General features: G+C 44.8%; 2 protein-coding genes across 6 annotated transcripts; one reads left to right on the top strand and one right to left on the bottom strand.

The window, feature by feature from the left end:
• The first annotated feature begins 15,646 nt into the window (after positions 1–15,646).
• DUSP16 (dual specificity phosphatase 16) lies at positions 15,647–34,003 on the top strand. The gene is made up of 6 exons (XM_077468814.1): positions 15,647–16,262; positions 18,539–18,680; positions 20,449–20,612; positions 23,077–23,236; positions 24,432–24,555; positions 26,633–34,003. The coding sequence occupies exons 1-6, from the start codon at positions 16,032–16,034 to the stop codon at positions 27,744–27,746; spliced, it is 1,935 nt and encodes a 644-aa protein (XP_077324940.1). The 5' UTR covers positions 15,647–16,031; the 3' UTR covers positions 27,747–34,003.
• A 7,614-nt stretch (positions 34,004–41,617) lies between these two features.
• BORCS5 (BLOC-1 related complex subunit 5) lies at positions 41,618–69,690 on the bottom strand. 5 transcript variants are annotated; one of them, XM_077468813.1, is made up of 7 exons: positions 69,566–69,690; positions 68,817–68,893; positions 68,598–68,675; positions 66,399–66,493; positions 63,248–63,391; positions 45,640–45,797; positions 41,618–43,223 (listed from the first exon to the last, which is right to left on the bottom strand). In XM_077468813.1, the coding sequence occupies exons 4-7, from the start codon at positions 66,451–66,453 to the stop codon at positions 42,993–42,995; spliced, it is 588 nt and encodes a 195-aa protein (XP_077324939.1). In that variant the 5' UTR covers positions 66,454–66,493; positions 68,598–68,675; positions 68,817–68,893; positions 69,566–69,690; the 3' UTR covers positions 41,618–42,992. The 5 variants fall into 5 exon arrangements, with proteins under 5 accessions (XP_077324939.1, XP_077324938.1, XP_077324935.1 ...); XM_077468812.1 differs by having other exon boundaries at positions 69,525–69,652; XM_077468809.1 differs by lacking the exon at positions 68,598–68,675.
• Positions 69,691–126,191: the final 56,501 nt, after the last annotated feature.

The following is a 126,191-nucleotide window of genomic DNA, read 5'->3' as shown; positions in this document are numbered from 1 at the left end:
ATTTTGGATCCAGTAATGTCATCACTGGGACTGTGTGATTCTCTGTGCAATACAGGCAGATGAAGGTAGGTGGGAGAGGCATGCAAGGTGCTGGACATAACTTCCCGAAATCACAGCACTCTGCCTTAGTGCTACTTCTAAGGGCCATCGGCCCCCATGCAAGCAGTGTGCTGGCTGTTGGGAGGAGTTATTCAACTATATTATAATGCATAGGTAATGCTTCATTCCAGTAGTGGCTGGTGCAAAATGTTCTTGGGGAGGGGTGGCCACTCCCACCCCCCTTCGTTTGCTCGATCGCCAGTCCACCCCACTCCCCGATCCAACAATCGATCACCACTCTGCTCACCTGCCGGGCCCCCACCAGCCCTGCACTTACCCCCTCCAGGTTGCGGCTTTGCCTGTTAAAAATATATAGTATAGTAATATAAAAACGCATCAAAATGCATGTCTGAAAACGCGGAAAGCAAAGCACACGGCAGAAATGCTCCAAAGCCACATGCAGAGATGTGAATCGAGCCTTATATCTGTATGTGATTTTGAGCTTTTTTTGAAGGAAGGTAAATCAAATAAAGGGGGGGGGGGGGGGGGCAGTCAGTTTGGGGAGAAAAGGGCTGGATGATGCTGGAATGTCCTCTCCTCCAGACTAACACTGAAGACGTATTGATGTTTGCTTAACTCCTCCCAAGAGCAATTGCATAGAGAACTACAGAGACCATTGAAAAATCACTGGGTCTCAACTACGATATGTAAATAAATAAATAGTCATTAGCATGTTGATGATCGGGGCGGAAGGGAAAATATAGGTAGATTAAAAAAAGTTATGGTATAATCATTTTTATTAGAGGTTGAATCTGCCATTGAAGGCCGCTAACCAGCAATTTCTGCCCACCTATTTTATCTCCTCTCTAATGTGGCTGAATTGGCAGCTTTTTAGATGCAAAAAGCTCAGAATACGGCATCTGGGAAGTCTCGGGTCATGTTTGTGTGATTTCATATATTCAGCTGTCATTGTTGGCTCTTCAATTCTCGTACTGTGTCCTAATTTTGTGTATTGTCTTTTAAGGACCGGAGTGCTGTACTCAAACCCCCATTATCCAGATAATCGCAGATTAGCATTTTGTTATCTGATAATTCTGTGTATAATCCATTCTGAGAATACCAGGATCATCTAATACTGCATGACGATCAGTGTTCGGACTGCGATCAGCTTGTAATCCGAATTTTGAACACCAGGGAAAATAATGTTCCCAGAGCTTTAGAGAAGACATTACTCAATTCATCTCTCACACCTGTACACTCCCAATGGACCAGAACAATTGTAAGGCATTGTGCACAATCTGCGTCAAAAATATTACTTTTAAGGGTGTTTTTATTTTTATTTTTTTTGCCTCTGATCACCCCTTCAGGTTAGCCTGTGTCCATGCACACAAGCATTTAGAGGCAGAAGAATAAAACAGATCCAGCCCATTCAGGAGAGAAGCATTTTGCTGAAAAAAAATTGCTAAACGCATCTAAATGCATGTACATGCATCTAAACACGCGGCACATCAAGCACTTGAGCGTTCTTTCATTTCGGTGGCCAGAATAAATGAATAAACGCGTTTGTAAAAAATGTGATTTTGAGCACATTTTTGACGCTGCTTTTCTCCTGCCGGGAGAAAGGAATGTAAATGCGCTTGGCTTTCCCAGTGTGCATAGGGCCTTACATTTCTCCTTTTTTGGGCTTGTTGATTCAATGAACTTTATCTTTTTTTTTTTTTTTTTTTTTTTGTAAGATAACAATGTAAAGTCTCCAATTTAGATCCCTGTTTGCACTATCTGGTTCAATAATAGTCACTTGTTCAGATCATTTTTTGCCAAAAGATGAAAAATTCTTGGCCAAGCAGCACCTGCATCCAGTCAGATGCAGGCACTGTTCAGATATTCTGGCAGCCCCTGGAGGAATCTGCTAGAGTTCTTTCATTCTGTCAGCAGGCTGCACAAAAGAAATCTATAAGTGTATATCTAGCTCAGGGGTAGGGAACCTCGGCTCTCCAGCTGTTTTGAAACTATAAATCCCATCATGCCTCTGCCTCTGGGAGTCCTCCAGCCACTTTGAGTTCTAAAAGCAGGAAGGCGGGCATTCGAATCATGTGACTGTGGTTGTTAAAGCGGTCACATGATCAGAAAGCTCCCAATCTCAAGTGTGCATCAGGTACTTACTAATATATTACTAATATATTGGTGGTCCTTTTTAAAAGGGGGGGAAAAAAAAGACTTCTTTTGGTATTGTATTAAAAATAATTTTAAGAGGGTGAAGGCGCTGATTAGGGTAAACTAATGGAAATCAACTTTATTTGCAAAAACAAACTCATTTTTTATATGTCAGGCCACTTTAACTGACATTCAGAGCTCATCCTTTTGATCTGCAGATGAGTGGAACAGTGATACAGTGTGTCTATCTTCTGAACAATGTTTATTGTATGCATGTTCTACAGCAGCTATACTTACACAGCAACTCCCAGCTGTCAATTTGACAGCTACAAATTTCCTGCAAATGCACAGCCTTTGTTTAAAAAAAAAAAAAAAAAAAGCATCGACCATGTCCACGTCTTGCTCTACCCAGCTTGTTTTAAGCCTATGGTGGTTCTGCAGGCCATCCAGAGGAGTACAGCTCCAGCGATAGCAATGAATAGCCTGAGTGGTATGGGACACAGTTGGAGCTGGGTGCAGAGGTTGTGTGGCAGCAGGTAGGCACTTGGGACTACCTAAGTAAGAGTGTGAATATATATATATATATATATATATATATATATATATATATATATATATATATATATATATATATATATATATATATATATATATATTATAAAAAAAATTAGGACAGTGGCTAAAGGTAAAAGGGGGACATTTAAAGGCCGACTTCATTTAATGTAAGGCTGTTTATTTTTTTGACAATTTAAAAACAAATTAGGTAATCTCCCTAACAGGGACACATAATAGTGAACACCTGACAGAGGTTCTACTCCTTTCCTGCTTCATCCAAATTTAAATGCAAAAGTTTTATTACAGTTGAACTTTAAATTGCAGGCAGTATTGCCTGCAATATTTCTATACAAAATTATATAGATCTTTCTCCCAGTGCATCTAATGCCCACACAAACGGTTGGTACTCCATATGAGGAGAGTATTTTTCAATACTGATGGTACTGCATGTCCCAGTGTACCTAGACCCTCACTTTTCACTATAACCCCTTATTTTCTGGTCCCTGGAAGTTATCGATCATCTGCGATCTCATCATATGAATGCTGCACTAGATTCATACATCTTCATATTGGGAGACTCCTAAGGCTGAAATCAAGCCAGGATGAGTCAGCGGCCGATGTGCACCATTAACCTTCTCCTGCCTTTCTGCAGCTTTTAGTTTCATGTCATCTTCCATCACTCTTTGGGCTTCTTGGACCCAGAATGTTGGATTTGTATGAGCTCAGCAGGACGATCAGCGACAAAATCAAATCTTTCTTGTCTGCTCCTTTGGACTTCCACATTGGAACGCCCCTGCTATGTCATCTGTCAAATCGATGACTTTGTTCCCCAGAGTCAATATTTGTATATCTGAGTTCTTTGGGTTTTGTGCACGCGTTGATAAGGCATTGAAAGCGACCTTTCCTTTCCAGGCCTACAGGGTCAGGAGTACTTTCATACATGGAATGGCTTTTGGAACTGTCAGTATCTTATTATGTGCGCATGAACAAATTCTTGACATGTCACTGTATCATTTTTTTTCAGAAGAATGGCATGATTAAAAAGCTATCCTTGTCTGACTTAAGAGATGTTATGAGTGTATTGCAGGCAGGAGGAAGCAAGTCCTTCTTTCCCCAGTAGTCAAACTGCAACATTGTGGCATTGTAGCAAGTCAAGAGGTGAGAGGCTGCAGCAGGGGCTGATCTTTGCCAGACGTTTGTGAACACAGCCAAGAACTGAACAGGCACCAGGATTTGCATGATTGTCATCTTTGAACGGGCATCTCGTCGAGAAAATAGATGGTGATCCTAAATGATGCCTGAATAAAGATGGCTCCATACTTCTGGAGAGAAAAGCAGATGATGGTTTTGTCTGGGAGGAGTACTTTGATCTCTGAGCAGTATTAAATACATGAAAGGTTTACACTGACACATTATTAAAGCCATTCACTTAGGGAAATTTGCTCTGTGGTCACCTCCAGCCTTACATCCTTCAGTTCAAATTTTGAGGGAGCTAGGTGGAAAATTGTGAGCAGGACAGCAGCTGCATCAGTCATATGCAGCTGCTGTTTGGGTATACTGACCTCTGCCACTCTCATTGTGGGTAATTGTTTCCACCTATTCTGTGAAAGGGTTAAACGGCGATTCAGCGGTGCCGTTACCAGTCAGGTCACTTTTACTTGCATCTTGTATGGTCCCAGAACACTCCCATCATATAGAACAGCGTCCACGCCCTATGAGCTCACCGCTCACCTTATCTGACAATACTTTTTATTGCAGGCCAGAAATCCCAGTGACTTCACCTCCCGCAGCCTCCAATTACAGCTGGGAACGGCGGTCATTATCGCAACGCGCTCAGGTGGCAAATAACCAAACTTTATATAAGACGTCTCATGGGTTACTAGCGTTCAAGTATACAGCAAACAGCAAAGTTCTCATATGTACGCGGTGTAATGATTAATTTGATCTCGGTGACTTGTGTTACTTTATGGTTTATAGAACTGTATTCCGATGATTCATCTCAGTTTATGTCAAGATAACCAGAATATTTGATGTGACAAAGCTGTGTCGGCTCTTTATATTTCTTTAAATAGTACTGGTCTCTGCTGAGCTGTAGCAACTATGTAATAAAGTGCCCAGTAGTACAAATAAAAAAACTAAAATAATGTGGTTGCATAAGCATGTACACCTTCTTATAACTGGGGGTGTAGCTGTGTTCAGAATTAAGCAACCGGGTTCAAACTCATGTTAAATAGGAGTCAGTACACACTGGCAAATTGCCTCTGATTAACCCCAAATACATTTCAGCTGTTCTAGTAGGTCTTTCCTGACATTTGCTTAGGTCCAAAGCGCTTCCGGAGTATCAGTGGGATCTCATAGTTAAGACGTCAGTCGGAAGAAGAGTAGAAAAGGATTTCCAAGGCATTAGCTATACCATGGAACACAGTGAAGACCGTCATCAAGTGGAGAAAATATGGCAAAACAGGCACATTACCAAGAACTGGACGTCCCTCCAAAGTTGATGAAAAGACGAGAAGAAAACTGGTCAGGGAGGCTGCCAAGAGGCCTACTGCAACATTAAAGGAGCTGCAGGAATATCGGGCAAGTACTGGCTGCGTGGTACATGTGACAACAATCTCCTCTATTCTTCATATGTCTGGGCTATGGGGGTAGAGTGGCTAGCCTTTTTCTTGCGTAGAAAAACATCCAAGCCCGGATACATTTTGAAAAAAAGTCTCCCAAAGTCATGTGGGGAACATGTGTTATGGTCTGATGAAACCAATGTTTTTGGCCATAATTCCAAAAGATATGTTTGTTGCAAAAACATTATTGCACATCACCAAAAGAACACCATACCCACAGTGAAGCATGGTGGTGGCAGCATCATGCTTTGGGGCTGTTCTTCAGCTGGAACAGGGGCCTTAGTCGAGGGAATTATGAACAGTTCTAAATACCAGTCAGTATTGGCACAAAACCTTCAGGCTTCTGCTAGAAAGCTGAACGTGAAGAGGAACTTCGTCTTTCAGCATGGTAACGACCCAAAGCATACATCCAAATCAACAAAGGAATGTTTTCACCAGAAGAAGATTAAAGTTTTGGAATGGCCCAGCCAGAGCCCAGACTTGAATACAATTGAAATTCTGTGGGGTGATCTAAAGAGGGTTGTGCACAGGAGATGCCCTCACAATCTGACAGATTCGAAGTGTTTTTTTTTGCAAAGAAGATTGGGAAAATATTGCCAAGTCAAGATGTGCCATGCTGATAGACTCATACTCAAAAAGACTGTAATAAAATCAAAAGGTGCTTCAACAAAGTATTAGTTTAGGGTGTGCACACTTATGCAACCATATTTAATTTAATTTAATTTTTTATTTTTACTTCCACCTAAAAGATTTCAGTTTGTTGTTCAATTGAGTTGTACAGTTTTATAGGTCACATCAAAGATTAAAAAAGTTGTGAAATGATTTAATAATTTGATATCCAGAGCGCTCTGGAGCAAGCTTTTTCATCAAGGATGTCTCTGTACATTGCTGCATTCATCTTTCCCTCCATCCTGACTAGTCTCCCAGCTCTTGTCACTGAAAAACATCCCCACAGTATTATGCTGCCACCCCCATGCATCACTGTAGGGATGGTATTGGTCAGGTGATAAGCAGTGTCTGGTTTTCTCCAGAGAGGAAGCTTGCCATTCAGGGCAAAGAGTTCAATCTTTGTTTCATCAGACCAGAGAATTTGGTGTCTCATGGTCAGTCCTTAAGGTGCTTTTTGGCAAACTCTAGACGGGCTGTCAAGTGCCTTTTTCCCGAGGAGTGGCTTCCCTCTGGCCACTCTTATCATTGGTGGAGTGCTGCAGAGATGGTTGTTCTTCTGGAAGGTTCTCCTCTCTCCACAGGGAAATGCTGGAGCTCTGTCAGAGTGACCATCGGGTTCTTGGTCACCTCCCTGACTAAGGCCCATCTCCCCCGATCGCTCAGTTTGGCTCGGAGGCCCGCTCTAGGAAGAGTCCTGGTGGTTCCAAACTTCTTCAATTTATGGATGATGGAGGCCACTGTGCTCATTGGGACCTGCAATGCTGCAGAAATTTTTCCGTGCCTCGATACAATCCTGTCTCGGTGGTCTACAGACTATTCCTTGGTCTTCATGCCTTGGTTTGTGCTCTGACATGCACTGTTAACTGTGGGCCCTTGTGTAGACAGGTGTATGCCTTTTCAAATCATGTCCAATTAACTGAATTTACCACAGGTGGACTCCAAGTTGTAGAAACCTCTCGAGGATAATCAGTGGAAACAGAATGCACCTGAGCTAAATTTCGAGTGTTATGACAAAGACTGTAACTACTTAGACCCCTTTCACACTGGTGCGTTTTTCAGGCACTTTAGCGTTTAAAAAGAGTGCCTGAAAGAAGCCTCACATGCAATCCCAATGTAAAAGCCTGAGTGCTTTCACACTGAGGCGCTGGGCTGGCAGGGCGTCAAAAAAAGAAGAAAAAAAGTCCTGCAAGCAGCTTCTTTGCCTCACTTTTGGAGCGGTGAATACACCGCTCCTAAAGCGCCCCTTCCCATTGAAATCAATGGGAAGCGCCGGCAAGGCAACTGCAAAGCATGGATACTTTGAACCCTTTATTTGGCCACTAGCAGGGGTTAAAAGCACCCCAACAGCACTCAAAAAACACTGGTAAAGCGCCGCTAGTTTAAGCTGCGATTTACCAGCGTTTTTCGGGCGCTGACAGTGTGAAAGGGCTCTTAAAGCACTCGGGCTTTCACATTGGGATTGCAGATGAGGCTTCTTTCAAGCGTTTTACAGGCGCTTTTTTTTTTTTTTTCTTTTTTTAACGCTAAAGCGCCTGAAAAACGCCCCAGTGTGAAAGGGGTCTTATGTGCATTTTTATTTTTAATAAATTTGATAAGATAAAAAAAACAACTTCTTTCACGTTGTCATTATGGGGTATTTGTAGAATTTTGAGGAAAATTTTATGAATTTAATCAATTTTGGAATAAGGCTGTAACATAACTTTCTCAGCATGCCTTCATTCGTCACATGATTTGGGATGGTATCAGGTCCTGGACTGCCTATTGGGTCAGTATGTGGTTGGTACAATAAGGAGAAGCATTAGTTGGTGTTTGGTGATCTCATTTTTCAAGCAATATGCAGATCATCATCTGCGCAGTTGGGGATATAATCGCAGCTCAGTCACATGGGTTGCAGCCTTTATTTATCTGTATTTCTTCAGATGGAAGGAGTCGTATTGCAGAGAGCTTTGAGGACATCCACTAGGAAACGTGTGTGTGTGTGTGTGTGTGTGTGTGTGTAAACAGGCCGTCATCTCTCACCTCCTTTGCAGGGCTTTATCGCTGATGTCACTTAGTTAATATTAAACTGTAGATTTCATGTTGTTGCTGTAGACTGAGGTGGCTGAGACAGAGGGAAAAAAATCAGGAGATTTTATGAACCAGGCCACCTGTAAATGTTATTACCAAATAGGAACTTTATTCACCTAAAAAATAACTAATACAAGGAGATCTAGATATAGCTTCCTGTCAATTTAAAGCCTACTTTTAAAGAACGCTGAAAGCAATGTTTCCTTAAAGGGGTTGTAAAGGTAAATGTTTTTTCACCTTAATGCATTCTATGCATTAAGGTGAAAAAACATCTCACACTGCCAGCGCCCCCAGTCCCCCCGTTTTACTTACCTGACCCCTCGAAAATCCCGCGCTCACCCCCGCCGTCCTCTTCGCCGCTCAGCCTGGCCGCTGATTGGCTGGAGTGGATGGATTGAAAGCAGCGCAGCCATTGGCTCGCGCTGCTGTCAATCACATCCAATGACGCAGCGCGCCGGGGGGCGGGGCCTTGTGATACAGCGAGCGGCTATAGCCGCCGGCTGTATCACGGGAGCGCGCCCGCAGTGCTTCTCACCAATGCGAGGGAGCTCGCATTAACGTGAGAAGCACCTGCGGGAGGAAGCTGAGACAGCCGCCGAGGGACCCCAGAAGAGCAGGTTCGGGGCCACTCTGTGCAAAACGAGCTGCACAGTGGAGGTAAGTATGACATGTTTGTTATTTTAAAAAAATAAACATTTTTACTTTACAACCCCTTTAACCACTTGAAGACCAGGCTTTGTCTGGCTCTTTTTGTTTACATGTAACCAATTTTTTATTTTTTGTGCTAGAGAATTATTTAGCACACCCAAACATATTTTTATAAAGCAGAGGCCCTGGAGAATAAATTCTCTCCCTCTCTCCCTCTCTCCCTCTCTCCCTCTCTCCCTCTCTCCCTCTCTCCCTCTCTCCCTCTCTCCCTCTCTCCCTCTCTCCCTCTCTCCCTCTCTCCCTCTCTCCCTCTCTCCCTCTCTCCCTCTCTCCCTCTCTCCCTCTCTCCCTCTCTCCCTCTCTCTATCCCATTATAACCACTTGAAGACCAATGACATACCAGGTACATGACTGTTGGGGAAGAAGATTTTGGGTTTATGTGCCCCTTACCCTGATTAGATCCAGTGGCACTGCTCTCTATCTCCTCAATGGACTTCGTTAAAGCTGATGACTCCTGCTGCTGTCAATCAAGTTTAGTGATGAGAACAGAGGGTGGGGCCATGCTGCATTGTGTGTCAATAGAAGCACCCAAGGGATCAAGTCCACACCAGTGCCCCTTACCATACGGCTTGATATGGGGGTACTTGGAAGGCAGGAGGAGAAGGGGAGGATTGGAGCTGCTCTGTGCAAAACCATTACACAAAGCAGGTAAGTATAACGTGTTAGTTTTTTTTTTTTTTTTTCTTTAAATCCAAAAGGAACCTAGCCAAGCATACCTGACCAAGCATAAATGGTTGTGCCTTGTTGAGAGAAAAAACCGCCAAGAAGCCCAAGTGTAATAATTGGCTAAAACTCAGCAAAGCCAATCACTGCTTTCCCAGTTAAGGCAATGAATGGTCTCCCCTATTACCCATAGATGGGAGGATCATCCACTCAATCATCTCATACTATTTGAATAAGATCGTCTGGCAGATATTGCCTTCTCCTGGTCCACTTATTTATTCCAAAAGCAAAGGATCAACATTCATATGTTGTACAACTGCATGACCTTCATATTCTGTTCCTTTGACATGTTTCAGCTGCAGGGTGATGCTTTCAGGAAGCTTAGAGGAGATATTGAGGTCTTCAGCACTGCAGTTGCCCTCCTCTGTAGTCCATTGAGCAGGCAGGTCACACTGAAAGCTGACATGGTGAATAATGGTGTCACCTGTATAAAGTGTGATGGGGATATTTGGATCAGAAGACTTGCTTAGCAGACTTGCAAATATGTTTACATATGAAGCCATTGACATGCACTGTATGTATTTGGCATTCTGCTTCTATAATGGGAGAACCCTGGGGTGGCAGATCAGAATATTCCACTGTTGTGGTGCGTTTAACGCACTCGCTTTGTAATGAATGGGTTGCCTAACGCACCAAATTACACCAAAATGGTGCATGTCCTAACTTTGCAATGCATCACACCACACTGCATGATGGTGTTACTATGTGTTAAAGCTGTCCATACACTATGCAATGTGAAAATAAATTTGGGACTTTATATGAGGCCAAATGTACTGCCATCCCCGATATATGGAAATATAAAAGAACAGGGTTTGGGGCTTTATATGAAACGTGCAGCCAGGGAGATATCTCAGCATAATACTGCGATAGTGTCTGGTGAGTAAACCAATGATTGTGACCATATATCTAAATGATAACATAATAACCAATCATAGTAAAATAGGATAACTTTTTATTCCTCAACATAATAGATAGTAACATGATAGCATAATGGCATAGTAACACAATAGTAGCGTAATAAAAACACACGAGACTGATTGCTGCATATTTCCACAATAAACCATAATATAAATTAGTATGATCCAATGAAACCTAGTAATGGTAACAGTTGTAAGTTGTATAGCAGAGGGGAGCATCTAATAGCTCAACGCATTTCGTGGCTATAATGCCACTCTTCAGGAGCAGATGCAGGAGAGAGGTCTATAAAATGTTAAGAGATATTAAATTGGGTAATTCTATAGAAAAATCGTTTATAGTATACTTTGTTCTTTTATATTTCCACTATGCAACGTGATTGTGCAATCTCCTTTTCGATTTACCACTGTTTGGTCCTGTAAATATAATTCAAACGGAATGGATTGGTAATATTTGCCTTCATGTTACATCGCTTTGGTCAGTGCAAAGTAGATTGCACCATCAGATTGTCATGTGTATGGTCACTGTAAAAATGAATGGTATCGCAGCACAACAGGGAGAACCCAGCCTAAGGGGTCAGCTGTCTCTGGTTGTCATCTTGTATTGGTTCTCTTCCTCTGTTATACATAAATCTGACAGTTCTAAAAGCAGCATGTAATCTGTCTCTCCTGGTAGAGTGTGTGTGTGTGTGTGTGTGTGTGTGTGTGTGTGTGTGTGTCCTGCTCCCCTGCAGGCAATGACCTCATCTGTTTGCAGAAGCCGTGTCTGCTCTCTGCGGTTTGGTCTTGGCTCATTCTGGAATTTTTATGTGTGAAGAGTCATTGATGAGCTCAGGGGCTGTATTGTGTTATTGGACAGAAGGAAGTTTCTTTTTTTTTATTTCTTTTTTTTTTCTTATTTGCCTTCTCAGAAATGTTGCAAGTTTTTCTGCAAAAAAAAAAACTTTCTAAGGTGTCTTCATACTCCTGCCAGGTACATATATGTTTGGGTGATTCTCAGCTTTGAATGTCATTTTTCAGTATTTAAATCTGCAGATTTCTGTTTTTCAATATGTTTTATTGAGTTTTTTCCGGAAAATACACAAATTGTTAACAAACTATGATATCAAGGAGTAAGAAATGCTCCACCTGCATTATGGGCCTGTCAATGACAAAAGTAATGAGATCTGAACATTATGCCACAAAATCCTCTACAGACTCTAATGGCCCCGTACACCCAATCCGAATATCGTACGAAAACTGTCGTCCGAGGAAGAATCGTACGATTTTCGGATCGTGTGTACACTACTTTCGAGAGCCAATCAAGACAGTTCATCTATTATTATTATTCGACCGGACAAGCGCAAAAATTTTCCTCGTACGACTTTCATTTAGTCAGTTGTCGTCCAAAAATACAAATGCGTTACAACACATGACATCACTTCCTTATATAGATAGAGATTATATATATATATATATATATATATATATATATATATATATATATATATATATATATATATATATATATATATATATATATATATATATATATATATATATATATATATATATATATATATATATATATATATATATATATATATATATATATATATATATATATATATATATATATAAATTTTATAAATAAAAAAAAAAAAAAAAATTTTCTTCTCTGCCGTATGAGAATTTGTGACTTTATTTGCCTATTCAATTTCTGCTTGCGACTATTAAGCCAAAAAGGTTGTACGATCTGTCATGATATTCGTATCGTGTGTATGGGCCTTAAGTATGCCCACAGAAGTACAAGCTAAACGTAGCAATAAAGTACACTTATAAAAGCATACAACAATCCTACGCAGGGCCCCCCAAAAAAAGGGGATAGAACCTCAACATCTCCATTGCCCACCAGCCAGCTGACATGGGTTCTTGGTATGCAGAATGCTCTACATAAAAGTGCTAACAAAGTAACTTGGTAGATGCAAAGAAGAAAAAGGAAAGGGGGAGAAAGGGTAGAGAATCGAAATCTGCATATTTCATTAAAATAACCCCTAGCGATCTGCAATGAAGGTCCTTGTTGGGGCACTTTCTATTATGGGGTGACAATGTTCTGTCCCTGTCCCTCAACTGTGCTTCTGAATCTCCACACTGACACACGGCAACAACAAGTGGTTATTTAAACGCACATTATACAGACCTGGTCCACTGTTGTCACCTTCAAGAAACTTGCCCTGAGAAATGTCATGTCGCCATCGCTGGAGTGCCTGGAAGTGGCTGCAGGAGGTCATCAGCACTTAGATACAACATAGGACGACAAAAAGGAAAAACAAGTATTTAAAGAAAAAAAACGTGAAAAGACCCTACATATGCATATGATACGCAGGGCTCAAGTCCTGCGGGAACGCATGGGAACGGAATTCCTGTACTTTTTCCACAACAGGAACTCCGTTCCCATTAGCAGCCATGTCCTGCAAGACTTTGAAGTATGCGAGCTGTGTGGTAGGTGCTACACTAGCAGCCCCCGACACAGCTCGCAATAGTAAGTGCCGCACACCTGACCATTCAGGCATTGCCAGCAGGGGGCATCATGACAGCTTCCGCTTCGATCTACCTGTCAATCACAGCTAGATGACAGGTAGATCAGGTCCCTGCTGCTAATAGATTGTATTTAGTCAGACCTCTCGTGATGCTCTCCTCCCCGCCAGCCCCTCCTGATTTTCTATCTCCTCATCCTGCCCCCCCCCCCCCCCCCAGTCTCCTGCATACTTGCTCTGTGTGTCCCGCTGAATCCCCCCCTCCTCTATCTTCTGTGCCATATGATGAGAGAACCCAGAGGAGAAGCACAGCTATTCTGCTCACAGGACATGCAGGGAGAGAGGTGAGCTGAGGGAGGAACATCAGTTTGGGGTGGTAAGCTGAGCACAATACCTGGCAAAGTTTAATGCCAGGAGGGAAGTTTATGTGGAAATATATGAAGGGTTGGAATAGCAGCGAGTGTGTGTTGGAGCCCTGCAGAGTTTGCAGCCCCCCAAGCTAACATACATCTCCTAAGCAGGAACACATCACTATCTCTCCAAGCATTCTGTCCAGATAATGTGCAGTTCATTTATGACCTTTCTGTTTAACCCTGTGTTATTCGCCTAGAGGCGATTCAGTTCGCATTGTGCGCTATACAAGTATTTCATTCATTCATTCATGCAAACTCTGTTCAATGAAAAGTGTAAACTTACCACATAAATACTCTATATACAAAATAAAATTCCCCAATAAAGATCAGAAGATTATGTTCACATTTGCATGGAAGCACAATTGAATGAATGCTGATTATTCAGAGAATTACCGTATTTATGTTTATTGAGTTTTTTTTTTTCTTTCGATGTACTAACAGTACATGTACTTCATACACACAATACGAAAATTGGATGAAAAATACCACTTTTGAAGCGTTCATGCATATGAGCGTATCATTTATGTATTTTTTGGTGGGGGAGTGGATTTTGGGTGGGAGTTCCCACACTTTTTTCCCCAGGACTTGACCCCTGATGATACGTCATGCACAGGGCCAACCAAATGCCATCTGGGTAGAGTTTCCATCTACTTGTAAACTCTTGCTCTCAGCCTTCCTTTTTATAAGTAGTTTTAAAGCAGGAACTATAAATGTAACCCCCATGATGTCTTGCCAGTTTTCTCTGCTCTTTTCTGTCAGCATATTATAAGGATCACATAATTTAGGGGGTTATCAGGTTCTTACAGTGGTTTAGCAGTTCTCCCATTACAATAAAAGGGATAAACGGGTGTATTGTGAGCGCAGTTAATCTTTTTATTTATTTATTTTTTAATATGCATAATTCTAAGCGGGTATAAATGTCCTTTGTATGGTCTGCAATTAAATGTATTTTGAGATACAGCCAGTAGAAACACCTTTTTTAACTGTCTGTCTTTTTATTTTGGCGTACTCAAGTCCCTTTAGGCTGGAAGGAGGGTCAGCCGCATTAGGCTGTAGTGCCTTACACAAGGCTGTCTGTCTAATACTGGGAGGTGCCGGCAGGAGGACAAATGATCTCATTGGTGCGTTCTCTCCAGTCAGTAGGCTAGGGGTGGGTTTGTGACCAAGTTGTATGGGTTAAGAGCAGTGGAGAAAATCTGACCATTCAGTATGGTTGTGCTGTCTGCTGTCACGATGACAGTACACGGTGTATTGGTTCACTGAAAAAGTTTGCTTCCTTGTTCAATCCATTGCTGAATGATTACAGGGGGTCTCATCTATGTACCAGAATAGGGGCCCACAAAAATTATAACCTGCTTTTTGGATCTGCTCAGGGTAATGTAAAGTATGTTGATCTAAGAGGAACTGCAGTCTGCTCACATCATTTGTAATAAAAACATCTTTGCCGTTCTGAAGCTTCCCTCCAACCACTTTGCATTATATTTTATATATACCGTGATTCTGTACTTTGCAAATATGCTGCAGAAATCTCCTTCCACTGAGTCTGGCTGTAATCATTTTAACTGTGGGCAGCTGAAGCTGCTGCCTGTTCACTTCCTGGATTTACACAGAGGCACACCTCCAGCTCTGCAGCTCTCATTGGCCCTCATATGACTCGTCCCCCTCCCTTCCTGACAAACTCTCAGGAGAGTAAGCTTTGCATGATGTCATAAGGCTAGGCTTTTTTCCAGACAAGAAACAGGAAGTGGGCTGTAGAAGGTATTTACTGGCAGAAAAAAAAATGTTTTACTATCCAAAGTTAAAAACAACAAGGGCAGAAGATTTAATAGATGGAAAGATGAAAAATGACTGAAGGTCCGCTTTAACGTTTGTGCAGGTTAACGTGAACCTGTCCTCCTGTCTTTAATCTTTCACATGTGTACCGCAAAACAAAAATCACAAGTTCATTAAAAGCCCCTCTCTGATTTAGTTTCACAGTAATACTGATGCCTGATTTCATAGCTGTTCCTGACAACTGTCCACCCTCCTCCTAAAAAGAGCCCCCTTATTGGCTATTGAAGCAATCTAATAGGCAAGGGAAGATGCCAGTTAGTGGGGCTTAGCCAAGTCAGGGGAATTCAGGCCCCAATAACAAAGTGAAACTAAATCAGAGGAGCACACAAGAGGCTGTCGATCCTTCTCCTGCCTGTGTGGAGCAGACAGGGTTAAACTGACACAATGTGTGAGCTCAGCCCTCTGTTCCTGGTTTCCTCCTTGTGATTAAACATAATACTGATGACCTCATTGTGTGTTTTCTTTCTCTGTCGCGGCTTTAATTGCCTTCGTGTTCCTGTAACTTTTTTTTGACGGATCTCTTGTCTGTGTTTCCCCCCCCCACCCCATAGAATTCTTCCGAGGTCCTGAGAAGTACCCCCTGAGCTCCGGGATCAACACTCTGATGTCATAGTCGCACACAGAGGAAAGTTTCTCCTCAGGAAGCCCTTTAAACTCTCCATCAGGTGGAAAAGCTTCCTGGTTCCTTGTTGCGGTGCCAGCAGCATCACCCAACCTGCAGGATGCCCTGATGCTGGAGAACGCAGCATGTGCCGGACAGGGTCGTGAGACTCCCCGATTTGCTTCACCCTCCCCACATCTGAGGGCAGAGGTGCCGCCATGGCTTCCGAGGGCCTTCGGTGTCGGCAGGTGAGCGCCGACAAGCTGGTGGCATGGATGGAAGGAGGGATGGAGAAGGTCCTCCTGATAGACAGTCGCCCCTTTGTGGAATATAACACCTCCCATATTCTGGACGCCATCAACATTAACTGCTCCAAGCTGATGAAGAGGCGGCTGCAGCAAGACAAGGTGCAGGTGGCTGAACTGATCCATCATTCCGCCAAGCAAAAGGTAAGCGTTATGGCCTGAGTGCATTGGGGGTGAAATACGCTGCCATGCTCGTGCAGGAAGGGTTGCAAGGTCAACAAACTGGAAAGTAATAGCTGGGAACTTATTTTGTTGCTCCCAGAATAGACACTTGCCTATGAAGTGTGTCCAAACCCCAGAATAAAAATGTAATACTCCATATATTGCAATGTATAAGTATATGCTGTGGTGGCTGTGCTAGTTTTATTCAATTTTTTTTAGGGCTGTTGCTGTTAAAATTTTCGTGTTCGATTAATCGTTTTTTTTTTTTTTTTTATGGACTAATTTTGATTAATTATAATGCACATACAGATCCAACTACTTTTAGCTGATCTCCTTGCATTGTAACTTTGCATTAGTCAGTGGTAAAATGGGTATACACTATATACAATCACCCGACACTAGTTAGTTTCCACAATCCATGACTTAACTTCACAGTTCACACAAATACATTTTAAATTCACTGTATCACTGACGTAAGTAGTTTTATTTTCCACAGTAGTGTGACAATCCCTCCACCTCCGGTCTAACTAATCACCCTCACCTTATGGCATGGACCCCGGTGCAAACTGGTGGTCATGCAAGCGGGTATCAAAAGGGTTACCACAGACCATAAACTTCTCTCATGTCTCCTTAGATCTCATCAAGGACGCCAGGTCATGGGTAGAAAGAAAAGATCTAAGTGCTCACCGCTTAAGTACAAGATAAAAAATTTTGTGTTGAAACACAAACTACTCACATGAAGATGATAAAAACACAGCATGTAAAGCCGACAATCGTGTTAGTTCCGTAGGGCAGCAGCGGGTGACGTCATGCGTAGTTCTTCCCCCGTACGCGCTACGTTCATCAGAACTTCAACGTCACCGTACTCCTTCCCCCTTCCCTTCGTTAGCAGACGGAGGCACTTGGGGAAGGGGGGAAGAGTCCAGTGATGTTGATGTCCGTGACCTCACCGGATCTCCGACGGAACTCCATGAAGACCCAGAATCCGGCAGAGAGGTGAGTACCGATCAAAAGAATTTTGATCGATCAAAAAGATCGATTAATCGAGGAATTAATCTTTAATTTCCACAGCCCTAATTTTTTTATTTACCTTTTACTCTTCTCCTTCCTGTATTAGGGTGACGGTGCTTACACCCTATACTGTATCTGTGGAGGAACAGCATTATCAAGCTAGGGCAAGACTACAATACACCTCCCACTGCCTTTTATCTCCATCACATATCAAGGAGGTGTTCTGTAGTTCATAGAAGATAGCTTGGAAATATGTTAAAATTGAGATTTCAGTTTAGCTCAAAGGAAGAGACAAGCACTTTGGAGTTCTGGCAGGATTTTTGCTTACAGAAATTGTCCATAGACTGAAAAAAGAAAATCAATGCAGCCACCACATCTAAGGACTGGTAAGCTGCAATATATTAAGCTTTTGTTCTTGGATTTAGATACTTTTATACAGGAGCTATGTTTGGTAAATTATTGTGAGCATTAACGTTAAAGTCAGGAATAAGCAAATATTGTCTACACAAGTGACATGTGTATTCTTAGTTGGTATGCTTTGTGTATTTCTTCCAGATCTGTGCAGTAATCCAGTATTAAAATTTTCCTCTGTGCAGGGTCTTCCTGTAGTAAAGACCAGTCAGTGCTACTCTCTCTCCTTATGTAGGGTGACTGGTCTTGTCTCCGCCCCTTCCTGTAGTTTTTTCTGTAGTGGCTGGAAATGCTGGGCTTCTCCCACAGGTCTTCTGTCTGCACAGGCTATGTACAGCACAGTGATGATGTTGCTACTATTTTTACACAGCAATATCTGCACACAAACTGAATTTATATTCTTGTGTCTATTGAGGTATATATTTAAATTAAAGTTTTTGTGCCCGGAGTTCAGCTTTACAGGTGAAACTGTAATAGTTTTCACCGTAAGTTAACAGTTTATCTATAGCCAAAACCTGCGTTTTTGGTTTTCTTCTACCTTTTTTATTATGTATCTTTTTATTTTTTGTTATAAGAAAAGTTTTTTATTTTTATGCTGTCTGCGTCCCATCGTGCAGATTGCCCTTCCTTTTCTGCCCAGAAGACACAACAGGAAATCAAAGGAAACATGCAAATTGGGGCAGGCATTCCCCACTTGAACAGTTGAGGGTGAATCTCCCCAGCAGGGAAAATATATTGTTCTGCTCCATGTTTCTGTGACAGGTCCACTTGTTGTGCAGCCAATGAATATGTGGACCAGTGTTGATGTTGAAGATGTTACTCTTGTGTGTTTTTAGGTGGAGCTGGAGTGTCAGGCCCAGCAGGTGGTGGTGTATGATCAGAGTTCATCTGATGTCTCCTCTCTGCCCTCTGACTGTTTCCTGATGGTGCTGCTCCGCAAGCTGGAAAAGCTGTTCAGCAATGTCCACCTACTTGCAGGTAAGTGTCCAGGCCTGGCCATGGTACTATAGAAGGAACTCTACCTTTCTCATATCCTGCCATGGCTCTGGGAATGGGAAAACCTTCTATGTGGTGTGGTGGAGCCCTTACTGTGCAATTAAAAGCGCACCTCTCATGCGGCTAAAGAAAACCTGTGAAGACAGTGTTCACTCTTAGAAGTAGGTTGATTCTGAGATGCCAATTTATTGATTCAGCATCCCTGAACTAACCAAATCCAATGCTATGTCTGAGGACCAGGTGACGCCAACTGATATTACAGGTCAGCAACTCCATCTGTGACTGATAACCACTATTTTGACAGGTCCTTGTAAAAGCGGAACTGAACTTTATCTGAGCACTTCGAGATTAAAACTCCTATTTAATTTTTAATAATTAAAGAGAAGTCACTGTTAAAAACACTAGCATTATTTCTAGTTGTAGCCATCTTGAGTGAGGGGAGATTCTTCATGTAGCATTTACTTCATGGAATTCATCTGCCCTTAGGCCAGGCATGAAGGCAAAAGTGTGGGCTAAGCTGGGAAGCCCCTCCAGATGAAGGAAAAAATGCCCATGAAAACTCCAGGGATATATACAACATGATTTTAGCCTAGCCCAGAAACCCGAAAGCAACTGAAGAAATAAAAAAAAAAAAAAGTGTAAAACACGTAAATAAAAATATAAATTCCTATCTATTTACTATGGCTAGCAGCATGAGGATTCAAAATGGTTAATGTTGATTGAGAGTGTTTTAGTTCCACTTTAAGTCCACAAAAGCATCCAACTTGTTAAATTTGGGAGCACTGATTATGCAAAATTGGGTTTTTCCCTTTTGAAGTCAGAGCCCTGCCCCCTACATGCCAAAGAGCAGTATGTGTGTGCCTAACAGGGCTGTGGAAAAGGGGTATCAGAGCTACCTCCATGTTCCATTTCCATCTACACCCACAAGGCTTATTTATGAAGTGGAACTTTCGATAACTTTACATTTGTGCATGAATCAATTCCTTACTTGTCACGATACACAGCAGCAGTATAATTTATCATTTTTTTCCAAAAAGCTCCACCTTTTATCAGTAAAATTAGTATGGCCAAAGCTATACTTCTGAGTCACAGGACTGCACTCCTGTGACCCAGATTCAGCCAACAGCGCTCTAAAGGCCGCTGTCTGCTGACGTCCAGGCTCTGGAAGGATGCAGACTTTAAGGTCGAGATCCATCCAGAAGCCTGACTGGCAGCTGGCTTCTCCTCTTTGCACAACGGAGAGAACCTGAGCCAGCCACTCTTGCCCCCTCCTCAGCTTGGTACTCCAGTGAGCATGCAGGGACAGAGCAGAGTGTGGTGACTTGTAGTCACCCCTATCTGTTCAGGGAAGACTGAGAACTGAGGTTATGTGATGTGAATGCTCAGTTCAGAATTGGGGCCCATGGGGTATTAGAGCTGGTGGGGGACAGCTTGTTATTTTGATTTTCCACACTTCTCCTTTTGAAGCCATCACAGAATTCCAATGACTTTGCCTAGGCTGAGATGATGTCATCAGTCTGCTGCAGCATCGCCTTCCCTAGTGATTAGGCTGCAGCAGGGACTGATTTGCATCCAACAACTGCACAGGCACCAGACTTGACATGATTGAGCTAGCATCTTAGTCCAGGAAGAAGTTGGAGAGCCAGGATGATATCTGAAAATGGAGAGATAATAAGATAAGGAATGTCCCGGGTCGCCTGTTGCCGTTGGTATTCTTGTTCCCTCCTAACCTCTGCTGTCACATTAACAGGTGGATTCTACGAGTTCTACTCCTGCTACCCCGGACTGTGTGAAGGGAAGGCCTCCATGGTCCCCACCTGCATCTCCCAGCCGTGTCTTCCCATCTCCAGTGCCGGCCCCACCCGAATCCTCCCTCACCTCTACCTGGGTTGCCAGAGGGATGTCCTTAACAAGGTGAGACCAATGCGGCACAGTCCATTGTAATAAACAGCAAATCAGAAAGGGACATCCTCATAACTATCATTGTGTTTGTGTGTAGTTAAGGCTGAACACCAAGCAAACAGTTAACACATAGATAAAATGCGTATACAGGAGCCATTTCACCTGCCAAATGATTTGAATTTTTTTCCATCCAGTCCTGAGCTTTACACAGTTCTGCTACACAGCACAGCCCTGTGTGGCAAGAGACTTGATTATTTTTTTTTCTACTGTAGTTCAGTTGCGCTTACAGTTCTTGTAACTGTCCAAACACAGTCTGGAGGAGGAAGAGAAGAAGCAACAGCAAATTGATGAACCCATGTCACTCTGTTCTCTACTCCTATCAACATGTTCCTTGTACGCATATGAGCAGTGCAGCCAGGGGCAGCCCATCCATTTGGGGCACCCGGCTGCCACCCTCCCTATCCTCTCCATCCCCTATCTGCAGTAGATAGATTTATGCCATGCATGAATCTATCACGGCCACCCCCTATTCCTGTGTCCGGGCCCCTTTCAGATCACTGAGCATATGAATTAGAGGGGCCAGGGCTGTTTTTTTTTTTTTGAAGAAGAAGAACCTGAGTCGAGCCATAGGGTGGACCCGGGACGCAGATCATTGTGTCTGGAGCCCACCCAGGTGTGTTGCAACAGCGAATGAAAATTTGCTGTTGCAACACACATTCTCCTCCCCGCCAATCAGGAAGCGGGAATGAAACCAGTTACCTGATTGTCCAAAACGTCAGGCGATCCTATTGGACGCTTAGCGCCAGGAGGAGGAAAGAGGAGACGCAGAGGAAGCTGCTCTAGGAGAGAACACACTCACAGCCCGCATCCAGGGTAAGGACAGCGGGTGGGCTGCCACTGAGTGCAGCACAACTGATTGGCTCCTTGTGCTACTACTTTCTCCCCCAGCTCTGCATTGCAAGAAGCCGACACCAAGTCATAATCGGGTTACGCTTGCATTAAAAATATGCATTTTTGATGATTATAGATGTGCTTTATTTTGTGGTGTTAAGGATTCCTGCACACAGGGCATGCAACTGATGTGCGTCCCTCCTGGCGCGGTATTGTATACCCTAAATGTGAGTACCAGTTGGTATAGCTGTCATGCCTGTCCAGTTGCAGCACTGCATTTGCCCCTCCTGGGCACACTAAAATGCTGGGAGGGATGCTCCTGTATAGAATGGGGCCTTTTATATGTGCCTGGAGTTCAGCTTTAACAAACTGGTGAAATCCTCTTCATTCAGGGGACACGTTGTCATAATTTATATACAGTCCCTTTTCTGGAATGGTAGCTGGCTATTTGGGCTTTCTGTAGAGGGTTTTATAGCTGTCCTGAAGTGAGATTGTGTTTCAGGGGCACTGAACAAGCATTGCATGCTATCATCTTTTAATTATTAACATAAATTATATTTGGAAGACCAAATTTTGAATTTAAATCTTTTTATAGATCTGAATTTTAAGGCCCATTCAGACCTTGGTGTCCTTGTGCATAGCGTTAATGCTTTTTTTATGTGCATTGATTATGGCAGGCCATTCAAATGAATGAGCCCGATACAGCACCAAAAGGTCAAAAATTGGTCATTCATAATTTTTGCAACCCACTGCTTTGTAGTGTGTTGGCATGCTTTATTGGTGCACTGCAAAACATGTGCATTGAAGATGGGTTATATAAATATGAATGGCTTAAATATAATGATTGAGTTTGAATGGCACCATAATGCACAAATGTGCCTAGAGCCGATGTTACCAGAAATTACAGCATTAGAAAGATGTGAAAGTGTCCACCTTCGCAAAATCTTAAAGCCTAATTTTTATTTATTTTTTATTTTGGAGGGGGGTTTGATCTACAAATGGGTATGGTTTTGGATGTTCAGATCCTGCTTGCCTATTTTTGTTTCATTTAATATTAAGGTGGTTGATAAGCCAAAAAATAGTTTTTTGGCTACTCCTACACTTTTTAATACTGGGTGGAACAATATTCATCTGAAAATCTTAAGTAAACATGGCTGTACCTGTTGGATCTTACAAAGACTCCAGCTTGCCTTAGATGGACTAGGTTCTGTGTTTACAGTGGAGACAGTTTTTTTTTTTTTTTTTTTCTTCTCTGTAGATTTGCACTGAAAGTCAAAAATGGGACCAGGCTAAGGTGTAGGCAGAAAAGACGGTTGCCATGGTGTGTCAGCAGGAGGGGAGAGCAAAAATGTCAGGACCTGCAACTGAAGCTGCTGAAATAGTTCACAGTTAAAGTGGTTCTAAAGGCCGAAGGTTTTTTACCTACATCAGCATGTGTGCCTGGCCTGGTGTTTTTGGTCCGATTATCCAGCAGTAAATCACATAGAAAAAATGTAATGCCTATCATTTCTGGATTGGGGTGATGTCTCTAGCTTACTCACTTCTTGGTGCCCTTCTCACCACATTGCCCATGTTTCACATCCAGGAACTGATGCAGCAGAATGAGATCGCCTTCGTGCTGAACGCCAGCAACACCTGCCCCAAACCTGACTTCATCTGTGACTCCCACTTCCTGCGGGTTCCCGTCAATGACAGTTTCTGCGAGAAGATCCTCCCATGGCTAGACAAGTCTGTGGATTTTATAGGTGAGGAGCGGGAAAAATATTAGATAAGGCGATTTAATTAGGAAAAAATGTTATATAAACAGAACTTGCAGATGGAAGCTCACCCCTGATCTGCAGATTAAAGCGGGGTTCCAGGCTTTTCATGTTAAGTCACCAGCTACAAAAAGTTAGTTGCTTACTTTTAATAACCTGACACTTAACTGTTCCATGGTCCAGCGATGCTCTTCTCCGCCGGCGCCTCCATTGCCACTCTGGGCACCCGGCCGTGACAGCTTTCGGCTTCACGGCTGGGCACGGCGCATGCCCAAGTCGCGCTGCTGTCCCGGAGTGGACAGGCGATCTCCTGGGACCTGTCACATGTCCCAGGAGATCGCCTAGAGGGAGGGGCGGCCTAAGGCGAAAGGAGGAGTTGCCTTGGCGGTCCCTGGGTGGAAGGAGAAAGTGGAACAGGAAGTCCCCCTCCTAACGAAGCCCCCACTCACACCCCCCCCCCCCCCAAAAAAAATGACATGCCAAATGTGGAATGTAAGGGGGCAAGGAGTGCTTAAAGCAGAAGTTCAATTTTTGGGAGGAACTCCGCTTTGAGTAGATACAAAGGTTACAATGTAACTTTGTCTTTTTTTTTCTTGTCTGAACAGTGTTTATAAACATGGTGTCAAATGGTCATTTATTGACAGCAGGATCTTCCACGGCTGCTGTATTTACACAGCAACTCTTGAAAGATCATTTCCATTGCCGGTACGTGTGAGGAAGGCTGCAACAGCAGGGGAGAAGGTCAGCATGTACTTCAATGCAGTTTTTTTGGCATGTGTAGTGCTAAACCCATCTGGCTAAACTAAACCCCTCCCACTTTCATGACTTCTGGAACAACTTTGTGAATTGAGCCACATACCAGCAGAGTGTATGAAAAATCCACCCTATTGATTATGTCCTTCCCAACATCTGTGCATTGTCCTTCCTCTTCAATTCATGCCATGCTTTGATCTGCACACAAAAAAAAAGTATAAAGACAATGTAACCATAATTGTAAATGGTCTCCAGGCAGCACTCGCTGTCGGCACTCCTGCAGCACAAACCAGGATGTTTCTGGTACGCCCAAGGTCCAAAACTTGCAAATAACATGTTTTTTTTTAATCTTTTTATCCTCCTGGAATAAGCATTTTGGTATAGATCATGTTGAGATTTTCATCTGACATTTACTTTTGTCTTGCTACAGAAAAGGCCAAAGCCTCCAATAGCCGGGTCCTGGTTCATTGTCTGGCTGGAATCTCTCGCTCAGCCACCATCGCTATAGCGTATATTATGAAGCGGATGGACATGAGCCTGGATGAAGCCTACAGGTACATAACCTTCTTTTTGCTGCCTGCACACCCAGGTTCTATCAGACCTCCTAAAAACCTGTGCAAAATAACCATACTGATATTGCAAACCATTTTTTTTTTTTTTTTTTTTTTTTTTTTTTTTTAGTCAAACAGATTCCTTTACCATCCAATTTGTCTTGCAGTCATTGTCCCCACATTTCTGCATAAAGAGGACCTGTCACGACCCATGCTATCACAAGGGATGAACAATAAAGTTATTGTAAATAAATAAAATAATAAAGAAAAAATGTAAAGTGCCCCTGTCCCACCGTGGTTATGTGCAAATGTGAACGCATACGTTAGTCCCGCACGCATATGTAAATGGCGATCGAACGACACATGTGAGGTGTTGTCACGAACGTCAGAGCGAGAGCAATAATACTAGCACCAGACCTCCTGTGCAACTCTAGAATAGTAAGCTGTAAAGGCGTTTAAATTGTTGCCTATGGAGAATTTTAAGCACCTTGGTTAGCCGCTATTCCATGGGCAGACGCAATTTTAAAGCTTGACCTGTTTGGTATCTATTTGCTCAGCGTAACATCATCTTTTCACATTATACAAAACAAATTGGGGGTAACTTTAGTGTTTTTTTTTTTTTTTTTTATTCATTAAAACAATTGTGTTTAAAAAAGCACTGCGCACACACCATGTGACATAAAAAAAATTGGAACAACCACCATTTTATTCTATAGAGTCTATTTTTTTATTTTAATTTTTTTTTAAATGAGACTCTATAGAATAAAATGGTGGGTATTCCAATTTTTTTATGTCACGTGGTGTGTGCGCAGCGCTTTTTCAAACACAATTGTTTTAATGAATTACATTTTTTTTTTTTTTTTTTTGATCGGTAGGCTGCCTGCCCTGAGGCCGCTTTGGGCCAAGCTGTGGCTGCAGCGCTCCGCTCCCTCCTCCTCCACTATAAGTCATACACAGTCTGCAGGCATTTTCCCGCTGTGTGTCTCCCAAGCTGAGTGTGAAAACTTTGGCCGCTCTGTGAGAAAAGTCCCTCCCTCCTCCTAGATCAGCTCGTGTGATAGACGCAGTGTTCTGTCTATCTCACAAGCTGATCTAGGAGGAGGGCGGAACTTTTCTCATAGAGCAGCCAAAGTTTTCACACTCGGCTCGCAGGAACTGACTACAGTGAGGCTGTGATTATGGGCACGGTGAGGTGTAGTTTATGATGTGTGACGTCCTAGTGGTGTTGATGGGGGGGGGTAATGGGATCGGTGGCAGTGCTGAATGGATGGGATCGGTGGCATTGCTGGGTGGGGGGGGGGGGGGGTGGATGGGATCGGTGGCAGTGCTGGGTGGTGGGGGGGGGGGTGGATGGGATCGGTGGCAGTGCTGGGTGGTGGGGATGGATGGGATCGGTGGCAGTGCTGGGTGGTGGGGAAGGATGGGATCGGTGGCAGTGCTGGGTGGTGGGGATGGATGGGATCGGTAGCAGTGGGGAGGGGGGATGGATGGAATCAGTGGGGGGGGGGTGGGATTGGTGGCACTCACTTGCTCTCAGTGTGGACTCCATGCTTGCTGTGTCTCCAGCTCCCTTCAGGCTTCACGTGTCTCCTAACACAGTGACCACCTTCGCTCTTCCTACTGGATGAGCTGGCTGTCCACGCTCTCTTCCCAGTAAAGCCTAAGGCCTAAGTCTGATCATTGGAAGACAGGCAGGCTCTTCTCCCAGCACAGCCAGAAAACTGACCACGCTGGGATGGATGTGCTATCTTGCTTAGTGTTGCCAGTTTAAAATGGGGAAAGAGGGGGACTAGCAAGATCACCAGGTCTTTCACATAAAGGCAGAAATGCAAAGATAGCGGGATATATTTTACCACGCGTACAGTACATGGTACAACAGACAAATATATCAGTAATATGAAATGGAGTAACATACACTTTAAGGTTACTTGCCACAGAATTTGGAAGCAGATGACAGCACACAGGTGTTTTTCTTTCTACTTTGTTTTATAACAGAATATCTGAGACAGCAAGGGGGCCTGTGGTGACCTTTCTCTCCCTTTTTTTTTTTTTTTTTTTTTTTTTTTTTTTTTTTCTGTAGGTTTGTCAAGGAGAAAAGACCAACCATCTCACCGAACTTCAACTTCCTGGGCCAGCTACTGGACTTCGAAAAGAAGATCAAAACTCAGGGTGATCAGGCGCCTGCTGCCATCTGCAAACTGAAGCTGCAGCTGGAGCTGGGCTGCAGTGCCAATGAAAACCACCTCCCTCCAGCTGCCATAGAGGTGCCTCAACCACAGAGTCCACAGCAAGCTCACCCTACCTCAGAAGAGCCACCACAAGCCTTGTACCTCGAGGAGGCTCCACTCCTGCAAGGCCTCAATGGACTACATGTGTCACACAGGGAGGACAGCAATAAAATAAAGCGCTCTTTCTCCCTAGACATCAAATCAATATCTTACTGTGGCCTATCTGCTGCAGCATCACTCGTTTCTGCACCAGAGGACAGCAAAGAGTTCTATAAACCTGCGGCATCCATGGAAGGTGGCAGTAAGATGTGCCAATTCTCACCTGTGGAGGAGGTATCAGAGCAGACTCCAGAGGCCAGCCCTGATCGGGAAGAGGCAAAGAGGGTCCCGGAGACAACCGCCAGTTGTCGGCAGACTGAAGACAAGCACCGACAAGCACAGCAGACATCATCTCGAAGCAGCTTCCTGTCTCAGCGCTCTTTGGCTGCACCCCTCTTCCGCAGCGGCAGCATGGAGGACCACCGCAAAACTAACTTCCTGTTTGGACTGTCTAGCAGCCAGCAGCACCTGGCCAAGCCAGCGTTGGGCCTTAAAGACTGGCATTCTGACATTTTGGCGACTCAGGCCTCATCGCTTACAGGCAGCTGGTACTTCACCTCTGATGCCCCCTCGCACTTTTATTCCGCCTCCACATTGTACAGCGCTGGTGCCTTTGCAGCCTACAGCTGTGGCCAGCTGCCCACAGACCCCTCTTGCGCAGTGCGTAGGAGGCAGAAGCCCTGCACCCGTGGGGACTCTAGGCGCAGCTGGCACGAGGAAAGCCCTTTCGAAAAGCAGTTCAAGCGCCGCAGCTGCCAGATGGAATTTGGGGAAGGCCTAGTGGACAGCAGGTCCCGGGAAGAACTGGGCAAAGTAGGCAGCCAGACTAACTTCTCCGGCAGTATGGAAGTCATTGAAGTGTCTTGAGACCCGCCAATAGTTTGGGGGGGGGGGGGGGGGGTCTGTGGAGCCAGCAAGCTGGACTTCTTGGGTGTAAAATTTAAATTTTATTTTTGTGCTCATCTTGTTCCCTGTGAAATCTGAATGTTGTGTTTAGGGAAACTCACTATGAAAACATACAGACACTATTGGTTGGGTAGCCAAAATCTATTCTGGTTTTGTTTGGAGCCTCCAGAACATCGATGTACGGTTAGAGCAGGCATAGAGAGCCTTTCTTGAGGAACTACAAGTCCAAGCATGCCTTTTTAACAGAAGCATGCTGGAACCTGTAGCGCCTTTTGGCTGGTGGGACAAGAGTACCGCCTGCCTGGACTACAGTGGGCGCTGTTTGGCGATTTGGCACATGAACTCTTTATACACAGCACTTGACATGAACAGAGTTGGTACTCATCGAATCTCTCTTCAATTCCCGAGGGCAAATGTGTGTTCATTTTAGTTTCAATTTGTTTTAAATTTGAAAGAAATCGTACCAATTGCAGTGATATGTAACCAAAACAAGAGTCTTGATTTTAGGAGGTGGTAGCAGCTGAAATCTTCATTTTAATCAATTTATAGCTGGGGTTAGAAGGAAAATTCTTCCTCTAAATATTCTTTTTTTTTTTTTTTTTTTTTTTTCATAATAAAATGTGTTAAGCTGGAATCTTTAGATTTGTTGGAAAAGGAATCAGACCCCTGAGGTCAGAGGCTGTTTGGAGGAAAAGGGATGCAAATTACATTGCCATCCTTTACCAGGGTTATAATATAGGGAACGTTTTGCCCGTCTGATGGTGGCAGGGATTTGTCATTTTTTAGCCCTCCTAATCTTGATTTGTTGCCATGTTTGCGGTAAGGACACCTTTTTAAGGGTAGATGAAGACAAGCAAGTTACAGGTAGATGTTACAGCATGACTGAGATGCACAGAAATTCAACATTTCTTGCTGCATCTTTCTGCAGGTCCAAAGTAAACTTGTCACAAACCTTCTGCACCTCTGCGTATGATCCATAGAGTGTATGCAGAGGCAACATTTCTTGAAAATGGCCTACTAAAGCAATCATTATTGCCACAGATCTAAAGAGATGAGGTTATGTGCAGATTGACACTTGCTGTAAAGACTGAGCTTCACCCTGCCTCCTTTTTAGGGCTCCCTGTTGGTCCTTTAGAACCTGCCACAAGGTAAGACAAGGTTGAAGGAAAAAAAAAAGGGGGGTGGGGGTGGGAAAGCGAAGGTCTGCTTTAAGGTTACTTACCGTTTGTAGATGTCCTCTGCAAAATTGAAACACTTTCACCTTTTTTGAGTTCAGTTTCACTTTATGGTCTGTGTTTAAAGTAGTATTAATCCCTCCAGTGTTTTTTTTTTTTAGCTTAACACATTGAGCCCAATAAAATAAGCATTTCTCAGTAAATTATTTGTTAAAATTCTTATAGCAGCACTTGCAGTTTACAGCACAGGAAGATTTCAACAGTGGACAGTGCAGTCTCGAGCCAGTCCATTAGCTTGTCAAATAGAAGCGGGGGGAAGGAAGGCCAAGGGAGCATCTTGCCATCCTAGGCTTTTGGGCTGTGTTTTTCTATTGATGCACACAATTTAGGGAGACAACTCTAGTCTCCGAATGCAAAGGTGACTCCCTAGGACACTGCAAAAGAAAGGAGCCACCCTGAACCAGGAACCCTAGAGCAGCACCAGCTTAATAATGTCCCTGAACATGCAGGGCACTAAACGGTAATACCACTCAGTACAGCAATCGGCCCGCTCAGTGAAAGGCTGCTTGCAGCAAGGCTGGACACTGCACCTGTCCCTCCCCGTCACACTGCAGCTAGATAGCCCGGTGTGCAAGGGACTTTGGCAGAGAGATTAGGGCCAAGGATCTTAAGCCTCTTACACACGGTACGATTGTTGGCCAACCGAGCGTCTGATTTTTGTCAAGACCTTGTCTTGCATACTAACGTTACACAATCGTTGTGCCACAAACCCAAACGTAGTGACGTGCTACGAGGAATTTCAGCTCTTGAGTACCACCCTTTGGGCCCTTCTGCTAATTTAGTGTTTGGTGAGCATTGATTTCGAACATGCTTGTTTTGTACTTTCGACTTTTGTGTGACGGATTTGTGTATTGACCATACGAAATCTGACGTCAAACTGTTGTCCGCCGAAAATTTTCAAGCTTGTCCTCCATTTGTTGGTGGAAAATTGGATAGCAATTGTCAAAAGGAGCGTGCTAACGGTAAGATTTTAGGACAACAGTCGGTCAACAGACAATCCCCTGCCAACAATTGAACCGTGTGTACAAAGCTTAACTCTGCTTTTCCAGATCCAGGAAATGGTATATTTGCCTGTTATCTGTGAATCAAATGATTATTGTAACATGCCATTTTAAGTGTTGCTATCCTCCCATTTTTAGACTTTTTTTTTTTTTTTTTTTTTTTTTTTTAATTCATAGGTTTATTTGAATGATCTCTGACAAGTTTTCTTGCTGACCCAAAAAAAAGCATTAGAGAGGAACTTTTGGGGGAGAATTTATCAAAACTGAAGCAGACAGAATCTGAAGCAGCTGTAAATGGCAACCAATCAGCATCTTGCTTTCGTTATGAAAGCTTAATTGAAACACTCTGCTCCAGTTTTTATATATTTCCCCCCCCCCCCCCTTTTTAGACCCCTTTCACACCGAGGGCGTTTTGCAGGCGCTAAAGCGTTAGAAATAGCGCATGCAATTCGCCCTCAAACTGCTGCACCAGAGCGTTGTGCTGGCAGGAAGTCAGGAAAAGTCCTGCCAGCAGCTTCTTTGGAGCGGTGTGTTTACCGCTCCTCCACCACTGCTCCCCATTGCGGCTGGTTTTAACCCTTTCTCGACCTCTAGTGGGGGGGGTAAAAGCGCTGAAGTGTGCTGCAAATCCGATGGTAAAACGCCGCTAAAAATAGCGGCGTTTTACCGCCGACGCCATAGGCTCTGCGTTTTGAAAGGGGTCTTAAGTGTTCTGTGATTTTTCCTGACTTGCATACATTTTTCATTTGTGGCTAAGAGGGTATTAAAGTTCGGAGGAACATCTTTAAAAGGCAGACAACAAACATCAGATGGAGTTCACCAGTAGAAGCTAATAACCAGTGCACTTTTAGTTGGTGGTTTGTGTGGCATGCTAGAATTTGTCATTTTGGGGTGGTTGGTGGGTTGCTGGCACTTGAGGTAGCCATACACTATACAACATTGATTTTACAATTGTCTTTAGATTTACCAAAAATATATAATAGGAGAGGGCACACTTAATCTGGCAGGCTCTTGCACTACATATTTGATGGTAGATCCAAAGGAGATTGTATGGTGAACTCTAATGTGGAACTAATAAACCTAGGAGGGGGGTACAGCTGCCCTGTGAGTGGCAATACAGATGGTGTATGTATTGTTGCGCCTGCCATTGACTAGCTAATCGTAAATGAGGACTGAGGAGTTTTTGGCCCTAGATTGGGATATACCTCTGCAAGATTTCTCAAGGTGTACCAAAAGGGAGAGGTCGGCCTGCACAGAAGCAATGTTCATTTATTTGCTATAATTTTAGTTTTGGTGAATTTAAGTTGAATATTGCTTCAGCTGGGAACTACCTTGTTGACTGTGAAGAGTTTCACTAAACAGCTGCCTGAAAAGAAACTATGCCATTGAGAAAAGAAAAATGTAGATAAACAAAACCACAAGTACCGCAGCTGTAAGGGAGGTTTTTTTTTGTTTTTTGTTTTTTTGGGGTTTTTTTTCGTTTTATGCAGTGGGTTGAACAAAAAAAAATTCTGATTTCCCCATCCACACATTCGATGTGGATGAGGGTATCCTTCCCGCTGAGTTATTGTATTCTGACAGCTGGGAGACTTCCCTGCCATCATAATATAGTGGCCAGTGGCATAGCCAGCGGCACCGATCATTCGATGAAAAAACCCAACAGGCTTGTTGTACACAAGTCGATCGGTAGATCACCTTGTGCACAACCATATAGCCCAGTGATGGCAAACCTTGGTACCCCATATGTTTTGGAACTACACTGCAGAGTACATGAGCATCATGGAAAATGTCGTTTCAAAACATCTGGGGTACCATCACTGACCTAGCCCAAACTTGGATCAAAATTTGGGCGGTCCCTGCTGAACTGGCTGAATTTCGATCCTTAGGGAGTGCAACCAGAGGAGAGAGGCTATGGGGAGAAAATCTGAACTTTGGTTGTTCACGTTCAGTTAAGTGTATGTGTTTTTTGCGGTAAAGACCCAATTTATCACTAAAGGGGAAACAGGTCAAATAGAATGTTCATTTTCCCTCTAGCGTGACTCTATTATGCAATCAATGAAATTATATAAAAAATAATAATATATATGTATATAGCACAAATCTCCATGCCAGTTTTAATTAAACCTGTTTTGTAGATCATGTAGCTTTAAACAGGGCCACACACCATGCCTGCTTCCCATCCATACGGCCCTGGAACACTGGCTCACTTAGGGGCTGCTGTAAAACGGATAATAAATGACAAAACTTTTACCAAAGTAGATTAAATCCTTCACTTGGGTAGAAAAAAAGATGGCTAAAACATGAAATAGGTCACATTTCTTACTATGGTATATCGGCTATCTCTTTTTTATATTCATTTTTCTACCCTCTGCTTACAGCATGTCATTGGGCCGAGCAGAAAGGAGACCTCAGTGACTGGCAACAGTGTGAAAAGAACTAATGTGACTGATCACCAAAGTATATACAATATAGATGATTTAAATGTGTTTTAAGTTGTGTACTAAAAAATAGATTTACTAAATAATGAAGATTATAGATAAACTCCAGGCAAACAGACACACACACTCACACTGATGAAATAGTGTACAAGCTGTTTTACCTGCCAAACAATTAGCTTTTTTTTTTTTTCCTGTCTATCCAGTTGTGAGCTACACAAAACTCTGGCACAACCCATTGGCATCAGCATGTTCATTCTCAGCACATGAGCTCAGCCGTCAATCTGCTCTCTCCTCCTATCAGCATGTTCATTCTTAGCACATGAGCTCAGCTGTCACTCTGCTCTCTCTCCTATCAGCATGTTCATTCTTAGCACATGAGCTCAGCTGTCACTCTGCTCTCTCCTCCTATAAGCATTGCAGCACAACCGACTGTCTCCTTGTGGTACTTCTTCCTCCCAAAGTCTGAGCTCTGCTGTGCAGGGATTGCAAAAGGCTGATACCAGGTCACAATCAGGTTGCATTTAAAAAAATATATACATTTGTTGGATACAGAGCTGCATTCATTTGTATTATTTATATCTGTCTGAGGTTCAGCTTTAGGGCCAGTTCACACATGTGCATTGTCCTGACACTTGTATTGAATGTGAATTATCAACTTTCTGTTTTATTTTTTTAACATGAGTTGTATTTGGAAGGCTGTTCATCTTAAATGGGCTGCAACACCCCAAATGCACGCCTCACCTTTCTTAATGCAACACACACTGTTCAGATCTGTGTATTACGAGTTGGGCTGCTATTGAAAATGAATGGCACTACAGTACACACATTGTTTGTGGCAATGCACAGTCAAATACATTTTGTACAGTTCATTAGTGCCACACACCAGTGTGAATGGGCCCCTAAAGTGCCCCTATCCTTTTCACATGATCGGGTCTAGGATGCAAACTGTTTTACTAGCCTGGCACGAAACCCTCTGGTCTCGGTGGAAGTGGTTATTTTATTGGCCAGCTTTCTGGAAACAAACACATTTGTGGCTTTTTCCTGTGATGGGATTGCAAAGGTGCACCAGAAAGCTGAAATGAAGTGCCTTTTAACAGATACACTGAACCAGAATTGGACATCTGTCACATCCTCAGATCCGAGGACACCAAGTCAGAGTTTTGTGTCCCCCTTTCCCACCCACAACAATGCAGAATAGTAATGATCCAGGTACATGCTGTTATAGCAAATGTCAGTTGCGTGCCTTTTTCTTGTTACATCGTGTGATAAAACGCCCATTGTGTGAGATGTGGATCTTTGTATGGTTTGTCACAGGAGAGATCTTTCCAATCATTTCTCTTTTTCAGGGACTCGAAATGTTTGTTCTCATCTTGTGGTGTTTTTTCTTTGTTTACCCCATAAAACTGCAATTTTACATTGGAATTGTGGAGGCGTTTCTGACGCCTGGGTTGTCATTTTCTGTGTCATCTGTCACTTGTTCAGTTTGGATCTTGAGCCTTAATTTGGAAATATCTTGAACCAAACATTAAAGAAAAATCTCATTACCCCAAAGTGTCCTGTGTTCACTAAACTCAAGGCGTGCTTAGGGCAGTAACCCCTAGCAACTGAACGTTACTGTGTTCACTCCAGCCAAAGAACACTTTAGATTGGTTATTTAGAAGTTACGTTTCCATATTTCATTGCCTCATTAAAGCAGAGCTCCACCCAAAATGGGATGTTCTGCTTTAGGCACCTCCACCCTCCTCCTGTGCCACACTGGGCATGTCAGACTTGGCATGTCAGGGTTTTTTTATTTTTTTTGGGGGGGAGGGGGGGGGGGGATTTTGACAGTTTTCCACTCGGCCCGCCTAGGTGATCCTAGCAGAGGTTCTCCTATCTTCTGGGACATGTCACAGGTCCCTGAAGATTGCCTGACCATTCGGGAGCACAGTGTGACACAAGCTGTCACAGCCAGGTGCCCACAAGTGTAATTCCGGGGGAAGGAGAGAATCAATTGTTCAGGCGGCCACATCGCTGGATCCTCGGGCAGGTGAGTGAGTGTTTATTAAAAGTCAGCAGTTACACTTTTTGTAGCTGCTGACTTTTAATAAACACAAAAATGACTGGAACTCCGCTTTAAAGTTTATCAAAAGCAATTGGCTTGGCTGGAATCTGCCATACATGTAATTTTTCAGTGCAGTCTGTGTAATCATTTGCAGACTGCCTTTATAGTTAGTAGTTACACACCAATTGAAAGCTGAAATCAAAGTTGCATTTTAATCGAATTCTACCAATGTCACAAAAGCCAAGACAATAAGTTTGAATGGACATCTTCTTTATTACAGTCACTACAGAGCCGAGGGCCAAACTTTGGAGTACAAGCCTGTGGCTGTTGCCCTGCAGGTTGTTAGTTGACAGCATCTAGTAAAATATAGGAATAAAAAAATCATCCACACACTTTCAAGAGATCATGTCCCTAGATCAGTGATGGTGAACCTTGGCACCCCAGATGTTTTGGAACTACTTTTCCCATGATGCTCAACTACACTGCAGAGTGCATGAGCATCATGGGAAATGTAGTTCCAAAACATCTGGGGTGCCAAGGTTGGCCATCACTGCCCTAGATGATTTCAACAATGAGCGTCTCCTAAGATTACATGTGAATTTAAAGAGAAACTCCACTTTTGTTGAGGAAAAAATAAAATAAAAAATCCCCTCTGGGTGATCTATGTACATTACAAGGATTTTAACAAACTGTTGCAGATTCCTACCTTTTTAATATTCTGAAGAAATCCCTGTATGTTTGTCTGTCCATGTGTGACAGTGGATCTAATGGGAGTGGCTACATAATTATCAATCATCTGCTAATGAGGAAAATTGCAGGGTCTGTATCCCTTTAGTCATGATTTCCTATTGGTAGTATCTCACCAAAAATGTAATTTTTGTTGCAGGGGATGCCTAAAATCTGATTTATATCTTAGTACAGACTTCTGGAAAAACGGTAACCCAATCACACAAGCAGGAAATGTTTCTGGGGCAGGCTGTACACATTTTGTGACTCCAAGTTGCCATATTACATTGCATGTTACAGTAAATTGCAGTGCTATAGATGGGAAAGGTAATTTTTAATAACATTCATTTACAATATGACTTGAGTCGCATTTATCTACACTATTTTTTTTTTGCCCCCCCTACAAAAGTGGAGTTACCCTTTTAACGTTTTTATGCATTTTTATTTTCTTTAAAAGCCTCCCAGTAGACACTGCCCCCCCCACCACCCCACCAGACTGCTGCTAGATGTGATGTAAGCAGCCAGAGTTGTTGCTAAAGTGACACTCTACAGCAGGGCTGTCCAAACTTTGTTCAAAGAGGGCCAGATTTGATGAAGTGAACATGCGTGAGGGCCAACCATTTTGCCTGACATTCATTCAACCCTTAATTTGGTCTAAGGGTGTTCGTTCGAGCACTAATACACTGCCCAGTGAGAGTTTTCTTGCCTTTGTGGCTGTGTGTGAGTAAAGAGATGAGCATGGGCGTGTTATGTGGATATACCGTATTTATTGGTGTATAACATGCACCTTCACTTTAAAGAGGGAAGTTTCAGGGAAAAAAACTTACATTTTAACTAAAGAACTGTGAACCAAAGTAAGGGTCAGTGCCCATCTGTAGCCCAACCATTACCAGGAATGCAGCACCCACCATTACCATCAGTGCAGCCTGATTGCTGCCCATCCACCTGCAGCCTTGGAGAGGGTGGGATGAGCGCCAAACGATTGCATACAGTAAAGACTCCTGTTTTATCGGTGGCCTCTTTAATAAAAAGGCCCTGCCTCCTTCGATGGACAGAACAGTCGTCCAATGGCAGCATAGGAGACGGGACTTCCTATTTCAGAGGCTGCCCTGTAAACAGGAAATACTCTTGTGTGTATGGTACTCGTCCTGCCTCCTCCAAGGCAGCCAGCATATATATCTTTTGTGGCTCCGGCGCTGGGAGATCATTGGGGGCAGGCCACAAAAGATATATGTCCAAATAACCAGGTGGGCCATTCAAAACCGCAACGCGGGCCGTGATTGGCCTACAGGCCAGACTTTGGACATGCCTGCTCTATAGTATTCCCTTTTGTTCCACCCCTGCCTGCTTACATAAAGTATTATATAGGAGGGGGGTAAAGGAGCTGGAGCAGCACAGAAAATAATTAGACACTCCTGCCGAAGGGAAGAGGGATATGACATGCAAAGGCTGTGCTAGCACATTGGCTCTTCTGCTTTAGGGAAAGGCAAAAGACTGCTAAATAAGAACTTTAAAATTTTCCTTTTTAATTGCACTTTTTTAAGCTGGTGACAGGGTGTCTTTTAGGTCACTTGTATATAGAAATTTTGGAAAGGCGTTTCAATTCAGCCAATGTAATTATTGAAGCTGGCCTAAGCTCATTCTGCCCCATCGGTTTTTTTTTTTGCCATCTTTGTTCCATTGTATCATTCCTTTTACAAAGAGAACACCCCCTCCAACACTTATCACCACACCAGATGCCCCTATTGGAAGATTTCTCTTCATCTATATTTCTGGCGATGTAAAATTTTGGCTTTCTATGCCTGTGACAATGGTCAACACCATGAATTTGAACCTTGTAATTCATACAGGACACTACCTGAGTATTCAGACACTGGCTTATAGGCTCTTACCCTCAGGTGTTTGGACACTAGCAAATAATTTGAGGACCTGCCAGTCTGGGCACCTTCTCTATAACCCTACCCCACTCTTGAGTCTTCAGCTTTTTTGCTAGTGTCCCAAGATGCTAGACTCCCTTATGGCTTAAATAATTACTATCTTCTCCTACCACAATCCAGAAAATCATTGCAAAGTATTCGCTAATAAGTCTGTTTTAGTAGTTGATCCTGCCATCTCAGTCTTAAACATCTCTGCTATAACAACTGATGATGTTCCTTCATTCAAAGATTCTGCAGATAAGACATTTGCTACACTCTTAAATGATCTCTTTATGTTTCTAGGCACGGTTCTGCAACCAGCTCTTGCTGCAATTTTTGTCTGTCAAACTGCTGATAAGAGGACTAATGCAAATAAAAACCAACTTGATCCTGTATACATGAGGACCATGCCTTAACTGAGCAAATTATTCCCGTTCTGTTCTTTTATGTGGATGCCCTTGAACACGCAATTCAATTTCTCTTCTCTTCATTCGCATGCACAGAATCTTGTGGCTTAAATAGCCAAAGTTGCCCTTTAGAAGACACCCCTTTGAAGGAGACCATCTTTTTGCTGAGGCACTTGATAAATTCATTAAATATGTCACAGGCGGGAAGGTTCTACTTTCACAGCAGAGGATTCAAAAAACCCCCTTCCCCAGGAGCCTCTATCTCTTCAAAATGCTGAGCACCCAATTGCTCTACCCAGGCTTCAACTTCAAAACCTAAGGTGAACCCTTCCTTGTGGCGTAAGACTCAGCCCGCCAGGTATTTCCCCAAGCCCTTCCAATGAAGGGGTGCCTATACACCTACGAGTGGGGGGAGGGGGGAATATCCATTAATTTGCCTGTCTCTGAGTCACAAACATCTCAGCCTTGTGGGTTCAATGGGGTAAAAACCAGTTAAGAGCTCCACCCCTTATCCTTTTTCTTCTATCAAAATCAACCAAAATCTGGGCAGTTAAATTTGCAGAATACCCTGCACTGTTTCTTGTCTCAGGGAGTCATTATACCAATATCCCCACAAGACAAGTTTTACGGATTTTATTCAAAACTGTTCACAGTACCTAAGCCCAGTGAGGGTATTTTTCCTGCCCTGTGCCTAAAACCTCTAAACAAATACCTTCAAATTCCAAAATTTCACATGGAATTTGCAAGGTCCGTTATTGCCTCTTAGACAAGGGGAAGACCTGGCATCCATAGACATACAAGATGCCTGTCTGCATATTTCCATTTTATCAACGCCATCAGCAATATCTGCACTTTGCAGTGAAAAAATCATTTCCAGTTTGTCGCAGGCCTTTTTGGCCTATCCTTTGCTCCTGCAGTATTCACAAGGTCCTAATACCTTGTAAGAATTCAGGGCATCCAGGTCAGATGTTATCTGAATGACCTTCTTCTCAAGTACTCCTCTACCTTCCAAATGTCCTTAGGACAATGCAGAAGTTTCAGGTTGAGTGATCAATTTAAAAAAAAAAAAAAAAAAACTGTTCTCCAGCCTCCTCTTTGCCTGAAGTATCTGGTTCTGGACATATCCCAAGCAAAGGTTTTGCTTCAAGAAAAGAAAATACTCTCTCCAGCACGCCTGCTCAAGGTCATCGAGACATCCGCCAACAAGATTCTTATTGAAAATCCTAGGCCACATGGTAGCCTCCTTCAAGGCTGTCCTATTCACCCAATTTCATTTGAAATATCTCCAACACAAATTCTTGTTGACCTGAAACAAGCATGCTCCTTCCTTGACCTACTAGCGTGCCCCTGTCCAGCCAAGCAAGGACCTCCCTCGCTTGGTGGATCTCTTTCCTAAAACAAACAGGTCTATACTTACCTGCTCTGTGCAATAGAATTGTACAGAGCAGCCCCAATGCTTCTCTTCTCAGGTGCCCCAATAGGAAACCAATTCTCTTAGGGTCACTTGTGCAGGCTCGCTCCTGAGCCCCGCTGCTGCATCTATTGACAGACAGTGGGACTTGGCCCTGCCCCCTCCATCACTGGAGTTGATTGAGGGAGGAGGGACAAAGCCAGGAGAGCCACAACTCTCCTGCACAGAGATAGATCGTGCTGGGGAACAGGCAAGTTTAAGTGGGGGTGAGTCAGTAACACAGAAGGTTTTTTTTTTTTTTATTACCTTAATGTATACAATTTGGAACTGTCCCTGTTGAGAGAACACACAGTGATTAGCGCTAGCAGCTATAGCATGAAAAATCCGACATGCTGTAATCAGCCTGCCATTACATGGTTTAAATCCCTACTGGACCGGCCAAGATTTGAACTGTCCATGACTGGCTTTAACAAAAGGGATGCGATTTCTCCCTCATCACTAGAAAGTGTAACAAAACAGATGCCAGTTTTTCTGGCTGGGGAGTAGTGTTCCAGTCTCTCGCAGTCAAGGGAACATGGTCAATGGTGGAAGCCAAACTCCCCAAAAACATCCTGGAGTTCAGAGCAATAAGACAGTCTGACATTCCTACCTTGATAAAAGCAAGAAAAGCTACTTCCAGAGAGATCTACTACTTTTTCTAGAGATTCTTCTTTACCTGGTTTGAACACAGGCACTTCAATCCCAGTAATCACACTGTGCCATTCTGGCCTTCCTACAATCAGGACCTTAAAGTGTCTGTTAACCTTAACCACTTCAATACAGGGCACTTTCACCTCCTTCCTGAACTAGCCAATTTTCAGCTTTCAGTGCTGTAACATTTTGAATGACAATTGCACAGTCATGCAACAAATTAAATTTTGATAATTTTTTCCCACAAATAGAGATTTCTTTTGATCACCTCCTGCGGTTTATATTTTTTGCGCTATAAACAAAAAAAAAAGAGCGACAGTTTTGAAAAACAAACAATTTTTTACTTTTTGCTATAATAAATATCCCAAATTAATTTTCCTCAGTTTAGGCTGATATGTAGTATTCTACATATTTTTGGCCCCTTGTAGGACTTGAAATATCTGACTGATCCTGCCTGGCTATGCCCTGCCCCCTGTAAACTGACCACGGTATATCATGGCTGCTGAGCCCTGACACCATGGTCAGTTTACCAGCCTCAGTCACCCGCAGCTCTACTGTCCTCCTCTCCCTCCCTGTAGCAGTGTCAGTTGTTTTCTTCTGTGCTCTGCAGCCTGTCAGCTATGTGGGGGATGCGATCTACCGTTCACCTGCTTGTGATGAATGGTAGATTGTGGCAGAACCCCCAGGTGAGAAACACTGCCTTAGATCTCTTCTGCAAAGTGGCATTTTTTGGTTGCTATCAACTCTAACTTTCTAAGTTGACAGCTCTCTTTCGTAAAGAGCCGTTCCTCATTGACAATGCAGTTGTACGCCCTAGACCAGTGTTTCTCAACTCCAGTTCTCAAGGCGCACCAACAGGTCATGTTTTCAGGATTTCCCTCAGATGAAACGGCTGTGGTAATTACTAACGCAGTGAAACTGATCAAATCACCTTTGCAAAATAATGGAAATCCTGAAAACATGACCTGTTGGGGCGCCTTGAGGCCTGGAGTTGAGAAACACTGCCCTAGACCAGCCTTTATTTCTAAAGCTTGCCATAGAAGGATCGAAATTCAGCAGGAACCGTCTGAATTCCCATCAGTGTGGGGCCATCCCTGTTCAACCAAAGTCAATAATTCCTTTATCCATGTTTGTGTGGATGGAGGAATTTGTTAATTTTTTTTTTTTTTTTTTTTTTAATTCAGCCCACTGGTTGAGCAAGAAAAAAAAAAAAAAAAGAAACGACATCTATGGCCAGCTTAAGGTGGTATCACTCTTCTACCTCAATGAAGACCTTTTCCTTTCAACCGTTTGCTCTGCTCCAAAGCACCTATAGGAAGCTGCTCTTCATTGCCTGGACATAGAGTAGATACAACCACCATAGTCTACCTCACAGCAACAGCTTCTATTCCCTTTTTGCCCTATCTGCAAGACCTTGGAAGGCACATCCTGCTTCCAATTCAACTGATCGCTAGAGCTTATACTTTCAGGGACAAATCTTGCTCCCGCACATTAGTGTGCCCACTCCATCAGGTCAGTGGAAGTTTTCTGGACATTGTGGCACCAGGAATCTGTAGCCCGGCTTTGTAAGGCCTCCACACCCGGTCCTCGTATCATACCTTTTCAAAGTTCTACTAGCTGGACGTTCGATCTTCTGCAGACGCTGCTTTCATCCACAAGGTGCTTGCAGTGGCACTCTGAAGTTGGGTCTGTTGAGGCTGGAGTACAGCTTTAATTTTCTACCTTCTATAAACGGAAGAAACATGGACTCTACACATCGGAGATTGAGCTCAAAATGGGTACTGCTAGTCTAAAGATGATCATAAATATGCTAAAGATTAGACGGAATGCCACAGTAATGTAAGTGGGGGAGGCATAAAAGTGCAATCAATGTACAATACCGTTACAAATCTTCTGACAGACAAACATTTCCTATAGATTGTCTAGAAGACTGTCACCAAAAGTCAGTCATGGATTTGAAGATAAAAGGTATAATAAATATTTTAATAGCTGTGCTTGGACAAAGGGCACAAGATAGTTTGCATGGATGGAGATGAATGTCACAGATCATTTTCTTAAAACAAAAATCACAGAAATCTGGCTAGATATTTACACACACAAATTGTCTCTCCCACTCATTTGTACAAAAGTTGCCACGTCATTGATAATGTGGTGCCCAGTTCTTCAGGATGAAGAAAGATTTCAGGAACTGGATGGTGTCTAGGGTCTACGATGACAGAGGGGCACTCAGAAATGTGGCTGTGCAAAGGAACAATCTTTCTCCTCTCCTCAAGGAAAATTGAAGATTCAAACAAAAGAGAGGTAGAAAGTCACAAAAATTGTAACTACATTCTAAAATGCAAATGATCTCTAATCAAAAATGCAAACTGTATCCCTTGAAAATTATTTGTCCCTCTGATCTCGTGATGCAGCAGATTTCACAATACTTTTGCCACCTACATATATACAACCAGTCAAACCATACTTTTTTCCCCACCTAGGCAATGGGGGGGGGGGGGGGGGTGAAGCCTTTTTTCATGTCCAATCTCCTAGGATACATGTCACACACTCTAGAAGGCCACAGGGCCATAGATGACATAGGTATGTAAGAGCTCCTGAGTATATGGCAACATGTAATGTGTAAGACATGACCCCAGAAAAGGACTATGCAGGATTCACTGGGCTTGTAAGTACCTTGGATAACAAGCATAAAGTGAAATCATTTTCACAGACATGGGGAAAGGTCTACCTTAATCAAGGGGCAAAGAATAAAATTTTTCCCAAAACAAAACCACCCAGATGCCAGGAAGTAATGACACTTGGCTTGTGAGGGTGCCATCATTCAGCTGTTTGTATTAACTAGAACAAGCATGCAGCCAATGATGTCTGGACTCCTGTTCTGCATACTTGTTCCAGATTAGTGACCCACTAAATAATGAGGTCAGGTTTAGAATGGCAGCTTCAATACTTCTATACTCCCAGGATCTGAATGATAGCCCCTGGGGATGGGCAGCTGTAATATTTACTCAAACGGTCCCTTTCTTAAAAGGCAGCCCACTTAGGTCTTGCATCAGTCTATTTTGATGGAAGCAATGTCTCCTGGATGCAATGAAATTTCTAACAGTTTCAGGAATTATATAAAACCGTTTAGTTCAACTGCCTGGGACATGTGCAACACTTTTAAAGCCTTGCAGTTCATATAGCTCAAGAGTGGAGCAGGCTTGGGATTCTGAATCATCCCAGCTAGCCTTGTGTCTTCCAACTTGGGGCCCTTAGGAGGCGCATGAAATTCTGTCTGTTGCCCAATAACGATCTAACTTGCTTTTCTCTGGCGCAATATGTGATAAACAGATACGGCCTTTAAGGTTTATGCTCCCTGTCTGGACTCATGCAGAAGGGCTCCAACCTCTCGCCCTCAGGCAGCATAGCGTTCAGCTTCTCCATTAGTGGCACCGTCTGATCAATCCCCATTTGAATCCGTCTCAAAATGGCCGACATTTCATTCACCTTTTGGATCTGCTCGGCATATTTGGCAAAACGTTTCTGGCGTTCCTGCATGTAGCTGTACAGGGTGTCCACAGAAGAGTCCATCTGTCACATGAGCAAGAAAAGAAAATACTTACAATTTGCCCAAAAAAACTGACCCAAAAAATGTTGTTCAATTTAAGGGGACCGATCTGTATAGAAACATGGGAGCTGCCATTACGGGCATGCTTTTAAAAATATAAATGTCTACAAGCTGTCATCCTTATACCGTCATCCTGTGTTTCTGTGCAGTTAATCTTTATACAGGGCCTCCCCTTTGACTGCCTGTGTAAATCAATTGGCTGTGAATATTTGGCTGCCATTTCTGATCATCTTTAGTCTGGCAGTGCCTGTCTATCTCCCTTTTGTAGAGTCTAAAGTTTCTAACCTTATAAAATGTGGAAGCTTAAAGCTGAACTTCAGCCTCAAAAGAGGGTTGTGCTGCATTTCATACGCAACATGTTCAGTTTCCACCCAGTGCACATCAATGCAGCTCATTTGTGTTAACTGGGTCTACTGGAAACAATAGAAGTAAATTTATCATTACACTGAGCCTGTGTTGAGCAACACAGCCCAACACTGAATGTAAGTGTGAACGAGCCTGGAACTCAACAGATGCCTAATGTCAAAGTTCTAGTGGCGAGGACATCAGAGCACAAGGACTTGTTCCATCCACCTATAGCTGCCAAATATTCATGGCCAATTTGAATTGCTTTACACATGCAGTCACAGGGAGGCCCTGTATAAAGATTAACTGCAGAGAAAGAGACAAGATAATAGTATAAGGGTAACAGCTTGTAGGTATTTCCTTTTAAATGCAAGCCAGTAATAGCAGCTTCCATGTAGATAGCTCCCCTTTAAACTGAACAACATTGAATTTGGGGGTTGACATTGTCTGTTGGGCTGCGTTGCTCAACGCAGGCTCAGTGTAATGACAAACTGACTTCTTTTGTTTCCTGTAGACCCAATTCACACAAACGGGCTGCACTGATGTGTACGGGGGGGGGGGGGGGGGGGGACTGAATATGAAAAGCAGCATAACCCTCTGCAATGCTATACAACCCACCATAGTGTGCTGCAGCGCTTGTTAATAAAAAAACAAGTATTTTGGCTTCTGCTGTGGAAGAAAACCGCTTTAAATGCATATGAACACGCTTCAACTCCACATGTCAAGTGCATATGGAACCCTTCATTCCTTTGTGATTAAACACACACACGAACACGTCAACATCTGCACAAAGCTTTACCATTGTTTATGATGTTAGTTCACATCTGTGCTCTGCACTAAGAAAACATGTTCAAGCCCATTTTTTAGCCCATCAGCAAGAGTTAGATGCCCTATGGATGGCAATGGCAGCACATGTACATGCATGTCACTTGCTCTTTATCATGTTTCCAGCACATGGCAAGTAGCCACTTCCAAGGTAACCTCAAATTTACTTAGCATTACTTTGGCTAACAGAACCTAGCAAAGTATCACAAGACACGCATAAACGGGTATTAATACACTTCTTAAAGTATGCATAAAAACATTGAAAAAAAAAAAAAAAGTGTAAACCCTGACGTAAAGCGCGCTGAACGCAATGCACATTGTGTGAATCCAGCCTACATGCTTTTTGGGCATCTAACAAATTGTGGGCTTATTTCAGTGCCCAGGAGATACAGATGGTGCATACAGCTGCCCATAATAATAGCTATATATAAGTTTACATATTTTTTGCATAAACTCATGCATGAATATGGGTATACAACCCTGAAAGCAGAAAGTCTGTGTCCAGGGGCATATGGCTTTATGTTTGTGGGAGTTTAGGCAAGTAGCAGTGCAAACCTACATACAGCCGTTCAATACTATGGGCAGCTGTACACAGCAGCTAAGTGTTCCAGGCATGGAAAAACAGTCATAATTAACATTTGGGTGCATGAAAGTACCTATTTTCATGAGGCCCATTACTGTATTTTTAAATTTATTTTTTTTAATTAGGGATAGTCATTCTTGCATATTTGTCTATTTTTGCCATTTAGCTTCTTGAATTAGTGCACGGTTTCACATATTATAACATATTACTGCAATTTTAGCTTTTTCTAAAGTAGGAACAGTCATTTATGCATATTTGTCTAAATTTTGCTGCATAGCTTCTTGAATTAGCGCACTTCAATCACCGTGTCACATATCACATATTATTGCATTTTATTGTTTTTTTTCTTAAATTGGGTATAGGCAAATATGCATGAATGACTATTTTGGCTGCATAGCTTCTTGAATTAGCGCACCATTTTTTATTATTATTAACTGGGTCACTACTGTTATTCATGGTCCTGCTTAAATTCAACTCATAAGAAAACATCCATGAGTGCCCATACGATCAGTTAGATGAAAACACCGTTGTCACAGGAAACTAGAGTGTCATCATGAGTACGATCACATGTAATAATGTCAGCTGTATACACACCCTACCACGCTCCTCTCCGGTGTTGTGCTTACCTCTTTTATACGTTTCACCAGTGCGTTCTGGTCGAAGGCCACTGCCTCTGCGCACTGGTGTAGATGGTCTTGGTAGCGCACACAGAGCTGCAGCACCTGCGGGGAGTCGAGACGCTCCAGGCGTACGTTGGGTGGGGAGGTCTGACCGCTCAGAAGACCTGTAAGAAAGATAGAGGAGAGGTAAGCAAGACTTGATTAAGACCAAGATGCATTAAGACTGTAAAGTCGGTTCTTTACCATTTGGTTTTCATTAAAACTGGCAGTGCCATAATTGAAGCTTTGGATACTCGCTCTTGCACAAGTTTAAGCTGAAGTATAATCCTCTTATATTTTGCCTTCTCTGGTTCTCCCTTCTACTTTTATCATCAACATGCTAATGAAATGTCATTACTTACCTTATTTTAGACATTTGACATCACTACACCCCTGTGCTTCTCTATGCAGTTTAGACACATTATAGCAGGTAAGAGCCTGCAGGGTTCTGTTTATAGCTACTGAAAATATCATGGCACTCAGTACTCCAGTGGGCTGCCTCTTAGAGGGAGTTATGTAAATATACTAATACCTTTATGAGCCGTTATCTATGTAACACTCACATGTGATGCATCCATAACTGAAAGAAATGAAATCCAATGAATTAAAGGGGCAGGTCTGCAACAGGCAGGCTGTAGAGGAAAGAGCTAAATTATGCTGAACATCATTCAGCCAGGAAATTAAATTAAATGGGCTTTGCCTGACTTGCTGCAGTTTCTAATGCACATTTTTTTGTTTATACTACACAGCGATCACTATATAATATAGCTGGTTAGTGCCGGTTCACACAGGGGCAATCTGACTTACAGTGCGACTTTTCAAGGCAATTTGGAGACGACTTCAGTGCAAATTTGCGCAACTTAAAGTTGCCTCCAGGACAGGTGACTTTGGCTGTGGCCAATCACAGCATAATCAGCTCAGTGGGAGGGAGGACGACACCTGGGTAAACGTGGGAAGTACCTGGGTAAATTATTTTCTTTTTCCTGTAAAGTCGCTTCAGTATAGACGGAGATCCGACTTGGAGGCGACTTCCATTGAAATCTATGGGTACAAGCCTTGAAGTAGTACAGGAACATTTTCTGAAGTCGGAGCAACTTCAGTAGTGCACATTAAGACAGCTCTCATTTACTTCTATGGCATTTCTTATGTCCAGCAACTTGGGGCGACTTGAGGATTTACAAGTCGGATCCAAAGTCGCTGTAGTGTGAACCAGCACTTAAGCTTGTGGATTGTTTTTTTAGGGTGACTAAGTGGGGTGCCCCTTAAAAAAAAAAAAAAAAAAAAATTAAAGTCAGCAGCTACAAATACTGCAGCTGCTGACTTTTAATAATCACACATTTACCTGTCCCAGGGTCCAGCGATGCGGGAGAACGAAGCCCTGCTCGTTCCTCGCTCCGCTCGGTGGCGCCAGCATTCTTACTGTCATCTGGGACCTGTCACGTGTCCCAGATGACTGACTGCGCCGAGGGGGAAGTGACGTCAGGTGCCCGGACACTGAAGGAGGCAGACTGTGAGGGACCCCCTAGCAACAGGCATTTAGAGGCGAGTTTTTAGGAATTTTAATCATTTTTTTTTGGGGGGGGACACCACTTTAACAAAATAGAAAGGTTTTACACTATTGGAGCTCTTCTTTTTTCCTAGTTTGACGGGATTGGAGAGTGAATATTTGGTCCGGAAGGGATAAGGCACATTGTGACCCACTCAAATCAAGGGGTTCCGGGTTTCCGGGGAGTTCACTGTATTGTTGGTGGAGTGACACACTGAAGATGAGTAATGGACTGGATGGCACTTTTTGATAAAATAAAAATATATTGGAAGAATTGAAGTTTCCATGGACAATTTTTTGATATTTACAATTGATATATGGTTTAGTGTATCTTAAAGCACCAATGTTATATGGTTTATTATGCATTAATGAATGGTGGATATTGGGGAAGGCACTTTACAATTTAAGGAGCGCTGTGTAGTAAAAACCAATATAATTATCTGACGCTTACAGTATAGTGCTGTACACAGCAGCTATTAATACACATTTTTACTTTATTGGAGCATGCGTAATTTAGGTGTAATTCTAATGCAGATTGTGTGAAGCTCACAGTGTGCAGTGAAATCTGTGTAAGCAATTTCAGTCCAGGCGAGGAGCCTGTACAACTGTGCAAGAAAGAAGAGACGGATGGAGTTCAGATTTTAATAAACTGGATTTTTCTTCTTGCACATGATTGGATGAAAGAAGTGACAACCTTATTTACTGAGCTTGGTGAACATTCATTTTGTTGAGGCTGGGTTCACATATGAGCTGCATGCGGCTCACAGCAGGGGTCCGGTGCATCCCTTTTCACCGTTACAGGTCTGATTTAAGCCCAAATTTTGGGCTGAATTTGGACCAAAAGACACACGGGGCTGATGTGAATAAAAAAAAAAAAAAAAAAATAAATAAATAAATAATCGCACCGGAACCGCTGCAGAGATACGTGAACCGGCTTCATAGAGAGCCAGTCAAAATCTCCTGCTATTGCGAATTGGATGCGGTGATTCCACATCCAATTCGCAATGTAGTGAACCCAGCCTGAGTGAATAATCTTTATGCTTTATTTATAATGCACCCTGGGATATTTCACCGATTTATAAAAAGCTTTAAATAGTGTGGGAGAACACAATTCTGTGGGAAATAATGCACAAAATGGCAAACGCTCATTGGTCAGGAGAAGCACTTTTCAGAAGGGCACCTTTCCCCATAAGGGACACAAAGAAGAAGCCCTAGATGTGCCTCCCATTGGTCAGCACATTCACAAAGCTGTGCTGACCAAACATGTCATTACAAGTGTTATGGTGGATAGTCACTCCGGGGCTGTGTATTACAACGTATGGACCACCACACCAGTGGCACAGGGGCATCATGGGCACTATGTGCAGCGGGATGCAGAGAGGGGGTCAGAATATTTGGAGTTTGTTCACCCTTTCATTATTCGTAAAAAAAAAGGTGAACCTACTCTTTCAATATATTCCTCTATATAGCTACAACAGATATAAATCTACTTTTTTTTTTCACCAAACACCTTAAAAAAAAAACAGGTATTACTTTTTTTTTTTTTAGAGCAGCAGTGACATGATCACTGTGCTGTATATGGTCTATGGAGAGAGGAGATTTATGGGAGGGGCCCAGCAGGCCCCACCTACTACAGTCTGACAGCAGAAAACTACAGGAGGGGGCGGAGACTAGACCAGTCACCCTGTACAAGGAGAGAGAGCAGCAGTGACCGGTCTTTATTACAGGAAGCTCATACAGAGCAGTAAAGTGTCACATTGGATGTACAGATCTGGAAGAAATACACAAAACGATCAAGAAGAAGAATACATATGATGCTTGTACTTCGGCTTGTAAAATAGATGTAATCCCAATCACTAAAATCTCATTTACCATGTAACTCATTTCAAATCTGCAGCTTTCAGCAAAATAATCCTTGGTGGTCCTGCCATGAATGTCCTTGTTCAGGCATTTCCCGTTATAAGTTAATAACGCTTTGTACCCGTCTCATAACTGTGCTCCTGCGTTGTCTCATGGGCTTCTGAAGGAGACGACAAGTTAGGGTTGCCACCTCATCCCTTTAAACCCAAACACATATTAATGACACAGGTTCTGAGGCTAATTTAATAGACAGATAAAGCACTAAATGAATTTAATTACCGACTTAATCAGCTACAGAACCTGTGTGTTCGGGTCTAAAGGGATGAGGTGACAACCCTACTACAAGTCACCACTTCAACCCACATTACACAGGCATGGTCCACAGCCACCAACCCCAGGAAACCTGCCCTAAGAAATGCCATGCAGCCACCCCTTAAGTGCATATGGACAGGAAGTGGCTGCAAAGAGGTGGCAGGGGGGATCAACCTGATTGAGATGTAACAAATAATTTTTTTATTTTTTTTATTATACACAGAGTAAACTAAAAATGTAACTCTGTTAGGGTTTACACCTGCTTTAAAATCTTTTGCAGAAGATCAACAGCACCTGGATGCAGCAAGGAATGAAAAATAGGGCGAAAACAAGTATGTTTTAAAAAAAAAAAATGGCAATTGTTTACGATAGATAGTCAGTACTTCAGCAAACCAAGTGTCATTCAATTAGGGTTTCCTTTAATTTGGAACTCACATAAGCCCCCCCCGTAATGAGGCTCCTCTGCTTCCCAGTAATGAGAATAAAATGCCTCATGCCTCCCTTTGTTTACAGATATGGGAATTTTTCATACAGATCTGTGAATGGAAGATTTCAGATTCTCCTATGCGCAGATCAGAGAGGGAGAGGTTGGAGATTGCAGGGAGATGCGACAGCAAGGGGTTAAGCAGGCAGGGATCTTCTGCAGCCAGGGCTGACCTCACTCCATTCTTATCGGCTGATGTCATACAAAGATCAGCTCCCCCCTCCCCCTCCGCCACTTATTGTCAGGCCTATTTACATCAGGGCAGCACAAAACAGAATGGCATCATTCGCAGTTGGGAAAAGACGATCTTATTTCATGGGAATTTCTTTATGACCAGCTTTTTACTGGATATCTCGCCCTTCTCCTAGTCACAGGGGTATTCAACCCAAAAATCTTACTACAGTTCTTGCCCCGTTTTATTTTGACAGAAGTCATTTTTGCTGTGATATTGATGCTGCAATTTTTCTAGATAGTTTTTTAAATGTTAAAGATTAGGTTCACAATTAAGAATTATGGAGATAAATAGAGTTTAACCAGTTGCTTACTGGGCACTTAACCCCCCTCCTGCCCAGACCAATTTTCAGCTTTCAGCGCTGATACACTTTGAATGACAATTGGGCGGTCATACAACACTGTACCCAAATTAAATTTTTATCATTTTTTTCCCACAAATAGAGCTTTCTTTTGGTGGTATTTAATTACAGCTGGGAGTTTTATTTTTTGCTAAACAAACAAAAAAAGATGCAAAATAAAAAAATCATGTTTAATAGTTTGTTATAAAATTTTGCAAACAGGTCAATTTTTCTCCTTCATTGAAATGTGCTGAGGCCGCGGCACTGATAGGCACAGTTAAGGTGGCACTGATAGGCACAGATAAGGCGGCACTGATGGGCAAAGATAAGATGGCACGGATGGGTGGCACTAATGGGCACCACTGATAGATGGCACTGATGGGCACTGATAGGTGGCTCTGACAGGTGGTACTGCTGGGCACGGATATGTGGCACTGAGGTGCAGCACTGTTGAGGCAGATTGTGGGCACTGATAGGTGGCACTTTTTCCTATACTTAGGTGGCACTGGCAGGGGGCAGGTGGGGACTGACGAGCTGGCCCCAGCTCGCCATGATCGGGACTGAAGTCCCTCTCACGGCCGCCGGTGATCGGCTTTTTTTTTTCTCCTCGCACAATAGCCGATTGCCGACTCTGTTGTGATCACATGATCAGCTGTCATTGGCTGACAGCTGATCATGTGGTAAGGGGTCGGGATCGATCCCTTGCTCCAATCTGTGATCAGGCGAGTCTTAGAGACTCGCTGATCACAGAGCGCGCCCCTCAGGGGGCGCACAGGCCGTTCGTGCACGGGGCGACATCAATGGACGTAGTCCCGGCAAAGTAGGTCTGCGATGTAGCCGTTATTCGGCTATAGTGCGGATATCTAGCGGTTAAACCCCAAATCCTGAAAATATCCTCTATATAGATTTTTCGTTATTACTAGCCACTTCACGCCCGGAAGGATTTACCCCCTTCCTGACCAGAGCAGTTTTTGCGATTCGGCACTGCGTCGCTTTAACTGAGAATTGCGCAGTCGTGTGACATTGTACCCAAACAAAATCTAATGTCTTTTTCCCCACAAATAGAGCTTTCTTTTGGTGGTATTTGATCGCCTCTGCGTTTTTTATTTTTTGCGCTATAAACAAAAAAAAAAAAAAACGAGAATTTTGAAAGAAAAAGCAAGATTTTTACTTTTTTGCTATAAAATATCCCCCCAAAAATATATATATAAAAAACTATTTTTTTTCCTCAGTTAAGGCCGATATGTATTCTTCTACATATTTTTGTAAAAATCGCAATAAGCGTATATTGATTGGTTTGTGCAAAATGTATAGCGTCTACAAAATAGGGGATAGTTTTATGACATTTTTATTTTAAATTTTATTGGTAATGGCAGCGATCTGCAATTTTTATGGGGATTGCGACATTATGGTGGACACATCGGACATTTTTGACACTATTCTGGGACCATTGTCATTATGCAGCGATTGATATAGCTATAAAAATGCATTGAGTACTGATACATAAAGATACATTGACACTGGCATCAAAGGGGTTAACCACTAGGGGGCAGTGAAGGGGTTAAGTGTGTCCTAGGGAGTGATTCTAAGTGTTAGGGGGCTGGGCTTTAACACACAGGACAGTGATCACTGCGTGATCTCTGTACTGTCACCAGGCAGAACGGGAAATGCATTGTTTACAAAAGCATCTCCCATTCTTCCTCTCCGTGACACGATCGTGGGCACCCGGCGGACATAGAGTCTACGAGACCCGCGGTTAGGGAGGCCACGGCGGGCATGCGCCCACAGCATTACTTCTCAAAGGGGACGTACCTGTAAGCCCTTTTGCCTACCAGCGCCATTCTGCCGACATACATTGGCGTGCACTGGTTGGCAAGCAGTTAAAGGGATTCCAATCAGGAAGGAGGTCCCGATTCCTCTATATAGATCTTTAGTTATCACAAGAGGGATCCTCACTAGAAGGAAGGTCCTGATTTAACCGATGTAGCACCCTGGTGTTTATACAGGGTTGCTTACAAATTTAGTTTGCCAGGAGGTAATTATCCTGGTTAATTGTAAGAGATCAATTGATTCCTCCCTATATTCTGGAATTGCTGCACCTTTTCTCTTCTGTCACTAGGTGGGACTGTGGCTGGTGACATTAGCTTGACAAGGGCTTAGCAAGGTCAGATCATGAATGGATGGGTGTTTCAGCCAACTGGCGGGGGTTTATTTTTGTCCCTTGGCCTGTTGGGAAAGATTATTTATTTGGGTGGAGTCAGGAGAGCGGGGTTCTGTGCCACCTGGATGGCTGTCTGGGTGGACGTGTGTTATGTCACCCCGGGCTGCTAGGCCGGAAGCCTGAAGCCTATTCCGGGGACACCTGGCTGCTGGCTGCCTGAGGCCTATCCAGGAGTAGGAGAAGCAGCGTAGGGTTGGGACTGCAGGATTGGCGTCCAACTGAGTTGCGAAGGTTCAGCCAGACGAGGAACCAGCTGTGGTCGGAGGTAGAGGGGAAGCTGTTGCCACTAAGGGACCATCCACCTTGTTACCGGAGACTACTGTGAGTAAGCTGAAGCAAATACCAGAGCAGTCTTCTCACCAACTGGGGATGGTGAAGAAGTGGGAAAGCATCAGCAAGTGCAAAGCCAGGGACCCAGCAGGATAGCAGGGGTGACGCTTGAGTATACAGTGGGATAGCTGTGGAAGAGCTCAGGGGATCTGGAAGTCTAGTGAGAGACTGGGAACTCAGCGAGTGAAGATCTATGGTGGGATACTGTTAAAATAAGTAAAGGACTGTTCTGTGTTACCAAGAGTTATATACAACTACCGTTAGTGACCGTTGCAAGATTAGCTGCCATAGGAGACAGAGGCCCTACCTATTCAGAAGTGTTATCTGGCTGGAGGCCTTCCACTGTATAGCTGTCTACCTATAGAAATCTCGAAGTCTGACAGTTATCATGGCATCTACTCAAGGGTGTCCTGGCCCCAACCCTCTCTCCCACAGTTCTGTTAAGAGACAGTTCGCATCCAAAAGTAACTGGCGCCCATCATTTCTTCTTGCATCACACCCACCATGCCTGGTAACCCACTCTACAAGGAAGGATGTTAGCTCTCACTAATCCTTGAGGTCACCACTAGGCCTCTGGTGTCCCGGGATCTTGCTACACCTATATAGATCTTTGTATTAGAATTTTGTGTGGGAAAGTCCATCTATATATGTCAAGCTATATCCACAAAAAAGTATCAAAAATGTGTAAGTCTAGAGCTTTCCTCATGTACCCTAAAATTAGGAAAATGTATAAGAAAAAAAAAAAATGGGGATATTTAGGGTGCCCACAAGACAATAACAGAAAACATTAAATACATGCATTATATCAAAGTACTAAAATTAGAGAGTCTCTCTCGATCCTTTCCAGAAGGAAGGAGGTTTAACCCATATAGATCTTTAATTATCACTAGAAGGACCACCAGCAGGAGGAAGGTGGTCCTTGTTCTGCTACTATATATAGATCTTTTGTTCTCACTAGAGGGGTCACCTGCAGGATATTCTGATTCACCTATATAGATCTTTAGTTATCACTAGAGGGGACACCAAGGAGATACCAATTCCTCTAAATAGGTCTTTAGTTATCACTAGCAGGAGAAAAGATCTATGTAGAGGACTCGGGACATTAGTTATGACTAGAGTGATTCTCAGCAGGAAGGTCTGATTCCTCTATATAAATCTTTATTTATGATTAGAGGAATCCCCAGCAGGAGGATGAAGGTTCCAATTGCCCTATACAGATCTATAGTTAAAGTGGTTCTAAAAAGTCTTAGCAGCTTCCGGACCAGCCACTGCAATTTTACTGCGGCAGGTTGTCTCCCCTGCGTGAAACCACATTACTGTATGTGGGCTCGCAGGGGCTAGATAAATAGGCACGCGTGGGGGTACCGATGCTTGTGGCCAACGGTTGCGATGAACGCCGGCCACGAGCGATCGTTACCAGGAGACACAGAACAGGGACAAGTGTGTGTCAACACACACTTCTCTGTTCTGACAGGAGTGACAGATCATATGTTCCCATTAGCTAGGAACCACAATCTGTCACTTCCTGTAGTTAGTCCCTCCCCCCTGTTAGAATCACCTCCCAGGGAACACACTTAACCCCTTCACTGCCAGTGATATTTTTACAGTAAACAATGCATTTTTAATCGCACTGATCGCTGCATTAATGCCAATGGTTCTTTCATCTTTTGTGAGACACTACTGTTTTTTATTGCACTGCTTTGTTGGATGTTTTATTTCTCTCTCTCCCTCTCTATCTATATCTATAATTATTTTTTTAATAAAGATAAAACTGCAATTTCCTACTTGTCTAATCAGCTGATCACCTGACAGGGCGCTTCAATCTCTGCACACACAGGCAGGAAAATATAAAGGACAAAAATTAAAGCACACCTGTATTCATTAACGTTTCAAACACTGTATTTTTCAATGATTTTTCCCCTTGGGATCAATAAAGTATTCTAAGGGTCCTTTCACACGGGGCGGATCAGTTCTGATCCGCCCCGTGGATGTCCGTTTGCTCAGCGGGGATCACTCCGCCGATCCCCGCTGAGCAGGGAGATGACAGCTCCGTCTCTGCACACTGCGCAGGGACGGATCTGTCACAGCGCCGCTCTCCCCTATGGGAGATCGGATGACGACGGACCGCAGTGCCCGTCGTCACCCGATCCGATCCGCAGACGGATGGAAAAATAGCTTTTTCCTCCGTTACACTTTTTCGGATCGGAGCGGGTCGGATGTCAGCGGACATGTCACCGCTGACATCCGACGCTCCATAGACCTCTATGGAGCACCCGTTCAGGTCCGCCTAAAAAACTGACAGGCGGGCCTGAACGGGACGTCGGTGTGAAAGGGGCCTAAATCTGATTTAAAAAAAATGTGTAAGTACTCAAATCTGTCCTTGTATTAGTCTCAAGCGGTCCCTCTACAGCAGAGCTCAGACTAGGGAAGGAAGAGAAATTGCCTAGGGAGCCAATCAGCTGAGCTCATCAGCTTCTCCTTTCGCCTGTCTATTCACAGACTGCTGGAAGCACAAAACCAGTGTTACTAAAGTGCTACGGGGAAGAAAAAAAAAAATCAAAAAAAATCATCTCTCTCTCTCTCCATGCCAGTCGCCATGTATGCATTTCATCTGAGTATTTAGCCATTTCTCCAGAGTTCAGCTGTACAGCTGAAATACAGATATGGCACATTTTACATAGTTACATTGGTCCAGCTATGTAAGTTTGGTTTATGTGTTATACCTGTGGGATCCGCTTGGAAGCTGGAGATTGCCACTAGCTTCCAGGTCCTGTACTGAGTGGCTACTCTGCTATTGCTAAACAAAGTAGATAGCCTACTTGGCACTGGCCCCATTCAGAGGACACTCTGTCCAATCAGAGAAAGCTTTGCATTCATTGGGAAAATACAAAGTTCCCCCAAAGGGTATCCATACTGAGAACAGAGAACAGACAATGCAGCAGGTCAGCACCGGATCCGATAGCTAGTGGAGATCTCTAATTCCTTGGGGATCCCACAGGTAAGGCACAAGCTGACCAATGGAACAATGTAAAAATTTCCATAACTGGAAATTATCTTTAATGTGCGACAGTGGATTTTGGGAAATTGTGACAGACGGGGGTGAAAGCAAAAATCTGCATTTGGTACACAAGAGATAAAGGAAACTATATTGGGTCTTCAGTCTGGTCATCACATTTAAAGTGTTTGTTGTTTCATCAGAATTTTCTTCACATAGGCCAGCAAAGGTCTGTGACCGATGGACCCCTGGAGGATGAACAAGCTGCATCCTTAGAGATAAGCTGTCCTCCAGGGGAGGAACTCTGAGCGCAAATGCTTTATACATGACAGGGAGACATATTAATTAAGGACAGAGATTAGGATGCCAGCAGACTGAAAGACATCAGAACCTCAGACATGAAACACTGTGGCTGTCCTTTCATGACATGACAGATGGAATTCTTTGAATTTTTAAAGTTGCATAAACGATTTTAGATTAAAACTCAATTCAAACAGCTCTGGCAGAACTTTGGAATCAAAAGACTTTAATAAGGAAATGCATGGTTTTAAAATTTCTTTTTTGCTACAAAAATCCCCCCAAAAAAACAAAATGGTCCTAATTTTAATATAAGTACAAAATACTTTGTAAAGTTAAAGATGGGCAAAACCCGAGAGGAGAGAGAGAGCGAGCAAGAGAGAGTGTGAGAGCAAGAGCGCAAGAAAACAAAAAACGCACACTGCTTCTCTCACTGAATAGTAGACCTGGGATGCATAGACAATGAGGCCACTGCAAAGAATCCAACATTTGCATTTATTGTCTAACCACCTGCTAAAAATGAAAGGTATTTATTGTATATACAGTAAAACATGCTTGTTATACCACAGAACCTAAGGGGTTAATCGTCTGCATTGCGCAACAAGGCTGCTCCCCCTTGTTCCATTCTCCCCAATCCATCTTCTGAACAGAGAATAGAGCCCTGGTATCACTCTGCACATGCTCAGTTTGGCATGTATTGCTAGCGAATTTTGTTTTGTTTTTGGGAGAGTGCATGTAATCAGCACAGGGCCAATTAGTACTGTCCAGACAGAGGGTCAGGGGTCCTGCATCCTTATAGGACAGTCAGAGTAGAATGAAAACTCCTCCTACAAGCTTTAACCAGACACTGATAGAAGTCATAAGACTGATATATACAGCTGATGATAAAAGGTTTTTAGCGTTTATATTTACTAATATAATTGCATTTCCATGTTCTGTAGACTGTGCTCTCCGCTCAGCCCCTCCCGCTGGAGCCTTTAGATAAGAGGAGAGCAGCCAGAGGTCACTTGACTGCAAGAAAAAGATTGGAGATAAGGTATTTAGAGGTATTTATGAAGAGCTGACAGGCAGGGAGGAAGGGGTGGAGAGGAGAGCAACAGAATTATGGAGGCACGTAAACTGATCACGGTATCATGGATCAACAGCCATGTTTACCATGGTCAGCAAACAAAGGAGGGCACAGGGGCAGAGAGGATCAACCAGGTTTTTTTACAGCTTAGAGAGGGACAGGTTAGGCAGCAGAAGCACTGTGCTGTTTAACCTGCTATAAGAGAACAGGAGCTCTTTTTTTTCCCTTTAGGATTAAAACCACTTTAATGCAGTGAATACATTAAGGTAAGAAAGGTTTTGACTTTAGAACCCCATTAAAAGTAGAACTATAAGCAAAACTATATCGTTTTAGACAGAGGAAGGAGGATTCTAATCCCTGTCAGATTTTTTCATCATCTGTGTCCCATTGCTGAGATTTCCCTTCACTTCCTGCCCCATAGCCAAAATGTAAGCGAGAGGAAAACCCTACAAATTAAGGGAATTCCTTGAGGACCCCCAGGTCACCAGAACCAGTGTCCTCCCATTGGAAGATTTCCCCTTCTATTACATTTCTGGGGACAACCCAAAATTTGGGAATTTTTTTTGTATTCTCTTTTCCAATGATAATGGTAAATTGGACAAATAGGGGACGAATCTCCCCAATGGGGACACAGATAGCAATAACAACTGGCAGGTGTTGTACAGGTTACAGGAAATAAATTTGCACGATTCCCCCATCAACACGGATAGTGCTGACATGGGAATCCCTCCTGCCCAGTTATTGTCTTCTCCCAGGGGAAGCCGTCCTCGCCAGGAGAAGACAGTGATTTTCACTAGTAGCTATAGCTAACACTAGCGATAATCGTAAGAGAATCCTGCAGGCTTGTTATACCCAAGTTGATTGATTGACCAACTTGGTACATTAAGCCTGCTCATTAACATTCCTGCTGAACCTGAGACTGAGGTTCGAACTGTGTATGGCTGGCCTTAATTAAAACACGGCTAAATGTTGGGAGAGATCGGCCGGTTCAAAATAAAAAATAATAAAAAAAATTGCTGACATTCGACCCATGCGTATGGCACCCTGCCCGTTGAGCATGCTGGAAAACCAGCAGCTGGCCGGCTCCCAAGAGCGCTAATCGGTGTGTTTTGATGGGGGGGGGGGGGCATCCGCCTATCAAATCACGCCAATTCGGCGGGGGGAGATCTCTGTACTAACTTTGGATACTTAGTACAGCAGCTCTGACCAGAGCTGACAGTTTGGCTCCATTGTTCTTTGATAGAGTAGAGCCACCCGATGTGTTACTGGCTGGATGACCAGATGAAAAGAAAAAAAGAAGAAAAATGAATGCAGACACCACATCTAAGGATTGTTAAACTGCAATTTACTACATTTTTGTTTTGGGGTTTAAATACAGTTTAACATAACAGAATGGTCAAAATATCTGCATATTAAAGCCGGCCCGATATTTTGTCTGAACACCAGTGGGCACCCTTGTCATCTGCTATAGGTTCAGATTAAGCAATCTAATGTCAGACTGCATAGGAAAATAGTTTTGAGGAAGCAGAATGTCTGCTTCTACTGTATATGCAGGTGATGGATTTCTCCATTTTCTGTGCGACACTGAAGTTAACAGACCTGGAACTAAAATACAAATCACTGAGCAGATAAACCGTTTAAATTTATATGTTCAATTTCCCCTGTAGGTTCAATGGAAAGTGAGAATGATGACACGCTCTACTGCCCCCTGCTGATCGTTGTCGGTACCAACTCCAATAAACCGATTATCTGCAGACACAAACTTGTGCAAAAAAATGAGTATGGTAACCCTAGGTGACCACTCAGAAATTATTTGTAAAACTCAAAACGCACTACAGCATACAGTAATTAGGCTTGCTCTGTACAATACATGGCTCGTTGGACATTGCAATCTAAAACTGTGGTCATAAATATGAAGTTTGCGGCAATGACACCTCCATCCTTCATTTTGTATAGTGAGGAAGGGTTAGAACACCTGCCGGGTATTTGTTCATTTGATTTTGTATCCCACTGGGGAGAAATCTCTTAAATTTCCTGTCCTGTAGACACTGCAGGAAGTGGGGTGAAATCTCCCCAAAGTGGGGGGAATCCTCTATCAAATATCTGTCACCAGAACTGGTGTCCCCATTGGAAAACTTCTCCTTAACTCCTGTTCTGGTGACAACTACCACATTTTTGGATCTTCCCTCACTTTCAGGCCCAGTAATAACAATCACCAGGACACATATAGGAGGGGAACACAGAGATAGAGCCTAATGTCCTACCACTCTATCCAGAACTAGCTATTTACAGTGGTGTGAAAAAGTGTTTGCCCCCTTCCTCATTTCCTGTTCCTTTGCATGTTTGTCACACTTAAAGCGGGAGTAAACCCAGTTTCAAAAAACACTTTCATTCCCGGCATGCCGGAAATGCCAACTGTCACATTGGTTGTGCTCTCAACCAAACTTTCAAACCATCCAATGGCTGGTTTCATAACTGATCACATGTGCAGCATTATGGCAGTTGAACAATCATTAGATACCAAGATGGCAGCTTCCTTGACTGAAAACGATAGAAGGGTTTACTTCCACTTTAAGTGTTTCGGAACATCAAACCAATTTAAACAATAGTCAAGGACAACACAAGTAAACACAAAATGCAATTTGTAAATGAAGGTGTTTATTATTAAAGGTGAAAAAAAATCCAAACCATCATGGCCCTGTGTGAAAAAGTGATTGCCCCCCTTGTTAAAACATACTATAACTGTGGTTGTCCACACCTGAGTTCAATTTCTCTAGCCACACCCAGGCCCGATTATTGCCACACCTGTTCACAATCAAGGCATCACTTAAATAGGAGCTGCTTGACACAGTAAGGTCCACCAGAAGATCCTTAAAAGCTACACATCATGCCGAGACCCAAAGAAATTCAGGAACAATTGAGAAAGAAAGTAATTGAGATCTATCAGTCTGGAAAGGGTTATAAAGCCATTTCCAAAGCTTTGGGAATCCAGCGAACCACAGTGAGAGCCATTATCCACAAATGGCGAAGACATGGAACAGTGGTGAACCTTCCCAGGAGTGGCCGGCCGCCCAAAATTACCCCAAGAGCGCAGCGACGACTCATCCAAGAGGTCACAAAAGACCCCACAACAACGTCCAAGGAACTGCAGGCCTCACTTGCCTCAGTTAAGGTCAGCGTTCATGCCTCCACCATCAGGAAAAGACTGGGCAAAAATGGTCTGCATGGCAGAGTTCCAAGGAGAAAACCACTGCTGAGCAAAAAGAACATCAAAGCTCGTCTCAATTTCTCCACAACACATCTTGATGATCCCCAAGACTTTTGGGACAACATTCTGTGGACCGATGAGACAAAAGTGGAACTCTTTGGAAGGTGTGTGTCCAAGTATATCTGGCGTAGAAGGAACACTGCATTTCATAAAAAGAACATTATACCAACAGTAAAATATGGTGGTGGTAGTGTGATGGTCTGGGGCTGTTTTGCTGCTTCAGGACCTGGAAGACTTGCCGTGATAAAAGGAACTATGAATTCTGCTGTCTACCAAGAGATCCTGAAGGAGAATGTCCGACCATCTGTTTGTGTACTCAAGCTGAAACGAACTTGGGTTCTGCAGCAGGACAATGATCCTAAACACACCAGCAAGTCCACCACCGAATGGCTGAAGAAAAACAAAATGAAGACTTTGGAGTGGCCTAGCCAAAGTCCTGACCTGAATCCTATTGAGATGTTGTGGTATGACCTTAAAAAGGCTGTTCATGCTCGAAAACCCTCTAATGTAACTGAATTAGGACAATTCTGCAAAGATGAGTGGGCCAAAATTCCTCCAGGACGCTGTAAAAGCCTCATTGCACGTTATCGCAAACGCTTGGTTGCAGTTGTTGCTGCTAAGGGTGGCCCAACCAGTTATTAGGTTTAGGGGGCAATCACTTTTTCACACAGGGCCATGATGGTTTGGATTTTTTTTCACCTTTAATAATAAACACCTTCATTTACAAATTGCATTTTGTGTTTACTTGTGTTGTCCTTGACTATTGTTTAAATTGGTTTGATGTTCCGAAACACTTAAGTGTGACAAACATGCAAAGGAACAGGAAATGAGGAAGGGGGCAAACACTTTTTCACACCACTGTAAAGCAGAGCACCAAGCTGCTTTTCAGACTCAGTTTCACAGATTCCTCTTCTGTATTGAAAAAGCTTACATTGATCACTGCACACTGAACTTGCCATACATTATTCAAGTTTCTTATTCAATTTCCTTTATAGTTACCTTCAACTATGTAGTGCAATGGCCTGCCTGATTGCATACAAATTGAAAGCGTTAAGTGTTTGATATTATATTGTTTTGGTAAATCTAAAGGAAAATTGTATCATGTATGGCCAACTTTAGATACTGGAGCAAGTCAGATAGAGTCCGCCTCATTTCCTGGCTGGAGGACCCTCCCAAGAGCCAGCCCGCTGCTTACTTCAGAACTGAGGACTCTTGAGAGAAGTACCAAGGCAGGGAGGGTGCTGCAGAGTTTTTTTTTTTTTTTTTTAGGAAGATATATACACAGCTCCTTGCCAGCCCCTCCCACCAGGCATGATCTGCCTGCATTGCATAGAGAAGCACAAAGATCAAGTGATGACATCATTGGGTCCAACTTAAAGTGCACCTAAAGGCAGCCTATCAATTTTTTGTGAATCCTTCACAAAACTCATGACACAAATAAATAAAATTATGAAGACTTCAGCATACACCTGCAATTACTTGCCGTGACTGCCATCTGAGCCTGTGCCGCTGGATTCAGATAGTGATGCTGGGAGGAGTCTTGCAGAGCTAACATGTCATTGCCTTCCACTCTGCATCTCCCACAGGGAACTACAGTTTCCATGATTCAATCTGCAGTGGACAGTGGCATAAGCAAGATATGGGCAAGCCATAGGCAGACTGAATGTGAGAACTGTGGGTGGAGCCTTGGGATGTCTTCTAAGTTGACGTCACGCCGTAGTCTCTTAAAACATTGGCATAAATGCAAAAGGGGACATTGGAAACATTCGGAAAATGGAGGTAGCTGTGTTGTCTCCACAATAAAGGAAGCTGGCAAGCTGGAGCGGGAGCAGGTAAATTTCTCTATTTACTTGCATTTAGATGACAAACAAAACTAGACATATTTTACACCCTACTTTGTTTTATCACATATTCATTTTTAGTTTTTGACCTTAGTACTTTAAGGTATGTAATGAAAATGGAACGATTGCCTTTTTTCAACAAATCATATAATATAAGCAGATTAAACTTCAGCCAGGTGTTAAAGTGGAACTAAACCTTATTTTTAGGAAGCTGTGAGCAGGCAGCTCCTTACTGCAGAAGAAACAAGCAAAGTCTGCCATAATACACACTTACCTGCCTGCTCAGAGCTTTACCCTTAATCCACAGCAGCTCAGTGCGCATTCCCAGCATATTCCAGCTGTGGTGGAATGACAGACATCAGTACACATGTGCAGGATGACGTCATCCCGCACTGCTCACTCAGGAGGACGAAAACCCAGCACCCGGTAGATGATGACAGCGACCAATGCTGTGTCCCTGGAAGGTGGAAGTGAGTATTTTGGGAGCTTAGTTACACTTTAAATTTGCTGTCCTTTACTAGTAAGATATGTAGAATAAAGAGTATTCACTAATCACAGGATACAAGCAGCCTTTAAACACGTAAATCAACATAGCAAATACTGCGCATTTCAGATAAAATTCTAGTCACCCAACGATTTTACCTATTGTGTAATGAAGGCTGCTTTTATCCTGGGACCAGCTGGAGTGTGGTTCTATTCTTTCTCCAAATATAACATCTTAAAATCTCACACATACACACGCACGAGCACACACACACACACACACACACAAGCCAGGACCTTTAAGGAGGGGCTGGAAGGTGGGGATCTCCTGCAGCTTGATGACTTCAGGGTCTTTTGTGATATTCCGGTGAGACTGTGTCCCAGGAGCCACCACCACAATGTCATCCATCTTCGCTCTCTGTCTGGCTGGAGAGGGATTCGCTGGGAACAGAAAAATGAAGAAGTATAACCATGAAGCCTTTAGATGTGACCTGTAGTGTCTCTACTGAAATCAGTCACACAACAGCTGCTTGCAGGATCTGCTGTTCCTGACTGCTACTTTCACTTCCACAATTCAGATCCTCCAACACAAACAGACTTTCCAGTGAAGGGGAAACTGACAAGAAAATTAAATATTTTAAACAGTTATGTATATATAACCCGCATCAATTGCATGCCCACAAGTATATTTTACTATGGCTTTTATTTAGATAGTTACGTGATGGAAAGAAAACTGTGGTGGGTACCTTCTAGGGCTGCAACTAATGATTATTTTAATAATCGATTAGTTGGCCGATTAATCGATTAATAACCTTAAAAAAAAAAAAAAAAAAAATGTGGTGTATAAATTTAGTTAATATGTAAAAAGTAAAAAAAAAAAAGTAAATTTATTCTTAAATATTTCTATACAGTGGTAAATATAAATAACCAACTATATGGTTAGGGAGCAAAATATCTAATCCACTCTGAGAATAACAGACAGAAGAGATATACTGTATATACTATTAGAGGAGATATACTGTATATACTATTAAAGGGTGAATCCGGTAAATATCATCAGACTCACATCAAATTTTTTTCATTTAAAAAACAAACAATGTCTTCCTTCAAAAAAAAATTACATTTTCTAATTGTTAGCGGGGTCAAACCGACATCCTCCACAGTGAAAATTTGGAAATAATAGAAAACTGCTTGGTCAAAGGAATTTTCAGACAGTGTATGTGGTTTTCGTTCAGAAATTACATTCATTTTAAAAACAGAATGTTAAAAACAAGTGAAAATTTCAAACAAACAACATTCTTTCATTCAGCGAATGTACAAAGTGGGCAGCATAAGGCTCGGTACACACCTATGCAATTTGCTTTTGATCTATTTCTGCAGTGCTTTTTGCTGTGAGTTTTGAATTTTGCGCACATGATTTTACTGCGAGTTGCATTTTTGCATTTTTGTTGGGCAGATTAAAAAAACACATAACATGCTTTTCTGCAGCTTTTCCATTGAACTATATTGAACCAAAAAAACGCTGTTTTGCGTATTAAAAAAAAAAAGTCCCTGGCCCTTTACAGGTACACAGCGGCTGAAAAAAGCATTGATTTGAACGTGTCCCATAGGAAATCATGTAACTGAACTGTAGTGCGTTTCTGCAAAAAAACACACAGGTGTGAACCAGGTCTAAGACATTTAGTAACATAATGGGGTTTAAAAAAAAAAAAAAAAAAAAAAAACTAAAATTAGGTCTTTTATAGTACAAAAAAAAAAAAGCAGATGATCCCTATTGTAAGGGGTTCATTTTTTTACTGTAGAACTGTGAAAGTAATATTTACAGTAGCGATTTGCTCTTTTTTTTTACTATAAAGGGCTCATCTTAGGTTTTTTTAACCCCATTATGTTACTAGCCGATTAATCGACTATGAAAATAGTAATCGATTTCATAATCGATTAGTTGTTTCAGCCCTAGTCCCTTCAATATTTTACAGGGTCCTTCCTCCTTAAATGATTTACTCTGCACACTGTGAGCTTCTCACACTATGCATTAGAAGATGCAAACATAAGATAAAGCCTGTCTCATTGGCAGGTTGAAGGACATCCAGCTTTACCTAGCCTCCCCTCCCAACCTGACTATCGCTAGCCAGCCCCTTTCATTCATTAAATTTCAGCTCTTTCAATCATGGATGCTCAGAATTAAAACGTCAGCATTACTAATGGTAGTCTGCATTTTTGTAATTGCATAACTACTTTCAAGAGTCATCCCACTGCTTGAATCAGGACTAAGGGCTATTGAGAGAAATACTGAGGCCGGGTGTCGTGATATTTTCCAGGAAGCTATGTATAAGCTATGTATAAGACCCTGCTGGCCCCTCCCACCAGCTGTGATCTGCCTGTATTGCATTGAGAAGCACTGAGACTCGGTAATGACATTTCAGTTGAATATACAAATGAAATACAGCTGTTCTACCTTCCAAAGGATTTGTATATACAGCCCTGTCTGGCAGAAAAAGAGACCCGATTTTATTCCGTTGCAGTTCAGTAACAATTAGAGGCCTTATCCTTCCTCTAGTCTGACTCCATATTGAAGAGAGAAACAGCAGGCTGATTAGCCTCTCTATCCCTGTCATTCTCCTCTCTCCTCCAATTAGCATATCTTTTTAGAACATAAGCACTGCAGTACAAATAACTGGCTCCTTATGCTGCTTCTCCTTTTCCCAGTCTGAGCTCTGCTCTAAAGGGCTTGGTTGCAAGAGGCTGGAAAGTCAAATTAAGGTACTTGCTCTGCTTGCATAAAAAAAAAAAAAATTTTTTTATTAATGCACTCATAGTATGCATTTCTTTGTGTCTTATATATCTGTCTAATGTATAATAAGTGCTACAGGGAAAGATGTCCTGTTGCCCATAGCAACCAATCACCATCCCAATTCATTTCTGCAAACCGAGATTCTGAAAGATTGCTAGGGCTATCCAGACATAATGACTGCCCCCACCCTGAGGTTGTTCTGCAGCCAGGTAGAAAAGAAGGATATAGCGGAAATTCCAGAGAATAAAACAGCCTTTCTATTGTACAAACATGGGAACGCAAGACATGCCACGGAGGGTCAGCAAACGCGCTTTATACACTTAATTCTTGCTGTGCGCAGAGTGAAGAAATGTCATCAGCACATAAGGATTCCTCAAAAAGGTCCAAAGCTTTAATTATAAGGTCACATGGTAACGTTTCAGAGCCACGCAGGGCCCCTTTATCAAGTCAAGTTACCATATGACCTTCAAGTTAAAGCTTTGGACCTTTTCGAAGAATCCTCAGTGTGCTGATGACGTTTCTTCACGTTGACTTTCTCTGATTTCCAGCTGGTGGTCATAACAGCACCCAGCATTACTGAACAGCCATTTTCAGGAATGTGTGCGCGTGGAATATTGCGTTTGGATTTGCTGTACACAGGCTCAAATCGGAACTCACCAGAGTTAGAATCTCCATGCCGAACGTCATGTTCATTGCTCTGCTCTGCCCCCATGATAGAGAGAGTGTTGGTGGCGACTCACCTACAACCAGTTCTAGAGCAAGAAAACAGAAGGCGGTGAAAATCTCGTATAACTACCACCACATACATCACAACCTGGGTCACATTTCTCCATTACCATGCTACGGAATTATTTCCAGGGACACTAGAGGTTCAATTCACAAAGTTACCACACCAGGATAAGGCTTCTTCTTCTTATTTTTTTTTTTACGTTAAGCTAAGTGCCATGTGTCTTTTGGATTTAGACAGTGGGAAAACCTCAGCACCATCAGAATACACTAGTTAGCTCTGCAGCCCGCGCCATCAGAATACACTAGTTAGCTCTGCAGTCTATAGCCTACAGCACTGATTAAGTGGCTAAAATTGGACTGGGCAGTTGAACAGAAGTTGACGGATAGGTCGACTTCTGTTTAACCACAAGGGCCGTACATTGACTCGAAATTCAGCCAGATTTCCATCCATGTTTGGCCAGCTTAAAGCAGAGGTCCGCAAACCCCTCCAAAAATTAAAAGCCAGCAGCTACACATACTGTAGCTTCTGACTTTTAATAATAGGACACTTAACTGTCCTGGAGTCCAGCGATATTGGCACCGCAGCTGTCAGGTGCTGCCGCCACCATTGCTGGTGAGGGAACCCGACAGTGAAGCTTCACAGCCGGGCCCCTACTGCGCATGCGCAAGGGGCGATGAACTCTCCTACTGGCTCAGCTGTGGGGGAAGGAGGAGGGAGCCTGATACGTGACTTACTTTGCCGCGGCCCGGTCTGAAAATGTGGAAAAATTTAAAAGGGGTATGAATACTTTTTCAAGGCACTGTAGAACAGCAAGGGCTGGTCAAAAGGAGCATCAAGTATACCATATCTTGATGTAAAGAGTTCCCAAATTCATTAACTAATGAAAAGAGTCCTATATCGTTAGGAGCAGATAGATAATCCAACACCCTTTTTATCAAAGTGCTTTAAACAAGAAGTATCACTTTAAATGTATTTACACCTGTTACTTCCCCATGAGAAAAAGTAGTACAAGTAACTAAAAATCTTGCAAGCTATCAATATTATATGTATTCAAATCCTAGGTGTTCAGCTGCTGGCATTGCTCACATCCCATACATTCGTGCTATCAAAAGTTTAAAAAGTCTATAAATGCTGTGCTATACTAATAAACATTGATTAAATCTGTGTTGATAAATTGTATAACAAATAAAGTGAAAAATTGTGAATAAAGTGTTACAGTGCATGTGACACAATCCAATATTATTATGCAAATAGATCAAAACGGCATTATTAAATCATAAAGTCCATTTAAACATGATTCAAATCTTGCACTGGTGTTCCATACGTGTTCGTGACAACACACTTGTGCTCCCCCCGTGTGGATCTGCTCACCTCAGGGGGTGCGACCTCACAATTATGTTTGGTCTAAACACACAAACGAACCACCTCTGGGTTCTGTGAAGATAGAACTATGGGATTGTGAGCTGTCCAGTAGCGTTGTCTCCACACACATATAAAAGATAAAGTTTGGATGGCACAATACCGTTTTACAAAAGCATTTCATTAAACCACAGCTCCTTGCCAGGGTACTCATATGGTATATGTGCTTCCGTGCAGCACTCTAATACAAGCAGGAAAATGCTGAGATTGTCTGTCCCTTTGTGCTAAAAGAGACCAGCTGCTGTCTCCTATGCTGTCCTGTCCCCTACCCAACATGTGTCGACACAGGGATATGACATGTCTTCCTCAGGGGGATTGTGATCACATGAATACGTTTGGAACACCACTGCAAGATCTGACTCATGTTTAAATGGACTTTATGATTTAATAATACAGTTTTGAACTATTTGCATAAGAATATTGGATTGCGTCACATGCACTGTAGCACTTTAGTCACTATTTTTCACTTTATTTGTTTTTATACAATCAACACAGATTTAACCAATGTTTATTAGTATAGCGCAGCATTTATATACTTTTAAATAGTACAAGTACTGTGTCCCATCTTTCTAGGCATGCTGTAAGGCTGGCTCTGATGTTGAACAGAGCCTCCTTTCCCTCTGCATTCCTCTTGCCCATGCCTGCCTCGGACAAGGGCTGGAAGTCAGGGACAAGTGTGGCTGTCAAAGCAGCCTGTCTCTACTCACTATCTGCAGTGTCAGTCGGCTGTGCACCAAGCAGGTGGGGGCTCCACGTCTGGCATCTCAGCTAGCCTTATGGCATGCCTAGGAAGATGGAACAAAGTACATGTAGAACATTGTCCAATGGGTAAGTGATAGCTGTAAATACATTTAAAGTGATACATTCTTAACCTGCAGCAATTCATCAGCTCTCATCTTTCATATTACATTTCATGTACAATTTACCCTGTGCAGCAGTGCGTGGAGGGTACCTCTTCTTTGGTGCAAAGGGTTCCCAAATTCATCAATTGCACACGAGAGTCCTAAATTGTTAGAGAACAGAGCAGAAGATGAAGCAATCATTCTTTCCAAATCCAACCCAAACTACCTGGTGTCATCAGCATTCTTCATTCAAATTGTTAAAAACTGATGAAAAGCGAGCTGTAATTATTCTCCTGCCCCGCATTTGTATATAGACAGTGTAAATATGTAATAGTAATGGTCTGTCCGTGTATCCCTGTGTTTATATATATATATTTTTTTTTTTGCATATAAATACTGTATATATATATATATATATATAAGTGTATGTCTACCATGCATCATAAAATTAATAGGCTGCTGTAACCCAACGCACCGCTGCCACACAGCCATTGCAGACTTAATCCCCTGAAAGCTTCCTTGTCTGATCTCCAGAAGAAATTTAGGAGCCGTGATTATGGTAGAGTGGCATGGGTCACAGAGCGCTATTTACAATGAACATCGCTTACCAAACAGTTCATCGCAATCAATGAAAAGTCTGCTAGGTAGAAATGTGCAGTATGTAATGCAAAGTAGATTTCTAAAACTACAGGAGAAAAAAAAGGCAGAGAATAAGCACTTCATGAGTTGAAAACACTAGAACTTGGTGCACACCCCAGTAAGGAAGCTGCTTTGTGTAATCAAACAACAAACCCTATTTAGAGGTCAGATAATAAAATGGAAGCTTAGCTCACGGACTGCAGGCTTTCTCTGCTCTAGGTATCATCTCTGCTCTCTTTTTCTTCCTAGTTCTAGAGGAAGATAGAATGAGGCTATGCTTCTCAAGCCTCGTTCTCAGATACCCAAGTCTCGTTCTCAGATATCCAAGCCTCGTTCTCAGATATCCAAGCCTCGTTCTCAGACATCCAAGCCTCGTTCTCAGACATCCAAGATTCGGTCTTAGAAATCCAAGCTTCGTTCTCAGACATCCAAGCCTCTTTCTCAGACATCCAAATCTTGTCCTCAAATATTTAAACCTTGTACTTAGACATCCAAGCTTCACTCTGGGACATTTAAGTGTAATTACAGGCAAGACATTTTATTTTGGCTAATGTAATGGAGGGTTATAACCCCATATCAGTTTTTTTTGCCAACTGTGTCCCATTGGGGAGATTTCCCTTCACTTCCTGTACCATAACCAAAACAGGAAGTGAGTAAGTCCTGCCAAAATGAGGGAATTCAAGGGGGTCAGCAGTAAGGTTGCCACTTCATCCCTTTAAACCTAAACACATATGAATTACACAGTTTTGGAGCTAATTTAATGCTGATAAGGCACAGAGTGAGTTTATTTCCACTTTAATCAGCCACAGAACCTGTGTAATTAATATATGTTCGGGTTTAAAGGGATGAGGTGGCAACTCTAGTCACCAGGATCACCGGAACTAGTGTGCCCATTGGAAGATTTCTTCTCTGTTAGACCCCTTTCACACCGAGGGCGTTTTGCAGGCACTATAGCATTAAAAATAGCACCTGCAAACCGCCCTAAAACAGCTGCTCCATTCACTCCAGTGTGAAAGCCTGAAAAAGTCCTGCCAGCAGCTTCTTTGGAGCGGTGAACTCACCGCTCCTTCCCATTGAAATCAATGGGGCAGCGATGTCATACCGCCGGAAAAACACCGCTGCAGCGGCATTTTGTGGGCGGATTTAACCCCTTTTCAGCTGCTAGTGGGGGTTAAAACCACCCCACTAGCAGGCGAATAATGACGGTTAACCCAAAATTTAGATTTTTTATTTTTTTTTACTTTTTCTTTTGATGATAAAAATGGCAAATAATCTCTAACCCCTCTCCACTAAAGAAGTTTTGTCTTTCATTAAACCTTAAAGCAAAACTCCACTTAGATTTTTTTATTATCTTTGCTACAGAGGGGCTTCTGACATGCATTACCGCTCCTGCATGCAGGGTACCATTGCGTACCCTCCTCCCACAGCAGCTTTGTGGGAACTACCTGGATGTAGGGCACTGAGCTACAACAGCTGCCCTTTTAAGGTCTCTCCCCTAGTTCTTAGTACTACAAGGATGACATAAAGATGCAGCCAGTGCTTTATTATTAGCCCAGCAACCACGTTCAGTGCAACTTGAGAAGTATATGACCACTACATCATATTCCTTAATGAAATATAGTGAGCTAATGTAAATGTGCTGAATGGGATGCCTGATGCTTTCACATACATTAACGCAATGCCCAGATGTGAATGGGGCATTATGCAGCTGTTCATTCCAGCTTCAGTGAGCTGGCAGTAGGGGGCGATGTAATGAGTGTTTCAGCGCATCACAAATTTCCCTTTTTCTTTTCATTTCTTTTTTTGTGTTAACTTTATTTAAAGTGCACAAAGTGACACTTTATCCATGTCACTGTACAGCATTCACACAGACTCATTCACAGGGGCAGAAAAAACACTGCATTTAGATGAGTACAGCCGATAGTTTTATATGCATCTAAAGGCAGCACATTGATATTAACCTCCCTGGCGGTATGATTAGTTCTGGTTTTAGGTGCTGAAAGCGGTACAATTATTTTGCATGGAAATTTTGGCGTTTTATATTGTAGTCCTGTAATTCTTAGGAATAACTCTCTTAAATCTGTTCAAACCAGAGTCTAGCAGACATCCTGGGTATGATAAAGTTTATAATATAATAAATAATAATAAAAATTATTCAATAATGTAATCAAATTCAAAAACACTGAAATTTGCTCATTTGCAGAATTGTCGCTGTCATTAGATTTAGTGTTTGATGACGAATTTCCCCACAAATCACTATCGCTCAATTCTGCAAGTGATTATAATTTATTATCGCTGTTTTCTAGTTGGTCTAAAATCACTTTTGACATAAAGGGACACTTCCTGGTTGCTATGGACAATCTCCAAATTCCAGGCAGAAAAAACTGTATTTATAATATAAAAGTGCATGCAGGGCACTGGACAGACCACTAGGGACAAAAGGGGTGTGTAATTTTTTTATACAGTACTGTAATCTGTAAGATTACAGTACTGTGTGTGTTTTGTGTGTTTTTACTTTTTTGAAGCTCGGCGGCACTCGGGCACTGTGTGGAGCGGAGGACAGCTCGCTCACACAGTGCGGAGGACATCGCTGGATCCAGGGGACAAGGTAAGTAACTTCTCCCTGTGTCCTCCCTGTATCCAGCGATGCGAACCCGAGCCAGACTCGGGATTACCGCTAGGGAGGTTAATCAATGAGCTCATACACACAACTGCATCTACTTACAAAAATGTGCGTTTAGTCACACTCCTGAGGCAGTGGACAGTGTTGGTAGGGCAGGAGAGAGTGGTATCAGTAGTTTTTTATTTTATTTTTAACGCTTTTTCATTTGTTTATAATACATTTTTTTTTTTTTGGGGGGACTTTGGTTAAACAAAACTTGGCCTTCCTTGTACCTACAAAATATGCTTTAATCGCTTTGCAACACACAAAAGTCTCACAGACACATATAAACCTCAGCACAATCATTACAAAAATTAAAAAAAAACTTCTGCTACGTATGGTTTTGCACACACTGAAAACAAATAGCAAACACTTTGAGACGACCTTAAAAAAGGAACTTGATTAAAATAGTCAGGGACTGTTTAGCAAACAGCAACTGTGGACATGTCAGGGCTGGGCTCAGCCCTTCTTTCTCAGAGCTCTATGCTCAGCTGTTGGTTAATTGCCAAAGTCTCTTCCTTCCACAGTGAGTCAGTGACTCACCTGGTCTTCATTTCCTGCTTGTCAGCTAGAGCTGCTGGTTATATAAACTCCTTGGATCAGATCTTCTGTGCCTTTGCCTTGGTCAACGTATCCGGACTCTCTCAGCTGTGGTTTCCTGTGAAAGACTTTTGCTTGGCTGACTTCCCTTCTGGTTCCTGAACCTGTTTGCTCCACCCGACTTGGACTCCAGTTTCTCTGGCTTATTCTGGCTATGTTTTGACTATGTTTGCTCGGTTTATACCATTTTATTAAATAGTGTGATTTTTACTGCACTTCTGTCTGATTCATGGTTCCTGACAGGACACAATGAACACTTTGCTTAAAAGTATATAATGTGCAATATACAGTAAGTCAGCGTACAAAGGTCAGTAGGATGTAGGGCAGTGTACAGCAGTCAGTAGTGTGTAGGGTAGAGTACAGAGCTCATTAGGATGTAGGACTGTGTACAGTGGTCAGTAGTAGTATGTAGGGTAGAGTACAGAGTTCATTAGGATGTAGGGCAGTGCACAGTGATCAGTAGTATGTAGGGTAGAGTACAGAGCTCATTCAATGTACAGCAGTGCACAGTGGTCAATAGTATGTAGGGTAGAGTACAGATCTCATTAGGATGTAGGGCAGTGCACAGTGGTCAGTAGTATGTAGGGTAGAGTACAGAGTTCATTAGAATGTAGGGCAGTGCACAGTGGTCCATAAGAGGTAAGGCAGTGTGCAGAGGTCAGTAACAAGTAAGACGGTGTACAGAGCTCAGCAGTGCACAGTGATCCGTAGTATGAAGAGCAGTGCACAGAGGTCAGTAGGAGGTAGGGCAGTGTGCAGAGGTCAGTAACAAGTAAGGCAGTGTACAGAGGTCAGCAGTGCACACTGGTCCGTAGTATGAAGAGCAGAGGTCAGTAGGATGTAAAGCAGTGTAGAGAGGTCAGAAGTTCATAGGGCAGTGTACAGATGTTGGTAGTATGTAGGCCAGTGCACAGGGGTCATTAGTATGTAGGGCTGTGTACAGAGGTCAGTACTATGTAGAGCAGTGTACAGGGGTCAATAATATGTAAGTCAGTGTACAGAGGAGTAGAGGACAGGGGTTGAGTAGAGAAGGGGTCAGTAGGACGGAGGGTCAGTAGGGAAGAGGGTGGGGGGGGGGGCAGTAGTAGGTAGTGTACAGAGGTTAGTAGTGTCTAGGGCAGTACACAGTGCGGGGGTCAGAAGGACACAGCACACCCCCGCACAGCTGATGCAAGGCTACCTGCATGCCCCTGAATGGAATGCCTGTGTATCCCAGATGTCTGAAGACGGCCCTTCGATACGATTGTTACACTTGTGTGAATGAGGCCTAAGGCCGCGTACACACGGGCGGACTGTTCGCCCAACCTTGTCCGCTGAACAGTGTTTGGGCGGACAGTCCGCTCGTGTGTGGGCTTTCAGCGGACAGTTTCAGCGGACAGTTGGACGGACAAAGTCTTTCGGAAATTCCGAAAAACTGTCCGCTGAAACTGTGTTTGAGCGAACAGTCCGCCCGTGTGTGGGCCTGTCCGCTGTACTTTCGAAATGAGCGGACTGTTCCCGCTCGGAAAGTCCGCCCATTTCGAGCGCGTGTACAGGTAGGCGGGGCCCGCGAAGGAGACGTCGCGGGCTCCGCCGCCTGGAATGGGCTTAAAGGGGAACCCCAACGCCGAAAAAAATCGGCGTGGGGGTTCCCCCAAAGTCCACACCAGACCCTTGTCCGAGCACGCTACCCGGCCGGCCAGGAAAGGGGGGCGAGCGAGCGCGCCCCCCCTCCTGAGCCGTACCAGGCCGCGTGCCCTCAACATGGGGGGGTGCCTTGGGGAAGGGGGGGCCGCGCGGCCCCCCCCACCCCAAAGCACCTTGTCCCCATGTTGATGAGGACAAGGGCCTCTTCCCGACAACCCTGGCCGTTGGTTGTCGGGGTCTGCGGGCGGGGGGCTTATCGGAATCCGGGAGCCCCCTTTAAGAAGGGGGCCCCCGGATACCGGCCCCCCACCCTATGTGAATGAGTATGGGGTACAATGTACCCCTACCCATTCACCTGTGAAATAAAGTACAAAAAAAAACACAACACAGGGAAAAAATATTTTATTGCACAGCTCCGGGGGTCTTCCGTCTTCGGGGGTCTTCTCGCCGGACTCCTCCGCTATCTGTGTGTAGCTCTTTTACTAGCGGAGGAGTCCGGCTTTCTTCCTCCCCGCCGCCGGCCTCTTCTCCCGACTTCGGGGGTCTTGTCCCCCTCTTCGGTTCTTCTGCCGGGCCACCGCGCCTTCTTGTAGCTCTTTTGCAGGCGGTGGCCCGGTCTTCTGTCGCCGCTGCCTTCCGTTCTTCTGTCGCCGCCTTCGGTTCTTCTGCCGGGCCACCGCGCCTTCTTGTAGCTCTTTTACAGGCGGTGGCCCGGTCTTCTGTCGTCGCCGCCGCCGCCGCCTTCCGTTCTTGTTCTTCTTCTTCTTCTTCTTCTTCTTCTTCTCCTGGAGATGTTGACTCGACGAGCTCTCCGGCCGGAATGCCAGAGCCGCGCTGTGCGGTCACTTATATAGTGACAATGGGGCGGTGTCACATGGTATATGTCACATGGGTTGGTCACATGGGTTGATGTCACATGGGGACTATGACATCGTAAGGGGGCGGGGTCACCATGTGACCAACCCATGTGACATATACCATGTGACACCGCCCCATTGTCACTATATAAGTGACCGCACAGCGCGGCTCTGGCATTCCGGCCGGAGAGCTCGTCGAGTCAACATCTCCAGGAGAAGAAGAAGAAGAACAAGAAGAAGAACAAGAACGGAAGGCGGCGGCGGCGGCGACGACAGCGGCGACAGAAGACCGGGCCACCGCCTGTAAAAGAGCTACAAGAAGGCGCGGTGGCCCGGCAGAAGAACCGAAGAGGGGGACAAGACCCCCGAAGTCGGGAGAAGAGGCCGGCGGCGGGGAGGAAGAAAGCCGGACTCCTCCGCTAGTAAAAGAGCTACACACAGATAGCGGAGGAGTCCGGCGAGAAGACCCCCGAAGACGGAAGACCCCCGGAGCTGTGCAATAAAATATTTTTTCCCTGTGTTGTGTTTTTTTTTTGTACTTTATTTCACAGGTGAATGGGTAGGGGTACATTGTACCCCATACTCATTCACATAGGGTGGGGGGCCGGTATCCGGGGGCCCCCTTCTTAAAGGGGGCTCCCGGATTCCGATAAGCCCCCCGCCCGCAGACCCCGACAACCAACGGCCAGGGTTGTCGGGAAGAGGCCCTTGTCCTCATCAACATGGGGACAAGGTGCTTTGGGGTGGGGGGGCCGCGCGGCCCCCCCTTCCCCAAGGCACCCCCCCATGTTGAGGGCACGCGGCCTGGTACGGCTCAGGAGGGGGGGCGCGCTCGCTCGCCCCCCTTTCCTGGCCGGCCGGGTAGCGTGCTCGGACAAGGGTCTGGTGTGGACTTTGGGGGAACCCCCACGCCGATTTTTTTCGGCGTTGGGGTTCCCCTTTAAGCCCATTCCAGGCGGCGGAGCCCGCAACGTCTCCTTCGCGGGCCCCGCCTACCTGTACACGCGCTCGAAATGGGCGGATTTGCCTCCTCCTTACGTGGGCGAGTCCGTTCATTTCAAAAGTTGAGCGAACTGTTTGCCCAACCTTGTTCGTCAAACAGTCCGCTCGTGTGTGGGCAAGTCCGCTCATGCAAATTTTGAGCGGACTGTTTGCCGAAACTGTTTGACGAACAAGGTTGGGCAAACAGTCCGCGCGTGTGTACGCGGCCTAAGTCTGCGTGAGATGGCAATCTATGGGCACTGGACAACTAAACACACCACTGGAATCTCCCAGGAGTGGAATGACGCACTGCATTAACTGCTGGTCAGACACCAGAAAAATGTATTAGTGTGAACATTCCAACCTTTATTTCTTACAAACATTTACAGAGTGACAAAAGCTGCACAAATTTAAGATTACCCACCCAATTTAAAAAAAAAAAAGTGGCTAAAGGCTTTTGTCTCTAAACAAGTTAGACCGGACTGAAGGTGTGTGGGATGGAGAAGAGAATGAACTTGACTTTCACCTATATCTGACATGGAATGTCCAGCTAACACTTTCTGCATCTCCTACAAATTCCTAACATAGTCTGTGATAACAGAGGGCTGTTTCATTTCCACAAATCAAAATTTGGATTTTTCACTTGTGGACTTTTTTGTGAGTAAATTGTAAATCAGGCCTGTATTTTTTTTCTATTTGGCATGTACCTACTACACAAATCCTCTATACTGAGTGTAACTCATTCAGCTGAACTCCAGCATACCTTCATTCCTGCACAGTTGCACAGGCTCTTCTCCTGTATTGAAATTGCTTGCTCTCATTTCACTGCACACTGTGAGCTTCTCACAATGTTTATTAAAAGCTGCAGCAAGTCAGGCAGAGCCTGCCTCATTTGTTAGCTGAAGGATGTCCACTATTACCTAGTCTCTTCCTTCCTTTCTGTACCTGGCTCATCTCTTTCATTCATTGGATTTCCGTTCTTTCAATCACAAAGGCTCAGTATCACATGTAACACACCCCTAAGGAGCCACAAGTAGACTAGGATCCCCAACCCTGCACAGCCCTGCTTGCAGAACTCCAGCTGTGTCATATATATATATATATATATATGTGTGTGTGTGTATGTATGTTTTACAAGAAACAAATGTCATAATGTCATAAGTACCTATTATCATTGAGTTTTGGTGTGGTTGCTGCCTACTCCAAGTAATACCTGGCTTTGGAGTAGGGCACTTGTGGCACCTACACATCATTATCTCTCTGCCCAGAACCCTATCCAAGCTGTATTTTCTCTGGCCAATCATACAGGAGGAAGGTGTCATATTCCTCCATGTGCTGGGTCCCATTTTCAAAATTATAAATTGTATGATTGTATAAGTGCAGCGCTGATATACTGTCTTAGAATAAAACAAGACTGAATATTTGTGCAATGTGTACACTATATGTGAACCCCCTATATGATAAAAAAAAACTTGTGATTAAATAAATACGATTGCATACAAATTAAATGTACACAATATACAAAGCTAATTAGTGATGTAGCCGTGGCTCCTGAAGAGCATACGCTATGCGTTTTTTAAAAGTTATGCCTAAACTGCAGTTTGGTTTGGGTACAATTATCTAAATTAGACTTCAGCATCAGTGTGACTGGACTGTGAGATGTTCAGCCTGGCCACAGGGGGCACTGTCTCTTCTGGCAGGTATGGAACTATGGTGTCAGGGCTGGCTTAGCCCTTTCTTCTCTGGGCTGGCTGCTCAGCTCTCGGCTAATTGCCAGCTCTCTTCTCTCTCCACAGTTACAGCTGTTCCTGATGATGCTCGTCTGACCTGCCTACTTAAAGCCTTCCAGCTCGCTTCACCTCTGCCTTCGTCTTGGTCACATCACTAGAAACCATCTCCTGCGGTTTGTTTAAAGACTGGCTTGCTGACATCCCTTCTGGCACCTTATCCTGCTTGCTGTTGCTCTACTTGGATCCCTGACTTCTGGCCTGGCTGACTACCCGATCTGGTTCCTGGACTCTGGCTATGCTTGACTACGCTTTTTCTATTTACCTTTTATTTTTATTAATAAACAAGTGTGATTTAATTGTACTTCTGTCTCAGTCTGATTCATGGTTTCTGACATATGGTCTGGTTAGGTGCTTAGGTTACTTCTCTCTCGGAGCCTGCCCAGTGGGAGTGGCGCTCTCACTGTGCTTTCTGGGAGAGGGTTTTTAAGATGTGTCACCTGTTTCAGGGTTCCGGTCCAGAATGATGTGCTGACTTCATGGTCCTGGTCCTCCTGACTAGCCCCCAGTACGGCTATAGCCTGGGGTGCAGATCCGCCCGATTTTGATGTCGAGGGCTGGCTAGCCCGAGGCAAGGAAACTAAAGAAGGATTCTGAGGTGGTTGGGTGCCGTTTCCGGTTTGGGAGAACCCCAGTGACTTCAAGCATTCCAGGGGAGGACTCTTCAGAAGAAGACCACGTACGGGTTGGTTTCTTAGTAAGAGCCTGGAAGGGCTGAGGTACCCGAGAGAATACGGTTGTCAGGTCCCCTTGAGGCGAGGTGACAGATGCACACCGTAGGGGTCAGGAGTGCACCGCAAGGTTGTGGACCCTAAGGCTGACTGCTGCAAATGGGAGACAGATCCCACCGAGGTTAGAGCGTAAGATTCCCTGGGGCACGGAGTCTAAGAGCCAGCAGGTGTTCACCAGAGCCTCTAGTGGTGAGGATGGACTTGGCTGCAACTGGCTCCAGGTTGCGACCCCCAGGGTCCCCCAGCTCGCACTCACAGTAGGCAACAGGAGGATAGGGATAGTGAAGGATAAAGCCAAGGTCGGGGCCACAAGCAGAAAGGAATAGTCAGGGACACGCCAATAGGTCAGGATCACAGGCAAACAGGGATAGTCAAGGACACGCCAAAGTCGATAACGGAACAACAGAAGAGCAAACGGCAGGTACCAGGAAGCTAAACACACAAAGGAATACACAATGGTTGATCAGCAGGGTTGGCCTGCAGTGCACAGGTTAATATAGAGTTCTCTGATAGGAGCTAGGGTGGAGTCATGCCAGAGGATGGATTACAAAAGCAGTCAGGTGAGGGTTGGCTGGTCTCTAGAGATGAACACATGGAAGGGTCTGGAAGCAGATAGGGCCCCCTGGGAGAACAGTGCCATCAATCGCCAAGACCACCAATGGTGTTGTAAGGGGCAAAAGGGTAAGTCTCATGGAGGATGCAATTTCCCAATCCATGAAATTGGCAGCGGCTTCGGAATCCAGATGTGCTGAGACCGAACAAGAGGAAGCACTCACATGAAGCAACACAGAAATGGGGGAGGCGAGAAGGTGAAGGTGATATTTCAGGGTCTAATACTCCACCTTCCAGATGTATTAGCCCTGAGCGTTTTTCCGGACGAAGAGAACAAGTGTCACAGAAATGACCTTTGGCCCCACAATAGAGGCATAGGCCCAGAGTTCTGTGCCTAGCGCGTTCTTCGGGAGATAACTTTGTCCGGCCCAACTGCATAGGTTCCTCAGCAGGCAGGGTGTGCTCCTCGGATTGAAGAGAAGGTATTGGGAGCTCAGGTTGTCTAAAGAACGGGTAGTGCAAGGCTTACATGTAGGTACTGGAAATATCTCCTAAACCTGCACGATTTAGGAGATATTTACCATATACTCTTGCATCGGCTCATGCACACTAAAGAAAGTGCATGATCGTGCCATTTCAAAAGGGCCCATGCCGTGACTGTTCTGTGCCAGTCACAGAGCTGGAATCCACGGTCCCAGAAGGAAGAGGGATGAAGATGCAGTCACAGAGCTGGAGTCCACGGCCACCAGCGGGGACATCACGGGCTTCGTTTGCAGGTAAGTGAAACATAGTGGGCTAGTATGTGATACATACTAGCCCATTATGCTCTTACTTTACAGGGGAGGAACTCATCAGGGTTTACTTCCTCTTTAATGGGGAAGTGATAACATTGAGGAAATGTTTAGCTGCCATGTGTGTGTCACATATGTATGTGTTCCATGGGTGAAGCAACAAGGAATTGACTAAATATTTGCAATGTTATTGTTTCACAAGGGCTATTGTACAAGGGCTATAACCCCTTCATTACCATGCCATTTAATATTTACCCCTTCATTACCAAGCCATGCAAATTAAAAAAAAATTCCGGACAGCTAGAGCTTTCTTTTGATGGTATTTAAAAACAATTTTTTTATAGCTATTTTTATTTTTTATATATATATATATATATATATATATATATATATATATATACAAATAATAATAAAAAATGGTGTACCTTACTTTTTTTTTAAAACATCAGGACAGTACAAACACTCTGGAAATGTCCCCTTTTTGGAAAGTAGACAATTAGTCACAATTGTTTGGAAATTAAGAAAGCTGCTGGTATAAAGGAGGTATAAACATGGTAATGGTACATTATATTAATTGACTTGGTGGTGAGATACCGTCTCAATCAAATCGTCCAATTTTCAAATTGTAAGTTCCGAATTCCAAATTCCGAGCTCTGAGTTCTGAATTCCAAGTTCCAATTTCCGAATTCTGAAATTCGAATTCCAACTTCCAAATTCTGAGATCTCAGTGTCTCACTTACCCCTAACGCAGGTGGTCAGACACTATAGCTAGCTTCCGTGTTCTTCACCTTTGGAAGCCCCCTTTGCCATAAAGCAAGCAAGCCTACACAATGCCATAGTCCTTGGCTACCACGCCAGGGCAGGCGCAAACTGAGTGTAGCGGGTGCCCTGCATAGGCTCCCGGTGCCGTGCCAAGGTGGCCGGGGCTCTCTAGAGAGGGAAAGCGAGCCTGTCAGGTCCCTGCGGGGATCTATTCCCCTCCTTTTCCTCTTTGGACACTGTCCTTGTTAAAGCGAGTGTCACTCGAACAGGAATCCGCCTGCTCTCTGCTTCCTCCCCTGTGCACCTATTGGCAGGAGGAGGAGCCAATTAAAGGAACTGATTAAAGGAGCCAATCAGAGGGACTGTAACAAGCCGCAGGAGCAGCTGTAATGGATTCTGGGACATGTAGCCTCATTACCAAATGGCCCCATAGTCTTCTAGCCCAGCCCAGCATGATCTGGGGGCAAAAGAGTGGGAGATTCCATCTTGTCTGTGTGAGAGAGTTCCGTTACCATGAGGCAGGAGAAGAAACTGGACTCAGGGCAGAAGTGTTGCCTTCCAGGTCAGTCCACAGCTTGGTTTGCAAACTTCGACTAGACGGTCGGGGACATCCAGCCTGCGAGAGGGGGATCCCAGGTGCATATTCAGGCGCACCTGCATTGACTGTCTGAAGCGTTCCAGTGTGAGGTGACCAGTCGAGTTGCCTGGAGAGCCTGTCTTTTTCCAGGACGTTTGTTTGGGCCTGATCACAGAATTTGGTGAGAGGGCACTTGCCCATCTGCAGGAAACCAGGAGACTGCACATAGACAGAGTTACCTCACCTTTGCCTACACTTACCAGAACCTGGATCTTGTTAATGGCATGTTAAGTCACAGTGTCCTCCCTTGTTATTCGGATACTATCAGCACATTACAGATACACATTGCCAAGCAAGAGTTTAAGTGCAATAAACTAAAGTGGCTAGCTGAAGATCCAAGGCCTCATCCTTCTTCCAAGGAACTACATTTACTGGAGCTTTGCAGACACGCTCAGGGCACTATAGTGCATGTGCGGGACAGTTTATCTGGGAAGTTAAGCCATGTTGATTTGAATACAGTGTTTGTGATTGGGCCTGTGGTGTCAGGAGACACAAAAGGGAAGTCTGACATATACGATAGGGTCATTCCTCTGCTCTTCTCCTGCCCGGACTCATAGAGCAAATTTTATATAGAGGTAACTAATCGGATATATAATTGACATTGCTAAGTGTTTGCCTCTGCTCTTGGGGTTAGTCTCAGGTTTGGACTCCCCTGAAAGCAGCCTGAATATAGTATTAAGCTATATTGCTCTGGGTCTTAGTTATTACTGTTCAGCTGCCTTACTTGACATACAGTGCCTTGAAAAAGTATTCATACCCCTTGAAATTTTTTCCAAAATTTTGTCATGTTACAACCAAAAACGTAAATTTATTTTATTGGGATTTCATGTGCTAAACCAACACAAAGTGGCACATAATTGTGAAGTGAAGTGGAAAGAAAATGATAAATGATTTTAAAATGTTTTTACAAATAAATATGTGAAAAGTGTGGTGTGCATTTGTATTCAGCCCCCCTGAATCAATACTTTGTAGAACCACTTTTTGCTGCAATTACAGCTGCAAGTCTTTTTGGGGATGTCTCTACCAGCTTTGTACATCTAGAGAGTTCTAACATATGAATATGCTTTGATCTAAACAATTCCATTGTAGCTCTGGCTGTATTTTTAGGGTCGTTGTCCCGCTGGAAGGTGAACCTCCACCCCAGTCTCCAGTCTTTTGCAGACTCTTAAAGGGTTTTCTTCTAAGATTGCCCTGTATTTGGCTCCATCTATCTTCCCATCAACTCTGACCAGCTTTCCTGTCCCTCCTAAAGAATAGCATCCCCACAACATGATGCTGCCACCACCATGCTTCACGGTGTGTTCAGGGTGATGTGCAGGGTTAGTTTTCCGCCACACATAACGTTTTGCTTTTAGGCCAAAAAGATCAGAGCACTTTCTTCCATATATTTGTTGTGTCTCTTCTCGCAAACTGCAACTGTTATGATAAAACACAGAAATTGTCTTTACTGTAAGGTTTCTGTGTAAAAGTAATAAACAGTAACAGTGTACATACAGTGCTTTGAAAAAGTATTCATACCCCTTGACATTTTCCACATTTGGTCATGTTACAAATGTAAAAACGGAAATGTATTTTATTGGGATTTTATGTAATAAACAACACAAAGTGGCACATAATTGTTGAAATGGAAGCAAAATGATAAATGGTTTTCAATTTTTTTTACAAATAAATATGTGATGTGCATTTGTATTCAGCCCCCTTTACTCTGATCCCCGTAACTAAAATCTAGTGGAACCAATCGCCTCCAGAAGTCACCTAATTTTTATTTTTTTTTTAAACAAATGCAGGTTTATTAATCATAGAAAAGGGTTACAATAAAAAAAATGGTAGTGGGTGCAACCACACAACTCACACAGTATAACAATGCCATGTTGAACATATCCCTAGCACAGCTAGGAGAACCCATCTAGATAACAGAGTATATTGCCATACGGACCTCCCATCCATCCCTCCCCTAATTGCCTCAAGGCATGAGCACCAGGCGTGCTAACTCAGTCCACACATGTTTCCACAGCATTTAACCATCTGTCCCACACCTTGTTATATTTGGCGGGGCATCCACGGTGACTGTACACTAGTTTTATATAAGGCAGTTTATCATTGATTGCTACAATCCAGTCCCGTAGCACAGGGGGAGCTGGACGCAACCACATCTTTGCTATCAGCTTTCTTGCGGTAAATAGTGTGGACTGCAGGAATGTGGTAAGGTACACATCTATCGTGACATCTGGGAGCAGTCCTAATATACACACTTTCGGGTCCATGAGCAGGGGTGACCCCATGTGGTCGTGTAGGAAGGAAGTTATTTGCATCCAGAAGCCTTGGATTTGAGGACATAACCATACTAAGTGATAGAGAGAACCAGAGGGACTGAAACACATAGGGCACCCCGGGTCTGAGTCAGGTCGGAACTTAACTAGCCTAGTAGGGGTCAGGTACGATCTGTGAATGAAATATAGCTGTGTAAGGCGGTCTGGAATACTCAAGGACACCAATTTAACGTTTTCTAACACTTCCTCCCAATCCGACCCGTCCAGTGGGCCCAGGTCACCCTCCCATCTGATCCTAGCCCTCTCCGAAATCTGATTTATTTCCCTCCTCCTCAGTAGACTGTATAGTGTGGAAATTAATTGGGCCGAGTTGTCACCCAGTAACAACTCGACCAGAGACAACGTCTGTACGTTGGGAGGGCCCTCAGCAAATTGGGTTTGAAGTGCATGCCGCAGTTGTAGGTATTGGAATTGCATAGAAGGAGGCAAGTCAAATTCCGCACGTAACGCTGAAAAGTCGCGAACGCCCAGAGGGGTTATAACCTGGTGCAGAAAGACAATGCCCCTGGAGGCCCAACGGGCAGCTCCAGGGACAGTTAATAGTTCGTTCAGCGCAGGGTTACACCACAGTGGGGTGTGCGAGTGATGAAAGTCAGCGCCAACTAGTCCCAGCGCCAGTCTCCAAATTTGCCTGTGGTAGGACAGCAGGGGGGTTGCGACACCCCCCGCCCTCCCCGCCCTGAAAAGTAGCTGAAGGGGAGTATGAGTGGGCATACCCTCCCCACCACCCACCAGCGTTTGGTACCTCGCCCCATCCGCCCTGTGCAGGTGAAAAAAATGTGATAGTTGCGCCGCCAAATAGTAAGCTCTAAAATCCGGAAGGGCCACCCCCCCCAATCCCGTTGGGTTTTTAAGGGTAGTCCCCCCTAGCTTATGTCTAGAGGATCCCCATAAAAAAGTACTCAAAATAGTGTCTATTGTTTTGAAAAATCGAAGAGGGATCAAAACCGGGGAGTGCCAGAGCGCGTATAGAATTTTGGGGAGCAAAATCATTTTTGTCAGATTAACCCTGCCCATCACCCCAAGAGGGAGACGGGACCAGGCCTGAGTACGTGATTTAAGGAATAAAAACAATGGCTCAACATTAAGTAGTAGGTAATCCCGCGGCTCCCTGGTAATACGTACCCCCAAGTATTTAATTTCGGAGACCCTGGCGAGGGGAAGGGAGGCCGCATCGCGATCCGGTACCGACGCGTCCAGCGGTAAGATCTGGGACTTGGACCAATTTATGGCCAACCCCGAATATCTGCCAAACTCTCCCACCACCTCCAATGCCCTTCGCAACGAAGGACCCTCATCCTCCAGGTATAGTAGGGTATCATCCGCATACATGCTTACGGATTCTACAAGGGTACCACTGCAGAGACCCGCTATCCCTGGATGATGCCGGAGCCTGGCCGCCAGGGGTTCCGCCGCGAGGGCATACAAAAGGGGGGACAACGGGCATCCCTGACGCGTGCCCCGCCCGACCGGAAAGGGATCTGACACCCAACCATTCACCGCGACCCTGGCCGTCGGTTGGTAGTAGAGTAGGGTGACCCACCTCACAAAAACAGGGCCAAAACCGAATCGCTCCAAGCACTCCCACAGGTATTCCCACTCAATGGAGTCGAAGGCTTTGGCCGCATCTAAGGACACCACCACCCTCGACCCCATCGAGCTATGCCTAGCTTGCACATTCATAAACACCCGGCGAATGTTCATAGCCGTGTTCTTTCCCGGCATAAAGCCAGTCTGGTCTGGGTGTACAAGGGACAGTATAACCTTGTTCAGTCTGATGGCTAAGATTTTAGCTAAAATTTTGATATCGGTCTGGAGTAAGGAGATGGGGCGGTAAGATTCAGGAAGGTGTGGATCCTTGCCAGGCTTGGGTAGCACAATGATGGTGGCCTGACGCAGCGTCTCGGGGATGGTTCCCGAGTCAAGCATATATTTGAACAGTTTCAATAATTCTGGAACTAACACATTAGAATACTGGGCATAGAAATCTAGAGGGATACCGTCTTGTCCGGGGCTTTTGCTGATGCCAGTGAGGAAATCGCCAGTGCGACCTCATCACTAGTTAGAGGGGCATCAAGATCTGCAACCTGAGTCGGGGATAGTTTAGGAAGAGATATTCCCTCCAAATAGGTCCTAGTCTCCGTTCTTGGTATATGTACTTGAGAGGTATAAGTCGTCATATAGAACTCTCGGAACATATCCGCCACCGCCTGAGGCTCGGACACCTCAACTCCCCGGTGATTGGTCAAAGAGACCACCACCGGGGGTCTGGAGTCCTGGTGTGCCAAATATGCCAGAAGCTTCCCTGCGCGTTCACCCTGCTCAAAAACCCGTTGTCTGGTGAAAAATAGCTTCCGCTTAGCCTGTTCAAATTGTAGGTGTTCAACCGCTCGGGTGTGTTGTCTGAGCAGTTGTGCCTTTGCCTGGGTAGGGTCAGCACAGAAGTCGGCCGAAACCGCATCTAATGCCTCAGTAACCTGCTTCATCTGTGTCTGAGAAGCCTGTTTCAGCCGGCCTATGCGCCGCGAGAGGGTGGAGCGGACATGCAGCTTGAAGGCCTCCCAAACATGGTCCGTACGGGCCGAGTCTCTGTTGGTGTCAAAGTAAAATCGCCATTCCTCTTCTATATCCTCGCAATCGCTCAACGCCGACAGCCAAAAGGGGTGGAGTCTCCACTGCTTCGGACCTGCCTGACGTGCCAGCCTGAGAGTTGCCCAACAAGGAGCATGGTCCGAGAGCGAACGGGCGCAGTACCCTGCGTCCGCCAGTCCGGGCAGCAGGCTCTCAGCCGTTAAGATGTAATCGATGCGGGACATAGAGGAATGGGTTGCAGAGAAACAAGAGTACTCCCGTTTCTCGGGATACCTGTGGCGCCACGGGTCCACAAGCGAAAACTCCCGCAGTATGCGACCCAATCTGGTCTCCCCGTGGCCACAGGCATCCCCAGTTATACGCATCCTGTCCAAGTCCCTATTTTGCACCATGTTAAAATCTCCTAGCCAAATGGCGGGGGTGGAGGGGTACATGGCCATATAGGATAGGCCCTCAGTGATAACTGTAGAGTTGTATGGCGGGGGAACATAAAATGCCAGTATAAGGTATTGGGCCCCACAAAGATTACAATGCAAGAACAGGTACCTGCCCTGGGGATCCGTCCGCATAGATAATAGCTCGAATTGGGTAGATTTGGTCACGAGGACAGTGACCCCACGGGAGTAGGGGGTATAGGTGGCATGATATGCCCAGCCAATCCAGGGGCGTTTCAACGCCAGCTGTAATTGTCCGGTAATATGTGTCTCCACCAGCACGATAACATTAGCCCTATAAGATTTGAGACGGTCAAACACTGCTGTACGTTTCAATTTATCCCGCAACCCTCGAACGTTCCAGGACAGGAATTTTAACTCACCCTGAGGTAGTAAGTAATAAACTTAGGATACGGAGGAGGGCGGACGATCCCCAAGACAGTGACCCCCCCCAACACAGCATAATCATACATTTCCAAATGACTTTTACAAATTATAATTTGTACCGGAACACGTCCTGTGGTCATGTGTAATGTGCGAACAATAGCACCCGAGTAAAACCTGCAACTAAACCTGACATTAACTATCAAACTTCCCAACCCCCCCCTCCCTGCTCTCAGCCCCCCCAACCAAGCCGGAGCATACATCCCAAAACAAAACATAACCAGGTTAAGCCTGGTGAAATATGAGAGCGAAAAGTCCGCTGGGTGCTATCCCAGCGATGGAGCACGGCACGCACACACCGCCCGCCGGTACAGCAACCAGCAGACAGGCATATGAGTGAGCCGTGCCCTCAGCACCATAATCATATAGTGCCCAATATAGTCTCCTCAATACAATTGCAAAGCATGAAAGTCGTATAGTATATCAGCATGTCCCCTACTATGGGAGCTCACGAGAAGGGTCAGAGCCCGCCGAGGACCCAGCCCCGGGTCTCGGCGCCAGTAGAGAAAATTCGCCAAGCGTCCCGGTGCATCAAACCCCATCGTAGTAGGAACCCAGCCACAAGGGAAATAGAGGAGGGGAAGGCCGGATCAGGTAGGAGCAGAGGGAGAAAAGAGAGAGAGGAATGACGGGGGAGAGGAGGAGGAGAAAGGTGCGAGGGGCCTCGAGATGGGAGAGAGAATGGAACATAGCATGATGGAGAGGGGACCGAGGAGGGGGGACAAAAAGAAAAGAGCGGGGGGGGTGTGGGCTGGGGACCAGGTACACCGGGGGAGATGAGGAGGAGTGAAAAGGGGGAAAAATGGAAGGGGGAACCAAGGCCGACATCGGAGTAGGGGAGTACCGTTACAACGGAGTCCTCACAGGGTAACGGGCATCCGGAAAAGGAGTACGGTCACCGCAGTATAACGATGGCTGGCCGTTGCACGTCCGCTGCAGAGTAAAGAAGCCTTCGGAGAAAGGGATGGCATGGACGTGCCCGAAATCCACAGAAGGAGCAAAGTAGTCTTAGGTAAGCTCAGGTGTCCAAGAGATCAACGATGCAGCCGCTTCGGCAGGGCTCAGTCCGCAAATCCGCCTAAATAACAGCTCCTAGTGGCCAAGGAGGCCGGGTGCGGACAAACGATGGTTGGACAGGGCCGGGGGGCGATCAATTTCGCGGCGGCCGGTTACGGGCCGCATCCTGTTGATCCAACCAGGCCACCGCCGCCGCCGGGTCCTCAAAAAAATGTGCTCGGTCCTCTCCCGCAACCCGGAGTCTGGCTGGAAAAAGCATGGAGTATTTAATGTGATGGGCTCGGAGGCGGCGTTTAATATCCACAAAGCGCGATCTCTGCCGCTGTACCTCTGCCGAGAAGTCCGGGAAAATGGATATATGGCCATTCTGAAAGGGAATGTTTCCTCTTTCTCGGGTAAGTCTCAGGATAGCGTCCCTGTCCCGGTAATTCAGCAACTTGGCTATAAAGGTACGCGGAGGGGCACCTTCAGGCGGCGGACGCGCCGGCATCCTGTGCGCCCGCTCCACCACAAACGAGGAAGAAAAGGCCTCCCTGCCGTAGGCTTTAATAAGAAGGTTCTCCAAGAATGTAGCCGGGTCAGCCCCCTCCGAGCCCTCCGGTAGACCCACGAACCTCAAATTGGACCGGCGGGCCCTATTCTCCAGGTCGTCTTGCTTCTGGGCCAGTGCCTGCAATCTTCTCTGGATATCCTCCTGCGCATTCTGCAGCGGGAATAGTACATCCTCAGCTTGGCTAATTCTGGTCTCTGTTTCTGTGACCCTGTCGCGCAATTTGGAGAGATCCTGTCGGACCAGGGAGATGTCCACTTTAACCTCCTCGATCTTGCACGTCAGGACAGATTGGCAGGAGGAGATCGCGTCCAGCACTCTCGCCGTCTCCGCCGCGGCAGGCTCCACAGGCTGGGCGGTCGGGCCGCCATGTTGGTCCTCGTGGTCCCGGTCTTGTCGTCGGAATTTATCTAGTGCCGCAACCGCCGCAGCACTTCTCTTCGATGGGGACATGCTCGCACACTATCCGGACACCGACTGGTATAGCTGGAGAACACAGGGAGATCTGCGGGCTTCAAGGATAGGCTTGTAGGATGTTAGATGGTACGGAGCTCAGCTCACACGCGTCCTACTCCATCGCCAGCCAGGCCACGCCCCCAGAAGTCACCTAATTAGTAAATAGAGTCCACCTGTTAGTAATTGAATCTCAGTATAAATACATTTGAAGCCCTCAGAGGTTTGTTAGAGAACCTTAGTGAACAAACAGCATCATGAAGGCCAAGGAACACACCAAACAGGTCAGGGATAAAGTTGTAAAAAAGTTTAAAAACAGGATTAGGTTATAAAAAATCACTCCAAGCTTTGAACATCTCACAGAGCACTGTTCAATCCATCATAGGAAAATGGAAAGAGTATGGCACAACTGCAAACCTACCAAGACATGGTTCACCTAACTGACAGGCCAAGGAGAGCATTAATTAGAGAAGCAGTCAAGAGGCCCATGGTAACACTGGAGAAGCTTCAGAGGTTCACAGCTCAGGTGGGAGAATCTGTCCACAACTATTAGTCGTGCACTCCACAAATCTGGCCGTTATGGGAAAGTGGCAAGAAGAAAGTTATTGTTGAAAGAAAGTGATAAGAAGTCCCGTTTGCAGTTTGCATGAAGCCATGTGGGGGGTACAGCAAACATGTAGAAGACGGTGCTCTGGTCAGATGAAACCAAAATTGAACTTTTTGGCCTAAAAGCAAAACACTATGTGTGGCGGAAAAGTAACACAGCACATCACCCTGAACACACATCCCCTCCGTGAAACATGGTGGTGGCAGCATCATGTTGTGGGGAGGCTTTTCTTCAGCAGGGACAGGGAAGCTGGTCAGAGTTGATGGGAAGATGGATTGAACCAAATACAGGGCAATCTTAGAAGGAAACCTGTTAGTCCGCAAAAGACTTGAAACTGGGGCAGAGGTTCACCTTCCATCTGGACAATGACCCTAAACATAGAACCTGAGCTATAATGGCATGATTTAGATCAGCTATCTCCAAACTACGGCCCTCCACCTGTTGCAGAACTACACGTCCCATGAGGCATTGTAAAACTCTGACATTGACAGACATGGCTAGGCATGATGGGAAATGGAGGGCCATAGTTTGGAGGCCCCTGGTTTAGATCAAGCTATGTGTTAGAATTGGCCAGTCAGGACCGGACTGGGAATAAAAACCAGCCCTGGAAATAATTTCATACTAGCCCCATAGCATTATTATACCAGCCTGACTCTGCAAATGTGGGCGGGGGCTCTGGCAACCAGAGAGAATGCAGACATGATACAGGAGATGGTCAGATACTGCAGACATGGTACAGGAGATCAATGCAGCCTCACCAGTGCCCATCAATGCAACCTCACTGTGCCCATCAACGCAGCCTCATTGTGCCCATCAATATAGCCTCACTCTGCCCGTCAATGCAGCCTCACTGTGCCCATCCATGCAGCCTCACTGTGCCCATCAATGCAGCCTCACTGTGCTCATCATTGCCACCTTACCGTGCCAATCAGTGCCGTCTCACCGTGCCAATCAATGTAGCCTCACTGTGCCCATCATTGCCGCCTCACCATGCCAATCAATGTAGCTTCACCATGCCCATCATTGCAGCCTTACTTTGCCCATCATTGCCACCTTACCATGCCAATCATTGCTGCCTCACCATACCAATCAATGCTGCATCATTGTGCCCATCATTGCAGCATTACCATGGCCATAATTTCAGCCTTACTGTGCCCATCACTGGCGCCTCACCATGCCCATCATTGCAGCCTTACTGTGCCTATCATTGGCGCCTCACCATGCCAATCATTGGCGCCTCACCATGCCCATCATTGCAGCCTTACTGTGCCCCCCATTGCCGCCTCACCATGCCAATCAATGTAGCATAACTATGCTCATCATTGCCACATCACTGTGCTCATCATTGCAGCATCACCGTGGCCACCATTGCAGCCTTACTGTGCCCATCACTGACACCTCACCATGTCCATCATTGCAGCCTTACTGTGCCCATCATTGCCGCCTCACCGTGCCAATCAATGTAGCTTCACCATGCCCATCATTGCAGCCTTATTTTGCCCATCGCCGCCTCACCATGCCCATCATTGCCGCCTCACCATGCCAATCAATGTAGCATCACCGTGCCCATCAATGTAGCATCACAGTGCCCATTATTGCCGCATCACCGTGCCCATCATTGCAGCATCACCATGGCCATCATTGCAGCCTTACTGTCCCCATCATTGGCGTCTCACCATGCTCATCATTGCAGCCTTACTGTGCCTATCATTGCTGCCTCACCATGCCAATCATTGGTGCCTCACAATGCCCATCATTGCAGCCTTACTGTGCCCCTCATTGCCGCCGCACTATGCCAATCAATGTAGCCTCACCGTGCCCATCATTGCAGCCTCACTGTGCCAATCATTGCCGCCTCACCGTGTCCATCATTTCAGCCTTACTTTACCCATCATTGCCACCTTACTGTGCCAATAATTGCCGCCTCACCGTGCCAATCAATGTAGCATCACCATGCCCATCATTGCCGCCTTACCGTGCCCATCATTGCAGCCTTACTTTACCCATCATTGCCACCTCACCATGTCAATCAATGTAGCATCACCGCGCCCATCATTGTCGCATCTCCATGCCAATCATTACAGCCTTACTGTGCCCATCATTGCTGTCTTACCAAACTAATAATTGCTGCCTCACAGTTAGTGCCAGAGAATTATGTACAGGCACAGCGCGCATCTCAAGTTGTGTCACGGAGCTCAGAGTGAAAGGTTCAGTCTCGCTGTGACAAAAGTCCCGCCCCCCTCCTAGACCAGCCAGTGTGATAGACAGAACACTGCGTCTATCACATGAGCTGGTCTAGGAGGAGGGCGGGACTTTTGTCACAGCGAGACTTCACACTGAGCTCCGTGACACAGCGTAGCTCAAAGCGGCCTCAGGGCAGGCAGCCTACCGGGAAATGTTCTGGTATCCCGGTAGGCCAGTCCGGCCCTGGGCCCAGTCAAATTCCAGACCTAAATCCAGTTGCAAATCTGTGGCAAGACTTGAAAATTTATGTTCACAGACACTCTCCATCCAATCTGACAGAGCTGGAGCTATTTTCCAAAGAAAAAGAAGAAGATTCTGGACGTGTAGGGAAGCGTTTGGGAAACATATATGTACTGTGGAGGTTGAGGTTGTCATTTTATTGACCTGAAATTTAGGAGATTTGATTTAATTCTAGTCTACAAGAAAATGGCATCTGAGCGAAGTCGAGGCTTGGTTTGACCCTGAGGGAATCAGGTTTATTCTTGGTCTCCAAAAAAATGGTGGTCGGACGAAGTTGAGGCTTGGTTCAGTCCTTATGTTATTTAAGTGATGGATTAGCATATCACCTGTGCCCCAGGAGAACGTAAGGTATTACGAAACATATTGGGCTGTTTATGCTGATACCACCACGTTTAGGTTATCCCCTAGCAAGGGTGTATATTTGTTTTTATTTTAACCATTTCTTTATTGTACACTGTTTTTTGCCATAATAGTTCTTTGTATCTCGGCCATGGTGGCTCACACCCCTAGTTTCATCTTATTTTAAATAAATAAATAAGCCCATTTTTCAAATGATAGGTTCACAATTGGAGCCCGTTTTCCCCCCCTCTCTCCCTCCACTCGTGGCTTGGTGGCCCGAGTGTTTGTGTCTTCTTACAGGTTCGCCCATTGAGGAGCCTCTGTGCGTAGCTCTATATCGGAGAGCTCTTCAAACCGTGACAGGAAGTTGTCGGAGACTGGGAGAGATTGGTCGGCTAACCTGTCCATCCTTTCAGCATAATCAGAGATGAGGTGGATCGGCTTTTTCCAGAAGGTGTCAGCTACGTTCGAGAATCTCCGGGCTGTTCGCACACGAGGACGCTCTGTCGCTTTGAAATATCGTGGTGGAGCGCATACCTGGGAGACATACGGCGATCCCTGCAGAGGGTTATTTCTGCTGGCGTTACCGACTCCGTTTGCTTGGAGTCCATCAGCTGCGGTAAGAGTCCAACTTTTTTTTGTAGTACCGGGAAGGCATAATTGTTCAAGATTTGGAAACATCATCAAACTCAGAGAAAGATTGACCACTTCTTTTTGGGACTAGATGCACGTTTGAAGTTTTTGTATAATTTCACTCTGGCCTTTCCGAACTTAATATGAGTCTACTTTTCAAATTTTAGGGTGTTTTCTATATGGGACAGCTCAGAATTTGTTTATATGATTTATGCACATTTATTTATTTATTTTTTCAGAATCATATTTTTTGATTGCATCACAGCATTCACATATATTTAGCGCAACATTATATATTTTTTGATCTTGTTTCCATAATGATATTTGATGGTGTTTTAGTTGCAGCTTTTTCCTTGTCCTAGCGCAATATTGCTTTATTTTTATGTAATCATAACTATAGCTGCTAAATGAAAACAGCGTAGGGAGATTTCTAAATATATATAAATCCTAATGAACAAGGCAGAACATAGACAGTATTGAAATCATAAAGAATGAAAAATAACCAGTACTGAGAACATGGAGCATAATGTAATAGCCACATAGATAAATGTGTGTGTTTTAAAAAGCGGCCACTATATACTAAAGTGACTAAGACATACATCTTTATTGCCAGGGTAAAAATACACTACCAAATGAGATAATGAGATTGCCGCTGAGTGTGGGTTGTGATTCACGGGGGACACAAGGTAAATATACTAGTGCTGGGGACACCAGAAATGAAGTCAAACAATAAAAGACCTCATAGGATAAGCTATTATCATTATAAATAAATGTCAAATGCCCCATACACAGGGTCGGAAATTCAGACGGAAATAGTCCAATCAGATTATGTTGTCGGAAAATCCGATCGTGTGTGGGCTCTATTGGACTTTTTCTGTCGGAATTTCTGACAGAAAAAGTTTGAGAGCTGGATATAAATTATCCGACAACAAAATCTGATCGGACCTTTCCTGATTGCGTGTAGAGAATTCCAACGCACAAAGTGCCACGCATGCTCAAAAAGAATTTGGAGACGAAAGCTATTGGCTACTGGCCTCTACGTAGTTCCGTCGTACGTTTTGTACGTCACCTCGTTCTGAGCGATCGGATTTTCTGACAACTTTGTCCAGCCGTGTGTATACAAGACAATTTGTGGCCAAAATATGTCGGAAAAATTCCAACGGATTTTGTAGTCGGAATGTCCGACCGTGTGTATGGGGCATAAGGATGACACATGGAGTGAGCAAATAATATTAAGAGTCTGCGAAATCTAAAATAAAGAACAAATATAAATAATACATATAGCTAAAATAGATAAAAGATTTTCTAAAAATCACTAATAAAACAATTAAGGTCAAAATCTATATTTAATCCCTGGGGTGCGAAAGTATCCAGTATAAAAATCCACTTAGATTCCAATTGGCTAAAGGTCCTTGCTTTATGTCCACCCCTCCAGTGTTTTTTATAGGGTTCAATACCCCAAAACCTGAGGTAGGTGGGGTCTTGGTTGTGATGGGTGGAAAAATGTCTGGAGATGCTGTGTTTATCAAATCCATTAATAATGTTCTGTACATGCTTCTTCATGCGTACTTTCAAAGGTCTTGTTGTACGCCCTATGTACTGTAAGCCACAGCTACACTCCAGAGCATATACAGCGCCCTCTGTATTGCAACATATGAAATCTTTGACCTCATATGTGTTGCCTGTACTGCTAGAAGTATTTATATATATATTTATAGAAGTACGGTATTTATCGGGGTATAACATGCACCGGCGTATAACACGCACCCCAAGTTTAGGAGGGCATTTTAAGGAAAAAAGTTTTAGGAGGGAAGTTTAAGGAAAACAAAACTTACATTTAAATGCCAGTCAATGCAGCCTTATCAGTGTGCATCTGCAGCCTTGTCCATCATTGCAGAATGATCAGTGTCATTTGCAGCTTCCCAAGCGCTGTTTGCAGCTTTGCAGTGTCATTTGCAGCTTGGTCAGCGCTGTTTGCAGCTTTGCAGTGTCATTTGCAGCTTGGCCAGTGCCGTTTGCAGCCTTGCCCAAGTTTAAATTTCCCGCCGCCGAGAAAAGCGAGCGCCGCCGAAAAAGACCTTGCTCGGCTTCGCTCGTAGTCCCGCCTCCCTGCTGTTTCTCTAGCGAGCGCTGCCGAAAAAGACCGAGCTGTCTGTACTGTGTATTCGGCTGGGCTCTGCTCGCAGTCCCGCCCAGTATGGCGGCGCTCTGTATTTTTCGGCGGCGCTCGGTATTTTTCGGCCGCGCTCGGTATATTTGACTCGCAGACAGTGGGGATCGGCGTATAACACGCACCCACGACTTTCCCCCGATTTTAAGGGGGAAAAAGTGCGTGTTATACGCCGATAAATACGGTAACTTAAATTTCTTTTCAACTGGTACATGAAAAACAACATTTGCATGGGTAAAAGCCTTTTCCTGTGAAAACCGTAAAACCGATCGAAGGTGGAACTGGGATATTGTTAATGGTTTTATCTCTTAACGTAGGTGTCCTTTTGTATACAAATTTAGGGTTCTGCGGTAACAATTCCTGCAGGTGTGTATCCGTTAGTATGTGCCAGTGTTTTCTTATTATTTTCTCAATCTTTTTGTATTGAGCATTTTAATCTAGAATGATCGGTACTGAATCATTCATTTTGTTTTATCCTGTTTGCATTATTTTATGTAATTACTGCAGCATATACTAATTTTAAATAAAAACATCAGCTTGATATACTTCAGCATTGGAGCTCCCTGTCTCTCCTTCTCCCCCTGTTTTGCCTGATATACTGTCCTGAGAGGAAGTTTTATGGCTTAAAACCAGGGCTTTTTTTCAGTGGGAACTAGGGGGAACTCCGTTCCACCACCTCTGGCTCAGGTCTTCTGCTCCCTGCTCACCACTATCACTTGGTAACACTGACGTCCGGCTTCTGCGTTTACAAGTGATAGCTTATCTCCCAGTAGCTTCCCACAGGTCAGATCTCCTGTGCCGGACAGGGACAAAGGAGATATAGAACAGGTGCCCAGGCTTCAGTCCAGTCATGGGCAGGAGAGGGTTCGTGGAAGGCTACACCCTCTGTGGTCTCCATTTTTCCCTGGTGACCAGTTGCTGATGCTCCTACTGCATAATCTCCGTTGCTAGGAGGTACTACAGCCATATAGGTGTTTCAGCTAAATATTGCAACAAAGGTAAGACATATGACATATGGTGGAGCTTTTAAGGAGGGGGGAGAGGATGAGGGCAGTGGAGGGAGTGGGTTGCAGAGGAGGGAGTGGGTTGCAGAGGGAAGAGCTACTATTTGATGCCATTTGGCAGATATGTGAGTGTGTGGGGCATAGTTGAGTTCCTGCACCTATTCTCTGAGAAAAAAAGCCCAGCTTAAAACTACTCAAGGAAAGAAAAGCATACAGGACACCATTAATGGGCTGCAGATAGTTTGGAATTAATGAGGATATACATCCAGAGACACCGTTTGTAGGATACATTATTCCGGATTATCCCTGGTCACTATTAATGCTGTTTACCTTACAGCAGTGAGGTAAGGAGCGATTGCACCTTTAGGTGAAAGCACACTGAAGATAGAAATCACCTAATGCCGCGTACACATGATTGGACTTTTTGATGGACTAGGTCCGACATTCTTTCCGACGGACTTTGCAGAGGAGGTCTGGACTTTCAACCGAACGGACTTGCCCCCACACGATCACTCCAAAAGTCCACTGGTTTCGAACGCGGTGATGTACAGCACATACGACGGGACTAGAAAAAGGAAGTTCAAGCCCCAGTCCGCCACCCTTTGGGTTCCTTCTGCTAATCTCTTGTTTATCTCGTGTTAATAGAAGTTTGGTTAGAGACAATTCGTGCTTTTCCGACTTCACCTTTTTTAGATCATTTTCTGTGGTTCAGTTTGTGCTTGTGAGGTTTGTATCTGGTTTTCAGTGCGTGTTGGTCAGTTCGTACCTGTATATCAGGCAGTTCTGGTCCGCTCGTTCCTGTTCTTCACAGGCCTTGCTGTTCTTCAGTGCATTCGGTTAACTTTGTTTGACCAGCCGACCGTTATGAAGCCATGGTGCTTGGACGTACTCGTTGTCAAGTTTGTGCTGTGTGGGTGCTTGGTGTTGGGGTTAATACTTTGACCCGGGCCCAGTCCATCAACAGGGCGAGGCGGAGATCATGGATGAAGAATTGACTGCGCCAGCGTGACCAATTCTCGCATATGCCTTTGCTTCGTAATATCCGTGAGAATAATCCTGAGGATTTCAGGAATTATCTAAGTATGACGGACCCCATTTTTCACCATCTGCTGGCTTTGCTGACCCCTTATATCAGCAGGCAGGATGCCTGTATGAGGCAAGCCATCACTCCAGAGCAGAGGCTAGTTGCCACGTTGCGGTACTTGGCGACAGGGAGAAGCCTTCAGGACCTCAAGTTCACGACAGGCATCTCCCCCTAGGCTCTGGGGATCATTATCCCAGAGACCTGTTATGCCATTATTCAGGTCCTGCAGAAGGCCTATATTAAGGTAAGTTTCATCCTTTAACATTACATTATATATATTTAATGTTTGCTAATATCTTGTATTAATTTCATCATTACCTAATTACCATGATTGGAATAGGCTGGGAATGTCCCCTTTATCTTCATGCATGCATGTTTTTTTTTATACTCCTTTTGTGGCCTACATGCATATTTTCCTTCACTAACCTCCCCAGCATGTAATCCTGGGCCAGTATACACCTATAGCCTAGTCCAGGGATATGCAATAAGCGGACATTCAGCTGTTGCAGAACTACAATTCCCATGAGGCACAGCAAGGCTCTGAGAGCCACAAGCATGACACTAAGGCCGCGTACACACGCGGGGACTGTTCGCCCAACTTTGTCCGCTGAACAGTGTTTCGGCGGACAGTCCGCCCGTGTGTGGGCTTTCAGCGGACAGTTTCAGCGAACAGTCTGCTGAACAAAGTTTTTCGGAAATTCCGAAAAACTGTCCGCTGAAACTTGGTTTCAGCGAACAGTCCCCTCGTGTGTAGGCTTGTTCGTCAAACTAAGTTCCGCGCATGCTCAGAAAGGATTTACACGCCGAAAGTTGTAATGCAGTGTATAGGACGTCGTATTTTCCGTCCCGTCGTACGTGCCGTTCACGTCATCGCGCACGGTTTCAGCAAACTGTTCGTTCGTCGTGTGTGGGCAAGTCCGTCCATGCTAATTTTGAGCGGACTGTTTGCTGAAACTGTTTGACGGACAAAGTTGAGCGAACAGTCCCCGCGTGTGTACGCGGCCTCAGAGGCAGTGGCATTATGGGACTTGTAGTTTTGCAACAGCTGGAGGTCCGCTAATTGCATATGCCTGGCCTAGTCCCTTTAACAATGTATATCGTCAGCTCCATTGTACTGCTTTCCCCAAACTACCCCCTCAAATGTCTCCAAGTGTAATGTGTGGTCTTAAAATCATTTAGAACCCTTCCCCACCCCCTCAAATGTCTCCTAGTGTAATGTGTGGTCTTAAAATCATTTAAAACCCTCTGCCACCCCCTCAAATGTTTCCAAGTGTAACGTGTGGTCTTAAAATCATTTAGAACCCTCCAACACCCCCCCCCCCCATACAATTTTTTCAATGGGCCATCAGAGGGGGTGAGGAATCTGATAAGTGGGCCTTCTATATATATTTTTTTTAAATACTACTTCTAAAAAATGTTCTGCTGCTGTTGTGTAAAAATGTTTTTCTGTAATCTGCTTGCAAAGTTAAGTTTAAAAGTACTTATTTTTTTTTATTCTTGTTTGACTCCACAGTTTTCCTTCCATGCCACAGGTTCACTGACCATTGGGACTTTCCCAACTGTGGTGGGGCGATCGACGGGAAGCATGTTTGCATTGTGCCACCACCCCATTCGGGGTCTACTTCAATTACAAGGGGTTCCATAGTGTAGTGTTGATGGCGGTGGTGTCGGCACAATATGAGTTTGTGGACGTGGGGAAGAATGGCCGGATGTCGAACGGAGGCGTCTTTGCCCAGACGGAGTTCTGCCAGCGTCTCCAGACTGATGGCCTGGGATTGCCACCTGATGCCGAGAACGTTGAGGGACTCCCGTTTGTTTTCATCGCAGATGAAGCCTTCGGTCTGGGCGAGCTCCTGGTGAGGCTGTTCCCCCAAAGGACCCTCACCCCAGAGAGGAGGGTTTTTAACTACCGGCTGGCCAGAGCGAAAAGTATTGTGGAGAATACCTTCGGGATAATGGCCAGCCGGTTCTGTTTGTTTCTCCCAGATATCAATATGGCAGACTATAAAATCAATCACATAATCCTATGCTGTTGCATACTCCATAATTTTTTTATACAAACATTCTCAAACATATCTTACTTCCGGACTTGCAGAATCTGTACTCACAGGCCTGAATACTGGCCATACTGGCTTGGCCCCGCCAACTGTCAAGTGCGGGACAGATATGTCAATTATTTTAATGGTAGGGGGGCCATTGCAATGCCAGAACATATTTAAACTTAAATCTTGAGTTTTTCTTCTTGTTTGCTATTCTTTTTGGCTGTCTCCTACAGGTTTTCCTTGTGCACTTGTAGTGCCAAGTGGATTTCCCTTTAGTAAATAAGCCCCTTTGTCACTGAAAGCACAAAATGAGTTACAAAACTGGTTTTGAGTATGAAAAGAAGAAGCCAAACAAATTGTTGTCGTTTAAAATTTTTATTACTGTGCTCACATTCAAACATGTGTGTTTTTTTAAAACGTCATTCAATGTTTTTTTTGTGGGTTTTATATTTTTTTACTCAATATAAAAAAACATTTTTTTTTTGGTAAACAATATTTTTTAAATTATTTTTTGGTATTTTCTGCATTCTTTTTTTAAATTTGTATTTTAAAACAGTTTTTTTTTTCAATAAAATTAACATACCCAACTCTGGAACTTACAAACTTCAACATGTAAAAGCCAAATTTTGAACATGCACACAAATTGGGAGTCAAAATGGGTAATGTCAACATGTGCTATCTCCCATCATGGGGGATCAATGGACGTGTTTTGTGGGTGCAATCCCTTCCTCTCACCTACTAGCATTATGAAGAAGGGGTTGTTGACACAAAACGCGTACATTGAGATCCTCTGATAGCAGATAGCACATGTTGATACTCCGTGTACATTTTCAAAATTTGGCGCTTAAAATAGTAAAAATATAAAAAAAGAACAATGTTCTCATTTACAAAGGAAATGAAGAACATGATCGATTGGGTTTTAGGGAAAAAGGGATTTGATTCTCTCCAAAACATTGATCATGTTCTTCATTTCCTGCTTCATGGTGTCCAGCTGAGTTCTCATCCTGTCTATCTGATTATAGACATGTGCGATTCGTTTCCTACGAATCGCAAATTCGTACGAATTTCCCAAAATTCGTATGTTCGGGAGGATCCGAAATACGAATTGCTGTGCGTCCGAAATTCTGTACGGAATACGAACTTTTGTTTACGAATTCCGGATTTCAGACGACGACTCAGTCATTATGCTTATTATGACTTGCGAAAGACTTCTGTAATAGAAGTCAATGTAAGTTGCCTGAAGACATCAGTGAAGGACTTTCCTGCTCTCTGGCCAGGCTGCCAAGAAAAGAACAAAGTGATACAATGTTTCTTCTTCAATGGGCTGAACTCCTGTGTAGAAGTTTTCAGTTTAACCATTTAAAGACTAAATCTTTTCTGACACTTGTTGCTTACAAGTAAAAATCCAGTATTTTCTGCTAGAAAATCACTCAGAAGCCCCAAAAATTATATATATTTTTTTAGCAGAGACCCTACGGAATAAAATAGCAGTTGTTGCAATATTTTATGTGACGCGGTATTTGCGCAGAGGTCTTTCAATCGCAAGTTAGCCCTTTTTTTTTCGGTCAACCTCTAGAGAGCACTGACATTAGCAGCGTGACATACAGCAATGACACCTGCACCGTGATAGAGTGATCTGACACCAGCACCGTGATAGAGAGCACTGACATCAGCAGCGTGACATAAAGCACTGACACCAGCACCGTGATATACAGCACTGACACCCGCACCGTAAGCAGCCCCAGGAGGAAGTCAGCATAGCACAGGGATGGTGGGAGCCCCTCATAATAAGCAGCCCCAGGAGGAAGTCAGCACATCACAGGGATGGTGAACTTTACAAACCTACAGGTCATATTTGCAGCCACAAAATAATTACTAGCTGTGCACATATAGCCCCACCACATGGCCAATGACATAACACATGTATGAGGTGAATCTGGGATCGACAACTACAAGCATTCTTTTTTTATATGTGAAATTCTGAAAATTCAGGAATCTTGAGACAATGGAGGCGAGGGAAGGTCAGGGTAGGCAAAGAAGAGGGTGCAGGAAATGATCACCAGCACCAGCACTGTGATATAAAGCACTGACACCTGCACCGTGATAGAGTGATCTGACACCAGCACCGTGACATAACACATGTATGAGGTGAATCTGGGATCGACAACTACAAGCATTCTTTTTTTATATGTGAAATTCTGATATAGAGCACTGACACCTGCACCGTGATCATGCTCATTATGAGGGGCTCCCACCATCCCTGTGCTGTGCTGACTTCCTCCTGGGGCTGCTTATTATGAGGGGCTCCCACCATCCCTGTGCTATGCTGACTTACTCCTGGGGCTGTACCGTCCTCTGCTGTGCATATTATGAGGGGCTCCCACCATCCCTGTGCTATGCTCATTATGAGGGGCTCCCACCATCCCTGTGCTGTGCTGACTTCCTCCTGGGGCTGCTTATTATGAGGGGCTCCCACCATCCCTGTGCTATGCTGACTTCCTCCTGGGGCTGCTTACGGTGCAGGTGTCAGTGCTGTATATCACGGTGCTGGTGTCAGTGCTTTATGTCACGCTGCTGATGTCAGTGCTCTCTATCACGGTGCTGGTGTCAGATCACTCTATCACGGTGCAGGTGTCAGTGCTCTATATCACGGTGCTGGTGCTGGTGATCATCTCCTGCACCCTCTTCTTTGCCTACCCTCACCTTCCCTTGCCTCCATTGTCTCAAGAGTCCTGAATTTTCAGAATTTCACATATAAAAAAAGAATGCTTGTAGTTGTCGATCCCAGATTCACCTCATACATGTGTTATGTCACGGTGCTGGTGTCAGATCACTCTATCACGGTGCAGGTGTCAGTGCTCTATATCACGGTGCTGGTGCTGGTGATCATCTCCTGCCCCCTTTTTTTGCCTACCCTCACCTTCCCTCGCCTCCATTGTCTCAAGATTCCTGAATTTTCAGAATTTCACATATAAAAAAAGAATGCTTGTAGTTGTCGATCCCAGATTCCCCTCATACATGTGTTATGTCACGGTGCTGGTGTCAGATCACTCTATCACGGTGCAGGTGTCAGTGCTCTATATCACGGTGCTGATGCTGGTGATCATCTCCTGCACCCTCTTCTTTGCCTACCCTCACCTTCCCTCGCCTCCATTGTCTCAAGATTCCTGAATTTTCAGAATTTCACATATAAAAAAAGAATGCTTGTAGTTGTCGATCCCAGATTCACCTCATACATGTGTTATGTCATTGGCCATGTGGTGGGACTATGTGTGCACAGCTAGTAATTATTTTGTGGCTGCAAATATGACCTGTAGGTTTGTAAAGTTCACCATCCATGTGCTGTGCTGACTTCCTCCTGGGGCTGCTTATTATGAAGGGCTCCCACCATCCTTGTGCTATGCTGACTTCCTCCTGGGGCTGCTTACGATGCAGGTGTCAGTGCTGTATATCATGGTGCTGGTGTCAGTGCTGTATATCACGGTGCTGGTGTCAGTGCTTTATGTCACGCTGCTGATGTCAGTGCTCTCTATCACGGTGCTGGTGTCAGATCACTTTATCACTGTGCAGGTGTCATTGCTGTATGTCACGCTGCTAATGTCAGTGCTCTCTATCACGGTGCTGGTGTCAGATCACTCTATCACGGTGCAGGTGTCATTGCTGTATGTCACGCTGCTGATGTCAGTGCTCTCTATCACGGTGCTGGTGTCAGATCACTCTATCACGGTGCAGGTGTCATTGCTGTATGTCACGCTGCTAATGTCAGTGCTCTCTATCACGGTGCTGGTGTCAGATCACTCTATCACGGTGCAGGTGTCATTACTGTATGTCACGCTGCTGATGTCAGTGCTCTCTATCACGGTGCTGGTGTCAGATCACTTTATCACTGTGCAGGTGTCATTGCTGTATGTCACGCTGCTAATGTCAGTGCTCTCTATCACGGTGCTGGTGTCAGATCACTCTATCACGGTGCAGGTGTCATTGCTGTATGTCACGCTGCTGATGTCAGTGCTCTCTATCATGGTGCTGGTGTCAGATCACTCTATCACGGTGCAGGTGTCATTGCTGTATGTCACGCTGCTAATGTCAGTGCTCTCTAGAGGTCGACCGAAAAAAAAAGGCTAACTTGCGTTTGAAAGACCTCTGCGCAAATACCGCATCACATAAAATATTGCAACAACCGCTATTTTATTCCCTAGGGTCTCTGCTAAAAATATATATATAATTTTTGGGGCTTCTGAGTGATTTTCTAGCAGAAAATACTGGATTTTTACTTGTAAGCAACAAGTGTCAGAAAAGATTTAGTTTTTAAATGGTTAAACTGAGAACTTCTACACAGGGAGTTCAGCCCATTGAAGAAGAAACATTGTATCACTTTGTTCTTTTCTTGGCAGCCTGCCCAGAGAGGAGGAAAGTCCTTCACTGATGTCTTCAGGCAACTAACATTGACTTCTATTACAGAAGTCTTTCGCAAGTCATAATAAGCATAATGAGCAATGTTTTTGCCTTTAAATTCATCTTAAAGAACGTTCGTACACGTTAACGAACCTAACGACAATTCGTATTTCATACGAAACAGAACGGAATTTCGGGCACGAAATACGAAGTACGAATTCATTTTATTACGAATCGAAACGGAACAGAACGAAACAAATTTATTGACGGCGCCCATGTCTAACTGATTGTGCATCTCATCAGTGTGCCCATTCCAGGCCATGATCTGCCCAATTAATCTTTGGGCGCCGTTGGTGGAAAATGGGTCCGCCGCTTGCCCTTCCACAACCAGAACATCACCTAAAATATATTTAAAAAAGATGGATTTAGAAATATGCAGGCATAAATAGATTACCTTAAGCTGGGATGTCAGACACTCACCTGGTGGGGTGCAGATCTCACCCACTTCCTCCACCCCTCCTTCCTCCAGATCCTCGGGTGGGCTAGGGCTAAGTACCCAATCAGGCTGGTGAGGTCGGGTGTCCTGGGATCCTCTCACTGTTGTCTGAGTCTTTTCTCCCCTATGAGAATGATACCAAAGGTATACTTAGCACACTGATATTTGAGTCCATAAATAGGAATATGAAACATTGGTTTGAAGTGGTGTACAATTGTCTGTTTGTGAAAAGATCCAAGTTGATGACGATTCAAATTCCCTTTTAACCAAACTGCAATACTTACCGTATATACTCGAGTATAAGCCGAGATTTTCAGCCTCTTTTTTGAGGCTGAAAGTGCCCCCCTCGGCTTATACTCGAGTCATCGCTGTCTGCCCGCTCGATCAGCGTGTCGAGCAGACAGACAGCGGCCATTCTATGATTCAAAAGCCGCGCCTCCGGCTCCGCCTTCGCCTGTGATAGGCGGAACACTGAATTTCCCAGCAGCCTGTGTTCCGCCTATCACGGGCATCTTCTCATCCTCGTACTACGGACGAGGATGATACGACGTCCGTGATAGGCGGAACACAGGCTGCTGGGAAATTCAGTGTTCCGCCTATCACAGGCGAAGGAGGAGGCGCGGCTTTTGAATTTTACAATGGCCGCCGACGAAGAGGGCACGGGACGGAGGCAAGGCAAGGCACGGCAAGGCACGGCACGGGACAGGACGGGACGGGACGGGACGGGACGGGACGAAGGCAAGGCAAGGCAAGGCACGACACGGGACGGAGGCTCGGGACAAAGGCTCGGGACACAGGTAGGCTGGACACACACACACACACACACACACACACACACACACACACACACACACACACACACACACACACACGGATGGAGACACACACACACAGGGATGGATGGATGGATGGAGACACACACACACAGGGATGGATGGATGGATGGATGGATGGAGACACACACACACAGGGATGGATGGATGGATGGATGGAGACACACACACACAGGGATGGATGGATGGATGGACACACACACACACAGGGATGGATGGACGGACACACAGGGATGGACGGACACACAGGGATGGACGGACACACAGGGATGGACGGACACACACACAGGGATGGACAGGCATGTCTCACCCTCGGCTTATACACGAGTCAATAAGTTTGCCAGTTTTTTTGGGGGTAAATTGGGGGCCTCGGCTTATATTCGGGTCGGCCTATACTCGAGTATATACGGTACCTATTTTGGCCAAGTTTCACAGATGGAGACACCTCAAGTATCCCCTGGAGTCCCTGTGTGGGGTAGCCTAAAAAATGTTCTATGGCAAGGATCTTCAAACTATGGCCTCCAGCTGTTGCAGAACTACACGTCCCATGAGGCATTGTAAAACTCTGACATTTACAGACATGACTAAGCATGATGGGGATTGTAGTTCCTGAAGAACTGGAGGGCCATAGTTTGAAGATCCCTGTTCTATGGTGTCCCATACTACACTAGTGCTTCTGAGTCCAAATGTTGAAATGGATGCTGTGTCCTCTCCTTACATTATACTGAATCAAGTTTTAAAATCATTCTAGTTTCAAAGACATCTACACGACAATGTCATAAAATTCTTTTAATAAGAAAAATTATCCAGACCAAAATGCAGGTATAACCCTGTACCAGCTAAATACATTGTATGTATTGGCAAACGAACGATATTTACAGACATCGTATGTATTGGCAAACAAACAATATTTATGAACGATCATATAAACGGAACAGTATAACCGAAAAGCACATGGATCAGCATGCAAGTTAATATCAGAATAAGAACACACGACAAGTGCTTACTTTTTTTTAAGCACCTTCTTGATTCCTCAAAACTGATTCAGCTCCGTCGTTTTAAGGTCGGACCAGCACTTTCTTAATTGGTCTTTAGCCTGTCGTACCCCAAATTGCTGCTCCAGAGTGGTCACAACTGAGGACATTATTTGGTCCTTCTGCAAATTGGGTCGGGGGTACGGACCATTTTTGCCATCATAGTCCTCCCTCCTCAAGATGTCCACCATCTCCACCATTTCTTCAAAGGCCATGTTGGTGGCCTTAACCACTTTCCGCCCGCCCGCCCGCCCTATTGTAAAATGACGGCTGCAAAGTGGTTTTAAAATCCTGACTGCGCGTCATATGACGTCCTTCAGGATTCACTGGTATTGCGTGCACCACGGCAATCGGGGATGACGCTTGTCCCTCGGACACAGCACATCCCCGATCAGGGTAAACAGCCAATGAAATTGTCTGTTTACCATGTGATCGGCTGTGTCCAATAACAGCTGGTCACATGTGAAAACAAATCGCACGCGCGTGCAATGCGCGGCGCCGGGGGGTGCGCAGCGTGCCAATTGGAGATGACGCGTGTCCCCTGGACACAGCACATCCCCGATCAGGGTAAACAGCCAATGAAATTGGCTGTTTACCCACGTGATTGGCTGTGTCCAATCACAGCCGGTCACAAGTATAAACATTGTGGCGGTTTCCATGGATCTCTCCTTCTCTCTCCTCACACCGATCGTGAGGAGAGAGAAGGAGAGATCTGATCAGTGAGACAAACACTTTTTTCCATATATTTACTGTCTGCACAACACGAACCCCCCCCCCTTACCAATAAAGAGAACCTGTCACAGCCCATCAGGATCTGTAGCAGCCCATCAGGACCCGTCGCAGCCCAGCAGGACCCATCATAGCCCAGCAGGACCCGTCACAGCCCATCTGGATCTGTCGCAGCCCATCAGGATCTGTCGCAGCCCAGCAGGACCCGTTGCAGCCCAGCAGGACCCGTCGCAGCCCAGCAGGACCCGTCACAGCCCATCAGGATCTGTCACAGTCCATCTGGATTTGTCACAGCCCGCCATCAGCACCGCCATTGGTATCACCATCAGCACAGCCACCACCATCAGCACCGCCATCGGTACCATCAGTACCACTAACAGTACCACTATCAGTACCGCCATCTGTACAATCTGGATCTGACAGCCCATCTGTCACACAGGCCCGACATCACTACCGCTGCACAGTCCTGCCATAAGTCCCATCACACAGGCCATCAGTAACCTGTCAGTTCCATCACACAGGCCTGCCATCAGTGAGCTGTCAGTATCACCACCAGTTCCAACACACAGGCCTGCCAAAAGTACCACCATCATGTCCCAAAGAGTTTACACAGCTGAGGAGGCATATAACATCCTTACCATGTCGGTGTCAGGTCACCTGAGACCAGGTGACAGATGCACACCGTAGGGATTAGGAGTGCACCGCAAGGTTGTAGACCCTACGGCTGACTGCTGCGGATGGGGGTCAAGGTGATAGGAAGGCAACAGGAGGATAGGGATGGTGAGGGACAAAGCCAAGGTCGGGGCCACAAGCAGACAGGAATAGTCAGGGACACGCCAAAGGGTCAGGATCACAGACAAACAGGGATAGTCAAGGACACCCCAAAGTCGGTAACAGAACAACAGCAGAGCACACGGCAGGTAACAGGAAGCTAACACACAAAGGTTGATCAGCCGGGTTGGCCTGCAGTGCACAGGTTAATATAGAGTTCTCTGATAGGAGCTAGGGTGGAGTCATGCCAGAGGATTGATTACAAAAGCAGTCAGGTGAGGGTCGGCTGGTCTCTAGAGATGAACACATGGAAACAGGTAAGCAGACAAACTCTATTGCAAAACCATAACAGTACCCTCCCTCTTACGAGGCCTCCCCCTCCCCCTCCTGGGTCCAGGCTTAAAGGGAAACTCCAGATGGAACCTCCTCAACGGACTAGGAGCAAAGACATCAGATGCAGTGATCCAAGACCTCTCCTCAGGGCCAAACCCTTTCCAATGTACGAGATACTGAAGAATGCCTTTACGGAGCCGGGAATCCAAATCTTGACTAATGTTGTATTTTAAATTATCCTCAGAGACTGGAACCAAGGTAGGGAGAGGAGGAGAGGACTTGGGGACTAAAGGCTTTTTAGGAATGGGTAAGGGCATGAGAAGATCAGGAGCCTGAGCAGGGTCCCCCAGACCCTTAAAGATGAGCTGGGTATCCAGAACAGGACCACCAGACTGGGCAGAGGTCAATGGATCCCTGAGGTTAGGTTGGTTAGAAGGTGGTATGTCACAAGAGTCAAGCTGGATAACTGAAACACAAACAGAATGCAGAGAGCCCTGAGAAAAAGATTGAAAACCCCACCTGGCCGAATGAGGCAGTCTATCCAAAGGATGTATTGAGCCTCTTAAACAGGTTTGAACAGACATAGTAACAGTAGGGTGAGGCCAGGTCACAGAAGGTCCTGAACAAGAAGCAGGAAGCTCATTGGGCATGGGCTGGACTGGCATAAATGGTGCAGAGGCCGACTGAATAGTATTGTCAGGTGTAGCGACCATCACAGGGCATAGCGACTGTGGAACTTGCAGACAAGTTAGTCTGGCTGTGCATCCAAGGGAGATTAGGGACAGGCAAAGGTAAATGGTTATGCAAACTGGAGTGAATGATCGACTCAGGTTCATAGGTGGGCCCCTCATCCAGATTACCACATGACCTAGAGAGTGTATCAGTCCGACTATTGCAGGACGCATCCCAGAGATCGCTATATACAGCAGGAAGAGCAGAAGACACTGAGATGGTGGTAACAGGAAGTTTCTCTTTTGAGGTACCCTTGAGTAGGCAGGAAGAGGAACAGGAGGAACCCCAAGCCAGGATCTGTACAGCAGACCAGTCAAAGTGTGGAGAATGGAGCCGTAACCAAGGAAGACCTAATATGATAGGAGATGAAGCCTTAGGTAAGACAAGAAAGGATATCCACTCCTGGTGGAATGTCCCTACTGACATCTTAACAGGAAGGGTCTGGAAGCAGATAGGGCCCCCTGGGAGAACAGTGCCATCAATCGCCAAGACCACCAATGGCGTTGTAAGGGGCAAAAGGGTAAGTCTCATGGAGGATGCAGTTTCCCAATCCATGAAATTGGCAGCGGCTCCGGAATCCAGATGTGCTGAGACCGAACGAGAGGAAGCACCGACGTGAAGCAACACAGAAAGTAGAAGACGAGAAGGTGAAGGTGATATTTCAGGGTCTAATACTCCACCTTCCAGATATATTAGCGCTGAGCGTTTTTCCGGACGAAGAGAACAAGTGTCACGGAAATGACCTTTGGCCCCACAATAGAGGCATAGGCCCAGAGTTCTGCGCCTAGCGTGTTTTTTGGGAGATAACCTTGTCCGGCCCAACGGCATAGGTTCCTCAGCAGGCAGGGGGTGCTCCTCGGATCGAAGAGAAGGTATTGGGAGCTCAGGCTGTCTAAAGAACGGGGAGTGCTGGCGTCTTTTTTCCAGGGCCCTCTCTTGAAAGCGAATATCGATCTGGTTACACAAGGTAATGACACTGTCCAGATCAGCAGGAAGGGATCTTCCTGCTAATTCATCCTTCACTCTATCAGAGAGGCCATGTAAAAAGGTTGCAACTAGGGCCTCATTATTCCAGCTCAATTCAGCTGTAAGAATACGAAACTGAAGAGCATACTGTCCCACAGAAGCGGACTCTTGACGGAGACGTAAAAGAGCGCTAGCCGCTGAGGAGACACGACCCGGTTCCTCAAAGATATTCCGAAAAAGTTTTAAGAAATCAGACAGGCTAAAAACCCCTGGATCATTCAGTTCCCACAGAGGGGCAGCCCAAGTTAGCGCCTCGCCAGACAGGAGGGATATAATATATGCTACTTTCGCCCGATCGGACAGGAAGTTTTGGGGCTGAAGTTCAAAATGAATTGTGCACTGGCTAAGGAACCCCCTGCAAGCCTTGGAGTCCACAGAGAAACGGGCCGGAGCTGGTAGTTGTAATGAATGTGTGGCTGCGACTGATGTGATAGGTGCAGCAGCAGATATCGGTTGAGGTTGTTGAACCGGGGGTCCTAATGAGGCCTGAACCTGTTCAAAACGGGATACCAAATCCTGAAGGAATCGCATCATCTGGGTCTGATGCGATTCTTGGGTCTCAAGTCTGCGAACTAAGCCCTGCAATAGATCATCTGCGGGTAGCGGCACATCAGCTGGGTCCATTGCTGATCAAACTGTCAGGTCACCTGAGACCAGGTGACAGATGCACACGTAAGGATCAGGAGTGCACCGCAAGGTTGTGGACCCTACGGCTGACTGCTGCGGATGGGGGTCAAGGTGTTAGGAAGGCAACAGGAGGATAGGGTTGGTGAGGGACAAAGCCAAGGTCGGGGCCACAAGCAGACAGGAATAGTCAGGGACACGCCAAAGGGTCAGGATCACAGGCAAACAGGGGATAGTCAAGGACACGCCAAAGTCGGTAACGTAACAACAGCAGAGCACACGGCAGGTAACAGGAAGCTAACACACAAAGGTTGATCAGCCGGGTTGGCCTGCAGTGCACAGGTTAATATAGAGTTCTCTGATAGGAGCTAGGGTGGAGTCATGCCAGGGGATTGATTACAAAAGCAGTCAGGTGAGGGTCGGCTGGTCTCTAGAGATGAACACACGGAAACAGGTAAGCAGACAAACTCTATTGCAAAACCATGACAGTCGGATGATGAGAGCAGCGGGGAGCTCTCATTATCTGATTCTGGTTCGGAATACGAGCCAGTGGAGGGTAGTGGATTGGAGTCCGAGTCAGCGGAGGAAACCCCCCCTTCTAAAAGAGTAAGGCAATCAGGACCTAGATCAGGACCAAGATCAGAACACCTGCCTACCGCCAGCAGTGCCAGACCCCAAGAAGAGGAGCCCAGTACAAGTACTGGAATTGCACATCCAGCCCAAAGAATCCGGGCCCAGTCCTACCTTCCCGATGCCCTGGCAAACCCCTTATGGTTGCCTGCCAACTCAGGATCCGCTACAATCCCCCCTTTCACTGCACAGCCAGGTGTGCAGCCCAACACTTCAAATTTTGCACATTTGGACTATTTTTGTTTGTTTTTCCCCGAAGATTTTTTGCAGTACATGGTGGACCAAACAAATCTCTATGCAAAGCAATTTATTTCTGCCAACCCCAGTTCATCCTACGCCTGTATGTTCAATTGGCGACATCTCACACTAGACAAATTCAAGTTGTTTTTGGGCCTTACTTTTAATATGGGGCTTACAAAGAAAAATGAACAGCATGCCTACTGGTCCACCCACCCCATCCACCACATGCCCTTATATTCTTCTGTTATGTCCAGGACACGCTACGATATGATTACGCGTTTCCTACATTTCGTTGACAACTCGCAGTGCCCTCCCCAAAATCATCCCAACTACGACAAATGATATAAGCTTCGCCCCCTAATAAATTATTTTACCAAACGATTTTCTGAAGTCTTTATCCCCAACCAAAATATTTGTGTAGACGAATCCCTTATCCACTTTACTGGCTGGCTGCATATGAAGCAGTATATCCCAAGTAAGAGAGACAGGTACGGTGTGAAATTGAATAAATTATGTGACCGAGCCACGAGATACGTGTACTCATTTCATATTTATGAGGGCAAAGACTCCCAGCTCCAGCCCCGTGAGTGCCCCACATATATAGGTACCAGTGGTAAAATTGTGTGGGACCTTGCATACCCCCTGTTCAAAAAAGGTTACCACTTATATGTAGATAATTACTACAGCAGCTTGCCCCTTTTCCGTCACCTGTATTATGAAAAAACCCTGGCCTGCGGTACCTTCCAAAAAAATAGGAAGGGCTTCCCACATAATTTTTTAGCAAAATGGCTACAAAAGGGGGAAGCCGCATTCATGAAGAATGAGGAGGTGTTGGCCATGAAGTGGCGGGACAAGGATGTTCACATGATGACTACCATTCACAATGACACCTTGGTGGAGGTTCAGAGAAGACGTGGCCTGGTAGTAAAGCCTGAATGTGTCCATCACTATTGGTATAAAAAAGTTGCACTTCATCTGCTTCATATGGCCCTGTTCAATTCATTTGTCTGCTATCAAAAATCACCCGAAAACCAACCCATCACCTACCTCAAATATATTGAAAACATTATCACTGCCCTTATTTACCAGCAAGGACCCGCACCCAGGAAGCATTCGCTCTGATAGTGTGAGTTGACTTCATGAGCAACATTTTCCCTATAAGGTTCCCCCAACAGAATCCAGAAGAAGACGCCAAAAAAAATATCGTGCATGCGCAAGTAGAGGAACTAGAAGAAATACAAGTTATTATTGTCCTGATTGTCCCACCCAACCTGGCCTATGTATCGTGATTGCTTCAAAAATTATCACACATCCATCAGATATTAGTTCCCCTTATTAGTAACAGACTGCCATTTCCCAGTTTCAATTACCTGTGTGCATCATTTGCCTGCCACCATGTTTCTACCATCCATGTTAACTGACCTTGGCCTGTTTACCGACGATGTCTTTGCCTGCCGTTTTAACCACGTTTCTGACTTCCACGTGCACCGACCTCGGCCTGTTAAATTGACCATATTTTTGCCTGCCACTTGGACTGATCTATTGCCCTTCTACTTCAGTACACAGGGGTCTCACATATGTGAGGGGCTTCAGAATAGCGTTCTGAGTAGAGAAAATCAGTTTTTGGTTTTCTGTGTTCCCAGAACAGGGTCTGGTTGCTCGGAGGCTTCAAATAGATTTGGGTGGGAGAAGCCTCTACCCCTCTCCCCCTGGCCCTAAGCTTAATGGCCCTTCCTGCTGCCTGGACCAATACTTTGGCTGTGCTGACCATATCGCTGCCTGTAATGACCCAGGACTTTATGGACCGTGTTTCTTTCTGCTGCCTGGACCAATAATTTGGCTGTGTTGACCATATCTCCGCCTGCTGCCTCTACTGACTATAGACAGTATTTCTGCCTGGACATCTCTGCCTGCTACCTGGACCAATGCTTTGGCTGTGCTGACCGTATCTCTGCCTGAACTAACTATGGACAGTATTCCTGCCTGCTGCCTGGACGATTGCTTTAGCTGTCGCTGACCACATCCCTGCCTACTGCCTGGACCGATGCTCTCTTCTTTGGACCACTACACTAGTAAAACCACAGGGGATATTTTGTTATTTGGTATGTACATGTTATGTGTTAGAAATATGAAGGGCCTTCAAAAATGTAATCGGTAGTCAGGAAATGATATGTGTAATTTATGCTCCTAGAACGACTGGAGGTGCTATTTGGATGTTAGGCCTCTGTATGTAGCCAGGCTGTGTAAAAGTGTCACACATGTGGTATCATTAAACCCAGGAGGAGTAGCAGAATGTATTTTGGGGTGTAATTTTTGCTATGTACATGCTATGTGTTGAAAATATCTTCTAAATGGACAACTTTTTGTAAAAAAAATGCGTTTTCATTTTTTTCCCACGTTTTTCCGCAAACTTCTGGAAAAAAAAATGAACCATTTAAAAGACTCATTATGCATCATAGATTATAAGTTGGGGGGTGTTTGCTTTCCAAAATGGGGTCAATTTTGCTCCTAGAATGCCTGGAAGTGCTACTTGGATGTTAGGCCTCTGTATGTGGCCAGGTTGTGTAAAAGTCTCACACATGTGGTATCGCCATACTCAGGAGGAGTAGCAGAATGTATTTTTGGGTATTGTTGCAAGTATGCGCATGCTGTGTTCAAGAAATAACCTGTCAATACAATAAGTTTGTGTAAAAATTTTTTTTTTTTTAAAAAGTCTTAATATTCGCAAGAATTGTGGGAAAAAATTACAACTTCAAAAAACTCACCATGCCTCTTAATAAATACTTTGGAATGTCTACTTTCCAAAAAGGGGTCATTTGGTAGGTATTTGTACTTTCCTTGATTGTTAGTGTTTCAAGAAATGAGATAGGCCTTCAGTAAATCAAGTGTGATCAGATGTCATAAATTTTCAGTGATTTGCACCCTATAACTTTCACACAGACTAAATAATATCCACTAATTTGGGTTATTTTTACCAAAGATATGTAGCAGTATAAATTTTTGCCCAAATTTATGATGAAAAATTACTTATTTGCTAAATTTTACAATAGAAACTTAAAAAAAGGTTTTTTTTTTTCAAAATATTTGCTCTTTTTCCGCTTATATCACAAAAAAGAAAAAACTCAGCGGTGATTAAATACTACCAAAAGGAATCTCTAATTGTGAGAAAAAAATTATATACATTTTTTTTGGATACAGTGCAGCATGACAGAGTAAGTGTGAGAGTACTGAAAGCTGAAAATTGGTCTGGGCGGGAAGGTGTTTAAGTGCCCTGTATTAAAGTGGTTAAATCTCCTCCTAGATCTGGATGTTTGGGGTTCTGGGCTTTCCTCCGCGCTAGGTCCTGATAAGGTCTCCGCCATCTTTATGTATATACTCCCACTGCGCAATGAAGAGAGAAGGGGTGGGGAAAATTCATCACAAAGAACGTCAGGGGCGGGCGACACGGGTGATGCAGGCAGAGCTTGACACATGCACAGTGTATATAAAGCTAGTACGCTGTCATATGTATGTCCGAACGGAAGTAGCGAGTGTCATAAACTGTACCTGGTAGGTGGAGGTGGGAGGCGGCAATCGGCAACTCTATGGTGTCCACAGGCAGGGGGATCTCCCTGGGGCTTGTAGTTCTTCTCTTCCGAGTGTATACAGTGGAGAAGAGAGGGGCCTCTGACCAGGGCATGTATCAGAAACAGTGTACAAACAGAGCGACTCACTGAAAGTGAAACTGATACCTGCCCGGGTCAAAGACCCCTCCCCTTTCTTCTCCACTGTATACACTGACAATCGGGAAGAGAGAACTACAAGCCCCAGGCAGATCCCGCTGCTCACAGGCAGCATAGAGCTGCCGATCGCTGCTTTCCACCTCCCCCAGTGCTTTCTAAAGTGCCAGCCAGAGGTGCAGGGGAGATGCCAGGTCTTGGGTAGGGATGGCCGAACGGTTCGCACGGCGGTCGGTTCGTGGCGAATTTCGGCTGTTCGCGGTCCGCCCGATCGGTGGACTATTGCCGCTGTTCGCCCGACGGACTTCCGTGTTTTTAATGTGTAAAAGAACTTTGACCTATGATGACACATCCATCATGTGGTACAGGACAGCCAACTGAGAAATGACAGCACATGGACACTTGGACATTCCCCCTAACTTATAAATAGACCCGATCCGGCGGCCATTTTACATTCTTTCTTCTGTCACTATAGGGAGAGGTTGCTGTGTGGGGAAGGGAGAGACTGCAGTGACCCAAATCGCTAGCTATTAGGTCCACAAAAGTTCTTTTAAGGACTGGTATGGTATAGGTGTTAGGTGTAGTTCAGGATATAGGTTTGAGGCACTGCTATTCAAGTCATTGTTGCTGCAGATTGTTTTTTGTCAGGGCTGAGAGAGGGACAGGACGCTGTGTGCAGCAGGGACAGTCAGTTTAATCATTAGCTGTTACTATTAGGTCCACAAAAGTCTTTTTCAGGACTGGTATGGTAAAGTAGTACAGGATATAGTTTTGAGTGCTATTCAAGTTCTTGTTGCAGGAGCCTGTGTTTTGTCAGTTTAAATAGGGACAGGCAGGAAGCTGTGTGTGGCAGTGAGGGACAGTCAGTTTAATCAGTAGCTGTTACTATTAGGTCCACAAAGGTTCTTTTCAGGACTGGTATGGTAATAGGCTTGTACACGTATAATATTCTTTCTTCCAAATATAGAAAGAATATTATACTTGACTGCTGCCCTTCTGCTGCAGTAGTCCTTTATGAGTATAGGGACTGAGGTGCAGTCTGCTAATCATTCACAACCTACTAGTTCCACAAAGGTCCTTATAAGGACTGGTAAGGTATAGCGTACTACAGTACATAGGGTTGAGTGATGTACAGTCTGCTATTCCTTAAGGACTGGTATAGGTCCACAATATATAGGGTTGAGGTGCACTACTGCTGACTGCTGCCCTATTCTGCAGCAGTCCATTATCAGTATAGGGACTGAGGTACAGTCTGCTATTCACAACCTACTAGTTGCACAAAGGTCCTTATAAGGACTGGTAAGGTATAGTGTACTACAGTACATAGGGTTGAGTGAGGTACAGTCTGCTATTCCTTAAGGACTGGTATAGGTCCACAATATATAGGGTTGAGGTGCACTACTGCTGACTGCTGCCCTATACTGCAGCAGTCCTTTATGAGTATAGGGACTGAGGTACAGTCTGCTAATCATTCACAACCTACTAGTTGCACAAAGGTCCTTATAAGGACTGGTAAGGTATAGTGTACTACAGTACATAGGGTTGAGTGAGGTACAGTCTGCTATTCCTTAAGGACTGGTATAGGTCCACAATATATAGGGTTGAGGTGCACTACTGCTGACTGCTGCCCTATTCTGCAGCAGTCCTTTATCAGTATAGGGACTGAGGTACAGTCTGCTATTCACAACCTACTAGTTCCACAAAGGTCCTTATAAGGACTGGTAAGGTATAGTATACTACAGTACATAGGGTTTAGTGAGGTACAGTCTGCTATTCCTTAAGGACTGGTATAGGTCCACAATACATAGGGTTGAGGTGCACTACTGCTGACTGCTGCCCTATTCTGCAGCAGTCCTTTATCAGTATAGGGACTGAGGTACAGTCTGCTGTTCACAACCTACTAGTTGCACAAAGGTCCTTATAAGGACTGGTAAGGTATAGTGTACTACAGTACATAGGGTTGAGTGAGGTACAGTCTGCTATTCCTTAAGGACTGGTATAGGTCCACAATATATAGGGTTGAGGTGCACTACTGCTGACTGCTGCCCTATTCTGCAGCAGTCCTTTATCAGTATAGGGACTGAGGTACAGTCTGCTATTCACAACCTACTAGTTGCACAAAGGTCCTTATAAGGACTGGTAAGGTATAGTGTACTACAGTACATAGGGTTCAGTGAGGTACAGTCTGCTAATCCTTAAGGACTGGTATAGGTCCACAATATATAGGCTTGACCTCTGGCCATAGCTTGCCCAATTTGCAATCGAACTGTTGGCTTGCCCCTCGTCCAGTGTCCTGTCCGAAAGGACGTTCAGCGCAGCAGGGGGGATTGTGACCGATAAGTTTACTCGCCTAGCTCACGACAGTGATAACTACCTCACATTGCTAAAAATGAATGAGGCATGGATCTCGGAGGAATTCAAAACATGTGACCAGTAGACCATGTATATGTCTATAAACGATTTTTTTAATCAAGCACACAGACCTTCTTTCTTCATTTGGCTCACTTCCTTGTCCAAAAAAAGCACACCGTACTATATGCCCGTACCCTCCTGTTTGAAGAGGTTGAGCGGTGTCATATTTTTGGGGCCCAGCAGCAAGTTGCTGGTATCAGTGCTGCTGTTAGTGCTCTATATCTCGGTGCTGCTGTCAGTGAACTCTATCACGGTGCAGGTGTCAGATCACTCTATCACGGTGCAGGTGTCAGTGCTCTATATCACGGTGCTGGTGCTGGTGATCATCTCCTGCACCCTCTTCTTTGCCTACCCTCACCTTCCCTCGCCTCCATTGTCTCAAGATTCCTGAATTTTCAGAATTTCACATATAAAAAAAGAATGCTTGTAGTTGTCGATCCCAGATTCACCGCATACATGTGTTATGTCACGGTGCTGGTGTCAGATCAGTCTATCACGGTGCAGGTGTCAGTGCTCTATATCACGGTGCTGGTGCTGGTGATCATCTCCTGCACCCTCTTCTTTGCCTACCCTGACCTTCCCTCGCCTCCATTGTCTCAAGATTCCTGAATTTTCAGAATTTCACATATAAAAAAAGAATGCTTGTAGTTGTCGATCCCAGATTCACCTCATACATGTGTTATGTCATTGGCCATGTGGTGGGACTATGTGTGCACAGCTAGTAATTATTTTGTGGCTGCAAATATGACCTGTAGGTTTGTAAAGCTCACCATCCCTGTGCTGTGCTGACTTCCTCCTGAGGCTGTACCTCTACTGTGCATATTATGAGGGGCTCCCACCATCCCTGTGCTATGCTCATTATGAGGGGCTCACACCATCCCTGTGCTATGCTCATTATGAGGGGCTCCCACCATCCCTGTGCTGTGCTGACTTCTTCCTGGAGCTGCTTATTATGAGAGGCTCCCACCATCCCTGTGCTGTGCTGACTTCCTCCTGGGGCTGTACCTCTGCTGTGCATATTATGAGGGGCTCCCACCATCCCTGTGCTATGCTCATTATGAGGGGCCCCAACCATCCCTGTGCTATGCTCATTATGAGAGGCTCCCACCATCCCTGTGCTGTGCTGACTTCCTCCTGGTGCTGCTTATTATGAGGGGCTCCCACCATCCCTGTGCTATGCTGACATCCTCCTGGGGCTGCTTATTATGAGGGGCTCCCACCATCCCTGTGCTGTGCTGACTTCCTCCTGGGGCTGTACCTTTGCTGTGCATATTATGAGGGGCTCCCACCATCCCTGTGCTATGCTCATTATGAGGGACTCCCACCATCCCTGTGCTATGCTGACTTCCTCCTGGGGCTGCTTACGGTGCAGGTGTCAGTGCTCTCTATCACGGTGCTGGTGTCAGTGCTGTATATCACGGTGCTGGTGTTAGTGCTTTATGTCACGCTGCTGATGTCAGTGCTCTCTATCACGGTGCTGGTGTCAGATCACTCTATCACGGTGCAGGTGTCATTGCTGTATGTCACGCTGCTGATGTCAGTGCTCTCTATCACGGTGCTGGTGTCAGTGCTGTATATCACCGTGCTGGTGTCAGTGCTTTATGTCACGCTGCTGATGTCAGTGCTCTCTATCACGGTGCTGGTGTCAGATCACTCTATCACGGTGCAGGTGTCATTGCTGTATGTCACGCTGCTGATGTCAGTGCTCTCTATCATGGTGCTGGTGTCAGTGCTGTGTATCACGGTGCTGGTGTCAGTGCTTTATGTCACGCTGCTGATGTCAGTGCTCTCTATCACGGTGCTGGTGTCAGATCACTTTATCACAGTGCAGGTGTCATTGCTGTATGTCACGCTGCTGATGTCAGTGCTCTCTATCACGGTGCTGGTGTCAGATCACTCTATCACGGTGCAGGTGTCATTGCTGTATGTCACGCTGCTGATGTCAGTGCTCTCTATCACGGTGCTGGTATCAGATGACTCTATCACGGTGCAGGTGTCATTGCTGTATGTCACGCTGCTAGTGATCATCTCCTACACCCTCTTCTTTGCCTACCCTGACCTTCCCTCTCCTCCATTGCCTTCATGCGCTCCACAGTCCTGAATTGTCACAATTTCACATATAAAAAAAGAATGCTTGTAGTTGTCGATCCCAGATTCACCTCATACATGTGTTATGTCATTGGCCATGTGGTGGGACTATGTTTGCACAGCTAGTAATTTTTTTGTGGCTGCAAATTTGACCTGTAGTGGCGAGCTTACAGAAGCCACTCATCTTTATAATGAAGCCCCTACTCCTCCTCCTTCTCCCATAAGTACACCACCGGAGACACAGCCTCCAAGGAAGGCTGCAGAGAAGCGTGGAGGGAAGGCTGCAGGGCAGCATGGAGGAAAGGCTGCAGGGAAGAGTCGGAAGTGATTGCCTGGCTTCAGTCTGGTCTGACAGAAGATGCAGGCTGTGGTAGTACCACAGCCTGGGGACATAGATGTCATCTGCTGCTGTTCCTGGTCTCTGAGAGTCCTGGACCAGATTGTGCTCCCTATTCTATTGACTCCGCAAGATCCCAATTTTGTTGGTCACTGACTTGATGTGTGCCCTGGGGGACAAAAGGCTTCACACATTTCAAAAGCGTCTCCAGTGTTGCCTTCCTCTTTATTTTGTTAACCATAATAAATGGAAATTTTATTAAAAAAATAAATTACTATGTTTTTTTATTCAAAAAGGACAGTTTGTCTGTGAGTAGGCAGGTACATGTCAAAAAGACTATGGGGGTTATTTACAAAAGGCAAATTCATTTCGCACTACAAGTGCTAATTACAAGTGCAAAGTGCACTTGAAATTGCACTGGAAGTGCAGTCATTGTAAATCTGAGGTGAAGCTCTGCTGATTTTATCATCCAATCATGTGCAAGCTAAAATTTATAAATATTTTTTTTTCCTTGCATGTGCCCCTAGGATCCACAGCGAATGCACTTCCAAGTGCTCTAGCAGTGCAATTTCGAGTGCACTTTGCACTTGTAGTGCTAAATGAATTTGCCTTTTGTAAATAACCCCCCTATATCAAATTAACAAGGGACAACAACCTCATTAAGGTTCATAAAAAATAGAAGATAATAATGTTATTGTGGTAACTTGAAACTCCCAAAAAAATTAAAATGGAAATCACTAGAATTTTTTTATTTTTTTGAAAAATTTGAAAATATTTATTGTTGAAATCTAAAATTATAAAAGATGAGTATAAAAAAGAATTGTAAACATTATTTATGGACATGTGGCTTTTAAAAACTAGAATATTAGTCATGAGATGAGGATAAATAATAAAGAAAGAAGTTTGTGAGAACGCTGCGTGAATATAAGCAGCAAAGCGACTTCATTGTTCTAGCATTATAAAGAAGCGTGAGGAATGTGCTAGCTTCAGTACGAACGCTAGTTTTACCAGACCGAGTTGTACTTCCGTCTTGTACTTGCTTCAGAGCATACGTCATTTTTGGTCAGCTGGACTAGCACACAGACGAACAATTTGCACTCTAGAAAGCCGAGTCCAGATTTGAAACATGTTTGATTTCTAGGTCCGTCGGACTTTTGGGAAGAAAAAGTCCTCTGGAGCCCACACACAATCGAATTGTCCGATGGATTCTGGTCTGGCGCCAAGTCTGATTGTGTGTACGCGGCATAAGTCGCCTTGTCACTACTGCTTGACGCAATTAAGAACAATTAAATCACCAGCACCTTTCTCTGAAGACCTTTTTAATTTTACATATTGAGCTTTTATTTTTATCTTTACTTTCTTTGAATATTTTTTGCATCAAGTTTTTTCAATTGAACTTGCACTTTATTACGTGTAGATTCATGGAACTTTATGTATGAATTATTGCACAGTGGACTCTATATTTGATTGCAGGTGTTTTTTTGATATTGGAATCTATGACAATTGTATACATACCTGTATGTTTATGATTCTATACATCTAGCACTTTATTGATCACGTTAACACTTTTATTTTGGAGCGCAGCACCATATATTGGTTTATTTATGTTAATTCTTAATGGCACCCCAAACACAGTCAGCAGTCCTGTGACAAACCACGTGAAAACTGCACATTACAAAAACGTGGTAGACTCACTGCAACAAAAAGGTATGGGAACTACTTTGATGCATTTATCATAAGTAGGGCAGTGAATAGGCTGTTCGATGCCAAACGTGCAAAAAAAAAAAAAACAGCATAAAAAAACACACAAGATTCTTCCTGTAACCATAATCAGCTTTGGTGATCAGTGGGAGTATCATGACCAGATGTAGTGATCACCGATGGGGATCAGTGGGAGGATCAAGGGCAGTGATTGCAGTTGATGATCAGGGGCAGTGATCACAGCTGGTGATCAGTGGGAGGATCAGAGGCAGTGATCACTGTGGGGGATCTGTGGGAGGATCAGAGGCAGTGACCATAGTTGGTGATCAGTGGCAGTGATCACAGTTAGTGATCAGTGGGAGGATCAGAGGCAGTGACCACAGTTGAGGATCAGTGGGAGGATCAGAGGCAGTGATCACAGCTGGTGATCAGAGGCAATGATCACAGTTGGTGATCAGTGTGATGATCAGAGGCAGTGACCACAGTTGGTGATCAGTGGGAGGATCAGAGGCAGTGATCACAGTTATTGATCAGTGGGAGAATCAGAGGCAGTGACCACCGTTGGTGATCAGTGGGAAGATCACAGGCAGTGATCACAGTTAGTGATCAGTGGGAGGATCAGAGGCAGTGACCACAGTTGAGGATCAATGGGAGGATCAGAGGCAGTGATCACAGCTGGTGATCAGAGGCAGTGATCACAGTTGGTGATCAGTTGGATGATCAGAGGCAGTGACCACAGTTGGTGATCAGTGGGAGGATCAGAGGCAGTGATCACAGTTGTTGATCAGTGGGAGGATCAGAGGCAGTGACCACAGTTGGTGATCAGTGGGTGGATCAGAGGCAGTGACCACAGTTGAGAATCAGTGGGAGAATCAGAGGCAGTGATCACAGTTGGTGATCAGTTGGATGATCAGAGGCAGTGACCACAGTTGGTGATCAGTGGAGGGATCAGAGGCAGTGATCACAATTGGGGATCAGTGGGAGGATTAGAGTCAGTGACCACAGTTGGTGATCAGTGGGAGGATCAGAGGCAGTGATCACAGTTGGTGATCAGTGGGGGGTTCAGTGACCAGAGGCAGTGACCACAGTTGGTGATCAGTGGAAGGAACAGTGATCACAGTTGGGGATCAGTGGGAGGATCAGTGATCACAGTTGGTGATTAGTGGGAGGATCAGAGGCAGTGAGCACAGTTGGTGATCAGTGGGAGGATCAGAGGCAGTGATTACAGCTGGTGATCAGTGGGAGGATCAGAGGCAGGGATCATAATTGGTGATCAGTGGGAGGATTAGAGGCAGTGACCACAGTTGGGGATCAGTGGGAGGATCAATGGTCAGAGGCAGTGACCACAGTTGGGGATTAGTGGGAGGATCAGAGGCAGTGATCACAGTTGGTGATCAGTGGGAGGATCAGAGGCAGTGATTACAGCTGGTGATCAGTGGGAGGATCAGAGGCAGTGATCACAGTTGGGGATCAGTTGGAGGGTCCGTGACCAGAGGCAGTGACCACATGTCACGTACCTGGTTGGTGAGCCTGACGTGTAGAGGAAGGCATCTCGTACAGCTCTGGCTTGTGAGCCACTGAAAGTGAGACAGCAGGCTCAGGAGCACGGCGGGGTAAGAGTACCTATGATCAGTCCAGAAGTCTATATTGTAGAAGCCGGGAACTCACAACAGGAAGCCGGATCACAGCAGACAGCAGTTAAGGGAGCAGGCAGATGGCTGGCAGACATGGCAGCAGATAGGCAGAGGTACACCACAGGAAGCAGGAGCTTGTATCCGGCTGAATGGCTAGGAGCAGGGTCAGATGAGCCGGGTAGACAGCAGACAGGCAGATCAAGCAAAGGCAGCAGGCAAAAGTGCAGTCAGGTCACAGGCCGGTTTAAAAACAGATGGGCAAATCAGGCATAAACAGCAGGCACAGGCAGGTTTGGCAACAGATGCTAAGTAACAGGAACTGGAGACAGAGAACAGTCCGTGGAAAGCCAGAGGTCAGGGCAGGAAGCAGGCAGGAGTAGTCGGGAGTAAGCTGGATCAGTAACAGAAGTCAAACACACAGGAAGCAGGATTCAGGTAAACGCTGTAGACCAAGCAGCAACCAGTTCATGTTGAAGCTCCGTTTAAATGGGCCGACTGGCGCCCGTTCTGGTGACAGGTGCGCACGAGCGCGCAGCAATGCGTGTGCGCAAACGTGCGGTCACATTCGCGCATATTCGTCTACAGAGATGTCTGTGGTTGTTCTGGTTATTCTTGGTTGGAGCCTGTGCACAGGTATGCGCCTGGAAACAGCAGCTGTACTTAGACACAGACGTCTTTCCTGACACTGCTCCCCCCTTACGGGAGCCTCCAGATGCTCAGCTGGTTCTTCTTGTGGGGGTGGCTGTGGGAAAAGGCGCGGACCAAGTCCATAGCATGTACATCCGGCTCAGGTTCCCAGGAATTCTCCTCTGGCCCATAACCCTTCCACTTAATTAGGTATTGCAGACGACCCCTTCTCCTCCTGCAGTCTACTATTGCCTTCACCTCAAACTCCCCGTCCCCATTGATGATCACCGGTTCAGGCGGTCTAGTCTCCCGATAAAAGGATCCGGCACTGTGGGTTTTAATAGAGACACATGGAACACTGGATGTATTCTGAAGGAATCTGGTAAAGACAATTCATAGGAAATGTTGTTAATCCTTCTTTTTACAGGAAATGGTCCCAGAAACTTTGGAGCAAGCTTTTTTGATGGACAAGCCAATCTCGGATTGGTTGTGGCCATCAAAACCTGGCCTCCTGGCTGCGGGATCAGTTCCCCCTCCTACTACTGTCAAAAGCCTTTTTATTGTCTTCCCGCGCTTTAGTTATAGCTTCTTGCAACAATTTATTGTTACGACTGAAGAAGTCCACCGTATTGTGGACGGCTGGAACGGAGGACTCGGGAACAAGGTTGGGCAAGAAGGCGGGGTGGCTGTATGACAGGAGTTGTTATAAGCAAACTCAGCTAATCAGAGGCGGCTCTAGACTTTGTGAGGCCTTAGGCAAAACTTAGACATGAGGCCCCATTCACGCCCATAATGGGAAAAATATTATAAAAATGATAAAAATGAACTGTATAAATGTGCATATATTAACTTAAATCCTATGAACTATGAATTTACAGTTTCTATAAATTTCTCTAACCAATTATTCTAATGATACAGGAGACAGTCAGAGACTGTGCAGACAATGCTCCAGGAGATGGTCAGAGACTGTGCGGACAATGCTCCAGGAGATGGTCAGAGACTGTGCGGACAATGCTCCAGGAGACGGTCAGAGACTGTGCGGACAATGATACAGGAGACGGTCAGAGACTGTGCGGACAATGATACAGGGGATGGTCAGACTGTCTGGCCATGATACAGGAGATGGTCAAAGACTGTGCAGACAATGATACAGGAAATGGTCAGAGATTGTGTGGACAATGATACAGGAGACGGTCAGAGACTGTGCAGCCATGATAACAACAGAATGAGCATAATTGATAACTTAACAGTCTAATGCTTCTTCATCGTCAGCAGGTTTATGGAGAGGGTAACACTGCTGTATTACTTAACTGTAATAGAGAAGGTGGTACTGGTAAACCATTCTGGGTGTACTGTCTGGCAGAGGAATATGAATGACAAAAATATCTGCACAGAATTATAAATCTTTTGGTAGAGTAAACATTTCACATATGTGTGTGAATAGATGTTTGCCTGGCGTTAATTTTGAAAGCAGAATGAGCAAGATAAGCAGCAAGATAAATAATTAAAATAAAAAATAAAATAAGCCCTCCAGTTTGAACGACAGCCTGTCTCATTAAATGGCATTCAACTGAAATGTACATGCCCTCAGCCTGTCATTCAACAAGTGGTGGCTGGTGCTCAAAATTTTTGGGGGGGTGCAAGCAAACTGTGCCATCAATTGCAGCCACTGTGCCCATCAAACGCAGCCACTGTGCCCATCAAACGCAGCCACTGTGCCCATCAAACGCAGCCACTGTGCCCATCAAACGCAGCCACTGTGCCCATCAATTGCTGCCACTGTGCCCATCAAACAAAGCCACTGTGCCATCAAAAGCTACTAAAGTCCAAAGAGAATAAGAGAACCAACCTTCAGTATGGTGGAACTATTTTAATCCTATTGATCCAGGCAAACCAAAACCTCAGTAAAGCAGATGACAAGTTATTTTTACAATGTGGGAAAATAAAACTGTACATGATACATGAACTATTATTAATTTGAGAAAAGAAGCACTTTGCCATGAATGAAGAAGCCCCTCCAAGAATTCATAATATGACTTAAAGCGGGGTTCCACCCTAAAGTGGAACCTCCGCTGATCGGAACCCTCCCCCCCTCCGGTGTCACAATTGGCACCTTTCAGGGGGGAGGGGGGTGGAGATACCTGTCAAAGACAGGTATTTACACCCACTTCGGGTGGGTCGCAGATTTATTAAAATGATTTATTAAAAGTCAGCAGCTGTAGTATTTATAGCTGCTGGCTTTTAATATTTTTTTTGTAGGTGGAATCCCTCTTTAAAGCCCATGCAGAGA

Source organism: Lithobates pipiens, unplaced genomic scaffold (assembly GCF_037356315.1).
Source record: "Lithobates pipiens isolate NorthernLeopardFrog02 unplaced genomic scaffold, aLitPip1_a1.2 Scaffold_8, whole genome shotgun sequence".
NCBI classification, from domain to species: Eukaryota; Metazoa; Chordata; class Amphibia; order Anura; family Ranidae; genus Lithobates; species Lithobates pipiens.
Note: the sequence above shows the minus strand (reverse complement) of the source record. Positions and strands in the feature narration are given on the sequence as shown.

Coding starts and splice junctions, on each gene's coding strand:
- DUSP16 (XM_077468814.1), top strand. CDS start 16,032: ATGGCTTCCGAGGGCCTTCGGTGTCGGCAGGTGAGCGCCGACAAGCTG. Junction 20,613..23,076: donor AGAGGGATGTCCTTAACAAG/GTGAGACCAATG, acceptor TTTCACATCCAG/GAACTGATGCAGCAGAATGA. Junction 23,237..24,431: donor CAAGTCTGTGGATTTTATAG/GTGAGGAGCGGG, acceptor GTCTTGCTACAG/AAAAGGCCAAAGCCTCCAAT.
- BORCS5 (XM_077468813.1), bottom strand. CDS start 66,453: ATGGGGGCAGAGCAGAGCAATGAACATGACGTTCGGCATGGAGATTCT. Junction 63,392..66,398: donor GCATGGAGATTCTAACTCTG/GTGAGTTCCGAT, acceptor TTCTGTTCCCAG/CGAATCCCTCTCCAGCCAGA. Junction 45,798..63,247: donor CTTCCAGCCCCTCCTTAAAG/GTCCTGGCTTGT, acceptor TCTTTCTTACAG/GTCTTCTGAGCGGTCAGACC.